The sequence below is a fragment of the Bos javanicus genome, chromosome 15, assembly GCF_032452875.1.
Source record: "Bos javanicus breed banteng chromosome 15, ARS-OSU_banteng_1.0, whole genome shotgun sequence".
NCBI classification, from domain to species: Eukaryota; Metazoa; Chordata; class Mammalia; order Artiodactyla; family Bovidae; genus Bos; species Bos javanicus.
Window position 1 is genome coordinate 29,304,894 of NC_083882.1, and position 120,560 is coordinate 29,425,453.

At 50.2% G+C, this 120,560-nt stretch overlaps 3 protein-coding genes across 18 annotated transcripts; 2 read left to right on the forward strand and 1 right to left on the reverse strand.

Moving 5' to 3' along the window:
- Positions 1 to 854: 854 nt before the first annotated feature.
- Positions 855 to 30,570, forward strand: ARCN1 (archain 1). The gene is made up of 10 exons (XM_061440507.1): positions 855 to 1,027; positions 13,286 to 13,549; positions 14,030 to 14,209; positions 14,339 to 14,544; positions 15,382 to 15,546; positions 21,378 to 21,543; positions 23,865 to 24,012; positions 24,310 to 24,418; positions 26,775 to 26,979; positions 28,629 to 30,570. Exons 1-10 carry the CDS (start codon positions 1,025 to 1,027, stop codon positions 28,716 to 28,718), a joined length of 1,536 nt encoding a protein of 511 aa, XP_061296491.1. The 5' UTR covers positions 855 to 1,024; the 3' UTR covers positions 28,719 to 30,570.
- A 4,537-nt stretch (positions 30,571 to 35,107) lies between these two features.
- On the forward strand, positions 35,108 to 83,796 carry PHLDB1 (pleckstrin homology like domain family B member 1). 16 transcript variants are annotated; one of them, XM_061440488.1, is made up of 28 exons: positions 35,108 to 35,197; positions 39,491 to 39,604; positions 40,851 to 40,931; positions 41,587 to 41,710; positions 42,632 to 42,802; positions 50,815 to 50,940; positions 52,616 to 53,961; positions 56,501 to 56,782; positions 57,202 to 57,342; positions 57,451 to 57,588; positions 60,117 to 60,245; positions 60,608 to 60,763; positions 63,172 to 63,282; positions 63,453 to 63,542; positions 64,110 to 64,253; positions 65,833 to 66,006; positions 66,479 to 66,619; positions 67,990 to 68,130; positions 68,308 to 68,410; positions 68,889 to 68,933; positions 69,552 to 69,846; positions 69,944 to 70,034; positions 71,422 to 71,568; positions 73,294 to 73,410; positions 73,668 to 73,770; positions 81,431 to 81,516; positions 81,646 to 81,678; positions 82,403 to 83,796. In XM_061440488.1, exons 3-28 carry the CDS (start codon positions 40,872 to 40,874, stop codon positions 82,541 to 82,543), a joined length of 4,635 nt encoding a protein of 1,544 aa, XP_061296472.1. In that variant the 5' UTR covers positions 35,108 to 35,197; positions 39,491 to 39,604; positions 40,851 to 40,871; the 3' UTR covers positions 82,544 to 83,796. The 16 variants fall into 16 exon arrangements, with proteins under 16 accessions (XP_061296472.1, XP_061296474.1, XP_061296475.1 ...); XM_061440490.1 differs by lacking the exon at positions 81,646 to 81,678; XM_061440491.1 differs by lacking the exon at positions 68,889 to 68,933.
- A 67-nt stretch (positions 83,797 to 83,863) lies between these two features.
- TREH (trehalase) lies at positions 83,864 to 96,247 on the reverse strand. Its single transcript, XM_061440505.1, has 15 exons — positions 96,039 to 96,247; positions 89,668 to 89,768; positions 89,387 to 89,531; positions 89,217 to 89,304; positions 87,627 to 87,727; positions 87,380 to 87,472; positions 87,147 to 87,263; positions 86,921 to 87,043; positions 86,638 to 86,687; positions 86,355 to 86,549; positions 85,641 to 85,858; positions 85,256 to 85,367; positions 84,800 to 84,912; positions 84,488 to 84,541; positions 83,864 to 84,243 (listed from the first exon to the last, which is right to left on the reverse strand). Exons 1-15 carry the CDS (start codon positions 96,125 to 96,127, stop codon positions 84,103 to 84,105), a joined length of 1,740 nt encoding a protein of 579 aa, XP_061296489.1. The 5' UTR covers positions 96,128 to 96,247; the 3' UTR covers positions 83,864 to 84,102.
- Between the last annotated feature and the right edge of the window lie 24,313 nt (positions 96,248 to 120,560).

The window sequence follows — 120,560 nt, forward strand, 5'->3', positions numbered from 1 at the left end:
CGTTGCTGCTGTGAGTGGGCTTTCTCTGGTTGTGGAAAGCAGGGGCTACTCTTTGTTGAGGGGCCCAGGCTTCTCATTGCAGTGCTTCTCTTATTCCAGAGCACAGGGTGTAGTTGCCCTATGGGGGCTCTAGAGAAGGCTCAGGAGTTGCAGTACATGGGTTTAGTTGCTCTGCAGCTTGTGGTATCTTTCTGGACCAGGGGTCAAACCCACGTCCCCTGCATTGACAGGTGAATTCTTTGGATATGTTCTTTTCATTCTCTTGGATATATACCTAGGAGTGGTATTGCTGGATCCCACAGTAACACTATGTTTAATTTTTTGAGGAACTGCCAAACTGTTTCCCAAAGCAGCAGCACTAGTTAATGCTTCCACCAGCAGTGTATAAGGGTTTAATTTTCCCACATTCTCATCAACACTTACTATTACAACCATCCTAACGGATGTGAAGTGGGGTTCTCTAAAGATTAAAGATGTTGAGCATCTTTTTACGTGCCTACCGGTCATTTATATACCTTTTTTAGAGAAATGGCTATTTTAGCCATTTAAAAATAGGATTAGTTGTCTTTCCATTGTTGAATTTTAAAAGTTCTTTGTATATTCTGGCTACTAGTCCCTATGAACACCAGTTATCGTGTATATCAAATGATACGGTCTCTTTGAGAGCTTTATAAACTGCAAGAGATGTCGCAAGTTAACCAAAAGCGCTGACGAACACAGAAGGGAGACAAGCCTATGGTTCCACGTTGGAGGTCGAGCCCCCAGGCCTCCCTGGCACAACCTGCGTTGCTAGCCGGCGCCCGCAGTCTCCCCACCTCACGGCGCCCCGCCCCCCGCCCTTTGACCCGCGCCGTTTCCGGTTGGAGACGTGGCTCGAGGACGCCATCTTGGTAAGAGGCGAGTCGGCGGCGCTCCTGTCAGGGGGGCAGCAGGTCCGGAGCGGCCGGTCCTCCCCTTCCCCCGACCCCAGCCCTAGCCGCAGTGGAGCCGGAGCGCGCGGGTGCGCCCCACTACCGCCGTCACCATGGTAAGACCCGAGCCGGGCTCACCTCCCGCGTCCGGCCTTGCTCGACCGTTCTCCCTGCTACCGGCCTGTGCTGGGGCTGGAGGAGCCCCGCCCCAAGAGCCGGGAGCCGGACACTTCCTCGGGGCTCTGGGGGCTTCTCCACCCTGTGATCGACTCCGCAGGAGATCCGAGGGACCTGACTGCAGTCCCTCTATCGTCGCGCCCACACCCCTCCCCCGCCATCAGCGAGGCACCCTCCTCTGCCGGGATTCGGGCCCTAAAGCGGGCCCGGGGTTTTTGCTCTGCAAGAACCTACCTCTTAGTGATGGGTCTTGGACCCCACGCTGCTGACCTGGCCTCTGGTGTCCAGCAGGTTCAGTGGGTGCCTCGGCGCCCCAAGCTGGGCTTCTGTCAGGGGTTCACTTCGTTCTGTAATCAACTCACCTCTCATCCCCGGTGTTCCGTAGGCCGTGGATGTTTGAAATCTAAATCATTAGTGTTGAGGACTTTTTCTTTGGTTTGTTGGAAAAGGAGAAATAGAGGAAAGTGCATAGGGAGGCACAGAACGGGAAGGAGTAACTTCTGACAGTGATACGGCACTAATTGTAGGACCCAGGTAACCCAGAAACCTGCTGCCCGCTTCTGTAGATGTTAGGTGTGTCCATTTGTCGGTGTGATTGGGTATACTCTGTGTATAGAGCATTGGGAAGATGAGAGCCAGTTGTGGAGAACACAGGTTTTCTGTCTTCAAGGAGCTTATAGTTCAGGTGAAGTGTGGATGTGGCATATCGTAATCAGATGTCTCACAGGAGTGAGAAGGGATTTATTCTTTGGGACCTGTTACTTGCCTTCAGTTGAATTATCTTCGCGTTCTCATCTGTGGTGGTGGTGGTTTAGTGGCTAAGTTGACTCTTTTGCGATCACATGGACTACCGGGTTCCTCTGTCCAGGCAAGAATGCTGGAATGGGTTGCCATTTTCTTCTCCCATCTCGTCTGTAGTGGAGAAGGTTAAAATCAATGCTTGTGAGAGATGAAACAAAACATAGTGCTCACTCCACTACGTCCGGCTTCATCACTACGGTTTGTGAACATTTGTGAAGTAGAAGTTTTTTGCTTCCAAAGAAGCTAGTAATTTTTAAAGTGCACTTTATGTCGTTTAATCTTTTGAAGGGTGTGCTTTTCTTATTTCTCTTTTTGACACTAGATTAATAATTTGATTTAAAACATCTTCCTACACATTTCAGAGATGACAATATATAATTTGGTGCCAGTTATACTAAGTTCTGTTCACAACCTTTTTAGATGAAAACTTGGTGGGTGAGGAGATTCAGGCTTGGGCATTAAATCGCTGAACAGTTTTCTTCAGCTTCAGGCATATACATTGCATCAAGCAGGTTTGTCTCATAAAACTTTTATATTGGACATAAAATTTCCAAAAACTCCTTTCTTCATTTCCACTAGAAGGCTTAGTATTCGGGTAGTGATTTTAAAACTACTTTCTTTTTACATCTTAGATGTACATGTAGTGCATTTCAGAGTATAACATTAAAAGCAAAATTAAAAGCTTTATTATATAAACCAAATGTAGATAATCTTAACAAAAACCTTGTTTGTTGATAAGTTCTTGGGAAGGTCGTGCTATTTTTTTCCCCAGTAGTATTTTTAATTCATCGATACCCAGAGGGCCCAGAGGGCCCTAGGTGTTACATGGTAAACATAAAAACATAAATTTTGCATGTTATTTGGACACTGCATATACATACAGATGTGTCACATTTAAATATGCCTATAGTTCTGAATTATTTGGAACTTGGTATGATCCAGATACCTACAGATTTGTGTACTCTGGAGAACAACTTATCTCAGTACATTCTGCTCTGTTGAGTCTTAAGGCATTATTAAGTATTTTTCTGTGTAATATTTATGGGTTCCGTTCCTTTACAAAGAGATCCCTGGACAAAGAAATGTCCAAATAGGGTAACAGTTTGCAAAGATTTCTTGAATCTAAAAGCTGTATCCAGAGTTCTAAAAGTTGATCTATAATAAAATTTTCAAACATGTAAGAAAGTTGAGAGCTTTACAGTGAACACGCATGTAACCACCAGCTAGTCTGTAATTAACATTTCACTATTTTTGCTTTATCACACATCTAATTATTCATCCATCCTGTGGTCGTCTTTTTTTTAATGCATTTTAGGGGCTTCGCTGGTGGCCCAGTGGCTAAGACTCCACGCTCCCCATGCAGGGGGGGGCCCGGGTTTGATCCCTGGTCAGGGAACTAGATCCCACATGCTGCAATTAAGAGCTCATACAGCCAAATAAATAAATATATTTTTTTAAAATGCACTTTAAAATAAATTGTAGATATCAGTATGTAAATGTTGGTTTTTGAATAGTAAATTTCCTTTAGCTTTAGTGACTGAACTTGGTGCAAAATGTCCTACACTGCAAAGTCCTAGTAGAGAAATAAAATGAACAAATGGAAAAACAAATGATTTATGATGACTTAGTTATAAAATCAAGTACAAAAAAAAAATCTTTTTTCTAGTTTTCATCAAATTAATGAGAACATGTTCTTACTTTCTTAACATTTGTCTGGTATCATTATAGTCAGTTTTTTTCCTTAATAAGTTTATATTTGAATGAACTTGATATTAAGTCTCATTGTAGCCCTAATCTGTGAAGTCTTTGCTTATCTACAGAGTGCTATTCTTTTCTTATTTACTAAGTATGGGGAGTGAGTAAATCTATTGTAGTGATCTCATTAAATATCAGTGATCACAGTATGTTCAGTTCTCAAGAATCATTAGTTATTAGAAAGCTAGATTTGGGTTTCTATGGCTGAGATTGGGGGCTGGGACAGGGGGCACTGAAATCCTACACTGCTGCTAAGTCACTTCAGTCGTGTCCGACTCTGTGCGACCCCATAGACGGCAGCCCACCAGGCTCCCCCGTCCCTGGGGTTCTCCAGGCAAGAACACTGGAGTGGGTTGCCATTTCCTTCTCCAGTGGATGAAAGTGAAAAGTGAAAGTGAAGTCGCTCAGTCGTGTCCGACTCCTAGCGACCCCATGGACTGCAGCCCACCAGGCTCCTCCATGGGATTTTCCAGGCAAGAGTACTGGAGTGCGGTGCCATCGCCTTCTCCGGAAATCCTACACAGTAATAACTAATTCCCAATTAGGGGGTATTTTTTCTTTTTCATATGCAATACAGCAGCTGCACACCTGTTGTATTCTTTATGTATCTTTTTGATTGTTGTTTCAGAGGAGAGCAAAGAATGAAAATAATTTCTTGAGTTTCTGTTGATTTGCCATCTTGTCTATTCTCCAAATAGGAAGTACAGTGCAGAAACTGAGAACAATGTCCTTTTATTTTTATACTCTACTACAAGTTTTTTGTTTTAGGACAGGAACTTGGTGATGAGCTTAAAACTCTTACTGAGTAACTTCAAGTTTTGGTTTTGTTTTGTGCTCTATGTTTTATTGTAATCTCCCCCGATTTGATATTATCTGTAATCATTTCATGCAAGCAAGAAAGACAAAATGATCCTTTATGACAGTTGTAGAAACTAGCCTTAATATGATCATGAATTATATAGAGATCATCATTACAGTGAATTACAAAGAACAGAGTTACTGGCTAATTGTGGAAGTGAGGAATACGGAAGCATTTAGAGGTTCGAGGAAGTCTTTGACTTTTTTCTTTAAGGAATTGGTCATATTTTTCCTGTTATTTTTGGACTTCTATAGCTAGTAGAGATGAAGGGATGATAATGGCAGCTATCTGACACACGTACACTATAAACATACATATGGTTTGTTTTGGTTAGGCAGTTTGCCTTTCGGCAGCTTAATATTAATGCAAAACATGGTTCCAAAGTAGTTACCACTGGAGCAGTGGGTGTGAAATGGAAACATTGCAAATTTTCTGTTGCTATAGTTTTCAAATGCTTAGAGTTACAGTATCATAGAGATGCAAAGGCACTTTCACATAAACTAACATCAGAAGGCAAAGAATCCACCTGCAATGTGGGAGACCTGGATTCGATCCCTGGGTTTGGGAAGATACCCTGGAGAAAGGAATGGCTACCCACTCCAGTATTCTGGCCTGGAGAATTCCATGGACAGAGAAGCCTGGCAGGCTACAGTCCATGGGGTCGCAAAAAGTTGGACACTTCACTTCACTTCAACCTGTATTTTAGGTGTATGTCAAGAAGCGATTAAGTGACATCCAATGTTATATAATTAGTGGTAGAGGCAGAACAGAAATCTAATTCTCCAGCTTTCTTTATTCAAGGAACTTGAATAGGAGAGTGTTGTTATTTAATCCAAAAACAAATGATAATATATTCAAAGTATTTTAAGTATATTAAGAGAAAAGTTGTCTAACAAAGTTTAACCTATTGGGGAACTTTATTTTTTAAAACAATCCTGAGGAGATCATCTCCATAACTCTGGGCCCAGAGGGACTCCCCTGGTGATCCAGTGGCTAAAAGTCTGTGCTCCGGATCCAGGGAGCCTGGGCTTAATCCCTAGTCAGGGAACTAGAACCCACATGTTGCAACTAAGATCTCGCATGCTGCAAGGAAAATTTAAAAAAAATCCCTTGTCAGCTAAGACCTGGCACAGGCAAATAAATAAATATTTTTTAAAAAAACAAACGCAAGGACTCTTGAAAGTTTGTTTTAGGTCTAAATGCTCTTTTCCAAAAATGTAAAAAACAAGCAAAATAACTGTATAGAGAATTATACTTATTCACTGTTTCCCAAAGAAAATCAGGTCAAATTATAGTAGGAAAAATTAACCTACCTTTTAGTGTATACTGTATTTTAATAATTGGTAAACATTGATATGAAGAGAAAATTATTTCAAGGCATTTAAGAAGACGAATGTTGATTTAGAATAGGTTAAATTTCTCTTGTTGACCATACCTCCCAACCAAGTTATTAACTGCTGCGTTAACATGAATAATAACGAATAGAAACCTATGTCAACTTTGTGGGAACTGTGATTGTGATGTCTTGGGTGTTTTGAAGTTGAGAGTCATACTTAGTCTTGGGCACTTCGGTCCTACTTTGGGAGCCTTATTTGCTTGTGTCTGAATGATGGAATGACTCAAAAGAGAGGACCTACTATTTTACCCTACTGCTCCTTCATCTTTACATAGTCAAGTTTCCTGATTGATCAAAGCATAGTTTAAGTAGTGTTTGTTCCATCAAATCTTCATGATCTTGTGAGCTAGAAGTAATCTCTTCTTCCTCTGAATTCCCATAGTGCATTACTTTACACATTCTGCCTAGTTTGTGTCTTATCCCTGCTAGGCTGCTGCCGCCTTTTTTTCCGAGGTGTAATTGACGTACAGCATATTACTTTCATATTTACAGGATAATAATTTGATATTTATATATATTGTGATATGATCATCAAAATAAGTCTAGTTAATATCACTATACATAGTTAGAAAATAATTTATTTTTCTTGAGATAAGAACTTTTGGGATCCTACTAGATTTCTTAAGACTGCCAGTCCTACTAATTTCCTCATTGTAGTCCCAGAGAGCATCTAGTATGTATAGTAGGTATCCAATAAATAATTATTTAGTTAATTCTTATAGTAATACAGCCAAAATGGAGATTGCCAGTACTATAGTTAGCCTTTGACCATGCCCAATTGATAAAGCAAAGTTTGAATGGATAGCATACACCTCTCTGGTCAGAGGCTGTCTTTAATTTCTTTTTCCCTTTAAATGTTGCCTTGATGTTAATTTTTACTTAAACTCTTATCCGTATGGTATGGAGGTATTTTGAATTCTAGATGCCTGAGAAGTACCCTGAAGCCTATAAACATTGTTTCTAATAGAGTTACTGTTATTAGATATATTAAATATGGGCTTTGTAGTTAAACAGCGTATATATATATATATATATAGGTCTGAAGGTTTGGTCTGAGCAATCCTTTCTCTGGGTAGGTTTTTGACTTCAAGTGTTTAAATTGTGCTGTGCTTAGTATTTCTACTGTGGCTTATTTTATTCGTCAAAACATTGCAAAATTCTCGGATGGGGGAATCATACTTTGTAGGACTGTGATTCTCAGCCTTTTTTTGGTGAGGAGGCCCTTTGTAAGTATTAAATTTATAATGTGCTCCCATTTATTAGTAATATTTCTCACTGCATAAAGTGATTTCTCTATGGATCATTTGAGAATTACTACTCTAGAGGATCTATGAATTTTCTGACATTAAATGTAAAATTTTTTAGGGAGTATGTGTCCATTTTTAATCTGTTAAAATATTGCCAAATCCATAAAGGTAAAAATCCATTGCTTTGAAATGACAAAGGTTTTAATAAGATACATTTCTTGGCAAGTTAATAGTGATGCTGCTTTACATTGTGAGTATATGTGGTATAAGTTGTATATAAGTGTTGTGGTATAAGTGCTTTGGCTTACAGTTTTATTATTCTCATTTGGTCCTCATAATAACTTGTGAGATTGTCAGATGATGCTCCATTTTCTAAGGGAGGAAACTGAGGCTGAGAGGTTGAAACATAACTTAAATCAGACAGATAGTAAATAAAACAAAAACTAGGATCCAGATCTTCTCACTTCCAGTCATTTAACTTTCCTGATATGTTAACTTGATTCTTTGCAAATTTAGAACATTATTTCTAATTCACATAGTCTTTGGGAAAAGAAGAAACCAATGTGAGATCATCTCAAATATAAGGAAATTCTTCATTTTCCTGATGAGAATATTAAGGAAACCTTTTTGGAGTATATAAACTTTTAGGACTGTAGCACAAATATTTAAAGTATTTAAAAATTTACTTATGTTCTTAAGGTATTTAATAATTTACTTAAATATACTGTTGATTTTTAAATTGAAAAATAATTCATTTTTTTCTGTTCTTATCTTCATGAAACGATTTATCCAAATTCTTCACAGGCATCATTGTCACTAGGTGTGCTTTTTGAATTACGGTCTCCTAGAACTTTGACATACAATTTTTAATATTTAGCACTTTTTGAATCCATGTACCATATTGATACTTTTGGAAGCTTTATTATGAGTCATAAAAACCCATTTGTATTATAGTAGAGCAGTTGATTTTAAAAGAAATATTTATTGGGAATACCCTAGCAGTCCAGTGGCTGGGAGTCTGGGCTTTCACTGCCAAGAGCCCAGGTTCAGTCCCTGGTTGGTGAACTATTTTAAGATCCCACAAACCTCATAGTACAGAAAAAGAAAAAAAAAATCATTACTGACATCCAACACATGAAATTGTGAGTTCTGATCCTCTGGATAATTTATAAATCAGATGGTCTTTTATTAGTACATGTAAAACTAGCACAGTTTGAGACTGAGGATAAAATCTACCCTACACAATTCATGTAGATGTTCAATGTAAAGTGATTGAGAGAAAGTCTTTAATATGAAAGACTAGAAGAATTTGAATCTATAGAACTCTTTAAAAAAAAAAAAATATTCCTTGTCTAAAAAATACTTTTAGTGAGTAATTAGCCTCCAATTAAAATAAATAAATTTATATTAAAAAATACTTTTAATGGATATATCATACCTTAAATTTATCAATAATTTCTTAAATGTCATTAACTGTTCATTCACTGTTCATATTTTCCCATTTGTCTTATAATTTTTTTAAACAGTAATTTGAATCAGGATTCAAGTAAGATTATACAATGTGATTGGTTGACATGTCTCTTAAGTCCCTTTTAATCTATGGGTTTGCCTTCCATTCCTTTTTTTATTCACGGACTTCCCTGGTGGCTCAGATGGTAAAGCGTCTGTCTACAATGTGGGAGACCTGGGTTCGAGCCCTGGGTTGGGAAGATCCCCTGGAGAAGGAAATGGCAATCCAGTCCAGTACTATTGCCTGGAAAATCCCATGGACAGAGGAGCCTGGTAGGCTGCAGTCTATGGGATCCCAAAGAGTTGGACATGACTGGGCGACTTCACTTTCACTTTCCATTTCCCCTTTCCCAGTCCCTGGTAACCACTCATCTACTTTCTCTCTCTGAATTTGCTTATTCTGGATGTTTCACGAAAATGAAATCATGTGAGATGTTGCCTTTTGTATCTGGTTTATTTCATTTAGTGTAATATTTTCAAAGTTCATCCATACTATAGCATATTCTTCATTCCTTTTTATAGCTGAATAATATGCCATTGTATGGATGTACCACATTCTGTTTATCCAATCATAAGTTGGTGGATATTTGGGTTTTCACTGTTTATTTACTTATTTAGATACACAGATTTTTAGTTTTTTTGGCCCTGCCTTGTGACTTCCAGGATCTTAGTTCCCTGACCAGGGATTGAACATGGGTCATGGCAGTGAAAGTGCCAAATCCTAGCCACTGGACTGCTAGGGAATTCCCGGTGTTCACTTTTTATTATGTATTAGGTAGGTGTTTTGAATAATGCTGCTGTGAACATGTGTACAAATTTTTATGTGATGTAGGTCTTTTATGAGGGCTCCTATTGGGACAGAAATCTTACTTTATTTGGATATATGTGTCAAATATGACACATACAAAGACATACCTGCTGATCACTCATAAGCTAAAGCAGCAACTACCTTTGCTTTTTTCTTTTTCTGCCAGAAATATGCAGATGGTTGGAACATGAACCTCATATGATAAAAATTAATGTGAAAGCAAATTTTTGAGTATATTTGGTTTTATTCTTCTAAACAAGTCTAAGTCTCTTGACTGGTGATAATTGTAGGTCAATTTCTTCTTCAAGATTAAGGTATTACTGTGTGTGTACCAGGGCTTCCCTGGTAGCTCAGCTGGTGAAGAATCCACCTACAATGCAGGAGCTGCTAAGTCACTTCAGTCGTGTCCGACTCTATGCGACCCTGTAGACGGCAGCCCACCAGGCTCCTCTGTCCCTGGGATTCTCCAGGCAAGAATACTGGAGTGGGTTGCCATGTCCTTCTCCAGGAGACCCCGGCTCAATTCCTGGGTCAGGAAGATCCCCTGGAGAAGGGATAGGCTACCCACTTCAGTATTCTTGGGCTTCCCTGGTGGCTCAGATGGTAAAGAATCTGCCTGCAGTGCGGGAGAGCTGGGTTCTATCCCTGGGTCAGGAAGATCCCCTGAGGAGGGCATGGCAACCCACTCCAGTATTCTTGCCTGGAGAATCCCTGTGGACAGAGGAGCCTGGTGGGCTACAGTCCATGGGGTTGCAAAGAGTCGGACATGACTGAACGACTAAGCACACGTGTTGTACCAAGAATTATAGGAGTTCTTGCCCTTTTTTGAAGAAATCTTTATTTCACACTATTAAAGACATGAATGGGAACAATGTGGGGAATATAGTCTATAATTATGTAATATTTTTATATGGTAACAGATGGTGACTAGGTTAACATGGTGAACATTTTAAAATGTATAGAAATACAGAATAACTATGTTGTATACCAAAAACCAACATAGTGTTGTAGGTCAGTTATACTTTAAAAATAGCCAATACAATATTATAAAGCAATTATCCTCCAATTAAAAATAAATAAATTTAATCTTATTGTTAAAAAAATAAACTCATAGAAAAGAGATCAGATTTGTGGTCACCAGTGGCAGGGACTGGTGGGGGAGGGAGATTGGATGAAGGTAGTCAAAAAAGTGCAAACTTCTAGTTATAAGCTAAGTAAGTACTGGACATGCAGTGTACAATATGATCAGTATAACTAACAGTGCTGTATCATATATATATGAAAGTTGTTAAAAGAATCACATCACAAGGGAAAAGTTTTTTTTCTATTTCTTTTTGGCCATGCCAGGCGGCTTACAGGATCTTAGTTCCCTGAGTAGGGATCGAATTTGGGTCCTTTGTAGTGAAAGTGCAGAGTTCTAACCACTGGACCATGAGGGAATTCCGTTTTTTATATTTCTTTAATGTTCTACCTATATGAGATGACAGATGTTCACCAAACTTGTGATGTATATTAAGTCAAATCATCATGCTATATACCTTAAACTTTCAGTGCTGTATGTCAATTATATTTCAGTTAAACTGGAAGAAAAAAATAAAATGAAAGATGTGAAATCACCATATACACTTATAAGTTTATATGTTAATTCTGCCTCAATAAAGCTGAATTTTAAAAAAATTACATAGCAACAACAGCACCAAAATAATAAAGACATGGAGTGGAAGATTTCTTCTGAAAAGAATAGGTCATAACCTTGTTGCATTTTTATTCTTTTTGGGGGATCTTTTACTCCCCTCAGTATATCTTCTTGCCTCTTGCCTGGGTGATAACAGCAACCTCCCAAGTAGTTGTGATGGTGAATGATACATTTCTTAAGTACAAAACTCTTTATTTATTTTTTAAAATTATAAGTATTTTGGGGAAAGATGACTGTTCTGGGACTTTTAAGCGAGCTTATTTACCATTTTTAAAGTAATCAACTAATTTTTTTTTTTCAACTGTAATTTTTATACTCTCTACTTTTCCATATGTCTAAAATATCATCTTATATTTTTAAATATAAGATACAAAGATATATTTTTATATTTTATAAATACAAAAATATATTTTAGACATACAGGGGCTATTTTAGGGGCTTCCCTGGTATCTCAAGTGGTAAAGAACGCCTGTAATGCAGAAAACCCTGGTTCGATTCCTGGGTGGGGAAGATCCCCTGGAGAAGGGATAGGCTACTCACTCCAGTATTCTTGGGCTTCCTTGGTGGCTCAGAGAGTAAAGAATCTGCCTGCAATGTGGGAGACACTCCAGTATTCTTGCCTAGAGAATTCCCATGGACAGAGGAGCCTTGCGGACTGCAGTTCCTGGGGTCGCAAAGAATCGGGCACAACTGAGCGACTGAGCACACATGTTTTTAAAAGGATATAATTTACAAAGCAAGATTCTTCCTGAAAGTATTTATTTATGAAGTAGAGCTACTTTTTTTTTTTTAACTTTTGAATTCTATACTACATAACTTTATGCCAGCATAATTAAGGTAAGTTTCAACATAGAATTGATAGACTCAGGAGCATAAAATTGTATTACTCTCTTAAATGTGTTTCTTTCTAAACTTGCAGTTGTTATTTGGGAAATAGAGCAGTTGATAGGATTTATTCTTGAGATTTCATGTGAGAAAATGTGCACAATGTTCATGGGAAATAAATCAATCAGTAAAAATAAAGATCTGTTTGGTAGAGGAAAGTTATTTGTGCAAGATATAGATCAAACACTTTTTCACTATAAATTGTTTTTACCTAGCTGCTTGGACATAAGTGTGATAGTAACTATCTCCCAAATAATCTGATGACCTATCCTTGATGAATAAGGACATTATGTTCTCCTGTAATCACTGTAAAACTATATTGATGTTTTGAAACTAAAAGAATACTCAAATTGACTAACTTGTTTTTTTTCCAGCTGCTCACCTGTAGAGGAAAGATTTCTGTAAAACTGAGGAACCTGACCAATAGAATGTTAATATTTCAGAAATCGTATCCTAGTATTGAGGCTTCTGATATGTGTAAATAGTCTTTCTGTTACTTGTCCTTCCTTATAAACTTCTGGGTTCCTGCAATGAAGATACTGTTAACACTATACTTAATTTTCTTACTACTCTGCTAATGACATTTGGTCATATCTTCCTTGGTGCTTTGTTTTGTTTAATGAAATGCCAGACTCTGAAAAAAAGGCCGTTGGTCTTGATCATTGCCCAGTGTCAAAACCTGTGTGAAACATTGAGCCACTTAGTTTTTCCTTTTACAGATTGTTTGTGTGACTGGAGGTGAGTTAGTGTGGGTTAATCAAAGAGCAGAAGATAAATTTAGACTCACTAGATTGGTTCCATGTTTTAGGTAAAAATGAAAGGAAAGTTTTGGGGCCTTGTATAACTATTCAGCCTGCCTGATCAGACCTCTGTAGAAATTTGTTTTTCCTTGAATAAGTTTAAGCTATTTATGGGTCTGCCAAAGCAGAGAGCAATCCAGTTTTGAGTCACAGGGTACCGATTAATAATGTGTGTAGGCTTAGAAAAAATTATTTCTTTACTAAGTTTTTCTCTAGGTGTGTTATTGAAAAATAGGAGTAATAGCTTCATTTTCCTCTACTTCATCTTTATCTTATGAATGACATAGTGTAATTAAAAGAGCAATGAGGTAGAATCTGAAAGTCAGCATTCTAGTAGTAGTTATATCACTAAATAACTGAGTGTGGCATTCTACGGATCTGAAGATGTTGAGAAAACACATGTAAAAAAATGATTAGTACTTATTTACATGTTCCTTGCAGGTGCTGTTGGCAGCAGCAGTCTGTACAAAAGCAGGAAAAGCTATTGTTTCTCGACAGTTTGTAGAGATGACTCGAACTCGGATTGAGGGCTTGTTAGCAGCTTTTCCAAAGCTCATGAACACTGGAAAACAACATACATTTGTGGAAACAGAGAGTGTCAGATATGTTTACCAGCCTATGGAGAAATTGTACATGGTACTGATCACTACCAAAAACAGCAACATCTTAGAAGATCTGGAGACCCTAAGGCTCTTCTCAAGAGTGGTAAGAGTCCTGTAATATTGCATTAAGGTTTTTGGAGTTTAAGTTTTTGTGTGAAACTATTTTTTCCCCAAAGCAGCTGATGCTTATCATTTTGCGTGTTCTATGCACCTAGTCCCTGTCCCAGCATCTTATGTCACATCTCCTTTTACTGGATATCCTAAGACTGTAAATATTACAAAGGAGAGTATGAAAATTGCTCTTTTGTTTCCCAGTTCCTTAGCGGTAACTATAACCTGCCATTGTGGTTCTGACACTTGTTTGGCCATATTTTTAGATAATATTCTTTCGATGAAATTTGTTGATGTAGCCACACATCTGGCATACAAAGGCTTATGCCAGAGACTTGCTTAAAGAGTAGTGGAAGGAGCTAGTAAAGCGATTCAGGCATATTGAAATATATGTATTTTATAGGATAAGAATTGGAAAGCATAACTGCTGATACATTCTAAATATTTCTTTTCCATTGTTCCTCATGATTAGATTCCTGAATATTGCCGAGCCTTAGAAGAGAATGAAATATCTGAGCACTGTTTTGATTTGATTTTTGCATTTGACGAAATTGTTGCCTTGGGATACCGGGAGAATGTTAACCTGGCACAGATCAGAACCTTCACAGAAATGGATTCCCATGAGGAGAAGGTGTTCAGAGCAGTCAGAGAGGTAAATAGGGTCTTCTTTGAGACTGCTGGTTTGTGTCTTTCTTTTAGGCTTCTCTGTCTGACTTTCCTTTCTTTATTTACTAGTCTGGTCTGAATTCAAAGCTGCATCCAAGTATGTCTCTTTTCGTAGACTCAAGAGCGTGAAGCCAAGGCTGAGATGCGGCGTAAAGCAAAAGAATTACAGCAGGCCCGAAGAGATGCAGAGAGACAGGGCAAAAAAGCACCAGGATTTGGGGGCTTTGGAAGCTCCACAGTGTCTGGAGGCAGCACAACTTCTATGATCACAGAGACCATCATTGAAACTGACAAACCAAAAGTGGCACCCGCACCAGCCAGGTATAATCTAGTGTAATCACCTAGAGTACAGTTCTAGAATGGCAGATGAAGGCTATATGTGTGTATCTCAGAGCAATATCTGATTTCTAGGCAAACTATTAAATAATGAGTGCCTTGATAAAGTAAGTTGTAATATTAAATTTGGTTGCATATTGATAATATGGGGATAAGGGAGAAATTTGATGGCGGTGTTTTTCCTTTTGTGTGAAAGAGAGTTCTACAAATTTTACCTTGAAGCTCAATTTCCTATGAGAGTTGCCTTATATTGGAAGAAGAGTTATTTAACTGTTAAAGGGACACATACTTTTAATCTAGTGTTCATAAATGGATTTCAGGGAGAATCTAAACTACCTAAAGTTATATGAAAAAGTTTGTTTGTACATAAGTATATTTATCTGGATAGAAGGTACAAAGTTTTCCTCAGATCATACATGCTTATCAAAGTATACCTTTGGTCTTTGGGTACTTGAAGCTTATGTGGTTCTTTTGTTTGTTTGTTTTTCGGTCATGCCCCTATAGCATGCAAGATCTTAGTTCCCCAACCAGGGAGTGAACCTGTGAACCTGTGCCCTGCAGTGGAAGCACGGAATCCTAACTATTGGGCCAAAGAGAATCTCTGAACCTTACATGTTAATAGTGATCCAGCTGCCAGTTCAAACAAGAAATAGTTTAGTGGTCCACTAAACACTAGGAAACTTTAGTTTATCCCTTGAGGTATTCACATTTCTCTTAAAGAACAGCTTTAGGGAAAGCTTTAGTGATAGGGAATTATTAATTAGTTTTTAACTTTTTAAATCATGTGTGTATTTTTTTTTATTTTTGCATTCTTCCACTTAGACCTTCAGGCCCTAGCAAGGCTCTGAAACTGGGAGCCAAAGGAAAGGAAGTAGATAACTTCGTTGACAAATTGAAATCTGAAGGCGAAAATATCATATCCTCCAATATGGGCAAGCGTACCTCTGAAGCAACCAAAGTGCATGCTCCACCCATTAATATGGAGAGGTAAGTGGTGACTTGTTCAGTAGGAACAGACCACATGGTGTTAAAAATTTTTTTATCTCAATACTTTATAAATTCGTTTTGTGTTTTTTAATTTTTCCAGATATAAAAGACTTAAGAGTATATTCTAAACAGCAGGGTTCTACTGTATATTATGACACAGGGAACTACATTCAATATCCTGTGATAAACCATAATGGAAAGGAATATGAAAAAAATAAATATGTATAACTGAGTCACTTTGCTGTACAGTAGACATTAAACACAACATTGTAAATCAGCTACACTTCAGTAAAATTTTAGGTATGAACATGAGATATTCCCCCTCTGCCCTCTTCGAACCATGACTGGGGACTCTTAGCCTTCCGTTTTCTGTTTAGAACTTAACCTTTCTACCAACTCTGTGGTGGTTAAATTAAACAAAAAATAACTTTTCTTCATGCTTAGTTTATACTTTGTCTCTTAAAATGGACTTGAGTTGGAGTACTAGAACAGTGATTCACTCTGTACTATATTTTGGCATGTCTTTCTCTAATTAGGACAAAAATTATAAATATCTTTAGTAGCAAATGTGTTATTTTTGCTTTTTAAGTATTTAAAGCCAGTATAGAATATTTTGATTTGTCTCTTATCGCAGGACTATGGTACTGGTTGGTAACATTTTTAAGTGGTAGTTATCAAGTTCACACTTTCATGACTCAGATTTCTTGTCTTGAAGCCCAGACTTTCTACTGTTACTGATGATTTTGAGGTCAGGTGAAAGATGAGTCTGGGAGGATACCTCTATCAGGTGTGCTTCAAAGAGGAGTATTTTGTGTGTCTTATTTTATATGAAATGAACAGTGTTTTGTTGGGATAAATCTTTCAAATCACTGAAGTTCCTGTGTTATTCCTAGTTGTTGCTCTGAGGGAGACAGGTTTGACACTATTTTAATAAGGTGTTGGAGACTATCATGTACTAGAGAGAGCTTGAAACTCTTTTCTGAATGTTGGAATACTTATTGAGCATGGAGCAAATGCTTATGAAGGTAAATGACACCATGCATTGTCTTTAGATACATGTCTCTGTGGTCTTGAGTCTCATGCTTTTGTTTCTGGGAAGACTTAGAGGTTGGAACAGAATAAAGTAGGATGCCAGCACGGTTTTTTAAACCACTGAAGTTCACCCAGCTAAAACCTGTTTTAGTGAGGAATATGGATAGATTGTACTTAATAATGGCCCATAACAGCAGTACCTTTTATTTTACTTATTTTAAAAACTAGATTATACATTCATGTAGTTGTTCAAAAGTCAAAAGGTTCAAAGGATGTTGCACTAAAACTTCTTCCCACGCAGCCATTCAAGGTTCTCTCTTCAGATACAACTAGCATTAATTAGTTTTTGTGTGTATCTTCCAAGAGAGATAATATATGTATAGATGAATAAAAATATGGTATAATTTCTGTTTTTCTCTTGTTATACATAAGTGGTGGTGTACTTGACACATTTTCTACTTGCTTTTTTTCACTGCAGTTCAGTTGCTCAGTCATGTCCAATTCTTTGTGACCCCATGGACTGCAGCCTGCCAGGGCTCCCTGTCTATCACCAACTCCCGGAATTTACTCAGACTCATATCCATTGAATCAGTAATGCCATCCAACCATCTCATCCTCTGTTGTCCACTTCTCCTCCTGCTTTCAATCTTTCCCAGCATCAGTGTCTTTTCAAATGAGTCACTTCTTCACATCAGGTGGCCTAAGTATTGGAGTTTCAGCTTCAGGATCAGTCCTTCCAATGAACACCTAGGACTGATCTCCTTTAGGATGGACTGGTTGGATCTCCTTGCAGTCCAAGGGACTCTCAAGAGTCTTCTCCAACACCACAGTTCAAATGCATCAATTCTTCGGCGCTCAGCTTTCTTTATAGTCCAACTCTCACATCCACACATGACTACTGGAAAAACCATAGCTTTGACTAGACAGACCTTTTCGGCAAAGTTATGTCTCTTTTTAATACATTGTCTAGGTTGGTCCTAACTTTCCTTCCAAGGAGTAAGCGTCTTTTAAGTTCATGGCTGCAGTCACCATCTGCAGTGATCTTGGAGCCCAAAAAATTAAAGTCTGTCAGTGTTTCCATCGTTTACCCTTCTACGTGCCATGAAGTGATGGGACCGGATGCCATGATCTTAGTTTTCTTTTTTTTTTGATCTTAGTTTTCTGAACGTTGAGTTTTAAGCCAGCTTTTTCACTCTTCTCTTTCACTTTCATCTAGAGGCTCTTTAGTTCTTCTTCACTCTCTGCCATAAGGGTGGTGTTATCTGCATATCTGAGGTTATTGATATTTCTCCCGGCAATCTTGATTTCACCTTGTGCTTCATCCAACCCAGAGTCTCTCATGATGTACTTACTCTGCATAAAAGTTAAATAAGCAGGGTGACAATATCCAGACTTGACGTACTTCTTTCCGTATTTGTAACCAGTTTGTTGTATGATGTCCAGTTCTAATTGTTGCTTCTGGACAACAGATTTCTCAGGAGGCAGGTAAAGTGGTCTGGTATTCCCATCTTTTGAAGAATTTTCCAGTTTGTTGTGATCTACACAGTCAAAGGCTTTGGCATAATCAATAAAGCAGAAGTAGATTGTTTCTGGTATTCTCTTGCCTTTTCTATGATCCAGCGGATGTTGGCAATTTGATCTCTGGTTCCTTTGCCTTTTCTAAATCCAGCTTGAATATCTGGAAGTTCATGCTTCACATACTGTTAAAGCCTGGGTTGGAGAATTTTGAGCATTACTTCGCTAGTGTGTGAGATGAGTGCAGTTGTGCGATAGTTTGAACATTCTTTGGCATTGCCTTTCTTTGGAACTGAAATGAAAACTGACCTTTTCCAGTCCCACGGTCACTGCTGAGTTTTCCAAATTTGCTGGCATATTGAGTGCAGCACTTTCACAGCATCATCTTTTAGGATTTGAAATAGCTCAGCTGGAATTCCATCACCTCCACTAGCTTTGCTTGTAGTGATGCTTCCTAAGACCCACTTGACTTCACATTCCAGGATGTCTGGCTCTAGGTGAGTGATCGCATCATTGTGGTTATCTGGGTCATGAAGATCTTTTTTGTACACTTCTTCTGTGTATCCTTGCCACCTCTTCTTAATATCTGCTTCTGTTAGGTCCATACCATTTCTGTCCTTTATTTTGCCCATTTTTGCATGAAATGTTCCCTTGGTACCTCTCATTTTCTTGAAGAGATCTCTAGTCTTTCCCATTCTGTTGTTTTCCTCTATTCCTTTGCACTGATCACAGAGGAAGGCTTTCCTAACTCTCCTTGCTATTTTTTGGAACTCTACATTCAAATGGATACAGCTTTCCTTTTCTCCTTTGCCTTTAGCTTTTCTTCTTTTCACAGCTATTTGTAAGGCCTCCTCAGACAACCATTTTGCCTTTTTGAATTTCTTTTTCTTGGGGATGGTCTTGATCCCTGCCTCCTGTACAGTGTCATGAACCTCCATCCATAATTCTTCAGGCACTCTGTCTATCGCATCTAATTCCTTGAATCTATTTGTTACTTCCACTGTATAATCATAAGGGATTTGATTTAGGTCATACCTGAATGGTCTAGTGGTTTCCCCTACTTTCTTCAATTTAAGTATGAATTTGGCAATAAGGAGTTCATGATTGGAGCCACAGTCAGCTGCCAGTCTTGTTTTTGCTAACTGTATAAAGCTTTTCCATCTTTGGCTGCAAAGAATATAACCAATCTGATTTCGGTATTGACTATCTGGTGATGTCCATGTGTAGATCTTCTCTTGTGTTGTTGGAAGAGAGAGTGCTATGACCAGTGTGTTCTCTTCGCAAAACTCTGTTAGCCTTTGCCCTGCTTCATTTTGTACTCCGAGGACAAATTTGCCAGTTACTCCAGCTTTCTCTTGACTTCCTACTTTTTCATTCCAATCCCCTATGATGAAAAGGACATCTTTTTGGGGTGTTATAAGGAAATTTTTTCCTGTAATTAAGTGAAAAATCAGTTGATTACTGGGAGAAACATCAGTAACAGATACGCAGATGACACCACCCTTATGCAGAAAGCCAAGAAGAACTAAAGAGCCTCTTGATGAAAGTGAAAGAGGAGAGTGGCTTAAAACACAACATTCAAAAAACCAAGATCATGGCATCTGGTCCCATCACTTCATGGTGCATAGATGGGTAAATGATGGAAACAGTGACAGACTTTAATTTTCGGGGCTTCAAGATCACTGCAGATGGTGACTGCAGCCATGAAATGAAAGACGCTTGCTCCTTGGAAGAAAAGCTATGACCAACCTAGACAGCGTATTAAAAAGCAGAGACATTACTTTGCCGACAAAGGTCCGTCTAGTCAACGCTGTGGTTTTTCCAGTGGTCATGTATGGATGTGAGAGTTGGACTGTGAAGAAAGCTGAGCGCCGAAGATTTGATGCTTTTGAACTGTGGTGTTGGAGAAGACTCTTGAGAGTCCCTTGGACTGCAGGGAGGTTCAGCCAGTCCATCCTAAAGGAGATCAGTCCTGGGTGTTCATTGGAAGGACTGATCCTGAAGCTGAAACTCCAATACTTAGGCCACCTGATGTGAAGAAGTGACTCATTTGAAAAGACCCTGATGCTGGGAAAGATTGAAAGCAGGAGGAGAAGTGGACAACAGAGGATGAGATGGTTGGATGGCGTCACCGACTTAATGGACATGAGTTTGAGCAAGCTCCAGGTGTTGGTGTTGGACAGGGAAGCCTGGCGTGCTGCAGTCCATGGAGTTGCAAAGAGTTGGACACGACTTAGCAACTGAACTGAACGGATAAATTTATGAAGTTAATGACAGAGCTGTGGTTATGTGAGAGAATATCGTATTCTCACAAAGTACATTCTGAAAAATGTTTAGGGGTAAGGGACCATGATGTGTATGATCTGCGTGTAAATAATTCAGGAGAAAAAGTAAAATATAGTTACATAGAGATGCAAATGATCAAACAAATGGGATAAAATATTAGCAATAGATAAAAAAGTATACATATATTCCTGTTACCATTTTAATTTTTTTTTTTCTTTTTTGGCCACACCATGCAACGTGTGAAAACTTAGTTCCCTGACCAGGGATTGAACCCACTCCCTGTGGGTGCAGCATCTTAACCACTGGACCACCACAAAAGTCTCTGATTTTTTAATTTTTGATATTATTTTCAAATAAAAAACTTTGTCAGTTGTTCCTCTTTTTCTTGTAATTGCTCAGTATTCATTTTGTCGACATACTTTTATGTATTTAAGTCGTCCTCCTAGTGATAGACATTTGTTTCTAAACTTGATATTGCAAACAGTTTTTCAGTGAATAACATACATTGTTTTGTACAGGTGCAGACTTATCTGTACAATGAAGAATCACTAAACCTAAGGATATAATGCTTTATTTTATTTTCTATAGTGATAAAGTATTCTTTTCCTTTTTTAAAAAATTGAAATGTAGTTGATTTACAGTGTTGTATTCATTTCTGTTGTACAGCAGAGTGACTCAGTTATGCATATATAGATATAGGAATTCTTTTCTATTATGGTTTATCCTGGGAGATTGGATATAGTTCCCTGTGCTATACAGCAGGACCTTGCTTTTTATCCATTCTAAATGTAATAGTTTGGCGTACAGCAACAAAGACCCAAAGCAATCAAAAATAAATTTTTAACAAAATGTAATAGTTTGTATAATGCTATAAATTTTGATACATATGGCAGCAACACCTTAAAACAAGTTGCTGGTGGCTAATCAACATTAAGCCCCAGAGAAAGGGAATTCTGGTTTTTACCTTTCTGAACAAATTCATTTTTCTTTCTCTACAGTGTGCACATGAAGATTGAGGAAAAGATCACATTAACCTGTGGCCGAGATGGAGGATTACAGAACATGGAGCTGCACGGCATGATCATGCTTAGGATCTCAGATGATAAATTTGGCCGAATTCGTCTTCATGTGGAAAATGAAGACAAGAAAGGAGTACAGCTACAGGTGCATAGAGGCTTTTAATAAGGGATTATTAAGGTTTTGTCTACTTAGCACAGTCTTGTTCAGCTGGAGTTCCTGTATGAACCATAGAACACAGATGATTATTTATTTTATGTAACCAGTACCATTCTAAATGCATAGGAAAAAAGTTAATCTGTTGTCTACAGTGGATGCCTTGAGTCGATAAATGCCTTCCCAAGCCGGTTGTGAGTGATTGACAGCAGCTGTATTAGTATGGCCTTTTAATATTGAAATTGAGTGAAAGGTCATTTTGAAATCTAATAAATGACTTCATACTCACAGAGGTACAAAGAGATGCTTATCTGTTACTATTATGCAAAAGTAAATTCATTTAGGATTTTGCTTGAAGTATAGTTAAAGAAACAACAAGTTTTAAAACTTAATGGGCAGGTATTTTATTAAAACAAATTATGACACTGCACATTCTGCTACTCTATAAACTGCCAGTGCTTGTTTTGTTAGCTGAAGGGTAGTATCTAATGGTATATTCGAAATGTACATAGAATTCTTAAAAATAAGTATGTTCCACCTATGTGGCTTCTTTCTAAGAAGGCTTTATAACAGTTGTTCTTGTTACATTTTATTTACTTATTTTCAAAAATTTTATTTATTGATGGTTTGGCTGAGTCTTTGTTGCTGCATAGGCTGCTCTCTAGCTATGGTGTGCAGGCTTCTCATTGCAGTGGCTTCTTTTGTTTCACAGTATAGGCTCTAGGTCCACGAGCTTCAGTAGTTGAGGCTTCCAGGCTCTAGGAAATAGCCTCAATAGTTTTGGTGCACAGGCTCAACAGTTGTAGCTCACGGGCTTAGTTGCTTCGTGGCATGTGGGATCTTCCCAAATCAGGGATTGGTCACCTGCATTGGCAGGTGGATTCTTTACCATTGAGCCACAGAAGTCCTGTCTTATTTTATTTTTAAAAAATTTTGGCCACGCTGTGTGGAGTTTGGGATCTTAGTTCCCTGACCAGGTATCAAACCCACCTCCTCTCCATTAGAAGTGTAGAGTCTTAACCACTGGTCCACCAAGGAAGATTGTTATATTTTATTTAGATAGTTGATCTTACATCTCTTGTCACAAGAACAAAGCCTTTTCAGAGAAGAAGATGATTTTGTCTGCTTTTTTCCCTCCTTCATAGTTCAGTTCAGTTCAGCTCAGTCGTGTTCAACTCTTTGCGACCCCATGCACTGCGGCGTGCCAGGCTTCCCTGTCCATCACCAACTCCCAGAGCTTGACAAACTCGTCCATCAAGTCAGTGATGCCATCCAACCATCTCATCCTCTGTCATCCCCTTCTCCTCCTGCCTTCAGTCTTTCCCAGCATCAAGGTCTTTTCAAATGAGTCACTTCTTCGCATCAGGTGGCCAAAGTATTGGAGTTTCAGCATCAGTCCTTCCAATGAATATTCAGGACTGATTTCCTTTAGGAATGACTGGTTGGATCTCACTGCAGTCCAAGAGACTCTCAAGAGTCTTTTCCAACACCACAGTTGAAAAGCATAACCAACACACAATTGTCTTTTGGAAGTAGTGCTTATATTATTTGACAGTAGCATTGCTGGCTTGTAAAGTGTATGTAGTCATCAATCCAAAAGTTTCTTCTTTTCCCTTTTTTCCCCTAATATGACTTCTTTAAAAAAGATTGGTCCATCTTATTTGGCCTGAGTTTGAGCAACTTTAGCTCTCTACACAAAATTGCAAGTAAACTTGGCACAGAGCTTTTCCCTCTCCTTCGTTAGTGTAAGGTGAGCACTACTGTGTGACAAAGACAGCGGATCAAGCTCTGACCCTGCTCTTCTATTTGGCAAGCTTGGCCTCACCATGAGGCTGCTCCCCCTAAAGTATTTTTGTAAAGGACTTGGCTGATGGTCTTTTAACTTTTTCAGTTACAAAATTACTAACTTGTTACTTACAAACAAAATGGTTAGAGTAAAAATTACTTTATTGCTATTTTTAAATGTCTTAAATCTTTAGAAGTCTTTCAGGGACCTCCCTGTTGGTTCAGTAGTTAAGATTCCACCTTCCAATGCAGGGGATGTGGGTTTGATCCCTGGTGGGAGAACTAAGATCCCATGTGCTGTGGGGTTGCTAAGCCTGCTCACCGCAGTGAAGACCCAGTGCAGTCAAAATTTTTTAAAACACAGTCTTTGAAGAAGGGAAATCTTTCTTCAAAATCAAAAATAATTGGAATTTTTTAGGCACCCTATTTTAGATGTTTAGATTATGGGCCATGTAAGACCAAAAGGAATTTATTTCCTGTCTTGTCATGTCTGAACCTCAGAAATTTTCTTTCCTTTCTCATTTCAGACCCATCCAAATGTGGATAAAAAACTTTTCACTGCAGAATCTCTAATTGGTTTGAAGAATCCAGAGAAGTCATTTCCAGTCAACAGTGATGTAGGGGTGCTAAAGTGGAGACTACAGACCACAGAGGAATCTTTTATTCCACTGACAAGTAAGTGCCTCTGGCCAGTCCTGCTAAGCTAGTCTGCACTGAGAATTAGAAATAGCCCTGACTTGTGCACTTTTATCCTTATTGCCGTAATTCTTTTTGACAAAATGACCTTTTAAAATGGACTGTATTTTAATGATTAGATTTAATTTTTAATATCTTTAATTTTGAAACCATTGTTTCCAATAGTTTACATTAGAATGTTTTAGGGCTTGCTGGTATCAGTTTTGATTTGCAGTCTTAACTTTGCTTCATTCTTTTCCTAATGTTCTAGTATACTTGCTTTGCTTTTGTCTTCAGTTAATTGCTGGCCCTCAGAAAGTGGAAATGGTTGTGATGTCAACATAGAATATGAGCTACAAGAAGATAATTTAGAACTGAATGATGTGGTTATCACCATTCCACTCCCGTAAGTTCCCCACATAATCACTTTTTCTCTAGTGAGCTTATAGAACTAGTCTTTTAGAACTCAGTTTTGGAGGCCACACTTAGCTGACTGTCCATGCTAAGATATATAAGATACAAAGGCCAGTTGTGAAAGAAGCTTGGTACAAAAGACTGCATACTAACTGTATGATTCCATGTATAAGACATTCTGAAAAGGTAATACTCTTGGGAGAGAAATCAGGCATTTGACTGCAGAGGAGCACAAGGAAACTTTGGAGATGATGGAAATATTCTGTGACTTGATTGTAATGTGCTTACAAGCTACATTTGTCAAAATGTATACAACTGTATACTTTTGAAGGAGTGCATATTACTGACTTTAAAGCCAAACATACAAAGCTGGTTGTAGTTCTAAAGCTGTGTTTTCAGATGTTGGTCTTCAGTTTGTTCCTGTAGTAATGAAGGTTTCCAGAAGGAGGAGCCAGTTCTCTGTTTTGTTTTGCAACTCTTAAAGAAGAAATTGAGTCTGTCAGACTGAATTCTTCTTTTTTCACCTTCTTTGCTAAGTTACCAGCTAAAGATGAGAGTATGATTTCAGGGTACTATTTTGGTGAAACAAGATATTTGCATTAGTTTCAGAAAGTTTTCTAACAACTTCATTGAGGTATGGTTGACATGCAATAAACTATATATGTTGAAATTGTACAATTGGATAAGTTTTGACCTATATGCACCTGTGAAACCATGATCACAATTAAAATAACAAAAAATCCATCACCCCCAGAAGTTTAGTTCCAGTAAGTTTTGATGTATGCTTAAATGGCATACTTTCTAGGATCACCTAGAAATACTCTACTTTATCTCCTCACTAGCATTTCTAGTGACTGAACTATTATTATTTCACCATTGAATCCCTGCTCCTCTCCTCTGCCTCTCAGCATCCCCATGATTAAGTATAGGCCTTAATAATGAATACCTAGTAAGTATATTCTTAGTGTGTTTTTACTATTAAATTGCCCAGTTATTATTACAGAGAAAATGGTTCTAATTTAATATGCAGGTTTATTCAAATTAATTTTAAATTAATTTGTAGTTTGATTCAGGTCTTGACATGGCCAGGTCTGGTTTTAGTCATTCTTATTTCCATTTTTTAAAATATGAGTTATTACCAGTGTCCCCCTTAATGGGCTAATCATCTTAATTCTTCACAGCTTGGTTTTTGTTTCGGAACAGTAGATGTCTGCCTTGAACCGTCCTGAGACTTGGGCGTTGGTGACAGGTGTGGGTTTTATTTTGTCAAGATTTATTTTGTGAGACTATTTTTAGGATGCCACAAGTTTTGGGCCTCTCCATCTACCCTATAATTGTGGTTATGGTGGTTTCCTGTGTCTTAGTTCAATTTTGCAACAGTCTCCAGAAGAGACCCTTGGACAGCACTTTACCCTTTTGTCTAGAACTGATCAAATTAGAGCTCAGAACCAGAATGGGAACAAGGGCAAAGGGAAGAAACATACATACAACTGGGACCATAAAAGAGTTAATTGTGTTATCTCACCCTTTATCAAAGTTTTTCTGGTCTCCCTTATTTACGGAGCCCCTAATGCAAACATTGGATGTCACTGGTGAATTAAAAGGTGGTAAATTTAGAATGTGTAGGAGTAGGTGACACTGCCTGTCAGCCATGTGTGGGGGTGTGAAATACATCCTCACTAGCCCTGGTTCTCCTGCAGATTTAGGACAACTGTGTATCTCTCTTTCCCATCATGCTCACATTTTGCCCAGGGGCAGTTGTTCTTTCACTTACCAAATAAAAGTTCATTTCCTGGATTGTAAATCAAATAAACCCACTGGCATCAACTACAGTAAGTTTTGAAACATTCTGAAATCTTTTGAAAACATTCTCAGAGGTCCAAATTCATTTCCGTTCTAAATAACCATAGGCATTTTAAGTTCTCCCCCACTGTTACTATCAACCTATTTTTCCCCTCATTGGCATCTATAAAGAGAACAACACTATGTTAAAATTCCTTCTTGACAGTGCAGCAAACCATCAGTGCAGGATTTTTTGAAATATATCCCACTTCACACATTTGTCAGTCTCGGTCCCCTGCCAGCTCCAGATCTAGTCCATAAGTTGGAACAGCTCATGACTGTGTGCCAATTACTTACGGTTGCATATATCTGTACCTACAGAAGGGATGAGTGAAACCCTTAACCAGTGTAAGGGTCCTTGAGGTTATTAAGGAGTCTAATTTTTTCTAGGACTGTATAAAAGCAGGAAGAATTTGAGAAGCATAATCAAATTTGGGGCTGGTTTTCCTTGGCAGAGTTTTTCTAACTCTGGACAGCTGACTTGACACGGGTGTTTCTTGTGGCAGATCTGGTGTTGGCGCTCCAGTGATTGGTGAGATTGATGGCGAGTATCGACATGACAGTCGACGAAATACCTTGGAGTGGTGCCTGCCAGTGATTGATGCCAAAAATAAGAGTGGCAGCCTTGAGTTCAGCATTGCTGGGCAGCCCAATGACTTCTTCCCTGTTCAAGTCTCCTTCATCTCCAAAAAAAATTACTGTAACATACAGGTATTCCCTTTTAATAGAAATCTTACACGGGGAAGGTGGTAGAACAGATGTTTAATAGGCAATATGACTTCATAGAGCAGAAAATCAGAAAAAATGATGTCCTCCATGGATTCCATTGCTGTCTCATTGTATTGCGTGCATGCTCAGTTGCTTCAGTCATGTTCGACTCTTTGCAGCCCTTTGGACTATAGCCCACCAGGCTCTTCTGTCCATGGGATTCTCCAGGCAAGAATACTGGCGGGGGTCGCTGTGCCCTCCACGGGATCTTCGCGACCCAGGGATCAAACCCTAGTCTCCTGCATTACAGGCAGATTCTTTAATGCTGAGCCACAGTCTTGGTCAGATTCTTCACCTGCTTTATTTCAGTTTTTTTCTCTAGATCAGATAAAGAAATTGAATGTGATTATATATAAAAGTGTTATGGGTTGTGCAGGAGTCATATCTCTTAGTTGCCTGTGTGTTCAATAATCTCACGTATCTTAGAATCATTTACCAAAGCATTTAGCACATGACTTAGTAATCCCTTTTGTAGTATTGTCACTTGATTTGAACCCAAAGACTGCTTCCCATCATTAATATGGATCATTATAAGCCATTTCTGCTGTAAACTTTGTCCTTTAGGTAGACAAAACAGTGGAAATTTGTGAACTGTTCCTTATTTATTTGTTTAGGCTGCACCACATGGCTTGCAGGATCTTAGTTTCTCCACCAGGACTGAACCCAGGCCCATGGCAGTGAAAGTGCCAAATCCTAACCACAGGACTGCCAGGAAATTCCCTGTAAACTGTTTAGGTCATTATTTTTAACTCCTTGTTTTTCTAGTTTTTGAAATTGCATTACAAGCACCGAGTTTATATTGTCATCTTCCCCTCTGACTTGTTGATTTGCACTCTTACCTTTCCAGATGGTCTCTGTCTCTCCTCTTAAGTGCTTGGAAAGTTATTTCCTCTGTCAGTTTTCTCTCTCCCCTGCCCCCACTCAGTTATTGGCTCAGCCCCATCAGTATTGGAGCATATTGTTGAACCCGAGACGTTTTCCTGTTAGGGACCATTTGAAGAACAGGAGAGTATAAATTGCTCTATCAGAATTTCATTAGAAAATGTGAGTCAGTGGTTCAGGTTTTATGTTGGTGCCATTACAGGCACCATTGTTACAGGTAATTCATTAAACTGGATGTTTATTATTATTAATAAAAAGAAATCTCATTAGAACAACCCAGCCATATCTGGAAAATAAGTATGATAGAGTAGCTTAGAGAGACTTTGAGAGAACTTTTAACAAGTAATGTCGAGTTGTTAGAATACTGCCTTTTGGGTCAAAATGTTAATTGGTCATCCTTATAGAATGTCTGTGACCTAATGGGTTTTATAGGGCAGGGCCTGGGCAGTGGCCGCTTACTCTGGACCTTTTACTTAATACCATTCTACGTATCATCCCAGGAGTTGTCTTTTCTGTCAAAGAACAGATTAATCATGTTGACGGGGAAGAGTGATGCTGTGAGCTACAGTTGTGAATTGAACTTTTTTAGTATTTCTGAGTTAAACTTTTAATACTGCTTTGGTGAATTTGGTCTGTTCTGTACTGAGAATTTAGCCAGCACCTTGAAGACCCGCTGTTCTGCTTTACCTTACTCCTTGTTTGTTTTTTAGGTTACCAAAGTGACCCAGGTAGATGGAAACAGCCCTGTAAGGTTTTCCACAGAGACCACTTTCCTAGTGGATAAGTATGAAATTCTGTAGTACCAAGAAGAAGGAACCGAAAAGGAAAATTTTCAAATAAAGAAGAAGCCAACAGTGGCTGAAGAGTTTTTTCCAAACCCACAAGCCATTGGAGACCCTTTTTTTTCAAACACAGTGCACGATTCTCTGAGCGCAAGGACCCTCAACTCACCCTCAGTGTTTCAGTGTCACAGAGACGTTCTTTGGCAAACCAATGACACACCATAAAGGGAAAGGCTGCTGATTTCTTTGGCAGATTTACTGGCCAGCAGGAAAGCAAGCTCTCCAGAGAATGCCCCCAGTTAAACATTCTCTCCCTTTGCCTAAGTTGTTCTTTTATTTGAATCCTTAAATATATTATATTTCATACTTTGTTTTTAAAAAGTATTCTCTGTGGAAGATTTTAATCTTTCACACTTCTTTACCTTCAGTTTTTTTCTTTTGTATATCCAATCAAGCCCTGGGATCATCTGCAAATAGGCATTGTATTTGGCACTCCCGTAACAGGTTGATCTAATCCAGCCTTGATTTGTGGACTATGCAAGTAAACTGCTTGAGAAGTATGAGGTCTACACATTAAAAGATAAGGTTGTCTTATGTCGTTTTCCTATATCTATTCATCCCTCCATTCCTTTGCCAAGCTGTTTTCCTTTCAGGCTTGTCGCTCTGCTTTAGAACACTACTGTGAATCCTATTGTGTAAAGACAGCTGAGAAGCAGCTTTCAGATGGCATAGCCCCCCCAGCTTCAAGGTGTCCCGGAGGAGAAGGGTCATGTCCAGTTAGGGATTTCATACCCGCAGGTAATCATGTTTGCTGCTGGTGCCACCCAGACTTCCATTCTCCACATTTTGGGTACTTCAGCTAATACATGATAGCTCATGGTCTTTGTAATCCATTCACATTCCTGAGATTGACCACCTCCCTCTTCCTGAATGTTCTCTAAATGTCATCAGTTTTTTCCTTTCCATCTGAAATAAGGTTATGATTTTGGAGGCTGAACCCTCAGAGAGTCTTTGTGCCAGTCCCGTGGGCCCTAAACTGTCAAGGAGACTCCAGTCTCACCACCAGGTCTTTAGCCTCTCAAGATGCAGCTGATTATATTGCTATATAGGAATTGCTGATACTACTCCTTTCTAGCCGCCTCAACATTTTTTTCAGCAGCCTATCCTTCCCATCTCTGAAACCCTTCCTCTTTCTCCCCTACGTCTTTTCTGTTGAGTGTCATCGTGTAGTGGTTGTTTCTCAGCGCCCCCCTCATCCATTATTTCTTCAGTGGAGAAGACTGCATCAGCCAGCCTAGCGTTGGCTTTTAATTTGCACTGGGGATTGGTAGAGTTGTTGCCAGGCTGCAGCCACAGGCGGAGGAATAGACAGATGACAGGAGACGACCTCCTGCACTTTCAGCTGGTTGGAGAGTACCACTCCCACTCTGAACAACATTTGGCCTTCCCTGCAAAGAGTGTCCTGTACTTCAAGCAAAGCAGTCACACACAAATGGCCATGGATGGAATTGTTTGCCAAAGAAATTTCTGGCCTTTCCCTTCCCCTTAATCGCATCAGGGAAGAATCCTTATCTCTAGCTTGGTTTCCACATAAGGTTTTTTGAGGAAGGGGACTGGGACAAGAAATCTGTCATGTAGTTATGTAGACAAGGAATCTTATTAATTCAGTTTTGTTGGAGAGTTGCTTGTCCATATGATTTTTTAAAAGTGAGATTTAGTTTCACAAAAACTTTTTTTTCTGAAATTACTTTTGGGGTAATATTTAAAATGAGAGACATTTTGTAACCCTGTAAAATACATAGGGAATATAACATTCCAGTGTACACAAAGAAGACAGATTCTTTAATCAAATAAAGTATTATAAAATGAATGTTTTTTAGACTGTTGACCCTCTCATACTTTGGTGTCTTCTTGCTGATTCAGAATGATGTAATGGGATCTAAGATTAAAAATTAATGATATGTTTCTTTTAAGAGGAAATACTAAGAGTATTCATTACCTTTTCTCCCTATAACAAGTATTGTACCTCCTTGTGTATTTTTCTACATTTGAGACACACACACATGTACTCCTGACAGTAGCTTTTGAATTTGATGACACTGTGGGCTTTTGATCCTCATTTTGTCAGGGGCAGTTGTAGAATCAGAAAAATGAAGCTTCGTCTTGAAGGAGTAACATAGGTGGTGATATTTTGGTGCATTCTCTTCCCCATTAGACAAACAGTGGTAAGTAAGTGATGCAGGCATGAGTGATGAATGCCTTGGGAAATGCCTCAGAACAGGCTGCTTCCTTACTCTCTATTTCAATTTAAAAACTATAGAATGTCACCAAATTGGAAGGCAAATCTCTGATGAATAATAAGTTTCTGGAATGAATAAGTTTTTATTTTAATGGTGAGAGGGAAGATTTTGAATTTTTTTTCCTTAAGAGAACTAGCAAGTATCTTGTCTAATGTTGCTAAAGTGTAGCTTGGCTCCCTGAGGCTGTAACGTTAATCCAGTGAAATGAAGCACACCAAACCCACACCACACCCTCTGGCAGCTGATACCTCCATGGTGTCGAGTGGACTTTTTGTTGGCTGCTTGTGAGGGAGACTAACAAAATAATTAGATCTGACTGAGCATTCTGTTTGATGTAGGAGGTTTGTGGTTCCTGCTCTGGGTTAATTAATTCCACATAGAGGAGGTAGGGAGGGAATTGAGTTCCTTTTAAGAAAAGGTCTGTCATTGGTCTACTCAGTATCAAACCCCAAATCAGTCAGCCCATGCATCACTGCAGGAAACATTGCCCTCAGTTAACATTGTACACACTAGGTAGCCTCTCAGAGATTTCCAGAGTCTATACAGAATAGCTTTTTAAAAAGTTACATGGGACTTTTTTGGCAGTCCAGTGGTTAAGACTCTGCCCTTCCACTGCAGGGGCTGCAGGTTCGAGCCCTGGTTGGTGAGCTAAGATCCAAAAAAAAAGTTTATATCTGCAGGGCTCATTGGAGGAAGAGGAAAATAGAAAGTCCCCATCCTCAAGAAGATTGAAATTGAACTGGAAGCAACAGCTGTACCTCCTTAAAAGTGTAGCTTTCTTGCTAAAGCAGACACACATCAACTGCCACCCGGGATACTCGGTGCAGGTCTCTAAGGGTGAGGGCTTTAGTCTGGTAGGTTTTAAAGGAATTAAGGAAGCAAAAATGCAGAATTGACTCCCCTGTGTTATGCACAACTCTCATTGCAACCATCCTTTCTTGCCATTCCCTCTTTTTGCCCCCTTTGGTAAATACACCTGCAGCTGTAGAGCTGCTCTGAAACTCCTAGAAGATCCACAAGTAGGTTGGCTGCTGTGTACTGCTCCTAACCCAAGAGCAGACATCTCTACAAGAGTCAGTTTCACCTCTCACCCTAGGGAGTTAGTGATTGATGAGGAGACACGTCTTTAGGAAGTTTACTTTTCCAAACTGAGCTGTTGTCCCCTCTAAACACAAGAGGTCAAGCAACCAGGCAGTTTAAAAGCTTAGGCCACTCCCCTATCCCCTACCTGCACAGGCCAGAAAGTTTTTTGCCTTGCTGTTCATAGGGCAGGGGTTATGGGAATTTCCATAGGTGTAATTCTGTGATCAGGTTGATGTGCTGTTTGGGAAAGAAGTGTTACAAATTCAAAGCCCTGAGAGAAATGGAAATAGGTCTTGTTTCCCAATTTTTGCCGGAATGAATCCTTGTTCGTTTCTGCTCATAGGAAGGTTCAGAGCCACGGAAGGTAGACAAGTCCAGTCTTCCATCCTACACAAAATTTCCTCTCAGCTTGGAAGTATCTTAGCTGTGAATAGAAGTAGATTGCATAATTTCAAAAACAGGCTGAGAAGAGAGCTTCTGCTCTTTTCAGCTACTGAAGGTTTGAAATTTCTCCCCAGGTTGGATGCAGTGAGGAGTTAGTTACTTGGCATCATTGGTGCCACCACACCTACACTAATGATGCCTGAGTTCAGGATCCAAAGACGCCAGAAGGGATAGCTTCCTGGGGTAGGGTGTGTATCTACAGGGATTGCTTGCTGTAATGAGCAATAATCACCTCTTTCTGAGGCTGGAGGGAGTACAATTTGAGAGGAGGGACAGCTGGGAAATGTGCTGTGGCTAGGACAGGGTGGGTGTGGAAATCCACTCCTGGCATTCATAACCAAGTGCAGAGGGCCTTCAAAAATCCACTCTTCCTTCCACACCCAGCCTTTGCCCTCTCCCCCTGCTTCCACCTCGGAAAGTCTGAAGCATGCTTGGAAAGCTGTTTTCTGCTTTCTTCTCTCTTCCTCCCCCTTTCTGAGCTTCCAGCTGCTCGACCTCTTGCGTAACTGTGTGAGAGCACTGAGTCTTTTTGATGGGCTCCAGATGTGGAGCGGGGTGGGGGTGGAGGGTGGTGATGGTAGGTCTGAAGTCCCCTGAGTGCTCTAACTGTGGGAACACAGGGCCCCGACACAGCGGGAGCAAGGACACACTGCACAGAGCCTTTGTCATGGGCTCAGCGGACTGCTGGGCTGGGAGGACAGCAGTTGGGTGATATTTCAACCCCCTGCTTTAGCATCCGTGACAGGCTTGATTATTCCCCAAAATTCCTCCTGACCAAGACAGTAAGGAAGAGTTGGATTTGTGAAGCACAGTTAAGTGAAGTCTGTGAGGCACCCCAATCTGAGCCTCTTCCCTCAAATGCTGGGTCTTGGCATATAAGATACAAGTTTGGGGTTTGTTTCCTTTTCTTTTTATTTAACAGAATAGCCTGAAAATTACTGTTGTGATCTGCTTCATGAAAGGTGTTCAAAGTTAAAATACTTTTATGATCCTCAAACGATATGAAGAAAGAATAAGAGGCTTCTACTCTCAACACTGCTCCCCCACCCCCAGACAGATCCTGGGGCTTCCTGATACCATGGCACATGCTGAAGCCTGATATTTTGACCTCTGTTAGCTACAGCAGGTAGCTGCAAAGAGCCATCCACCCCCTCCTGCTTCTAGTCCCGTTGGTTCCAGCCTCCAGCTGGGTGTGGGGAGGGTCCCCCTGCTAGTGCTGGCCCTGTCAATGAGTGACCAAAGGTTCCTGCAGTTCAGCCTCCTGCTGTTCCTGGGTTAAACAGGGAGGGTGCACAGTAAAAGCACTGAATCAACAAGATTTGTCCACCCAAAGAGGACAAATTATTTTCTGCTGTCCCCTGCTCACTGGAATGTCACAGCCTTGGGGGCTTTCTGCTTCCTATCCTTCAGGGAGGAACAGTCTCAGGGATCCCTCCATTGCAGGTTTCAAAGGTCCAGTCTGGCTGAGTTCAGATCCCTAGGTCCTCCCCCATCAGTCTCCTGGGGCAAGAGCTGGCTTTACAAGGTAAGGATCGGCTGTCAGCTTGGATTTCGGTTGGTGGTTGAAAAGGAGAATGACTTTCTCCCAGGCTCAGTTTCCAGGCTTCTCTAAGGTTTTCAGGTCCTCCCCACCCACTTCTTCCTTATTAAACCCTTACTCCTACAGAGACCCAAACTGCTACAGGATGCTGTGCTCAACCAGTTTGAGCACCAGTTTGCCTCCCAACTGTAATCCCGCGCGTTGTGGTGGGGGTGGAGTGACACGGGGGCAAGGTGATAATTCCATTCGGTTTTTCTATGCTTTACAGTTGGCGTGGCATTTTACCATGCCTTTTTTATATGTATCTTTAGAAATATCTGTGACGCCCTATCTGGACGGTTATTAACCCCATTTACAGCTCGTCCTGGCGGAGGGGCTTGGAGTAGGATGAGGAGAAGGGGCGACAGAGGGCAGACAGACCTGGATACCTTCAGCAGATATTCCGAGATGTTAAGAACATGTTGTACGGCTGCGACCATGAAGTTCACTGGGAGCTGATGGAGGATTCAGGCATCTAAAGTGAAAAAAAAGAGTAGGGGGCGGACTAGAGAGAAACGGGAAAACACCCTCAGAAGAGCCTTAAGGCCTAGGGGTGGAGGGTGGCCCAGGAGAGTCCGAAAGAGAGGGCGAGTGGGGCCAGGGGTGCGCACTTGGTGGTGGTGGTGGAGAGCCCAGCTGCAGAGATGAACAAAGCGCGCGCTGTGCAGGCGTGGGGGGAGGTGCTGCTATGGGAAAGGCTGGGTGGGGGGACCTTGGGCTCCAGTCCCACAAGGGCGTCTCCTCTGGCTGGCCAGAGGACAGGACGGGGGGACGGGGGCGGGGACTAGCGGGGGGAGGGGGTGGGTAGGAAGGCGGGACCCACTTGCTCTCCTCCTACTCAGCGGGCTTCCAGGGAAAAGCAAGAGTGTCCTTCGGAGCCTGGGGCCGCGGTTGCCGAGCTGGGCAAAAGACCCGGTGTGCCCCTCTCCCCTCGAGGTGAGGGCGCTCCCTCCCGCTACGCCTGCGGGTCCCGCTCGCTGCGCGGCTGGGACGGGATAAGAGGAAGTCCCGGGGACCTGGCGAGAGCCCTCAGACCAGCTCTGGGCTGGAAGATCCCGGAAGAACCCGGTCGGGGAAGAGGGGCGCCGCAGGTGAGTGTGTAGGGACACCCGGGGCTTTGTGCTGAGCGGGCTCCGCTGCTCTCCCGGGAGCGGCTTGCTCCTGCCCTCCCGAGCCGCTGCCAGCGCCGCCGCCAGAGGGGGCCCTTGCGCTCTGCCCCGCCACCGCCGCCCGCCGCCCCGGGGGGAACGCGGATCCTTGTCCCAGGACTTTCTTGCGTGCGACTGGGCGACACTCGTGGGGTCTTGTCCGCCCGCTCCCCACACCTCCCTTCTCCCGCCGACAGAAGGACTGAGAGCCCTGCGCCAGGACAGCGGGGTACCCTGGGGGCATCTCAGCTCCCGTCCCGGGCTGGGCCGCCTTGATGGGACAGGAAAGGGATGCGGAGTCGGGCTTGGAGGCAGTGCTGTCCTGAAGGAACCACTGGGTGTGTTCAGGGGATGGGTGGCACATGTGGTGCCTCTTGGGCCCTGCCAGGGCCCCGCGTCTTTAGCGGTCCAGGAGGCTGGAGGGGGGACCGTGGGAGCCGTGAGTCTCCGGCCCTTGCCACGCCCGCATAGTCCAGATTCGAATCCCTTGCGGAGTTCCCCCGTACCGGGGCTGAGCCAGGTCATCCGGGCTCCTCGGGGAAGGGGAAGCGCGCGGGCGGGGGCGGGGGGGGGGGACTGGGAGGGGCCGCGGGGTTGCCGAGGCTTCCACGGACGCTTCCGCCGAGGCGCGCGCTAGCGGAGGCTGGGCGGGGAGACGCAGCGGCCCGGCGGGGGACCCAGGGCGCCGGGGCGGAGCTGCATTCTGGGTCCGTTAGCTCAGCCGTCCGGGAGGCTCCGGGGACTGACTCATCGGGCCGGTTACACACAAACACAACCTCCCCCACCACGTCAGGCAACCCACGCGCAGACACACTCGGCGCCCCACCCGGCATCACCCACGCACCCTTCCCACCGCGCACTCCACGCGGACACGCCCGTCTCTCCGCCGTGACACGTGTGGGGTCCAACACACACCTAGACCTCTACCCACTCCGCACGCACGCCAAGCACCCGCCGCTCTCGCAGGAAGCCCACATCCACATCTGCGGCCCCCGCGCACACGCAGCCCGGGATTCACACACCCACCTGCCGCTCACGCCCATCACACACAGTCCGCACACACGAATGCTACGCGCGCGGCCCCCTCCCGCAGCCGCCCGCGGGGAGCCGGCGGTGTCTGGGGGCCGCGCCTTTCCCGGACCGCGCAAACAAGCGGCCCCTTCTCCCGGCACGGCCAAAGAAAGGCCGCTTGTCCGGCGTCAGCGGCGGGCGGGGCGGCCCAACACTGCGGCCTTGTCCCACCTGGCGGAGGGCGGCGAGGGGCAGCAGGGAGCCCTCCGTGCGGAGGCACCCCACCTCCACTCCGCACACAAATAAAATCACAGCCCCAAACTACACTCGCGCCTCGTTCCACCGCTTGCTCCAGCCCCGGCTGCTCGCTTACAGTCTCTGTCCACAGCTGGGTCCCCAGGCCAGCCCTCTGGACCCCTCTTTCACTCCAGAGCCTCACCTCCCGTCCCCACGCCGGTCTCCTCCTCCAAGGCCCTGGGTACCTTCGACTGCTCCCCCGGACCGTCACCCCCTTACCTTGAGCACTCGTCTGTCCCCAGTCTCCCCCATCTCCCTCGTCCCCCCAGTCGTTCTCCTTCTCGGTACCTGTCTCTCCTCTCCCCCTCCGCCTCCCCTGCGTCCCCTGGACTCCATCCTGTTTCCCACCTTCTTCCCCTCCTCCCCATCCTCTGCCCTAAGTCTTCTCTCCGCAACCTTCCTTTTCCCTCACTCTTCAGTCTCCCTCTTTTATTTTTCTCTCCAAACCCTTAATCTTCCCTCCCGTCCCACCCCTCCGCAGACCCTCGGTTTTCCATCTCCTAAAGTTCTCTGAGGGCTTCCCAGGTGGCGCTAGTGGTAAAGAACCTGCCTGCCAGTGCAAGAGATGTAAGAGACGTGGGTTCGATCACGGGTCGGGAAGATCTCCTGGAGGAAGAAATGGAAACCCACTCCAGTATTCTTGCCTGAAAAGTCCTGTAGACAGAGGAGCCTGACGGGCTACAGTCCATGGGATCGCAGAATCGGACACGACTGAGCGACTAACAGTCAAGTTCTCTGCGTCCTTTCCCCTACGTCCTCCCCGGCCCCTGCCCGGCTCCGGCGCCTCGCCCGCTGGGCTCCCGGCCTCAGTTTCCTTCCCTTCCCGGCCCCTTCCTCTGCCAGCGACCCTTCCTCGAGGGCAGACGCGGGCCGAAAGGATCCCAACTCGGCCTCGCTCCTGGGCCGTGCGATGCCCGGGCCACAGGGGACCGCTCTCCTCCTGGGCCGGCCTCCGGCCTTTCTTCTGGGGCCTGATTTGGAGGCTGGACTTCCTCCAATCCCTGTTGGTTCTGGACCTTTACAGTCGCTCGCCAGGGCCTCCCGCGCCCCTCGTTAAGGGACCGACCGAGTCCCCCGAACTGGTGACTCTGGGAGCCCCACGCGGGCAGAGAGCTGGGGTCCAAGTAGGGCAGAGGATCCCCGGTGGCCTGGATGCCCGGGCGTTCGCGCTGGGCCGGGAGGCCGCAAGGCCCGGCGCGGGGTCACCTGCTGGAGCCCCGGCCTCGCCCACACGGGGCTCTCTAGACACCCAGGCCTCTGCCACCTTGCGCCCGAGGAGGCGCTTGGAGGTCTCAGCTCGCAGTGGGAGAACGCTATCGAGGGCCGGGGCTGACAGCGGCGCTTCCCCAGCCCCTCCTCCCAGAGAGCCAGACACCCACCGCAGGGGCCTTTTTTTGGCAGCAGGCGGGCGGGGTTTCCCAGGACTGCGGCGGAGGCCGGAGGGGTGAGTCGGGTGGGTATAATTACAGCCCAGGGCAGTGGGCAGCCGGGTGGGACGGAAGCAGGTCGGCCGCTGGGGCCGCTGCGGGGCGCCCCGGCGCAGCCCGCTTAGCTCTCCCCGCCGGGGGAGCGGCGGGAAGAGAGGGCGCCCCCCGGTGGCGGCTCTCCCGGCCGCTGTGCAGCCCCTGGGTCAGAGCACCGCCCGCGGGCTGGAATGCCTTGATCTGGTGTATCTCCACTCCACCTGGATTGAGTTTCGGACCTGGAGCCACAGCCTCGCGCCTCCCTGTCTCTACATCTTTTCTTATCTTCTCCGTCTCTCCCTACACCTCTCTCCTTATCTCTTCCTGTTCTTTCACCTCCTTATTCCCTTCTCTTCTCTCCTCCAATCACTCTTTTCCCCCATCAACCTCGTTCCTTTACAGGCTTTATCGCCACTTGAAATCCTTGGTGTAAATAAGTGAACACACTCACTGCTCCCTCACAGAGTGATGGCGGCAAACTTGACAGATGAAGAAACTGAAGCCCAGAAAAGTGAAGTGACTTAAGTTCAGGAAGCTCATACTAGTAACTGGCATATTTACGGTGCTTGGCACTTCACAGAGTGGCATTTGGTATAATACCTGAATCTCTAGGGCTTTCCTTTTGGCTCAGCTGGTAAGAAATCCACATGCGATGCCAGGGACCTGGGTTCCATCCCTGGGTCGGGAAGATCCCCTGGAGAAGGAAATGGCAACCCACTCCAGTATTCTTGCTTGGAAGATCCTGCGGACGGAGAAGCCTGGTAGGCTACAGTCTATGGGGTCGCAAAGAGTCGTGGGACACGACTGAGTGACTTCATTTCACTTCACTTCACCCACTCCAGTATTCTTGCCTGGAGAATTCCATGGACTGTATAGTCCATGGGGTTGCAAAGAGTCCAACAGGACTGAGCAGCTTTCACTTTCTGAATCTCTAAGACAATCATCTTAAAAAACAACAACAACAACAACCAAACTAATAGTTTTATTGAGGTATGATGTTCATACCATTAATTCACTTAAGTGTACATTCAATGATTTTTAGTGTATTTACAGATCTGGGCAAACCATCATCACAAATAAGTTTTAGAACATTTCTGTCATGCCCCCCAAATCTGCCCATTTATAGCTCATTAGATGGTCCCTCTGACAGGTCTAATTGGTTCACGCATTCCACACCTAGCCCCAGGCAAGCAGTAATCCAGACAATCTTCTTTTTAAATATAAATCATTATTCCACTTTTATAGAGAACGATTGACACTCAGAACAGTTAAATAACATGCCCAAGGTCTCTCAGCTAATAAATAAGAAAGTCAAGATTAGAATTTAAGGCTCTTGCATCCCAGTCTAAAGCTCTTTCTGTTACCCAGTGATGCCTTTCCTTCACCATTGTTCATTGTTTTTTCTTACCCCCTCTTTTGTATATGCTTATATCCCTAACCCACTCTCTTGCCTCTTCTCCCTCAGAAAGCTGAAGGACTTCCCTGAGTTGAAAGAAGCCGTGCAGCCATCTTTGTCCCTGGAAATTCTTTCCCTTGGCCAGATCTCCTGGGGAGGTGCCAGGCCAGCTTGAGCCTTGGTGTAGGTTAACGGCCTTTGCCTTCCCTCTTCCCAGGCAGACTTGGGGGTGGGCCTCAGGCCCTGTTCCAGCTTCTCTTCCTCCAGCTTGGGTGGAAATGGTGACGGAGACGATTCAGTCCAGGTCCGGAAGGGTGGAAGCTGGGAGGGTAAAATTAGTAACACTATTGCTAAGGCCTTTGGGCCCCACTGCCAGGGTCAGACACTCCTTGGAGTGCTGGCTCCTGCCCCCACTTTCTCTCCAAGTCTCTTAGAAGATGGCTGGAAGAGAAAGTGGAAGGGAACCCTGCCTTCCTAGGTCTCCCTCCCTCCCTTTGGTCACACTCTCGTCAGCTTCCCCAGTAACATTTCAGCAGTCAATAGGAAGTTTCTCACCTCAGCAAGCTGGCCAAGGGATGGGCATGTAGGCACATATTAGTACACAAAGCTCCTTCCTCACAGTTCTCAGGTACCAAAACTGTGAGCCACAGAGGGGAAGGCTCTGGAGCTCTGGAGTCTGTTTTACCTCTGGTTCTAAGGACCTCAGCTCCCTATGGTACCAAATCAGGTTGAGAACCCAAGAGTCCTATATTCTCAGTGTGAGTCACCACTGGGGGTTTTTATTTTTTATTTTTCCTGATTGTGTATGGGGGGTTAAGATGCTTTCTGGGGAGGAGAGGATTCAGGAATTGAGACAGAGATGGCAGGAATAGTGGCATTTCCCCCTTGTGTCTCCTTTAAGAAAACATCCTTCTGAGACCCCTGGGGAAAGAAAGGGGGAGAGGCTGTGGAAGGGAGCTCCCGCTCCGCCATGCCACCTGCTTGGGGCCCCCCGTCTACCAGTGTCCCTGGAGGGGCCGCCTTGAGCTAGCTTTCCTCTCCAAGGTAGATTTTCCCCACTTTCTTATGGCTTCAGGTGCCCGAGGGTCCTCAACTGCCAAGGCCTGGGTCCTGGCTGTCAGAGGCAAGAGAGACCAGCGTACGGTCTGGGCCCTGTAGGACTTTTCGGGGGTGGGGGTCAGGGCCAGTGTGGTGGGGTAGCATCCATGCTGACCTGTGTTGTGGCTGAAGACATGGCACCACCCCCCTTCCCCCCTACACGGCCCCCATCGAACCCCAAACTCCTGAACTGCCCCCAGGTCTCCTTAGCAGGAGCTTGCTGCGAGCCGTGGTGCCACTGCCCCTGCCCTGAGAACACTGCTGCAGAACCCACTCCTGCCCCTTTCTGCCCCGGCATCCCTGCCTCACCTGTTTTCTGCTGTGTCCACAGGAGCTCTGGGGCCCCAGGAACATGGACACTCTCAATAGGAACCAGGTGGGCCCTGGATGTAAGACCCCGGGCCTGGTGCAGGTGAGAAAGGTTAGGGCCATGGGGCAAGAAGGTGGTCTGGTGGGGATAGGTCGGCTCCTCTCCCTCCCTGTGGTCCCAGCTCAAGAATGAGAACCACACTACCTCCATGCTTGTCCCCAGGTCCCCATAGCTAAGTCTTTAGCTGAATTAGGTTAATTGGTTCACCCAGAAAATACCTTTTGAAAGTCATGAAGTGGTTTACAGATTGACTCGGAGCTGTATCTGTTTCTGCCCTGCCCTCTCTTGTAATTAAGTTTAACAGGGGCAAGCCATGGCCAAGTGGATTGCCGTGGACAAGTCTACAGGGATAAGTCTTGATTGGTCTCCTCTGTAGCAACCTCCCCCCCAACTCTTAGCAAGCACCTCCCAGTTCTCCTTACTTTCTACTTGTTTCTGTCCTAATAGACAAAAGGGGCAGTTAAACCAAGACTTGAGATAAACCCAGTGGGACGAGTTAGTGGCCTAGATTCAGGTCTAATTACAATTTAACGGAATACTGCTCTGCACAAGATTTTGTGCTAAGCCTTTCAACGCCTACAGAGCCCTTTAGAGAGGGCAGGTGCTGGAGAGAGTGCTCGTGTGACTAGGACTAGCGTGGTAAGGTGCCAGCCTGGACTCTCTCATGATGCTCATCCCTTACCTCCACCACCCGCAGAAAGGACCCTTGGACCTGATCGAAACAGGCAAAGGGCTGAAAGTGCAGACGGACAAACCCCATCTGGTGAGCCTGGGCAGCGGGCGGCTCAGCACGGCCATCACCCTTCTGCCACTGGAGGAAGGTGAGTCTGGGGTGCATCCCAACTGCCACCCCTCCATCCTTACAGACATTCCTGCTTGGAAATCCAGGCATGCGGGGGCCCCTCTTGCTACCTGCTGGCAGTGTTCACCTCTCCCAAATAGGAGGCCATGTCACAATGCCCACCCCACCCCACCTCCCGCCCCCTAGCTTGCTTCCCTTGTCTGTGCCTCCCCAGACTAATTCTGGCTCCATGACAGGGATTAAAGATCAGCTTAGAAATCAGGAGGAGAGCCCTGAAATAGTAGAGCTCATGACTCTTGGCAACCAGTGTGGCCAAGAAGAAAGGGGGCTCTGCTCCAGGGCCATGCCTGGCCAAGGAGAAGGTGCTGGTGGAGCTGGAGAGATGGGCAAGATGGGCGTGGGGCAGACCTCCAAGTTAGGCCCTGGCACAGCCCCCTCCACCTTGCAGCTTCTGCCCTTCCTGTCTCCTCTCCTGGCGGCATTTGTTGCCCGGGTGATACTACATTCCCCACATTCTCCAAATACCAGTCCAGGAGCTCTCTCCCTCCAGGGGCCAGGAGAGAGGGGGTGTGAGGAGGGCAAGGGTTGCAGGTGGCAGAAGGGAGGGAGAGGAGGGGGGAGGGAGAGCTGGAAGAAAAGGTGGGGGAGGATAGGAAGGAGAGAAAGGTCCTGGGGACGGGGGCTTGGAGGGACTGAGGGACTTCTGCAGAAGAAGCTCCTACTAAGTTTGCGGATCCTCGGTGTCCTCTGGGCCTTTCTGTTTCTGCGGCCGAGATGGGCTTCTACCCCTCACTGTCTCCACCAGGCTCAGGGGCCCCACAGGGTGGGCCGTGATTCTCCCCAGAGTAGGAGATGGCAGTCGAGTCCCACCGTGGCCCTCCCAGCCCCTCCCTGCCTCCTCAGCCTGGACCGGAATCTGACAGTTGCCTCCTGTCTTCAGGGAGGACCGTGATTGGCTCTGCAGCCAGGGACATCTCACTGCAGGGTCCAGGCCTGGCTCCGGAGCACTGCTACATCGAGAACCTGCGGGGCACCCTCACCCTCTACCCCTGCGGCAATGCCTGCACTATTGATGGGCTCCCGGTCCGGCAGCCCACTCGGCTCACTCAGGGTAAGGTCTGCCAGCCCTGAAGCCAGGGAGCCTCTGTTTAAAAGCTTGTGCGTGACAGGTGCAGGGGAAGCCTGCTGTTTTGGTTGCCATGGTAACTGCCTGAGTGGCCAAGTTGGGGGTGGGGTGCTCAGGTGCATCTGGATCAGGTGCATTTCAAAACCCCCGCCAGCATCCAGACCGGCTTTTCTCTGGTTGCCCCACCCTACCTCTCACACCGTAGTGGGAAGAGAGAGAAGAGGTTCCACTGCCTGCTCTCGGAGGACACGGGGAGCTGTGCAGTGGTCGCTAATGGTTGTTAGGCGAGAAGAGCTGGAGGAGCAGCGAGGGGAAAAATGGCATGGTTCCACGATGCCAAGAGGGAGGTGTTCTAAAAAGCTGTTGAGGTTGGAAGATCAGGACAATGGGGATGGGACAAGGGCAAAAAAATCCGAGGACATGCTCACTCCTGTTAAAACACTGTTGACAACAGCGTCTGGGTCACGAATGTCTTTACCACCCCGTTTCCCAAAGGAACAGGTCTCTTTGTGGTATAAGGGAGCTCTAAAAACTGGGCCTCCTGTTACTATGGTGATGAGGCAGGTAAGGAAGGGCTTGACCCAGGTAGCACTCTGATAGATCAGGTGTGTTTGCCCTGGGCATCAGTGTATACAGTGAAGCATCATATTAGGGGGATGTGAAAAGTGGGCTTGGGTAGCCGTAAAGGATGGGAGCTTTGGACTAAGCCCGGCTCTAAGTAGGAGGACCAATGTCCTGGCAGTGTTTTCTGGGGACGCTTACCTCTTACTGGGCTTCCCAGATGGCTCAGTGGTAAAGAATATCCGCCTGCCAATGCAAGAGACACCGGAGACGTGGGTTCCATCCCTGGGTCAGGAAGATCCCCTGGAGGAGGATATGGCAACCCACTCTAGTGTTCTTGCCTGAGAATCCCAGGGATGGAGGAGCTTGGTGGGCTACGGTGCATAGGGTCGCAAAGAGTCATACATGACTGAGCCACTAAGCACACTCACCTCTTACTGGCAAGAAGCTCCTTGGCAGGGGAAATCCCACTCTCTCCACTGTCTCCCTCTCTCCTGCTCTTCACACCCCGTGGGGTCTCTTCCTTCACGGCTGACCCAGAAGACCTGCCCTTGGGTGTGTGATATGAGGGGACAGCTGACTCCATCAGCAGCAGCAAACCAGCCCTCGTCTCTTCCAGAGGGCCTGTTATCTCTCCCTCTTATCTGACTCCAGCTAAAGAGGGACCCCCCCACCCCAGTAAATTGGGGCTTTGGCCGTGCTGCCATCTGGCTGCAGACTGTCCTCTTCCATTTCAAAGAGAGCATCTTCCCCAAGATTTGGGTACATGAGAGTGAGACAGCAGAGCAGCAAGGAGAGGCAGGGGCAGAGTTCAGAGAAAGCTGGAGAAAGAGCCCACCCCCAAATCCCTCATGTTCCTGAGCAAGAACGCTCTGTCCCTGTATGTTGTGAGCAGGGTGGAGGAACCCATGCTCTGCAGGTCTCTCCCGCCCGGTCTTTCCAGGGCAGCATTTAGCTCCGTGGGAAGAGGGAGGGCCTGGGCTGAGATGGAATTCTCAGGCATTTCCTGTGGCCCAAGTGACCCTCAACTCTTCCGCAGCCAGAAGCCCACCCTGCCAAGTATGTACCCTCCCACTCTCTCCTGACCCTAAACCCCTTCCCTTTCCCTGCCTCCCACCCCATAGCCGCCTTGTCTAGGCTAGCCTGTCTCAGAAGCTTGGCAGCCTGGGGAGGGGTAGGCAGAGGCACAAAGGAACGGGTGTTCTTCTCCCCAGCACTACCCCTCCTCTGGGCTCCAGGAGCTAAGGGTTTCCTTGTCTCATCTCTGGGGCAAGGCACCAAGCCCAGCCCTGCCTGGCCCCACTCCGGACATTCTTGGGAGTGCGTTTCCCTGGAAACTGGGTGGCTCGGGGGTGCAAGTGCTATCTCTGTAACTGTGTAACTGGAGTGTGTTTATGTATCTCCGGATGTGTTTGTGACTCTGGACTTGTGTATCTCTGTGTTTGTGTCCTTCCCTGTGTTTATGGATCAGAGTGTTCAAGTGGGGAGCAGGGTGAACTCAAGGCTGGTGGTACCAGACCGTCCACGGGTGTGCTCCGTGAAGATAGGAGAACCCACTGACCACTGGCCTATCTGTGGGCATATGTGCAAGAGAACCATTTTCCCTGCCTTGTTCCCTGATCCAGCCTTGGTGGGGGAGGGGACCCCTCTTTGAAAAACCAGAGGACTACCCTAGAAATAACAAGGAGCCCTCTCTGGCTGTGCCGGTCATTGGCTGCATCATTCTGGGCACTGTGCCCAGCCATAGGCAACTTGGAGAGGCACACGTCATAATGAGCAGGGTGGCAGTGACAGGCTCTTCAAGCAGGAATATGTCTGGGCCAGGGGACGGGTGGGAGGGAAGCAAGCAGAAAACAGATGCCAACCCCAACTTGAGTGAAAGCTATGGCCACGGGGCCCTGACGGGAGGGAACCAGGAAGATCCTGCTTCCAGCCTTGTCCCCAGGTACCTTGGGACATCCCAGGCAGCCCTCTCTCTACAGAGCAAGAGGCAGATGGAGCTGGGAAGACGACCAAGGAAATGAGGAGGAATCTTAATCTGGGTCAAGGCTGCCCCACCCTGAGACCACAGTGCCAGACCACATGAAAGATCCGGGAGGGGACCCAGTAGGGAAGGACCCAGAAAGCCACGCAGCGCGGGGCCCAGGCTGTCTAGACAGAAGGTCCCCTACTTTCTGGGAGCCATTTGCTGCCAGCCCCTGCCTCTGAGCCTCCTCCGAGTCTCCTTTGCTCCCCGGGCCCCTTGCTGGTGGGTACGGGCTTCTGGGAGTCAGGATTCCTGAGTAATACAGCTGCCTCCCTCTGGGATCCAGGACGATGAACCGCTTCCTCTTCCACCCAGCTGTCAGTCCTTCTGTGAAATGGGAGGGAAGTCTCCCACAGACTGTCCTCAGACTGTCCTCTGCGATGAGACTGATAAAGATCTCAACTAATAAAGCTCAAAGGAGGGAGAGAAAAAACAAAAGCTCCTAGCTCCCCACTTCTGTGTGCCTGCCTCCTGCCCTGTTTCTCCCTGGCAGTGTCCTCTGTGTCTGTCTGGGTCTGTCCAGCTGGTCGTCACAGTTTCCAGACCGATGAATCACATTTCCTGAGGAGGTTTTTTTTTAAGCCTCCCCCTATTTTGCATTTGACCCTATATGGTTTTCCTTTTTCCTTCAGAAGGGGAATGAATTGCCTGTGCATATGTGAGTGTGTGCATGCATGTGCGAGTGTGTGTGTGTACTATGGCAGTGTGGGTAGGTGTTCAGCGAGGGTGAAAAAATCGATTGTTTCTCTAAGGAGGTTGACTTTTTTTTTAAGTTATGGAAGGAAATGGCTTTTTAAAAATATTTCTTTATTGGGACTTCCCTCGTGGTCTGGTAGCTAAAACTCTGTGCTCCCAATGCAGGGGTCTGCTTCCCCTGGTGCAGCCAAATAAATAAATAAAAATATTTTCAAAATATTTATTTACGTGGCTACTCCTGGTCTTAGTTGCTGCATGTGGAATATAGTTCCCTGACCAGGGATTGAACCCAGGCCCCCTGCATTGGGAACGTGGTGTCTTAGCCACTGGACCACCAGGGAAGTCCCAGGAAGTGGACTTTTGATTTCAGAGTCTCTCCAAGACTGAGTGAAAGGCTATCTGTGCCTGAGTGAGTGTGGAACCAAGAGAATGACTGGTGCCTGTGGGGTTGTGTGCTGGAGAATAAATGTGTATGAGACACATTAACTGGGGTGTCTGTGTGATTCAGAGTGTGCACAGTTGAGTGGTGTCTGGCTGAGCAGGTGTTGGTGTGTATTTGAGAGAAAATGTATGGGGCTGTGTGAGCTCTGAGCATACAGAGGACGTCTGATAGAACACAGCGTGTCCCTTAAGGTTCTGGTGTCCAGACACCAGGTCCTGGAACGCGAGGAATTTTCTGGGACTGAGGCTGGTTGGTGGTTACTTGCCTGGCCCAGAACCTCAGCATGGTCCCAGGGGCTCCAGAGGTGGGTGGCACTCTTTCCAGGCGGTAAGGTACCTCCTTGGGGTGGGCGAGCTCTTTGCTGGAGCTCTTTGCACACTTGGTTGTGGTTGGGAAGGGGTGAGTTGGCTTCCGGAACCCAAGGAAATGGGCTGGCTTGGAAGAGGCAGTTCCTGGGTCCAGTTTGGGTCATGGGGTGAGGTGGACTGCTGAGAGTGTGGGGAGTGGGGGTGGGGCAGAAGAAGAGGTGTATAGGGTGGAGACAGGAGCTAGACTCAAGATTGTTCCCAGAGCACTGCCTCGGCCTGAACTCCCACTTGTCACAGTGGCAGACTGAGGGCCAGAGCTGGACCCAGTGACCTGGCTGGATTCCTGGGACTTTCACTCTTCTCTAATATATTGTTCTTCAGTCACTCAGTCGGGTTGGACTGTGACCCCTCGGTCTGCAGCACACCAGAATTCCCTGTCCTTCACTATCTCCTGGAGTCTGCTCAAACTCATGTCCATCCAGTCAATGATGCCATCCAACCATCTCATCCTCTGTCGCCTCCTTCTCCTCCTGCCCTCAATCTTTCCCAGCATTGGGGTCTTTTCCAGGGAGTCAGCTCTTCACATCAGGTGGCCAGAGTACTGGAGCTTCAGCATCAGTCCTGCCAATGAATATCCAGGGTTGATTTCCTTTAGGATTGACTGGCTTGAGGCTTCTCTCTAATACGTGGAGCCATGGAATGTCAGAGCTTAACCTCTGCTGTCACCAAGGCCAGCCTGCCCACGCTGACCTGGGGGCCGGCCTGGCCCCTTCCCGGCGTCTGGTGACTTCTCACCGCAGAGGGCTCTCAGTGAGACCCCCGCTTCTCCTCACTTCTGCCTCCTGGCTCCTCACCCTCTGGCCTCTGTGTCCCTCCCCTTTCCTTCTCTCTGTCCTCTCTCGTGAACGCTTCCTCCCCGCCGCACTTCTGCCCCCGCCCCGGGCTGCGGGACCCCAGCGGGCTCCATGGGCGCGTGCCCCGCCGCGCCCCGCCCCGCTCCCTCCATCCCGCTCCCCTCCGCTCCTCCATCACTTCCTCTTCCCCTCCTCCTCTCCTTTGTCCCTCCCTCCTGGCTCCCTTCCCCCGCCGCCGGTGGCCGGCCCGCCCCTCCCCGGGCATTGGTGGCTGCTCGCCGCCTCGCTGCCTCGCCGCTCCGAGCCGGGAGCCGGCGGCGGGAGGTCGGCCCGCCCCCTCAAAGGCCCGGGGCGGGCCGGGGACCTGCAGGGCCGGGGTTAGCGGGGGCAAGCCGTGCGGAGGTCCGAATTCGGTGGTGAGTCCTCAGCCCCCCAGCCGCCGCAGCCCCGGCAGCCCGGCGCTGAGCAGCTCTGGCTGGGAGGGGCGTGGAGGGGGTGGGGAGGCATGCCAGGAGGGGGATCGGGTCCCCAGCCCCACTTTGGGAGCCTGAGGCTGCGAGACTCGGGTGTGTGTGTGTGAGAGAGAGAGCGAGCCCTGAACATATCCAAGTGGGGCGTCTGGGTTCGGGGCCACTCCTCAGCGGGGCAGGCTTCATCTTTCCTAACCCGCGCTCGGTGGTCCCCTCCGTGGGACCTGCCTCTCCATGGGGTAGAGGGTTCCTGGTTAGGACTAGGGGAGCCTGTCTTACGGCGAAGAGGGGTCTCTGATGGAAGGGGCCAAGGCCCTTTCTCTGGTCTTCCCCACACCCAGCCTCCTTTCGGCCAGTTCATTCTGTTTGTGTGGCCAGCAGGGCAGTTGACTGTCGCTCTGAGTGTGTGAGACTGTCTGCTGTCTCTGGGTGCGTCTGTGTGTTTCTGAGTGTGTAGGTGTGTTTGTGTGCAGTGTGCATCTCTCAGAGAAAGGACCCACCCTCTCCTTGGCCCCGTTTCTTCCCCTCCAGATGTGCAGCTCCTTTACCCACCTGCACGCAGCTGGGCCCTGAGCCCCTTTGGGGAGGGGGGACAGGAAAACAACTTTCCCTGGATGAAGAGGGGTTCTGGGGTTTCCTGCGTGGGCTGACCTTTGGCGGTGCGGGGCAGGAGTGAGCAGAGAGGAGGTTTCTTCCCAGAAAAAGGCTGACCAGGCCCCCGGGGGCACGGGACAAGAGTAGGGGCAATGCCTGGGGCCCCTGAGTGCAAATAGAAAGTTAATTTGGGCAGGAGCTGGGCTACAATCAGTCCTGCTGCCCTCTTGCCTGCTCTATTAATACAGATCCAGCTCTGCTGCCTGGCATCACCTATTTATAGCTGGGGAGGCAGCATGGCCACACCCCTCTTATAGAGGAGGGTGAGGGGCAGAGGAGGGGACAGGGGACTCACAGCTAGAGGAGCCGGAGCTGAGGGTCCCTACCTGCCTACACCCTCCTTGGGTGGGCCTGGCACTGATGGGCTGGAATCCACCCAGACTCCCCGGTCCTTCCCAGTCTGGACTGTGTGGTCAGGCTCCTGAGCTGCCCCCTTCTGCCCCCCCACCCCCCAGTCAACCTAGGGTTGAGTGGGTCTGTCTAGACCCTGCGAACTCATCGTTAATTAGCTTGTTAAATGGCTGGAAGGAGGGGGATGGGAATGGCAGGGTTCTGTCTGAAACAGCTGTGGTTGTAATTAGGTGGACGGTGTGGCTGGCTAATATTTATTCTGGTTATAATTACTCTGTGATCAGCTCCTCTGATTGGTGGCTTGGCAGGGAAGGCTCCCTCCTTTCCTAACCACCCATCAGCCTTTAGAATTGTTTGTGCCCGCCCGCCTGGGAGGGCCTGTGGGTATACCAACGAAGTGGGCGGTTTTGTCTACTCTGTTATCTGCTGTGGGCTTCTCAGCCTGCTAGCCCCCCATCCATGACAATACCTAGGATCCCTCCGACAGGCTGCTGAGCTTCTCAGTTGGGGGGCCCGCCAAGGTACCCCACATGGCCCAGGATGCCCTATGCCCCTGTGGCCTGCCTGAGTTGAACTGTCTCAGCATCCAGGAATGTAGAATTCCCTGCCAGTCTTAGCTCAGACTGGCATGAAGCTTGGGGTGCCAAGTGGCAGCAGATTGGGTAGATAGGAGCCTGGGGCCAGGGGCCAAGGATGTGGACAGATTTGGAAGGGTGGGTGGTAGAGAGCACCAGGTCTCTGGCTTCTCCCAACAGAGCATCTTAGGCAGAAGTGCTCCAGCCCCTGGTGTGGCGGGAAGAGGAATTCTGCCAGACAGGCTTAGGTGCTGTGGGCACACCTGTCACCGTGCACACCCCCAGTGCCCCCGGCTATGTTTTCTGACTCCCCTATGCCCTCCCCCTTCCATGCACTCGCACTTCCTGGGCAGGACTGGGCTTGTGTCTACTGCCTGGGAATGTGCTTGGCCGAGGCTGGGCCCATTGGCCTAGGCTTGGCTACACTGCAGGAGAGTCCACAGAGCGGGACAATGTCAGGCCACAGAATGCTTCGACAGAGGGAAAGAGGGTGGCAGTCGCTCTCGATGGTCAGAAAGGGTGGCCGGGGCATCTGACGGATCCATGGTGTGTTTCCCCATCTCCTGTCTCAGAGCTTGTTTGTGATCCTGGAAGTTGCCACCTCTCAAACTGACCCTTCCACCCAAGTGGCAGATAGATGGATCATGAGTCCAGGTTGGGTGGGGGCATGTGGGGGTCTGTGTTCTCTGGAGAACCTTCTCCATTGACAGAGCACTGACATACAGTGTCTCTTAACTCTGCAAGTCAGTGGTATTGTCCTCATTTTTCTGCTGAGAGAATTAGACTCAGGGAGGTGAAGTGACTTTCCCCGAAGATCTCACAGGTGGTAATGAAGAAAGTTTAGGACTAGGACTTAGAAGCCAGTGCTCTTTCCATTCGGCCGTGTGCTGTGGAGCCGGGCTGGGGCCTCAGGCACAGGCTGAGTCAGGGGTGGACCATGTGGCTGCTGGGAGTCCAGGTGGGGATGGCTCTTCGGAGCCTGGGGTGAGCCTGCCGGCGCTGCGGGCTGAAGGCTGCCTCAGCCCTGCCCTGCCCCTCTGAGCGTGTGCTTTCTCTGCAGGCTGCATGTTGTGTCTGGGTCAGTCCACCTTCCTCCGCTTTAACCACCCAGCTGAAGCCAAGTGGATGAAGAGCATGATCCCGGCAGGGGGCCGGGCCCCTGGCCCCCCGTATAGTCCTGGCCCAGGTAGGTACCCACTTGGGGCAGGTGGCTGGTTTGGTGGCACCCCGTGGACAGTCCTCCCCCTTGCCCACTCCAGCCACACTTGTAGTGTCAGGGCGGGACGATACCCATGATCTGGGCTTGCTGCCACCTGCCATGGGCCGCTGGGGGAGAGTGCCAGGCAGTCTGGCCACGGGGAGAGATCCAAGAAGTGCTGCTTGGCTGGAACTGGGGAGAATCATGTGCCTGAGGGATGGGGGGGTGCTCTGCCAGCCTGTGTCCAACTGCCCTGGACGGTGTCACCTCATTATCTGGGACCCTGACCCTCTTATGTTACCACCAGGGATCCTCACCCTTGAGGGCTGCCTGAGGGTGCAGAAGGAAGCATCAGACTGAGATGTTGTGAGCTCTGGGAGGGGGGGGCGCTCCCACCTGCTTGTGATCTTGTCTTTGGGCTCTGCCCCACCCCCAGGCCATGCCATGCCATGCCAACTGATGACTCAGTGGAGCAGCTGCACTTTGTGTGTGAATTATTGATCCCTAGAGGAGAGTCGGTGATTGTCCCAGGGAACCAGCACAGCCCCCACGTCAGCCCAGCTGCCTTGGGGGTGGGGTGCAGACCGGGAGGCTGCCCATAGGCCTGCCACCCCAGACTCTGCACAGGCATTCAGATGGCTGTTGGGTGACAGGGGTCATCGTGGTACTGGGACAGGTGGACACGTGTGTCAGGGACATCTAGTGGGCTGGCATCAGTGGTTTCAATGGATTGCCTGGGGATATGAGGAAAGATGGGTGGTCACTGGGATCACCAGTATCCATGGCAACTCCTCTGCCTTGGTCCCACACAGCCCCCATAATTTTGGACCAGACTCAGGCTTGCAGAGGCTTTCCCTTCTCCTCTGTGTCCTGTATACTAGGCCCTTGGGGGCTCAGAAGCCTGGGTTCCCAGTGCACTCCCTGGGTAGCTCTACCCTACCTTAGATTGTCATGCCACTCCCTCAGCTGTTTGGGGCAGTGGTTCCAGAGACTCGTGGTTGGTTGACGAGGGCTGGGGCAGGGCAAAAGTAGGCTCCTGCTGGTGTGGCTTAATGGTCTAATTGGAGGCCCTGAGCTGCATCTAGTTGCTGGCCAGCCTGGCTTCCAGGAACTGGCCTTCAGGGCCAGGCCCCTCCCTTGCCTCTGATTGGATAGAGTGCTGCCGCACACACCGTCACCCAGCCCTGGAGGCTGTGTGTGTGTGTGTGTGTTTTCCTGGGTCTCGGCTGCATGTTGACCCCCTGGAACTTCTGGCCCGCTCCCTAGCACACCCCGCTGCTCTTTGTAGAATGCACACCCCGCTGCTCTTTGTAGAATGCGTGCCTGCCCTTTCTGATGGAGAGGTCAAGGAGGTTGGGGAAACCAAGACAGGGAGGAACCTAAAAGTGCCCGGCACTGTTGTGACCTAAGTCATAAAATGTTAGAGCCAGAAGAGCCCTCTTCCTTTAGAGGAGGCAGAACCAAGGCCAGGCGATTTGGGGAAGGTGGTGCAGCAGCAGTCAGTGGCAGAGCTGGCCCCAGGACCTCCTGGCTTCTTTTCTAGGGCCTTGGCAGCCCCGCCCTGCTCGCAGGAAGTGGGGAGCGCTGGCTGTTGTGTATATGCAGCTCCCTAGGGCCCAGGAGGTGAAGATGGGGCCTGAGGCTGTTTGCATTCCCTTCACAGAATCAGAAAGCCTGGTGAACGGGAACCATACCCCGCAGCATTCAAGCCGGGGACCCTCTGCCTGTGGCAGCCACAGTTCCCTGGTGAGCTCTATTGAGAAGGACCTGCAGGAAATCATGGACTCACTGGTGCTAGAGGAGCCTGGAGCTGCTGGCAAGAAGCCTGCCGCAACATCTCCACTATCACCAATGGCCAATGGCGGGCGCTACCTGCTGTCCCCCCCAACCAGCCCAGGTGCCATGTCTGTGGGCTCCAGCTATGAGAACACTTCTCCAGCCTTCTCTCCACTCTCCTCGCCAGCCAGTAGTGGGAGCTGTGCCAGCCACTCACCCAGTGGGCAGGAACCAGCACCTTCCCTGCCCCCCCTGGTGCCCGCCCGGTCCTCCAGCTACCATCTGGGCCTGCAGCCCCCACAGTCCCGACCGAGCGGCGCTCGCCCCTCTGAGAGCCCTCGGCTGGGCAGGAAGGGGGGTCACGAGAGGCCTCCCAGCCCTGGTCTCCGAGGTCTGCTGACAGACAGCCCTGCAGCCACCGTCCTGGCCGAGGCCCGCAGAGCCACCGAGAGCCCCCGGCCAGGTGGGCAGCTGCCCGTGGTGGCGATCAGTCTGAGTGAATACCCAGCTTCCGGTGCCCGGGGCCCGCCCACCAGCATTCCTGGCAGCCCCAAGTTTCAGCCGCCAGTCCCTGCTCCCCGAAACAAGATTGGCACGCTCCAGGACCGCCCTCCTAGCCCTTTCCGGGAGCTGCCAGGCGCTGAGCGGGTGCTGACCACCAGCCCCTCACGCCAGCTGGTAGGCCGAACGTTTTCGGATGGCTCAGCCACACGCACCCTGCAGCCTCCAGAGAGCCCCCGCCTAGGCCGGCGGGGCCTGGACAGCATGAGAGAACTGCCTCCCTTGAGCCCATCTCTGTCCCGCAGGGCTCTCTCCCCCGTGTCCACCCGGACTGCCCCAGATCCCAAACTAACCAGGGAAGTGGCAGAAAGCCCCCGCCCCCGGCGCTGGGCAGCCCACGGGGCTTCACCGGAGGACTTCTCCCTGACACTGGGGGCCCGGGGCCGTAGGACACGGAGCCCCTCGCCCACACTCGGGGAGTCCCTAGCACCCCGCAAGGGCAGCTTCAGCGGCAGGCTGAGCCCGGCTTACAGCCTGGGCTCCTTGACTGGGGCTTCACCCCGCCAGAGCCCCCGCGCCCAGAGGAAGCTCTCCAGCGGGGACCTGCGGGTGCCTGTCACCCGGGAGCGGAAAAACAGCATCACGGAGATCAGTGACAATGAGGATGACCTCCTGGAGTACCACCGGCGGCAGCGCCAAGAGCGGCTTCGGGAGCAGGAGATGGAGAGGCTGGTGAGCGTATGCCAGGGAGGCTGCGGGCATCACGACAGGGGTTCTGCCAGGGTGTGGGCGGGCCAGCTGGCAAAGAGGGAGGGGTGTGTGGACAGAGCCTGGGCTTCCCAGGCTTCTCCACTTCCAGGATACACCGCAGTGACCTGGATGCCAAAGCTTTGTCCCCTGAAGAACTTCCTTTGAGGTCTCTAAGGCCTGACTTCAAACGCATGCTAACTTTGCATTTATTCTGTGACACAGTGTTTGTTTTCACGTGTAAGTTAACATTTCACATGATTTACTAGAATACAGGGAAGCTCTAGGAAAACACACCATGTTTAGGATGAAGCTTTGTACCTCTCAGTTTGAGAACGCAGGGCTTAATGACTAGAAGGTTGAAGCCCCGAGAGGGGAGTGGATTTGTTCAAGGTCACACAGCACGTCCTGGCAGAACTGGACTTGGAACCCATACCTCCTGTCTTTCTCTCCTGTGTTCTCCAGGCTTTTCTTTAAAAAAGCCTCTGGTCCCTCTTTCTTGCTTCCCTTTGTTGTGGTGGTTGTTTAGCCGCTTAGTCGTGACCGACTCTTTATGACCCCATGGACTGTAGCCTGCCGGACTACCTGTCCGTGGAATTTTCCAGGCAAAAATACCGGAGTGGGCTGCCCTTTGTTTCTCTTTGGCCTCTCAATGGGTGGGAGCTGCTCACCTTAGCCTACGCAGGATCATCTGAGATGGGGGGAGAAGCAGAAAACACGGTAGGCAGCCCTGGCTGATCTGTGGCCAGTCTCTGTGACAGTAATTGTGTGTGTGTGTGTGTGTGTGTGTGTGTGTGTGCGTGCATGCGCACGCACGCACACGCACGCATGGGTGTTTTTGGGGGCCGGGTGTGGCTCTGGGCAGCTGTCCTGGAGATGGCATCTGAGCTGGGTGGGGGCTGGGATTCCCCAGATAGCTCAGGGAGCGTGGGGGCTCTGGCTGGCGTCTGTACCCTGGAGCACATGCACAGGGAAATAGCTTCTGCCCTCTCTCCCTTGTGAGCAGGAGAGCAGGGTCCCTGGGGGCCCCGGGACCCAAGGATTAGTTTAAGGAGAATCAGAACAGAGGAGGTTTGTCTGGAGCCCTTTTGGAAGAAAGAGGCTGGGACAGCTTTGGGTGAGGTGAGGGTGTGGGACAGTGTGTGTGTTGGGGTGGGGGTGTCGGGGAAGGATGAGGCAGGGCCCCCCAGTCTCTTCCACGGCCGTATCTTCTGTTTTTGCCTTGGCCTAGATGAGAATGCTTGACCCGCCCTGGGGTCTCATTCTGGAGGGGGGATAATGAGCCTGGCGCAGGCAGAGTGGTGGGCCCAGCCTCCCTCAGCTCCACTCAGCCTTCCCGCCACTGCCCCACCCCATCCCCAGGTGCCTCACCAGCCCTGACCTGCCCCACCTGCCACTTTAAATCTCAGAGGCTGCCTGCCCTGCTCCTCCCACCTCAACCGGGCTGCTTATCTGTGTCCTGGGGCAGGGGCGGGGGCACTGGCCCAGCCTCCTGGGTGCTGAGACTCTGTTCCTGGTTTTCATGCCATGGAACTGGGCAAGCAGCAGGAGGGAAGCTGGGTAAGTGTCTGGGGGAGGTCCTGACCAAACCGTGGTGAGAGACACCAGAGGTGGTGGGACGCCAGGGAGTCAAGGGAGCCTGGGGGAGGCTCCAAGTCTGGGGTGTAATGAGTGGGAGACGGGGCATGCCTGTACTGTCCCGTCTTCACCTCCAAGGCCCCTGGGAGGTGTCTGGGTGGGCTTTGTACAGGGACGGGGCAGATGGAGTGGCTGGGCCAGGGACCCAGGCAGCAGCCCCCCATGCTGGCAGGGGGCCGAGAGCTGCCAGGAGGTGGCAGGGAGCTGAGACAGGAGTAGGGCCGCGGCAGGGTGTGCGTGCCCTGAGCACCTTGCTGTGTGAACCCGCGTCAGGCCCCTGTGGGCCCCCGCATCTGTGTCCCAGCCGCGTCTGTGTGGGCGCCCACCTGTCTGTGTGCTAGACTGTGCTTATCCGTGTGAGTGTGTGCCAGTGTGCGTCCGTGCGTGTCAGGGCGGGTGTCTTTGTGTGTGCCTGCCTGTTATTGCAGGCCGGGGCTCGTGCTGTGTCCTTGTGTGTGTCAGTGCTGCTATGTTGGGGTGTCTCTGTGGGTCCTGGTATCTTTGGATCAACGTGGATCCGTGTCAGCATGAACACCTGAAGTGTTTATCTGTATTCTCACCATGGTCTTAAGTGAGAACGTGCTCACCAGCGTGCGCTCCTGAGTGTGTCCCTGTGTGTCCACCAGGAAACCCACCTTGGGGCAGAATGAGAAGGGAGACAGGAGGCAGGAGGCGCTGGTCACCTGGGCAGGGGGCGCACAGCCTGGTTCCCCCCGCCTGCCCCGGGGCGCCCGCCCTCCTTCCATCAGCCTCCCCAGACCTTGGGCCCAGGGCTCTCCTGACTTGATTCTGCATCCGAGCTCCTGACAAGATGCCGAGCCTGGTTCTGGGCAGCCTCCTGGCCCCAGGACCGTCCGCTCATGCCCTGCTCTGTCCGCCCTCCCAGGAACGCCAGCGCCTGGAGACCATCCTGAACCTGTGCGCCGAGTACAGCCGGGCTGACGGGGGACCTGAGGCCGGGGAGCTGCCTAGCATAGGGGAGGCGGCCGCAGCCCTGGCCCTGGCCGGCCGGAGGCCCTCACGAGGCCTCGCGGCGGGCACTGGGGCCCCGGGGCGCGGCAGCGAGGAGCCTGGAGGCGCCGCCCAGCGCCTGTGGGAGAGTGTGGAGCGCTCAGACGAGGAGAATCTCAAGGAGGAGTGCAGCAGCACTGAGAGCACCCAGCAGGAGGTGGGACCCAGTGGGGGCTGGAGCGCGGGGTCCGTGGCTGGGGGCTGGGGTCCGAGGAGGCAGGCACGCAGTGGGTACCAAGACCCTGCGAGCAGGCAGTAGCGGAAGTCGGGGACACTCAGGGCTGAGAGGTGTAGAAATGAGGAGGCAAGGAAGAGGGGCAGGTGCTGATGAGTCTCCCAAGCCATAAATATGCTTTATGACCTACCTTTCCTCGGGGCCCCACCCAGGCCTGGCTCTCAGCGTTGAGTCCTTATTCCCTGCAGCCGAGCCATGTTGCTCTTCTTGTAGGGAGGGGAATTTCCTCCTCTCAGTCCAGCTGCTCCTTCTGAGTGTCCTGAGACACAGCGATCCATTTTCTTAGTCTCGTCCTGGGAGGCTCTAGGCTCCCCCAAGCTGACGGCCCCCCTCCCCTCCAGCACGAGGATGCCCCCGGCACCAAGCTCCAGGGAGAGGTGCTGGCCCTGGAAGAGGAGCGGGCTCAGGTGCTGGGGCGAGTAGAGCAGCTCAAAGTCCGGGTGAAGGAGCTGGAGCAGCAGCTGCAGGAGTCGGCCCGAGAGGTGAGAGCAAGGGCCCTGGGTGGGACTCTTCCCAGGCTCAGTGATAACCCCAAGCGTGGCCTGAGCTGCCCTGAGTGGCCTTGACATGGACCCTGCTGTGATCTGCAGGCTGAAATGGAGCGGGCGCTTCTGCAGGGGGAGAGGGAGGCCGAGCGGGCGCTGCTGCAGAAAGAGCAGAAGGCGGTGGACCAGCTGCAGGAGAAGCTGGTGACCTTGGAGACGAGCATCCAGAAGGAGAGGGACAAGGTAACCCACAACCTGGCCTGGCTCCGTGCTGGGCGCCAGCAGCCTGGGAGAAGAGGAGAGGGGCCCTTTACCCCTTACCTCACTGTCCATCCCACAGGGGCAGGGGGCCTTGTCCTCGGTGGAAAGTACCAGCGTGGAGGGTGCTGCCAGGGTCTGGGCTGGTGTCTGGGGTCTCCTCTGCCTGGGTTTCTGTTCTCCCTCTGGGTGCCTGGGTGCCTGCCATTCTGGGCCCTCCGGGCCCCTTCTTGGAAGTGTCGAAGCCCCTTCTTGGGTGGTGAGCACTGCCCAGGTGACCGGTGCTGGGGATTGATTCAGGTCCAGCCCCCGCATTGGAGGACATCCCCTCCAAGCAGGGCTCTGGGACTCAGGACGTGAACTTTGGGAGATGTCCCGCAAGTCTCTGCTTCCCCTGAGCCTTCAGGATCTGCAGCCTCCCGTCCCAGGGGGTCCCAGCTCCTGCCCCTGCCCCTTTCAGATTTCCTGCCAGCCTGCAGGGGCCGCTCCATCCCACAGGGGCCGTGCCAGCCACTCCCAAGATGCCCAACAACGTGCCAAAAGCTCCGAAGTGGAGAGGGGCCACCTCTTTCCGGACTTGACAGTATTTTTCCAAGAATTAATTTTCCTTCTGGATTTTTTGGAGAGTGTCTTCCTCCTGCCCCTCAATTTTGAAGCTCTTAAAAATTCGTTGACCTTCCCATCCTTTTTAAATTTTTTTATTTTTTGAGCTTTGGCTCTGGCCCCCAAAACCACACTCCCAAATTCTGTGCCAAATTAACTCCACGCTTACCAACCAGGCCTGCACTAACGCCCTCTTTAATCACTGTCCTGGGCTCTCCGCATGCCCCTAACTGCCAGTGCCACCCACCCAGGCAGGGCTGAGCCGTGCCTGCTTTTGCACTAACTCCATGGGCACCTGTGTGCCCTTGGCCTCTCCCGTCTAATGTTGCCTCCTTCCTTTCTTGGTGTGGGACCCCAGGGTTTTGATCAGAAAGGAATGGACAGCAGGTACAGCTGAATTTTCTCAAGGGGGCATTGGCAGGAGGGGTCCAAGAATGGGGAAGGCTGGCTTGGCTGAGGAGCCTCTCGGCCTGAAGACCTCCTCTCAGTTGGAAAAGCCAGGGTGCGGCCTCCATAGCCTGTTGGCCGTTTCCTGTGCAGAGGAGAGGCAGGCTGAGGTCCAGCCATCATCTGCCTTCCCTCCTGAGCAGAGGGGTAAGGAGGTCAGTGGTAGTGGCATGGCCGGGGAGGGTGTGGACAGAGGCTCTCTGCCACCAGTGGCTACCCTTCTGAGTTTTCCTCTGGGGCTTCCCAACTGCAGATACTCCAACCAGAGGGTGGGAAGAAGGGGTAGGCCTCTTCCCTATAGGGCATCGTAGGCTGAGTCCAAGCCTGGGGAAGTGCTTAGATCTCAGAAACTGGCCTGATCATGTCCCCCTCTCCTGGATGGGGATGGGAACCTCATGGAACAGAGGGGTGGGTAGAGGAAACAGGAGGACTCTGGGGTGATGCTCAGCATTTTAGCAGGAACCTGCCTAGCCTCATTTCTCATTGCCCTGGCATTGCCTGAGGTGTGGACTTTGCCTTCTCTCTGGGCCCAGTTATTTGAGGTGGTGGTGGTGATGGTGATGGAGATGGTGGTGGCCATGGTGGCAGCAATGGAGAAGTTTCCCTTAGCTGCCCGCCCCAGCCCATGGCCCCACTCTGGCTTTGGAATCCGTAATCACAGTCTCTCCTCTGCCTGTCCTTCGGAGGGGGTGACTCACCAGCCCCTCCCCTCATCCCCCTTCCCGCCCTCAGAGGTGTCATCTCACCCCAGACAGAGCCATCCACCTCCTCTCTGTACCCACTCCTGGGGCTCCTATTACCATGGCGACGGCCGAACTAATTGCAACCCTCATCCTGCTGAAGTTCAGGCTGCAGAGCCAGCACCCCACCCCCACCCTGGGCAGGAGTGGGGGAGGCTAAGGGGGTTGGGTTGGGGTCCCCTCCGCTGCACTGCTGCACTGCCGTAGCTTCAACATCCTCGGCTTGCAATTCACACCCAACCCCTGGATTTAACCCTCACCAATTCTACTCTTTTTTTCCAGGGCTAAATTTTGGTCTCTGGGCAAGTGGGAGAAGGGGAGGGGCAGGAGCTGGAGGCTCCGGGTTTGTGATGTGGAACCAGCTTTGGCTTTGAGCGGTTTGGAGAGAAAACAGAGGGCCTCTTCGTAGGACCCCCCCATCCCCCAAACCTCTCTAGTTCAGGGGACTCCAAGAGACCAACATTTCTGCCTGGCCCACACCCTTGCTTCGGACACCGTCGCCTGCACCTGAGTCCGGTCTCGCACCCCGGCTCCTTGCCTTTCCCAGTCTGCACCTCCTCCTCTTGACTGTCTCCTCTTTCGATCCTGCTGCTTTTCTCCCCCGCCTTCTCTGCTCCCGCCCGCCCCGCGCCCTGCCCCGCGCCGCCGCGGCCCCGGGCCGGAGTTGAGGAGTGTGTGTTCTGTTTCTCCCCTGTGCCCGCCCCCTCCGCCTCCGGCGACCAGGAGAGGGCGGAGCTGGCCGCGGGACGGAGGCACCTGGAGGCCCGCCAGGCGCTCTACGCCGAGCTCCAGACGCAGCTCGATAACTGCCCCGAGTCAGTGCGGGAACAGTTACAGGAGCAGCTGAGAAGGGTCAGTTTCACCAGCCCCCCTCCCCGCCCCCGAGGGCCGCCCGCCCGGAAGAGAGGAGCGGTGGGCCGGGAGCGCCCGGGCCCTGCAGTACCTGCCGGACGCCAGGGTCGGTGCTGTGGCTTGGAGGGGACAGGGAAGGATGGGGGGGGTTGGGGATGGAGGTTCTCCTTTCTGCTGCTGCAGGCCGCGCTGTCCGGGAAAGCGGCAGGGCCGAGCGGAGAAAAGAGGGCAGGGTGGGGGCAGGGCCCCGCCTCCGTTTCCCCGGGTCCAGCCCCCAGAGCTCTCCCCTCTGTGGCCTGGCCTTCCAGGCACAGAGTGGGATCGTGACCACTACCCGACCCCCTTTGTCACTGTCATTCAAGGAGGCCGAGGCCCTGGAGACGGAGACGAAGCTCTTCGAGGACTTGGAGTTCCAGCAGCTGGAGCGGGAGAGCCGCGTGGAGGAGGAGCGAGAGCTGGCGGGCCAGGGGCTGCTCCGGAGCAAGGCCGAACTGCTCCGCAGCATCGCCAAGAGGAAGGTGCGCCCGCCCCATCCCGGGCAGTGCCGGCTTGACCTCACCTGGCTGAGCCTCGGTCTCATCATCTGTAAAACAGGAACAATAACACCCTGTTGTTATCATTAAAGGAGATGATGTATGTGGAAACAGCATAGGATGTGGTGATCATAGTAAGCACTCAGGGAACAACAACAGCCATTGTTTAGAAGCTCAGACACGCGCCCCCCCCCTTCCCCGCCCCCCTCCAGTGGAAGGTGGATGGGGCTCACATTCGGAGCTGGGCACTGGCTGGGCCGGGAAATGAGAGATGGAGATGGAGGACAAGGAGGAGGGAGCTGAGGAGGAGGCTTGCCCCTTGTGGAGCTCTCTGTCCGATGCTGAAGTGCTGGGACACAGACCTGAGATCTGGATATTAGAGCCAGCCTGGGGTCCTAGAAAGGCATCACTTGGGTTCCAGTCACAGCTCAGCCCTGGTTCAGCTGAGCTGTGAAACAAGGGGACTGGGTATTGCATCTGTCTTGGTCAAGTCTGGGGCTTTAGATGCTCTAAAATCGACTCCTGATCTCAGCCAGACCCGGACAGGGTGATGGGTGAGGATGTGTTAAGTAAGAGTTAGGAAGATGTGGGTGAGGAGACGGGGTTGGATGGCCCAGGTGTGTTTGTGGATACACATGTGTGCATGTGCACTTTGCCAGGCTGGAGGGAGTAGGTGGGAGGTGAATGCAGTGAAATTGGGGAAGGGTGTCAAAAAGTGGGGCTTGATGGCTAGTCTGAGTTTGGTGGTAAGTGGGGGAGTCACTGAACTTACCTCTGAGTCCAGATCCCTTGCTTCTCTCCCTGAGCTGCTCTGCTTTACAAATGCATTTACCTATCAGTGAAATGAGCATAAGGGCACCTGCCTCATAAGATAGTTAAGTAACACATGCAAAGCAAAGCATTTACCAGTGTTCTTCGGTCCTGATAGGTTCTTAGTAAATGATAGATCTTGCCTGATTACCACTTGGTCTGCTTCAGTCTGTTTGGACTGACCTCAGATTTAGTACAGCTCCCTTCTTCCCTCCCTTCTCCTATGTCTTGCTCTTAATGGTGCTAGTTTAAGGCCTCCTCTTTCAGGAAGGCCTCCTGGGATAAACACAGCTCATTTCCACTAGCCCCCATCCTTCTCTCTCACTTAGTATCTTTTCATTCCCTTTTAGCACAAGATTGTTGAGCCAGGCACTACACTAAGCCCTGTTGGGGATATGGAGACAGAAGAGACACTGACTTTGTCCTTGGATCAGACAGCTGGGGCCGGATGGTGGTGATGAGAGATACATATTCATGAGTAGCAGTAATCCAAGGCAAATGGTGATATGGAATAATTTGAGCATAGAGCAAGGAGCAAAGAAATTGAGTGATAATCAGGGGAGATGTTGGAGAGAAGATAGTGTTAGGTCTGGTCTTGGAGGAGAAGTAAGCTCCCAATGGGTGGAGAAGACAGCATTCCTGGCAAAAGGCACCGTATAAGAAAGGCCCGGGAGTGGACACCTGGACGGCCAATGGTACAGCAGGGCCAAGCTGCGGGCATGCCAAGGGCTCAGGGTGGGAGGGAGGCTGGAAAGCAGGCCCAGGTCCAGGAGCCCTTGAGTGCTGGCTGAGGGGCTTTTGCTTTATCCTGTGAGTAGTGAGAAGTCGCTGAAAGATTTTGAGAAGACTGATCTACCCTTATTCATGGATTTAAAGAAAATTATTTGCGTACTATACATTCTGGGCTTTCCTAGTGACTCAGACGTAAAGAATCTGCCTACAAGGCAGAAGACACAGGTTTGATCCCTGGGTCAGGAATATCCCCTGGAGAAGGGAATGGCAACCCACTCCAGTATTCTTGCCTGGAGAATTCCATGGACAGAGGAGCCTGGCGGGCTACGGTCCATGGGGTCGCAAAGAGTTGGACACAACTGAGCAAGTAACACACAACTAACACACATTCCAAAAAGGCTAGAAAATTCAAACAAACGAATGAACCTCAGAGGCCGTTTTAGGAAGCTGTTTGTGGGGTGGATCAGAAAGGTAAGAGAATGGAAACGGGCTGGTGAAAAAAGTCGAGGCCGGGAAAGCAGAGGGCCTGGCTTGGCCTGGGCAGTGGGTTGGGGGCTTGGGGTTGGGTGGAGGACCATTCAGCATCTCCAGGATTCAGGACCTGTTGACTTTGGGGGTCGGGGGATAAGGGGTTTGGGAACTTCAGTTCTGGCTGGTATGCCTGGTGGCCCACGGCTCCCTTTTTGAGGCATGAGAGAAGGAGCTGACCACAGCAGCTTGCGTTTTCTGGGGATGAGAGGCCGAGCGGAAGTGCTGGTTGATTCCCTTCACCCAAGCCCAGGGCCTCTGGGCAGGAGACACAGCCAGGCCTCACCTTGGGCTGCCTCACCCATTGTTCCCATCCTCTCCAGGAGCGCCTGGTGGTCCTGGACAGTCAGGCTGGACAGATCCGGTCCCAGGCTGTGCAGGAATCTGAACGCCTAGCCCGGGATAAGAATGCTGCCCTGCAGCTGCTGCAGAAGGTAGCCCTGTCAGACTGGGAGTGAGCGGGGAGGAGGACCAGGGCGGGGCTGGGGGAGTGGGAGGTGAGTGCAGGGTGCTGGGTGGAGACTGGCCAGCCATGTGGGATCCCCCTTTATTTGGGGCTCCTTGCTTCATTCCCACTCCTGATTCTGCCGCTTTGGACTTGCAGGAGAAGGAGAAACTGGCTATGCTGGAAAGAAGATACCACTCGCTTACAGGCGGCCGGCCTTTCCCGAAGACCACGTCCACCCTCAAAGAGGTAACGTGGTTGGGTCAGCCCCAGCCTCATGAGCCCAGGGGTCTCCTGGGAGGCTCTGGAGAAACATGTGGCACCTTCGCCCCAGGGCTGAGGTCTAGTGTGGGGACATTTTCCTGAACTGGAGAGATGTTCAGGAATGTCTGTGAGGTCTGGGATTGGATCCTGCATGGCTGCCAGCTGCTACTTTTCAGCTACCGCTCTGGCTCCCAGGAGCCTGCTGATCTTACCATTTCAGGTGACTGCATATATCTGGGGGATTCAGGAGGCGTGGGTGGGGAAGATGGCAGCTCCGGATGGGGCCGGGCAGACCCAACTTGAGGGGAAGTGTACAGATCTCGGGGTCCTGATCTTGGAGCTCCCTGGGCTTCTGTCTGGAGCTGGGCTGTGGGCTTGGACGTGGGCACTGAGGCTCCTTCAGCCATTCTTCCCTGAGTCTTTGCACGCCTGGTGTGTGAGGTCCCACCTCATGCCCGGTTTTCCACCTCATTGCACAAGCAAATTAGGCTTTAGGTGGGGTGGCTGGGCTGAGTGTGGGGGTGAAGCCCCTCACCCATACCCTCTCTGTAGGCTGATCTGCTCATCTCCGAGTCCTCAGAGGTGGGGCTGGGGACGGCAGCTCTGGGCCCCTTCCCAGAGTCTTCTCAGGCTGGGGCCTCCTCTCTTCCCTTAACCCCACCTGCTTCCACTCAGCTCTGCCTCAAAGCACAAGAGGTAATCACAGCTCACTGCCTGTCTGCCTGCTTGATGAGCTTCTGCCCGCGACTCCTCCCACTCACCACGCTGAAGGGCAAGTGGCAGTAATCCTTTGGCCAGAGTTTGTGGTTTGATAGGTGCCTGGGCAGCTCATGCAAAAATCAGAGCATCAATTTGCATATCAATTTGCATATATTCAGCATGCCATTCATCAGTTGCCACAACACACTGGACCTTCCAGCTCATTTTCCTGTTCTGTGACCCCTGGGGGACAGTCTGCCTCTGGAGCTAGACCAGGGTGGGCTGCCCTGGGTGGGGCAGGCTTAAGATCCTGGGCTTTGATTCCGCATGCATTTTGGGTGCCTGCTGTGTCCCCCAGACCTGGATAAACTCAGGATTCTAAGGATATGCTCAGGGAATGCAACAGTGCCTGTCTTTCCAACCCATGATCTACCGTATGAGCATCTTTCCAAGTCCTAGCCTTTGCGCAGTGGGCCTGCTTATCTGCCTGGGCTTTTAACTGCTCCCTGCTCAGGTCTCTTTCTCAGGGCCCACCTTGCTCAGGCCCTCGTGGTGCCCCCAGAGGACCCACGGGAATGGCGTGGCTGGCGCTCAGTAGTGCATGTGCGTGCCCCACCGGGGATGCCCAAGGTGTTGGAGACAGAAGGGTTCTCTGGGAGCTGGGTCCTGATCCTTGGTGGGCTCGTGACTTCTTCACCTACCCCTCACCCAGGGCAAACCCAGGAATGGGTGATCAGGGGTCCATTCAGGGTCCATTCAGGCCCTGCGGCAGGGCCTGGATGCCAGGGCAGCCTCATAAGTGGAGGTCAAGAAGAGCCTTCCCTGGAAGTCGCAGTGGTCAGGACTCTTGCTACCGAGGCCGTGGGTTCAATCCTTGGTCAGGGAACTAATATCCCACAAGACTTCAGATAGTTCTGCCTGCCCTTTTCTGCCCTCCCCACAACCCCCCTGACAGCCCTCTGTGGCCACAGTGAGCTCCCCATCCCTGCCTTGGATTTTGTTTGGAATGGAGTGTTGGCTCTTTGGCATGAAGTGTGGGGTCTGTTGCCTGGTGGAGTCCTGTTAACCTGTTCTCTGCCCGTCCCTCCCCTCGCACCGGGTGCCCTAGGAGTATGTGAGCCTGGCAGAGGTTCTCCACCTGTGCTCCCGCTTGGACCCCCATGCTTCTGCCACTTCCCCCAGCGCACTCGCTCAGCCCCTGCCCGACAGTGAGGTACCAGCCACCAAGTGAGCCCACCTGTGCCCACGGGCCTGCTCGTGGATGCCCTGCGTTGCCCCGGGGTGTGGGGCAGGGGTTGGGCAGCAGGGTCTGTTTTCAGCAGTGACGGAGAAGGGCCGCTGGCGTAAGGGGAGTTGGGAGCAGTTCCCTCTCTTGCTTTCTCAGCTCCTGAGGGCTCGAGGAGGGAAGGCCTTCCGCTCCAGTGTGAGGGCCTCCTGCTGAGAGGACCCTGGCTTTCCCGGGCTCTGCAGGCCTCCTTGGCTCCGTGTGTGCATCCTACCCTTGGGCAGGGCCACCTCTTGGGTTCCAGTCCCATTAACCTCTTGTATTCCCTCCCGCGTCCGGCCTTCCCCCAAGTACGTGACGCTTGAGCAGCTAAAGGTGATGTGGGGCACCTCGCCAGTGCCTACAGGCCCCGCGCCGGGCCTGCCTCCCTGGGCCCCTGCCTCCCAGGACCTGGTTCCCACCACCTGCCTTCCTCCCGCGCTGCCCTCTTCCTCCTCCTTCGCTTCTGTCACGCCTTCGCCCCAGGTTGGTGGTCTGTGTCCCCGCTGCCCGTGCGGCCCACTCGCGGCGTGGCTCTGTCTGTGTGTGCTTGCCCCCCACGCAGTGGTGTCTCCGCCCTCGGCCAGCCCCAGGGGCATGCTGTGTGCCGGGCGGGCTGCGGCCGGCTGGCATCGTGGTTGGCGTGGTCCGTGTCTGTGGTCTGGGAGCTGTGCCCCGTTTCTCTTTGCCTTCAGCGCGTTTGTGGCAACTGTTTCTCACTGTGTTTTCTTCTCTTTGTGCTCTCCTTTCTCCCATCCTCCCCGTTTCCCCTGCCTTCCTGTCTCCCCATAACGGCCTGCCTTTACCCTTCCTCCGACCTGGCCCTTTCTTCTCCCTTTCCTCCCTCCTCCTCCTCCTCTCTCCGCTCCCCTCATTTCTTGATTTCCTGACCTTTTCCTCTCCATCCTTGCCCGCCCTCGCCCCTGCCCCCTGTCCTCCTCCCCTATGCCCCCTCCAGATGGAGAAGCTGCTGCTCCCTGCTGTAGACTTAGAGCAGTGGTACCAGGAGCTGATGGCCGGGCTGGGGACGGGCCCTGCTGCCGCCTCCCCTCGCTCCTCCCCCCCGCCTCTGCCCGCCAAAGCTTCCCGCCAGCTGCAGGTAACCCCTCCCTCACTGCCCAGCCCTGCTCCTCTCGGCTCTGGGTACCTCCTGCTGACCCTTCAGCCGCACACATGGTGGGGGATTAATCCAGCCAGTGCAGCAGGGGCTTCTGGACCCCGAGCGGGAAGTGAGGGTCCCCTCGAGGGTGGCCGTCCTGGCCCTCGGGGCATGGAGGGCCAGCCTCCCGAATCTGAGGGTGATGTGCTGGACGGTCCAAAGGGGGCTTGGGGAGCGGCGGTGCCTGTGCAGCACTCAACACGCTCACTCTGTCCCGGGCAGCTCTCATCCCGGAGCCTCTCGCCCAGTCCTCACACGCTCCTGAGCCTGTTGCCCCTGGCACTCGTGTGTCCTGGGAGAGTCGCCGGTCTTTGTTCTCCTGGTCTCCCCAGGGATGACTCTCGGAGGCGGGAGAGAGTGGGTCAGAGACTCTCAGGTGATGGCCCTGAGTTCATGCCCCGGACTCAGAGTCGCCATGAGGGGGTCTACTGGAGCCCCAAGCAAGCTGCTGACCATGGTGTGGGGCAGGGTATTCAGGCAGCCTTCTGCCCCAGGTTCCACTCCAGTGACCGGCACCCTGATCAACCCCCTGCCCCACCCACTCAAGATTTGGTCCTAGAGTGAAGACACGGCACCTCGAAGGCCGATCTCAGCTGAAACTCCACGTTCCCTTTAGGAGTCGTTGGCACGGCCTTTCTATTTTGTGCCCAGCTGGGTTGAGGTTTTTACATGTTTTGATTCACGTAATCTCTTCCACAGGCCTTTGAGGTAGATAACGAGAACTCTCATTTCACAGATCAAACACTTGGGCCCAGAGCAGATAAGTAATCTCTCCAAGGCCACACAGCTAGGAAGTGGCAGGGGTAACACGGAGAGTCAGGGTTCCTGGCTCCAGAGACTGTGTCACCAAAGACTGAGTGCCGAGAGGGAGGCTGGCAGTTATTTAGTCTAGCCCTGCCCCCTCCTTTTGCAGATAAGGAGGCTGAGGCCCAGAGTGGGGAGGTGCGTGGCCCAAGGTCACCTACGCTGTTAGTTGGCAGAGTTGGGACCAGAGGGAGCCCTGGCCTCAAGTCGGCCTCCTGTAAAACTCAGCCCGTCTGTGTGAACTCCTCACGTGGGTCGATACACGGTCCTTTCTACCATGCGGGGTTGGACCCAAGGAGGAACAGCCTGGAAAGGAGGCTTGGCAGCCGCCAGGAACGTCTGCCCACTGGGCTGGCCCCAGAGGCTCAGTGCTGTGGTCAGCGAGAGACCAAGGCCTCAGGGGCCTGGTGCTGGGCACCTTGGATCCCAGCCCGCTCGGTGCTGTGGGAGTGGTGGCCGGTGGGGGAGCCGGAGGTCCCTCAGCAGATGCCACCTCCCCACTCCAGGTTTACCGCTCCAAGATGGATGGCGAGGCCACCAGCCCCCTGCCCCGCACCCGCAGTGGGCCACTCCCCTCCTCCTCTGGCTCGTCGTCTTCCTCCTCCCAGCTCAGCGTGGCTACCTTGGGCCGCAGCCCCTCACCCAAGGTCTGAGAGCAGTGGGTGGGCTGCGTGTGGTGCAGGGTGGTGGTGGTGGTGGTTGGGGGGCGGGTTTGGAGATGGCCACACTGGGGAGGGACCGCAGCCATCCACGAAGCCTTATGGGTGGGCGGGTGTCTTCTGAGCCTCGGGTCCCAGTGCCCCGTTTTCCACCCTCCGCCACAGAGCACTCTGCTCGCCCAGAACGGCACCAGCAGCCTTCCTCGCAACCTGGCAGCCACACTGCAGGACATCGAGACCAAGCGCCAGCTGGCCCTGCAGCAGAAGGGTGAGTGGCCGCCGCACCAGCCCACTTGCTATCCCAGGGGCCCTGGACATCCGCCACGCCCTGTCACCCTAGCTTATCCATGCCCACACCCTTCCCAGGATGTGTTCCCTTTATGTGGGGAGCAAAAGGGATCTGGACTAGAGACCTGAAGAAGAGAGACTCCTGGAGGTTTATCCAAAGGCTAAGGGGCAGGAGACTCAGGGTTGCTGGGCTGTGGCGTCTTTTCTAGAGAGCCCAGCAAGTAAGGGGAGTGCTTATTGACCTGAGTAGAACTAGACGTTGCCCTGTCCGGAGGCAGGGGGTTGGACTTGATGACCTCCAGGAGTGTTTCCCTAACATGTTAGTTCGCGGGAACACCCAGGAGTGCTGGTTGCTCGTGTGCATTTTGGTTGTTTCGAAAGCCCATGTCTGTGCCTCTCTCTCCTCTCATCCCCTCTGTGTCTCTGCCCTGCCCTCTGCCCGGGGCCCCCCACTCCAGTCGAGTCGCTTCCTGCCGAGCCCCTCCCAACCGACGACCCAGCAGGTAGAGCGTTGGTCACCAAGGGCATTGCTTTGGCCGGGTGACCCCTGCCCGGGCCTCCGCATGATGGATTCTGCCCAGGCCCCCTCTGCCCGCGGGCAAGACCCCCAGGCTGAGGTGTCGGGTTGGCCTCGCGAGCTCTCTTCTGCTGCAGTGGAGCTCCGCCTGTCTCCCCTCCCTCCTTTCCTGCGTGCTCCTGCTTCTGCATTGCCGCGGGGTGTGCACTGACGTGGGTGCTCGGGCTGCCGGCACCCCTTCCTCTTCCCAGCAGCAGGGTTGGGAGCATGCGCCCTGCCAACCCGTTCAGGCCTGGGTTGTGAGCTGGAGCCACCAGGCCATCATGCCGCCGGGGCGACCCCCGGGCAGGTTTGGGGCCCCGTGTGGACTCAGCATGTGGTGTGGATGCCAAAGCCAGACCGCATGGCTGTGGCCACTTGTGCGGGCGATGAAGCCAGGGCAGCCGGACCCAGAGCTGCGGGGGCTTTGGGGAAGCGGGTGGGGGCGAGGGGGCTGCTCCGTGTTACCTCTCCCCGCTCGCCACCTCCCTCCGTCTGTAGTGCTGCCGGCTTCCTCCCTGGCTGGGTGGGTGCCCACCGTGACATCCCCCGTCCCCCCACGCAGGGCAGCAGGTGATCGAGGAGCAGCGGCGGCGGCTGGCGGAGCTGAAGCAGAAGGCCGCGGCTGAGGCGCAGTGCCAGTGGGACGCCCTGCACGGGGTGGCACCCTTTCCCACCGGGCCCGCGGGCTTCCCGCCACTCATGCACCACTCCATCCTGCACCACCTGCCGGCCTCGCGGGAGCGAGGCGAGGAGGGTGAGCACGCCTACGACACGCTGAGCCTGGAGAGCTCCGACAGCATGGAGACCAGCATCTCCACGGGGGGCAACTCAGTCTGCTCCCCTGACAACATGTCCAGGTACCCGGCCCTGGCCACTGACTGGCACGGCCTCTGTCCTCCCCACGCCGGGGCCTCCACCTCCACCGGCTGCCTCCTCTCCCCCTTCCCTCCTCAGTGCTAGCGGCCTGGACATGGGGAAGATTGAGGAAATGGAGAAGATGCTGAAAGAAGCTCACGCGGAGAAGAGCCGACTGATGGAGTCGAGGGTGAGGCAGACCTGGGCCCTGGGGCTGCCCTCTGCCCGCCGGGGGCCTCCGCCCCTCCTGAGGCCCCTTCCCCACATTGTTCTCGCCGCAGTCCCTGAGGAAGAGAGTGTTTTCCAAGCCTGGGTTCCTAAAGTGGGGGATCAGGAGGCTTGGCGAGATGACAAGTTTCACAGCCCTTAGGAAAAGGGGAGGAGCACGGTAACCATTGTCCAGCTGTGAATTTCCTGCACGGGAACTTCCAGTCTTTGTGTGTTCGCTTCTGGGGACCTTTGGCCACCAAGAAAATATTGATGCCTGTCTACCTGAGTGCCAGGTCACTCCTTTTGGAGACGGTTGGGAACTGGGGCTTGAAGGATGAGGACAGAGAGAAGGCAGATATCCAAGCCAGAGCAGAGGTGTTGGCTGCGGGCACGTCACGTTCCCTGCCCATGGACCTGGGCTGGGGCACAGCCAGGCTGGGGAAACCGTGCCCAGGGAGGAGGCTGAATAAAGAGTCTCCTGAAGACGTTCGGTCTCTATTATCCGGGGCACTCTGTGTGTTTGGAGAGGAGAGTGGGGGCCCGGGAACAGGAGACCAACTGGAAAAGAAGGCCTCTTAATCTTAAATTCCCTTGAAAGGAGGGCACATTTGCAAACATCTCTTGGCAAAAGGAGAAAAAGGAGATTCCTCCAAATTTTGAGCTAGGAAAAAATGGTAGATGGGCGTTAGTAATGTGAAGGTTGTTACCGGTGTTGAAGACATAAAACATCACCTATGTGCTTTGTATTTAATGGTTTGTTTTAATGACTTAAAATCTTTTGATAATGGCTTTCATAAGTTCTTTTTTTTTTTTTTCTGTAAAATTTGAAGGTCAACTGTGAATGTTTGGAGTTTCCAAGGGTCTTCACTTAGTGATTAGGGCAGGATTGCTGAATCCATTCGATGTTGGAAACAGTTGTTTCGATAACCCATGTCCTAGGAATTCAGATACAGATTTTAAAAGCCCCTCCCCCCCTTTTTTTAATTGAGTGCTTCCATCTTGCCAGCATCAGTGATGGACATTTACCTACACGATTGCATTTAATTTTCCCTACAGTCCAAAGGAGTAGGCACTCTTGGCCGCATCTTACAGAGGAGGAAGCTAGGCTTAGGGAGTTTGGTGGGGTCCAGCGCTCACAGTGGTGGTAGAACCAGGGTTTGAAGGCAGGGTGGTCTCACTTTAAAGCATTTACCCTTGTCAGCACGGTCCCTGGAGAGGAGGGTGGGCTTGGATGACCATGGCCCCTCAAACCAGGCTGCCCTCTGAGGTGGGTGTCTCCTGTAGCTCTGGCCCAGCCCAAGGAGGGGTGTTGGGGGCTTGAAGTTAAGAGGGCAGCCATGGGCACTGAGCCCCAGCCTTGGGTGCAGGAACGTGAGATGGAGCTGAGGCGGCAGGCCCTGGAGGAGGAACGGAGGCGGCGGGAGCAGGTTGAAAGGAGGTTGCAGAGCGAGAGCGCCCGGAGGCAGCAGCTTGTGGAGAAGGAGGTCAAGATGCGGGAGAAGCAGTTCTCACAGGTGAGTGGATGGGGGGTTGGGTGGGGCTGTGGAGAGGTCTGGATAGCCCAGGTACCCGTGCTGGGTGGTGGAGCCTGTTCTCTCCAGGAAGTTTTGCCCAAGCAGGATTCTACCTGGGACTTGCTTGCCCCCGAAGAACAGGACCCACTAGGGTCTGTTTAGGCTGGTGTGTGTGTGTGTGTGTGTGTATGTGTGTGTGTTGCCCAAGCAGGATTCTACCTGGGACTTGCTTGGCCCCGAAGAACAGGACCCACTAGGGTCTGTTTAGGCTGGTGTGTGTGTGTGTGTGTGTGTGTGTTGCCCAAGCAGGATTCTACCTGGGACTTGCTTGGCCCCGAAGAACAGGACCCACTAGGGTCTGTTTAGGCTGGTGTGTGTGTGTGTGTGTGTGTGTGTGTGTGTGTTGCCCAAGCAGGATTCTACCTGGGACTTGCTTGGCCCCGAAGAACAGGACCCACTAGGGTCTGTTCAGGCTGGTGTGTGTGTGTGTGTGTGTGTGTGTGTGTGTCTGCCCCACATCCCTTCCCACATCCCCATGCCTTCCTGCTCCGAGTGCTTGGTGTCTGTCCTGGCCTCAGTCCACCAGACCTTTTGGCTCCAGGCCCCACTGCCAGCGGCTGAACCTACCCTGACTTGCAGTGTACATCTCCAAAAGAGAATTGTGCCAGCTTCTCCCTGGTCAAGAACCCCATCCTTACACAGAATCCAACCCGGGGGTGTTTCATTAGCTGGGAGCCTTGAGCAGAGAATGAAGGCAGAAGGAGAAGTTAGGCAGGAAAATCTACCTGCATTTCCAGTCCCAGATCCTGGGCCCCTGGGAGAGCCCGTGAGACTCAAACAGGCCATCCCTTCCTGTGGGGTCTCCATGGTCCTCCCCAGGGGTGGGGGGTCCTACCCCGCAGTGACTGGTGATCGTAGCTCCTTGATTTCCTAATGATGCAGCGACATAAATTCTAAGGGGTAGATTGTCTGATTTGAGAATTCAGAAATAATGAGAAACTCTGGGAGTTTCACCTCAGTGCTTGGAATCGTTGTCGTATGCCTAGTTCCTCTTTCCTGTCTCTGGTCTCTCGGGGGCTCAACTTCTCTACCCCCTGCCCTGGGGCTCAGGTGGGGCTGCAGAGGCCTCCAGCTTTGGGGAAGCCAGTGGAGTCGGCTCATCATTTCCGGGCACCTCCGGAAAGTTGAACGTTTTGTTTCTTCTTTAAATAATCTATGGTATTTCCTTTTCATACCATTCTAACATTCTTCCTAGAAATGAAGAGTAGGAAAAAAATTCCTGTTGACTGAAAATTCTAGATAAGTATCAGAAATTTTGAGGTGGAATAGCCCTCAGAGATTCTCTAGTTCAAAGGCATTGTTTACACATGAGGACCAAACAAAGCCACCGCCCCACACCCCCACTCCCCGCCCCCCACCCTGGGAAGACCAGGCTTCGTTCTGGGGTTTTCTTCCAAGACCGCATTCTTTTGCTTTGTTGCATTCAGGACAGGAGGGGCAGGGACAGGACGGGGCGGCTGTGTCTGGGAAACTGAGGCACAGAGCTGTTCAGCAGTTTGCCCAGGCCTGGGTGGAGTCAGCACAGGCACACCAGGTCCTTGCTTGGGCCAAAGCCCCGTGAAACCAGAGTGACAGAGTAGGGGTTCAGGACTGAGGCCGAGGGGCCTGGAAAAGGGAATGACAGGGGAGGGAACAGCCCCTACTCATCCCGCTCTCTGTCCCCAGGCACGACCCCTGACCCGTTACCTGCCAATCCGGAAGGAAGACTTTGACCTGAAGACCCACATCGAGTCGTCAGGCCACGGTGTGGATACCTGTCCGCACGTGGTGCTCAGCAGCAAGGTACAGGCATGTGGGGCTCTGGGAGGTTGGTGGGGACCCCACGGTCAGAGGCCCCTCCTGGGTCCTTGGAATTGTGGCCTCAGCTCCTGCCCTGATACCAGTGGTCTCTGTCCCGGGACAGGTGTGCTGGCTTGAAGAGATGCTAGGGACAGCCCCGCTGTGATATAGGCACAGGTGATGGGCTGACATTGCTGCTCAGGGAAGAAGGTTTAGGGGGCTGTGCATTTGGGTCCTGCCTCATCCCTGCCTCCCACCAGGTCTGCCGTGGCTACTTGGTCAAGATGGGCGGCAAGATCAAGTCGTGGAAGAAGCGCTGGTTTGTCTTCGACCGGCTCAAGCGCACCCTTTCCTATTACGTGGGTGAGTCCCCCCAGACTGCCCCAGGGCTAGGGCCCCTGGGCTCTGTCACCCAGAAGCTTCCAAGTGGGGCCAGGGCCTTGAGCTGGGTCTTGTTCTCCTCTCTCTGAAAATGTACAAGGCTCACCTCATTTGCTTTGTTCAACCATTCATTTTTTTTTTTCCAGCAGTATTACGAGCATCTAATAAGTCCCAGGCAGTATCTTAGGCTCTGATGATAAGCAAGGGGGCCACAACCCTCTCCCCTGGAGCCTGTTGCCAGGACACAAACAGTGAACAAAGAACGATGGGGGTGCTCTAGGGCACCCCAGATACTGTGGGTGCATGGAGTCCTGTGGATCCCTCTTGGGCAAGTTCCCACAGAGACTCTGAGATAAGCAGCTGAGCAGTGCCCGGGGGGCAGCACCCCCCAGCCGTCCTGCTCTCTCAGCACTCTGCACCCAGCCTCCAGCTTGGTTTCCCAGCCCTGGAGTTCCCTCTGGACAGTTCCCACTTGGAGGCTAGAATATCATATCATAGCCTCGTCAGGACAGGCTGGGCTGTGCTGCAGAAACAACCCCATCCTAAGATCTCAGGAGCTCAGAACTAAAGTTCTTCTTACTCCTGATCTGTGTCCATGTTCGTCATGGGTTGGTGGGGGTCTGCCCCGTGTCGATTCTTTCTCTGCTTCAGAGCATGCCTTTCTGGAACGCTGCTGGCTGCAGTGGCAGAAGGTAAAGAGAAGTGTGATTGGGTTTGCACTGGGTTAAATTCCCCAGCTGGAGTCTGTCCCCAAGTCACTAGCGGGCCTGTTCAGCCAGTCACCTGGCCGCACCCAACCACAAAGCCAGGAGACCCGTCCTGCTCAGCGCTGGGAGGGAAAGGGCCAGAAGTGTGTGGTGCTGGAGTCATGCAGCCTGGAGCACCCGGCTTTCCCCCTGAACTGGTCCCCAGACAAATGCCGTCTCTTCCAGGAAGCCCTCCCCACCCACCTGGGCCCTGGGTGTGGGGAGGCATACGGGTGTCCCCATGTTTCCACCTAGGCTGGAAACGGACTTTGTCAGGCCTGGGAGGACAACTCCATCTTAGGCATGTTGAGGTTGAAGTGCCCCTGGGGCATCTAAGGTTATATGAGAAGGGTCAGGGTTAGAGGCAGAGTAAAAGTCGAAGCTGTTGCAATAGTAATGATGATGATGGTAGCAGATCATACTTATTGCACACGTGTTTACACCAGATGCTGTGCTCAGCCCTCCATGTGTATCGTCTCATTTAGTCGTCATCATAATCTTGTGAAGGAAGCACTGCTTTTACACCTGTTTTGCAGATGAGGAAAATTAAGCACAGAGAGGTTAAGCAACTTGCCTAAGGTCTCTCAGCAGCTGAGAGGCAGAGGTTAAGACTGAGCTTGGACAGTTAGACTTCAGAGAAGAGGGAGAAACAGAGCCGCACCTCAGGGCAGGGCCACCCTTGTGAGGGAGAAGGAAAAGGAGGCTGCGGTAAAGCAGGGTGCAGGAGGCGGGAAGTCACAGGCCAGGTGCTGAGCTGGCGCTTGGCATGTGTGACCTTCCTTCATGTCTGTGAAACCAACGGGGGAGGGGAGGGCAGGGCGGAAATGGAGAAGGCAGAGGAGTGGATGTGTGCCTGCCAGCAAGGGGTGTCATGGAATAAAGTATAATTTACAGAAGAAACTGAGACATTACGGTGATGATGGACGCCGCAGAAAGGCCAAGGGTAATGTGCACCCAAAGGCCATTTGATTCAACGATTGGATCTTGATGAGAGAATGGTTTCCACTGCGTGCTGGGGCACGAGCCAGATTGCACACAACCCATCGAGGATAGGTGGGCGGTGAGGAAGCGGAGGCAGGAATGTGTTACTATTTCCAGTGAAGGAAGAGCCAGGAGAGAACAGAATGCTGCCGTTCTCCCTGGCCTTCCTGGATCCTGCTCCCTCCTCCTCCATGAAAACCACATTAGAACGCACCTCTGTGAAGCCCCACCTCACTGGGAGTGGTTCCTGCCCTCCTCTGGGTAACTCCTGCGTTACACAGGGTCCCTCTGCCATGTGACATCAGCCCTGGGCATAATGATGTCATGACAGATCCACGTGTGTCGTGCCAGACACCGTGCTGAACCCTTGGAGTGTGTCCTCTCGCTTAACGCCCGTGACCACCGGTGACCTGTAGGTGTTCCCTTGGAGTCCTGATCACACCCAAGTCACACAGCGAAGTGGGTGTGTGTCTGTGCTTTCTTCCCCCCTAAATCGTGGGCTCTGACTTCTTTGGATCCCAGTTCCTTGAACTCATTTATTCTATATCGATTGAAGACCTGCTAGGTGCATAGCAGTCCATATTGGAGGAGCTTGACCTCTGAACAGATAAAGGAGGGTTCATTAATGTTTTATTGTTGTTGTTCAGTCGCTAAGTCGTGTCTGACTCTTTGTGACTCCATGGACTGCAGCATGCAAGGCTTCCCTGTCTTTCACTATGTCCCGGAGTTTGCTCAAATCATGTCCATTGAGTCGGTGATGTTATCTAACCTCATCCTCTCCCTCTCTCTTCTCCTATTGCCTTCAATCTTTCCCAGCATCAGGGTCTTTTCCAGTGAGTCAGCTCTTTACATCAGGTGGCCAAAGAATTGGGAGTTTTAGCTTCAGCATCAGTCCTTCCAATGAGCATTCAGGGTTGATTTCCTTTAGGACTGACTGGTTTGATCTCCTTGCTGTCCAAGGGACTCTCAAGAGTCTTCTCCAACACCAAATTCAAAAGCATCAGTTCTTCAGCCCTCAGCCTTCTTTATGGTCCAACTCTCACATCCGTACATGACTCCTGGACTAGACAGACCTTTGTTGGCAAAGTGATGTCTCTGCTTTTTAATATGCTATCTAGGTTTGCCATAACTTTTCTTCCAAGGAGCAAGCATCTTTTAATTTCCTGGCTGCAGTCACCATCTGCAGTGATTTTGGAGCCCAAGAAAATAAAATCTGTCACTGTTTCCACTTTCTCTCTGTCTGTCTGCCATGAAGTCATGGGACCGGATGCCATAATCTTAGTTTTTTGAATGTTGAGGGATTTTAAAATTTTTATTAATTTATTTAATTTTGTGCTGGGTCTTCGATGCTGCATGGGCTTGCCTTTGACTGCAGCGAGCAGGGGCTCCTAGAAGTTGCACGGACTTACTGTGGTGACTTCTCTTGTGCAGCATGGGCTCTGGAGCTCCCAGCTTCAGGAGTGGTGGCTCGCAGGCGCTAGAGCACAGGCTGTAGCTATTTGTGGTCCAAGGGTTTAGTTGCTCTGCGGCATGTGAAATCTTCCCAGACCAGGGGTCGAACCTGAGTTTCCAGCACTGGCAGGCGGATTCTTTACCGCTGAGCCACCAGGGAAGCCCTGAATGTTGAGTTTTAAGCCAGCTTTTTCACTGTCTTCTTTCGCCTTCAGCAAGAGGCTCTTTAGTTCCTCTTCACCTTCTGCCATTAGGGTGGTATCATCCACATATCTGAGGTTGTTGATATTTCTCCCGGCAGTCTTGATTCCAGCATGTGATTCAACCAGCCTGGCATTACGCTGCATATAAGTTAAATAAGCAGTGTAACAATGTATAGCCTTGTCTGGTTCCATCACTTCTTCATCTGTATACAGGTTTCTCAGGAGACAGGTAAGGTGGTCTGCTATTCCCTTTTCCTTAAGAATTTCCCACAGTTTGTTGGGATCCACACAGTCAAAGGCTTTAGTGTAGTCAAAGAAGCAGAAGTTTTTCTGGAATTCCCTAGCTTTCTCTACAATCCAGAGAATATTGGCAATTTGATCTCTGGTTCCTCTGCCTTTTCTAAACCCAGCTTTTACATCTGAAAGTTCTCGGTTCACATACTGCTGAAGCCTAGCTTGAAGGATTTTGAGCATTACTCTACTGGCATGTGAAATGGGTACAGTTGTGCAGTAGTTTGAACATTCTTTGGCATTGCCCTTCCTTGGGATTGGAATGAAGACCTTGTCCAATCCTGTGGTCACTGCTGAGTTTTCTAAATTTGCTGGCATATTGAGTGCAGCACTTTAACAGCATCCTCTTTGAGAATTTTAAATAGCTCAACTGGAATTCCATCACCTCCACTAGCTTTGTTGGTAGTAATGCTTCCTAAAGCCCACTTGACTTCACGTTCCAGGGTGTCTGCTCTAGGTGAGTGACCACACCATTGTGGTTATCCAGGTCATTAAGATATTCAGTTCAGTTCAGTTCAGTCACTCAGCTGTGTCCGACTCTGCAACCCCATGAACCGCAGCATGCCAGGCCTCCCTGTCCATCACCAACTCCCAGAGTTCACCCAAACTCATGTCCATTGAGTCGATGATGCCATCCAAACATCTCATCCTCTGTCGTCCCCTTCTCCTCCTGCCCTCAATCTTTCCCAGCATCAGGGTCTTTTCAAATGAGTCAGCTCTTCGCATCAGGTGGCCAAAGTATTGGAGTTTCAGCTTCAACATCAGTCCCACCAATGAACACCCAGGACTGATCTCCTTTAGGATGGACTGGTTGGATCTCCTTGCAGTCCAAGGGACTCTCAAGAGTCTTCTCCAACACCACAGTTCAAAAGCATCAATTCTTTGGTGCTCAGCTTTCTTTATAGTCCAACTCTCACATCCATACATGACCACTGGAAAAACCGTAGCCTTGACTAGATGGACCTTTGCTGGCAAAGTAATGTCTCTGCTTTTGAATATGCTGTCTAGGTTGGCCATAACTTTCCTTCCAAGGAGTAAGCGTCTTTTAATTTCATGACTGCAGTCACTGTCTGCAGTGATTTTGGAGCCCCCCAAAATAAAGTCTGACACTGTTTCCACTGTTTCCCCATCTATTTCCCATGAAGTGATGGGACCAGATGCCATGATCTTTGTTTTCTGAATGTTGGGCTTTAAGCCAACTTTTTCACTTTCCACCTTCACTTTCATCAAGAGGCTTTTTAGTTCCTCTTCACTTTCTGCCATAAGGGTGGTGTCATCTGCATATCTGAGGTGATTGATATTTCTCCCGGCAATCTTGATTCCAGCTTGTGCTTCTTCCAGCCCAGCGTTTCTCATGATGTACTCTGCATATAAGCTAAATAAGCAGGGTGACGATATACAGCCTTGACGTACTCCTTATCCTATTTGGAATCAGTCTGTTGTTCCATGTCCAGTTCTAACTGTTGCTTCCTGACCTGCATATAGGTTTTGCAGGAGGCAGGTCAGGTGGTCTGGTATTCCCATCTCTTTCAGAATTTTAATGTTTACTTATTTGACTGTGCCGGGTCTTGGTTGCAGCATGCAGAATTTTTTAGCTATAGCACGTGGGATCTTATTTCTCTGACCAGGGACCAAACCTGGGGCCCCTGCATGGGAAGCTCAGAGTCTTAGCCACTGGATCACCAGGGAAGGGAAGTCTCCTGAAGGCAGGTTCAGATTCAGCACCGTAAGTTCTGTACAAAGGAGCACCCGTGCTGCAGGAGCAAGGGGGAGCACAACCGGGCGCCATAGTGGTGACATTTGCAACAGGTGCTGAAGGTGACTTAGGAGTTTGCTAAGGGAATGTGTTGGAGGCCATTCCAGTGTCAGCAGAGTGGACTGATAGGGGCCCGCGAGAAGCTCAGCCTGGCCAGAGAGAACTGGGGTTGGTGCAGGGGAAGGAAGAGAGGCAAGGCCGGAGGGACGTGTTGGCACTGGCTTGTCGGGGAACTTTGCCAAAGCCAAGGAGGCAGCGGGTTCCAGTGAGGGAGCTGGCAGAGAAGCCTGTGAGCTGAGGCAGCAGGATTTGATTTGCTGTAGGAAGCTCCCCCCTTGGCACCAGGGCAGGGGGTTAAGGGGCAGGGGTGGGAGGGGGAGGGGAGGAGGTGGCAGCCCAACCCAGGACCCCTGCCTCAGGCCTGGAGTGATGGGGGCTGGGGGAGGGTGGTGCTGCCACCTGAGTTTAGTGACTCTGGCTCGCTGCCCGGAGCGGTGGTGCCTGTTCAGTGTCCAACCCCAGATGGGTGACCAGGCCTGTGCCTGCCCTTGCCAGCGCCCCATCCCTCCCACCGCAGCAGTCCTCTGCTCTGTGGGTTCGCCCACCTCCTTCCTGGTACCCCGGCCTCCAGATGCTGTATGCTGCCTTCCATGTTTTTACTGTTTGAGTTGAATAGATAAATGCATTCATGTCTTTCAAAACTCAAAACACGTAAAAAGGTTTAAACTGAGAATTACACCCCCTCTGACTACAGGTAACTGCATTTATTAATCTCTTGTGTGTCCTTCTAGAGTTTCTTTAAGGAAATATATGTTTATAATATAAACATGTATTCTTACCCCTTTTCCTGGGTCTTGAAGATCCCCTGGAGAAGGGAATGGCAACCCACTGCAATATTCTTGGGGCTTCCCTGGTGACTCAGATGGTAAAGAATCTGCCTGCAATTTGGGACACCTGGGCTCGATCCCTGGGTTGGGGAGATCCCCTGGAGAAAGGAATGGCAACCCACTCCAGTATTCTTGCCTGAGAATCCCATGGACAGGGGAACCTGGTGGGCTACAGTCCATGGGGTTGCAAAGAGTTGGACGTGACTGAATGACTAACATTTTTCTTACACAAAAGGTAGCATCCAACACACTCCTTGTTTTCCTGCTACGTTATCTTAGAGGTCTTTCTATCTCAAATATATCAATGTCTAGAAGTTGATATCCAGATGTATTTTATAGATTTTTAAAAAGTATTTTTTCTAATTTATCTAAAAACTTTATTTTTGGTCCATGGATTATTTGAAGTGTGTTGTTTGTTTTTAAAATATTTATTTGGCTTCACTGGGTCTTAATTGCGGCATGGGGGATCTTGTTCCCCACCAGGGATCGAACTTGGGCTCCCTGCGTTGAAGCACAGAATCTTCACACTGGACCACCAAGAAAGTCTTTGTAGATTTATTTCGGAATGTGTATATCAGATATTCATTATTCTGTTAAATAGCTAGGTGTATTTCATCACACGGCACACTCTACTTAGCCGCCTCCACTTGATGGATACTCGGGTTGTTTCTGATCTTTTGTGACTATAATTACTGCCATGGTGAATCTTGTAAATGTTTTCTTTTGTACATGTGTGGGGCTTCCCTAGTAGCTCAGTTGGTAAAGAATCTGCCTGCAATGCCGGAGACCCCGGTTCAATTACTGAGTCGGGAAGATCCCCTGGAAAAGGGATAGGCTACCCACTCCAGTATTCTGGCCTGGAGAATTCCATGGACTGTATAGTCCATGGGGTCGCAAAGAGTTGGACACGACTGACTTTCACAGAGAGAGAGGTACATGTGTAAGATAAATTTTCCAAGTGCTGAAATTGGCTCAGAGGGCAAACACCTTTCTAATTTTGGTCGAAGAAGCCAAGTGATTCCGAGAGGCTCACCAGTTTATACCCCCGTCAGGTTTATTATACTGCCCGTCTCCCCACAGAAGTGTCAAAAGTGTGCTGTGTTTTGCGTTTATTTTTGCTGCTCTGATAGGTGAGCAGTGGTATCTCAGTGGAGTTCTGATTTGCCGCCTCTGTCATTCTGGGCAAGGCTGAACACTGATACAGAATCTGGGCTCTGTTTCGGAGTCCCGGGAGTCACCCCACTTCCCGGGTGAGGTGTTCCATGTCCGCGGAGCTTGACCTAAAGCACCACAGGCCTCCTGAGCCCAGCCCGTCTTCCTTTGCAGACAAGCATGAGACGAAGCTGAAGGGGGTCATCTACTTCCAGGCCATCGAGGAGGTGTACTATGACCACCTGCGCAGTGCCGCCAAGGTGAGGGCCCTGGGGAAAGGGTGGGCCAGGGGGGCTCTGGGGGTAGAGGCCTCCAGCCTGCCCACTTCAGAGGCTCGGACCCCTTCCTCGTTCTCTTGTAAACTTTCTCTTCCTCTCTCCCTCTCCCAGAAGAGGTTTCTGAGCTTCACTATGGTGACTGAGGTACCCCTCCCCACACACCTCTAACCAGAACTACCGCGTACTAACGCCTCCTGGCCCCCCTGGCCCCTGACCCTTCCTTGACTCTCCCCTAAGTCCCTCCCCTCCCTGCCGGCCGGAGTGTGGAGTGCAGTGGGTGCAGAGAGCAGGCAGCCCCTGTGAGCTTGAGGGGGCTTGCTGGCCTCCCAGCCCTGAGATGCCAGCAGGCTGTCTCCCTCCGTGGGGGCGGGCTGTGCAGCGGGGAGGCTGCAGGGGGAGTGGGGGCACTCAGAGATGAGGTCTGGGTGAGAGGACTTTATGGGCAGGGCTGCGGGGAGGCTGGGGCCGTTTGCCTCAGTCCCGCCAGGCCCGCAACGCCCGCTCCAGTCCTCGTCTCTGCTCCACTGGGGCCCTGGGCCCAGCACCCCGCTCGCAGCTCTTTCCATCTGTTCCTTTTTTACTGGGAGGGGACTCTGGTCATCCCTTTGCATCTGATTCTTTTGGTATTCTCTTTGTGCCTGAGGGCGCCAAGGAACGGTGTCCTAGCCTGGCAGGGTATGGCCATGCTGAGGTCCGCGGACTGCCCCAGATGTGAGGAGGGGACATCCCAGCCTGGGATGGTGGGGACTGGGCTCCAGGCCTATGGAAGACTCAGGGCGTCCTGGAGGCAGAGAAGGGTGGACGGCGAGGCGGGTGTGAGATGCTTTAGGCTGGGCCCTGGCTCAGATCTTGCTCTCTCCCTCCACAGAGCCCGAACCCGGCCCTCACCTTCTGCGTGAAGACCCACGACCGGCTGTACTACATGGTGGCCCCCTCTGCAGAGGCCATGCGCATCTGGATGGACGTCATTGTCACGGGGGCAGAGGGCTACACTCAGTTTATGAACTGACTGAATGGGGCCCCCTGGACCCAGGAGCCATGCCCAGCCGCCTGCTGCCCCGCCTGCCTCCAGACAGGGAGTTGCACCCTGGGCTCCCAGAGGCCCTGGAGGGTGGAGCACGACTGGGGCTTTTGTACAAGAAGAGACTCTGTAATGTTCTGAAAGGAGCTCATCCTGTGGGTTTCTGAGCTCTGGCCCCCCCTGAAAAACCAGCCAGGAGATAAAAGTTGAGGAGGGGGCTTTGCTGCCTCCTGGGAGCCCGGAACTTGCAATAGCCTGTTAGGGTCCTGCCCCGGGACCCACCCAGGCTGAGGCGCTGTCAGAGGGGGCCCCTCCTGGCACCTGTGCTCCCTGCCTGTGTTCTCTTTTCTAAAGGACACATTATGGTACCAGAATCTGCCAAAGATCCCCTCTTGCCTCAGCCTCCGTTGCAGGGGCCTTGAGGGCTGAGTAGCACCACATCCAGAGTGGGGTAACAGCTCAGGCGGTGTAATTCTCAAACCCTGCTCTATCCCATTCTTGTGCCGCATTTGTATTTTTTATGATTTTTGCTCAAGGACCAGAGACTGAGTGTCATCCTTGAGGTCCCAGCCCTAGCCCCTTTTTGCAGACCCATCACCACAGTCACCATAGTGACTGCTTCATCGCCATGGTTACATACTAATTGCCATGGCTGTGGCTCAGCCCACTGCTTCAGCTGTGGGCCCATCTGAGGGTACGTGCCATCATCTCTCCAGCCCAGGCCCTTGGGCATCTCCTGCTGGGGATGGGGGAAGGGACTAAACACCTTCACCCTCCCCCCTGCCTGTGTCTTCAGGCCCTGATACACAGCCTGCTGGCTCCCCCATCCAGCCCTCCCCCTTCCACTCGTGCCTTGCTTAGAGCCAGAAGGGACGAAGCCGGGAACTGGAGGCCAGAGGAGGAGCCATCAGATGGGAGAAGGAGCTAGAAGGGCCGTCCTCGGGGTTCTGGTATATGGCTGAGTTTCTGATGGACAGAGGGCTGTACAGATGCTCCCTGGAGGAAGTCTTGAGCAGGAGGGGGAGCCTGAGGGTCTGGTTGCCCTCCCCTCAGAATGGGGATGAAATGAAGAGCAGAGGCCCAGGCCTCCAGGTGTCTGGGCTCAGCCCTTTGCGCCTTAACACTAAGCCCACCTCCCTGTCCCCCTTCCCAGCCCTGGACCATGGTTGCCAGGCCTGGGCTGGATGTTTTTCAGTATTTGCAAGCATCTCAGCAGAACAATAAAGCAGTTTTGGACTATGTGTTTGGGAGGCCTGGTTGTGAGCAGCGTGGGGTTGGGGTTCGTGGGAAAGGAGACTAGGTCTGATCCATGATGCAGCATTTCCAGCCTATTAAATGTTCCAGGAGGGACCCAGGGCCCAACCATGACCCCCAGGTCCTTGCCCTGCCCCCACTCAGCTATGATCAAGGACTGGGCTGGGGGAGGGGACAAGGAGGGGGCGGGGTAAGCTTTCCAGGGATAAAGGATCCAGGCGCAGGAGAAGGTAGGGACACGTGTGGAGGTTGAATCAGCAGGAGCTGCAGCCAGATGGGGACCTGAAGGCCCGTCACTGTGGCAGGAGGCTGAGCAGGAGGGCAGCTGCGAGGCAGTGGGGCGCCAGCAGAGCGGTCTGGGCCCCTGAGCTCAGCCGGTCCCCATAGCGGTCCAGCAGCATCAGAGCCACACCATTGGTCCAGCCAAATCCCTCCTGGAGAAAGGTAAGGTCCATGGGGCAAGACCCCTGGGGCAGGCCCCCAAGTCCTCTTATGGGTTGTGGGATCCCCACCTAGAGGCCCAGGCCCCCCAGCCCCAGGGGTACCAGGGAGCACCAGTCGGGCTCGTCCCTGGGATGCAGCCTCCACAGAAGAAACTGAGGCCCAGAGAGGGGAGGTCATGGCCAGTTATGGGGACAGTACAGCCCCGAAGCTCCCTGGAGGATGTGGCCCACTCACCTGAACTTCATACTCCCCTCCACCACCTGGCTGTCCACCGTTGCTGATGTCATACTGAGGACAAGAGGATGAGCTTTAAGGTCAAGCCCTGCCCCAGCCCCCAACCCCAGGCCTCTAGGGAAGCAAGAAATGGGAGCCCCTTACAGGGAGAAGCTCCTCTGGCCAGCGGCTGAGCCCTGCAGTGCCCAAGAATGACCACCAGGTGCCGCCACTGCCCCAGGTATACTGGGCACTGGCTTTGCAAAGCCCAGACAATTCCCCATCTTACCCCGATCTGGAGGACCCCAGGGACTAGGCTTATGGCCAGCTCACCTTCTCATACATGGCTGACTTTTTGGAGTAGACATCAAAGTTGGTTCGGATCCAATTCTGGGCCAGCTGGAAAGCTACTTCCTGGGCTTTGGCTGAAGGAGACTTGGCCAGACCTAGACCCCACCCATGGCAAGACCCTAAATCTTCAGAGCCCCCATCCCAGGAGTAGCAGAGTCCCGAACCTTATTCTCCTCAATGAGGGAAAGAGGCCCAGGTGCTAAGACCTGCTTCCTGGAACCAGAAGCCAAGCTGCTCTTAATCTAGGTTGGCTTAAGGAGAGCGGAGGGTTGGTTCCCCTGACAGGTGGGGGCAGGAGTAACTGCTGAGAGGCTGAGAGAGCAGAGAAGCTAGAGAAAGGCCTCTGCATCCTTTGTTCTCACCTCCCGAGTGCCAGGGAGGCCGAGCCTCTATCCTCATGGGGTTGAGGTGGGGTAGGCCCCATCCCTGCCTCCCTACCTCTGATGACCAGGTCCTGCAGGGGGGCCCAGGCATTGGGGAAGTCCCATTGCTGGCCTGTCTTCTGGAGAGAGGTCGGGATTCCATACTGGTAGGTGAGGATCCGGCTGTCCTAGAAGGTTCCAGACATTATCATGGCTGTGGGTGGGGGCTGGACAGGGAGCCAAGAGGCTGGGCCCTCCCAAAGCCAGGTGACCCCTCCTGGGCCTTCTCTTCTCGGCTCACAGCCGCCCCCTTGTGGCCGAAGTGGGACCTGCATGCTAAGACACTGGGTGGAGTTGGGATGTGTGGCTGCCACTTGCCAGAGGTCACAGGTCAGAGTCAGGGAGCAAGCAGGTAGTCCTGCCCTGGTGTAGCAGCCCACCCTGCTCCAGGTATGCCTCACCTCAAGGTATTTCAGAGCTTTATCCACATCATCTGGGTCAGAGAAGCAGCCGGCCCAGAGAGGAGCAAAGTTGGATGGGTAAAACTCCAGATTCTTCTTCTCGTTCTCAAGGTCATAGTCAAACCAGACCCCTTTGTCCTCATCCCACAGCACGTCCTTCAGGGCAGCCATGCGCTCGGCTCGCAGATTTCTGTACTTTGCGGCTTCAGAGTCATTCCCTGGGGCAACACTTTCTTTAGGCTAAGCCACAGGGCCCCCCGCCTCCCAGGGGGTCTAGTTTGACCCCCTGTTGTCCTCCCCTGGGCTCAGAGGTCCTGAGCACCAAGGGGCCATGCTGTTGTGGAGCAGAGCCCATCGCATTTCATGCCTCTAGCACCGGGACTTCCCTGAGCACGCAGTCCCGAGCAGCTCCCAGGCCCTGCACCGGCCTGTCCTAGGTTTGTCCTCAAGGGGACACTGGCCGGCTGTGTGGATTCCCCTGGCTCAAAGGGCAGGGAGATGGGACAGAGGGGTTTGGATCTGTGGGGTAGGGTGTCCCCTCCTAGGTCCTTACAGTGAGAAAGGGAGAGACACGGCTGCTTTGGGGGTGTGGGGTGAGGCCGGGGAGCTGGAGGTCCTCCCCTCACGGTCCTCCTTGCAGCTCCACTGCCAAGGCCGAGGCAGGGACCCAAGCGGGGCTCGCACCCTTCTTCCCTTCCCTGCGGGCATGCGCACCCAGTCTGGAGTAGAAGTTGCTCATGAGCCCCTCCGCCTGGCACAAGAAGGCATTGAGGTCAACCGGCACCAGCTTGCTGGTTCGGATGCTGCTGAGCGAACTGGGGTTCGGGCCGCCCACGAGCCAGCGTGAGGAGAAGTCCCAGCCGGACTCAGCGCTGGCCTTGAGCTCGGCCAGCAGAGTGTCCCGGTTCCCTGTGAGGAGAGGGCAGCGACAGACAGCAGGCTGGGGCCTGACGCACAGCCCAGGCCCACGCTCAGCCCCTCCCTTCCTGCTGCTCACCTTCCAGCAAGGTGGCGGCCAGCTCTGCGTCTTTGCTGTAAGACTCTGGCCTGGTGGGAGGAGAGTGGGGGGGCGTGGCACTGCGGCTCTAGACCCTCCATGCTCTTGCAGGAGGCCCAGCCACGCTGGCTCAGCCGTCCTGGGGCCCCAGACGGCCCAGGGCTATCAGCTCATCATCTGAGAGGTGGGACTCAGTCCCCCACCCTCCTGCCCAGGGAAGTCCTGACATTCAAACACGAGGGAACACACAACAAGTTGAGAGGCTGGCCGGGTGGGTCCTCACCTGGGGCCCCCGTAAGGGACTTCGTAGTGATTCAGGATGTAGCTCTTTCCCCCGGAACTCACAGAGATGCTCCTGTTCTTAGTCCAAAAGTCCAGCTCCGAGGCCAGGGTCTCAATGTGGTCCCTGGGGTGGAGCCGGGCACTCTCAGTCCAGGCGCCCCACCCCAACCCCACCCCAGGAGGTCTCAGGAAGGAGGGTGCAGGACCGCACTGGGAGGGGTGCCCACCGCAGGAAGGTGGTGTCATTGGTGTGGGCCACGTAGCGGTCCATCATGAGGGTCAGCAGCGGGGGCTGGCTCCGCTGCAGGTAGTACACGCGGGCCCCGTTGGGGACGTGTCCGTACCTGCCAAGAGGAGGCCTGCTGACCGGCCCACCTGGCTGCCAGAGCCGAGGCAAACCCGCCCCAGGCCCACGGCACCTGCTCCCCCTACCCTGGCTGGGGTGCCCACCCCGCCTTACGTCTGCACCAGGTCCAGGAAGTTCTGCAGCATGCCCTTCACTGTCTCGGGCATCTCAGAGAGGAGTAGACCCTCCATCACCCAGTAGGAGTCCCTGGTGGGGGCACAGACAGCTCAGGCACTGCCCACACCACCCTCTGCCCCACACACCCAGGCGCAGGCCAGGGCACCCAGCCCACTCAAGATGTCTTGCTGGCACTGGCCTCCCCTCACCACCCCTCACCCTCCTGCAACCCCTGGATGCTCACCAGTAGTAGAACTCCACAAAGCGCCCACCAGGCACAATGAAGGGGTGTCTTGAGTAGATCAGCGAGAACTGCTCGGGGTGGCTGAGGACCTCTGGCTTCACCTGGAGTCAGGAGAGAGGACACGGGCACCCTGGGCCCGTGTGGAGCGGAGGCTGGTGGCCCTGCAGCCCGGGCTTGGGCTCCGGTTCTGGCACTGCTCAGCCGTGTGGCCTTGGTCCAGGCCTGGGCCATGGGGAGTCTGGTCTGCTGGCCCCCACGTGCTAGCCTCTAGAATCCCAGCAAGAGCAGCGGTGTGCAGGAGCCTGGACCCCCTCAGCCTGGCACCCCAGTGCTCACCATACAGCAGCCAGGATTAGCAGCCAGCTGGTGGCAGTTTCCTCTGGCCCCCAGTGCCCCCCGAATCTCTGTGGCCACCGTGAAGCCAGGCCCAGAGGCTCAGGGCCTCCAGTTCTGGCCCAGGTGTGGATAAAACCCCAGCAACTTTCTCCAGTGAGGTGGGCGTGGATGAGCATGCCCGGGGAGAGCGCGGGAGCGTCAGAGCAGGGCTCGCTGCTCTACATCAGGTGTTTTCTGTTCATCCCTTCCCAGCCCTACACACGTGAGGGGGTTTAGTGGGAGAGAGGCCAGCCTGTCGGAGATTTGGAGGGGAGCAGAGGAAGGGGTTTGGAGAAGGCAATGGCACCCCACTCCAGTACTCTTGCCTGGAAAATCCCATGGACAGAGGAGCCTGGTGGGCTACAGTCCATGGGGTCGAGAAGAGTCGGACATGACTGAGCGTCTTCACTTTCACTTTTCACTTTCGTGCATTGGAGAAGGAAATGGCAACCCACTCCCATGTTCTTGCCTGGAGAATCCCAGGGATGGCGGAGCCTGGTGGGCTGCCGTCTATGGGGTCGCACAGAGTCGGACACAACTGACGCAACTTAGCAGCAGCAGAGGAAGGGGCTCAGGTTTTTCCCTTTGGGTGGGGGCTGCTGAGAAAGCAGCCCAAGGCGGCACATGCATGACCCGGGAGCCCCGCTCTGTGCAGTGGGTGCCAGGGCCCTGGGGCCGGGCTGGAGGACAGGAGCTGTGCAGCCTTGGGCAAAAGGCTGCCCTCTCTGAGCCTCAGACAAAGGGGAGAAAGTGCGTAACAGACCGTGCTGAGCACAGGCCTGGGCCAGAATCAGAGGGAGCAATTATGGTTCCTGAGCAGAGGCCTGGCCCCAGGAGCTCAGGCAAGAGGGAGCCCAGCAGCAGAGTGAACAGTCACCATGGGGTCCGAAGGGGTGTGAAGGGCAGGACAGGGCAGCTGGGGGTGGAGGATGAGCTCAGTTTGCCTGGGGGAGGCAGGGAGGGCTTCAGGGAGGAAGTGAGGAGTTAGAAGTAGATTGCCCTCCTCCCTCTCAGAAGTTCTTTTTGAAGAGTCCTGTTCAAGGACTACGTTCTCAGGAAATAGGTCCCAGTGTCTTGCTGGGTCCACATCAGGTGTTTTCTGTTCATCCCCTCCCAGCTCTACACAGGTGAGGGCGTAGAGGGAACAGGAAGGGCCCTAGGCAGCTCACCCCTTCCCCACCTCCATCCCCTCTGCGAGGCCCAGAGCACTGATACCTTCTTTCCCAGCTTCTTCCAGAGTTGGTGCAGCTGCCCTGCCCAGGCTCGCAGCCTGGGGTCCAAGATCTTCTGCAGAAACTGGGGGCTGGAAGACCACGGGGCCCACAGGGTTGAGGGTGGCAGCCCTGAGCGAAGGCCCCTCTCCTGTTCTGTGTCCAGGGTTGTACCTGTCTCTCCAGTCCTCGGGGGTCCAGGGCTGCAGCTCCTGCCCCACAGCCCGAAAGTGTTCTTGGACGAACATTTGCAGCTCCTGCCGGGGGATGCTGAGGTTGTGGGTCTGGGCCAGCTCGCGGAAGTGCCTCAGGACTTGGTCTGGGGGACAGGCAGCAGGAGGGGTCAGCGGGACCCCAGGGAGCCTTCCCTGATCAGACACCCCTGCCTGCCTGGTCTTGCCCGCTGCCTTTTGGTGGAAGGTTCAGGAGAAGGCGGGGCCCCCCGGGGCTCTCACCTGGAGCTGAGGACAGTGGCATGTCCACAAACTGCTTATCATCCTGGTAGAGTTTGGCCATCTGAACTTGCCGCAGGAGCTCCCCGTGGCAGTAAATCTGGCTGCAGAGAGAGTCGGGGAAGGGAGTAGGTCGGGTCACCACCAACAGGGGAGAAGAAAACAGGAGTCTGGGGCGTGTTGACTGGAGGGGCAAGGACTGTGTGTATGCCAGGGCATGTGCACGTGTGTGCCTGTGCACATGTGTGGTAGGGGTTTTTGGGTGGTGGTGACATCAGGGCTGAGAGAACGCGGAGGGTCCTTGTGCAGTAAAGGACCTAAACAGTTGTCTGAGCCCAGCTCGCTGGTTAATTTGAAACAGTATAGAAAGCCAGGTGGACAAGAGGAGGGAGGGCGCTGTAGCTCAGAGCGTGTCCACACCAGGAGTTTCCTGTTCATCCTCTCCCAGCTCTACGCACGTGAGGTGGTTTAATGGGAGAGAGTTCAGTGGATAGGGATCCGAAAGGGAGGAGCGGAAGGGGCTCAGATCGGTTCTCAGTGGCGCTTTGATCAGCAATTGTGGGATGGACCAGCTCTCTGTTCAGTGGCTCCGTGTGGACCCAACTGGAAGGGCTTGTGGCAAAACACTGTGGATTGTACTCAGTGGCCGCAACGAAAAGTTTGAACCAGGAAATTTCCAGATGTAGTGTACGATACACCATATGAGAGAGGATCACTAGCTTGCTATTGGATATTGATGGAAACCTCCTCTATGATTGAAAAACACAAAACATTCTTGAAACCATGAAATACTCATAATGCCTTGGGTGATGTCAGAAACGCTCTGATAAAGAAGGCAGTGCCTTGAGAGTTCCTTAACAATGGAGATGGTTTCCACAGGAGCAGGCTGCTGGGGGAATGCAAAGAGGTACTTTTTGTGTTCAAGGGCAGGTGGCCTCATTCCTGCAGGGCTGACTGGGGAAGCAACAGAGAAGCCACCAGGAGGTGCCCTGTGAACAGCTTTTTATTGACCAAGCAAAAACTTGGTCATTTAGTGATGGAAGTTCCAAGTGGACAGACAGTATCTTGGTTGGAAAGCCACTGCACCCTAACTGCCTGATGGAGATCTTCGGAAAACATAAGAACAAGCCAGCCCCATGGGCTGAATTGAAAGCTGTTTCCCTTGCAGTGGGGCTTCCCCTGGTGGTTCAGATGGTAAAGAATCCACCTGCAATTCAGGAGACCTGGGTTTGATCCCTGGGTCAGGAAGATCCCCTGGAGAAGGAAATGGCAACCCACTCCAGTATTCTTGCCTGGGAAATCCCCTGGACAGAGGAACCTGGCAGGCTACAGTCCATAGGATCATAAAGAGTCAGCCACGGCTGAGTGACTAACACTTTCACTTCCCTTGCAGTGATGGAAGAATTGAATGAAGAAAGCCCCTATGTTTGGCTTTATATTGATTCATAGACATCAATGTGTTCTATTTTAATGCACTATTCAAATTCCCATAGTGTTTTCCAGAGGACCATGCCACAAAAGGGCATCATTTTTATATGCCAGTTTCCCATTGCCCTTCTGTCTGACCATATGGCCAGGCCATAGGCCCCTGACCGAGAGTAGGCAAAAACCCAAACACAGCGACAAACGGTATGTTACTCAGCCCACCGAGCTGATTCGGTGTTGTCTTCTTTAATAAGAGTGGCAGTCTTTCAAACAGTATGTCGTATGTTCACCTTGGGCCTGCCATCCATAAACCGAGCAATTCATTGTCAGTCAATCAAGAGCTGTTCATAGGGCACTTGCCTAGGTGACAGTTGAATTTGGTAGTTGCTTAGGTGGTTTCAACATCATTCCTAGGGGAAAAGAGTCTGACTGCTCTTAAATACGCTGAGTAACTCTCCATTCCCCCAGGAGCAGGGTCCTGCATAAACCATTTCCATTTTCTTATGGAACTCCTCTGGGCATGTCTCTTCGTCTTAGAGCATTTTCCAATATCACCTAAAGTAATATGGGAATTTCAGGTTTCAATATTATCTTTTGACCTTCAGTCATAGGGAAAGCTTCAATTAATATCTGATAGCAAACTAGTAACTGCCTCTCCAGTTGAAATTCTTTAGTCCAAAGTCTCAGCTGGGAGGTGCCCAAAGGCTTTTCCTGTAAGTTCCAGTCTGTGCTCCCCAGAAGAAGGCTACAATCTATGCGGACTCAGGCAATCTTAGTGGTTCTCATTTGGAACATTCAATTAATATTGCTTGAGGGATGGCTTTACGTGTCTTCTGCTTTATAATACTAGACAGTGGAAACATTCCCCAGTCAGGTATTACAATATCCATTCCTGTAATACATTCAGGTAGAATAGATGCAGTCACTTCCCAACAGAACTGTTCAAGCACCAATTTTCATTCAAACTTTCATCTTGGTTGCACCAACCCTTACATCCCTCACTGCACACCTCTTAGAACTTCAGCAAGGTCTGGGTTTTGAGTACCAGGGAGGCTAAGTGTTCCTAGTCAATCATGACATTCATTTCCATAAAACATTCAGGCGAAGGAGAAACAATCCTTTGACATAAAGCCTGTTTAAACATTCCATTTTTTTTTCATACTACCTTTCCCCTTCATCCCATCAACTCTTGCATTTCTATATCCTCTTAATCTGACTGTAGCCTCTTTTAGGTCCTCTCCAGTGGCTTTTGGTACCGCAGTGCATGGGGTTCCCATGTCACAGAGTCCAGGAGCCTCCTCTACCCTCTGACCATTTTGCCCACTGCCACGTATCCGGTTTTGGGTCTCCAGTGTGGGGCAGAGCTGAGGGCCCTGGCCCAGCCATCAGCCTTTATAGTGTGGGGCAGAGCTGAGGGCCCTGACCCAGCCATCAGCCTTTATCTTGATTATATTTTGGCGCCATAGCCCCAGCAGATTGGAGGTCAGGCTTCGTGTTGCTGCCTATGTCTTGCTCCCAAGTTGCTCCCAAGTAGGGTGAATAAAACAGATTTGTCTTGGGCCTTTTCATTTTGGATGACCTGCAGGGGTTCCCATTGGTTCAGTCAATCTCGAAGGATGCTGCATGAAAACCTTTCTTTTGGCCCTGTCCACAGTCCATGGGGTCGCAAAGAGTCAGACATGAGTGAAGCCACTTAGCGTGCGTGCACGCATGGCTGCTTTATTCATCCCATTTCTTGAAATCAGTCCTTTGATTCTCCCTCTTTTCTTCCTCTTTTGTTTTGCTCCCATAAATGTTTGCTTTATTTACTCCATTCTTCTTTTTTTTTTCCTGTCATGCACTCGGGCTTGCAGGATCTTAGTTCTCCCACCAGGGCTTGAACCCGTGCCCTTGACACTAAAAGTGCAGATCCTAACTACTGTACTGCCAAGGAATTTCTTATTCACCCCATTAAAAAAATGTTTATTTATTTACTTATTTTTGGCTATGCTGGGTCTTTGGTGCTTGTTTCAGAGCATGGGCTCTAGGGTTCTCCGGCTCAGTAACTAAGACTCACAGGGATCTTCCCGGACCAGGGATCAAACCTGTGTTCCCTGCATTGATTGTGGATTCTTAGCCACTGGGCCACCAGGGAAGTCCTCACCCCATTCTAAATAACTGTTTCAAGATGCCTATCCTGCTGGGACGAGACCGTTGGCTCTGTCCTCTGTCTATCATATTCTCTTGGGAATCAGTCTAATTTTCTTCATTATTTGTTGTTTCAGAATAATTTTTTCCTTTGGAAATGGCTCTGAGGCTACTGGCTGCACATCAGGGCAGCCAGAAGCAGGACCTTCCCCAGCACATTCTGTTAGCAGAGGCCCTGAGACCAGAGGCTGTATTTAGGACTGACTAGAATCTTAGTTTGGCTTATCTCTCACTTTCATTTTTGCTATTCTAGATGACAATACCAAGAAATTCTATTTTTTATTTTTTGCTTATTTTGCACTTTCTTATGCATTTGGTCAGCGAATACCCCAAGAGTTGGATCCATCAGCTCTAACTTCCATTGGTAACTTTTACCTCCAGTAACTGATCACAACAAAACTGCTATTCTGAACACATGGGTGACCCTGTGGCCATCTAGGAATCAAAAGATGCTCGTTCCTTGCCCTTTCATCTTGCACTTTCCAAACCATGTGTTTTAGTGAGACAAGATCATCCTAGCAAATCACACATGTTCTGACAACAATTACAATATTGCAATAAAATTCTGCCACCAAGAGTTAGCTTGGATGCCACCCCCAGGTCAAAGCTATAGTCCCCAACAAGATTGCCCTCACTCCAGCACCAGTTATAAGTTCAGGGGTCCTAAAGTTTCCACCACTTCTGACCACTGGCCACAAGTTCAGGAGTTCCCATGAGAATTTGCTAGAATTAAAGTTTTAGTGATTTATAAGAGCAGTTCACAGAACTCAGGAAAGCACTATATTGGGATTGCATTATAGTTCTCATAAGGATACAAGTCAGGACTGGCCAAACGAAGACACATATAGGACAAGGTCTGGGAGAGTCCTGAGCACAGAGCTTCTGTGTTCTCTCCCCATAGAATCAGGACACTCCAACCTCCTGGCGCATTGAAGGTCAACCAAAATGAGGCTGCACTGAACTTTGGTGTCCGGAGTTTTTCTTGGGGTTTCGTTGCATAGGTGCATGCCCGCATGTGTGCTAGGTCACTTCAGTCACGTCTGACTCTTTGCGACCCTATGGACCGTAGCCCACCAGGCTCCTCTGTCCATGGGATTCTCCAGGCAAGAGTACTGGCGTGGATTGCTGTGCCCTCCTCCAGGGGATCTTCCTGACCCAGGGATCAAACCTGCGTTTCTTATGTCTCCTGCATAGGTAGGTGGGTTTTTACCACTAGTGCCACCTGGGAAGCCCCACTGCATAGGTATGATTGATTAAATCATCAACTATGTGATTAAATCCAATCTTCCGCCCCGTCAGGAGGTCAGGCTGGTATCAGGCACCTCAAAGCCCCAACCTTCTAATCACTTCATCTTCTAACATGACCTGTCCTACTTCAGACATCTTAGTAGCATGACCCATCTAGGGACTCATTATGAGTCACCTCGGTCACAGAAGCGATTCGAGCTTAACCTGAATACCAAAGACACTCCTGTCACTTGGGAAATTTCCAAGCTCTTAAAAGTTATATTCCAGGAACTCAGGACAAAGACTGGACAAATTCTTTGTTATACGATAAGTTGTTTGTGCAGTAAACAGTTGACATAGCAGATTGTGTTTATACCCTGTACATTTCAAAGACAGTCTGATAGGTGCCTAAGAGATACCTTCTAAGCTCCTGGGGCCCTACCTGATAAATTTTTGTTTCCTGGGACCTTGGACCATGCCAGATATTTTATCCTATTAATGTGATTTAAGGTGGGGGCTGAGGGCCACCCATTATCATTTTGACCTTTAGAGACCTGGAGAATGAGTAACTAGGGTCACCGTGAGGATACACTACGTCCCTGTAACTGATCCCCAGTAAAAATTCACGGGTGCCAAGGCTTCCTGTCTGGCCATGCCTCATGTGTGTATTAAACTGTAACCATGAGTATAAACATTTGGTGAGTACTAGTGGAAGATATGGGCTTCCCCAGTGGCCCAGGGGTACAGAACCTGCCTACCAATGCAGGAGACATGGGTTCGATCCCTGGGGCGGGAAGATCCCCTGGAGAAGGTCATGGCAATCCACTCCTGTATTCTTGCCTGGAAAATCTTATAGACAGAAGAGTCTGGTGGGCTACAGTCCATGGGGTCGCAAAAGTCAGACACGACTTAGAGACAACAACCATCACCAGCGAACTTCTATTATTACTTTTCTTGCTTGTTATGTAATAATAACCGTAATAATAACCTTCATGGACCTCATTTTTCTAGTTCACTGCTGCAACTCAGGAGGCATAGCAAGAACTCAATAAACCCATGATGAAGGGAGAGTGGCTGCCCTGTGAGTCCCAGAAGCAGGATGGGGTCGCTCACCCCTGCTATTTGGAGATGGAAACTGTGGCTTTGGAAAGAGGTTTGGTCATGGAGGTCAGAGGTCAAACCCAGGGGCTCCTTGCAGGTCCCTACTCCCACTCTCACATCCAAGGCAGGGAAATTGAGCAGGAAGTTTCCCAGAACAACCCTGAGAACAGGCCTGCACAGTTCAAGGAGCAGCTAGAAGGGAGAGCAGAGGGAGGGAGCACTCCCTGCGTGCAGGCTCCTGGCCTGTGTCCAGCCGCCCACAGGCTGCCTCATCTTTTCCTAGCGCTGGGGGTCAGTGCCCAGCACAGATCCTGAGACCTGATCTCCTTCCCTTCCCTCCTCTCTGGAGGGCTGACCCCGATGCTTGAGCTCTCCTCGCGGCCCTCCAGACCTGGCCTTCCGGCTGCAACCCCAACTGCCTTCTCCGCTCCTACCTTCCACAGGGTGGGGGCAGGGCCTCCTGGGACCCCAGCCTCAACCCCAGCAGGAGCAGCAGACGCAGCCCCCAGGTCCTCCCCTGCATGACGCTGTGGCTGTGGCCAAACAGGAGCGCCAGGTGCCTCCTGCTAGCCGGGGCGCAGCCTGCTCGCCTCGCCCGCCAACCCGGGGCAACCAAAGTCCAGGTCTGAGGCGTGGCCACACGATGAGCTGGGCCACGCAGACCGCTCTGTGCTCCTGCCCTCAGTTCACAGGGGCCGCTGTGACTGACTGACTTTGTCTTTTCCTCCCCTTCTTTTTCTCAGCCTCAGCTGGGGCCTCCTGCTCAGGCCCTTCCCGCAGAGGCGGGGTGAGTGTGGGGAGATGGGACAAAATTCGGCCACACATCTGTGACCCAGATGCCGGTCCCTTTCATGGCCCCGAGGTTCCCACCTCAGGGGGTTACCATTTCCTTTAACATTTCAAACAGAAGGGCTCAAGATTCTGTCCCAGATACAGTGTGAAAGCCCGGGACCCTTGTGATTATCTACCAGGAAGGCTGTGGGAGCACAGGCAGGAGGAAGACCTACCATGCTCAGGACATTTCCTGCGGGTATTGAAGATGACATAGGAGTTTGCCAAGGAAATGGACTGGAGACCATTCCAGTGTTGGCAGTGGCAGGGCAGCTGCGAGAAGCTCAGCCTGGCCAGAGAGACCTGGGGTTGGTGCAGGGGAGGGAAGCGAGGCAAGGCCAGAGGGACGTGTTGGCACCAGCCTGTCGGGGACCTTTGCCAAAGCCAAGGAGGCAGCGGGTTCCAGTGAGGGAGCTGGCAGAGAAGCCCGTGAGCCGAGGCAGCAGGATTTGATTTGCTGTAGGAAGCTCCCCGCTCGGCACCAGGGCAGGGGTGGGAAGGGGCGGGTGAGGAGGCGGCAGCCCAACCCAGGACCCCTGCCTCAGGCCCGAAATGATGGGGGGGTCAGGTGGGGTGGGAAAGTGGTGCTGCCAGCCGGCCCCGCTTGCGTTTAGTGCTCATATGGCCTTGCCTTTGCGACTTGGGCTCGCTGCCCAGAGCGGTGGTGCCTGCTCGCTGTTCGCCCCCGGACGGGGTGGCCAGGCCTGTGCCTGCCCTTGCCAGCACCCCATCCTTCCCACCCCAGGAGTCCTCTGCTCTGCGGGCTCACCCACCTCCTTCCTGGCACCCCGGCCTCCAGATGCTCCCTTTACTTCCTTGAAAGTTTTTTCTTGTCATTAAATAGACACAGCATAAATACAAGCCATTTCAACCGTTTTTAAGCGCACAATTGGACTTACATCACATTCATGATGTCTGGCAACTATCCCCGTTATTTATTTCCAAGCCTCTTTGTTTTTATCATCCCAAACACACACTTTATAACCTCTAAGCAGTCACTCCTCAATCCTCTCTCCCCACGACCCCTGGAAACCACTATTCCACTTTCTGTCTCTATGAATTTGCCTTCTAGACGCTTTATGTAAGTGGAGTCATACAGCATTTGTCATTTCATTAGCACGTTTTCAAAGTCAGCCTATGTTGTCGCATGTATCTGGATTTCTTTCCTTTTTTTTTTAAGCTGAATAACATTTCATTGTATGTTTAGACCACATTTTCTTTTAGAGACGAGTGTGTTTGGGGGAATTCCCTGGCAATCCAGTGGTTAGGACTTGAGCTTTCACTGCTCATGGGCCTGGGTTCGATCCCTGGTTGGGGAATTAAGATCCTGCAAGCCTAGCAGAGCCAGCAAAGCAAAAACAAACAGCAACAAAAAAGTAGAGATGAGTGTATTTTTTAAACACTTTACTGAAGTTGATTTACAATGTTGTGTTAATTTCTGCTATACAGCAAAGGGAGTCAGTTACACACATAAACACATTTTTTCTTATTTTTTTCCATTTGGTTGATCACAGGATGTTGAACGTTTTTTCTGTGCTATGCAGCAGGAGCTTGTTGTTTCTCCGTTCTACATGTAATAGTTTGCAGCTGCTAATCCCACATGCCCAGTCCATCCTTCCCCCACCTCTCCTCCGGCCTTGGCAACCACAACACAGTTCTCTATGTCTGTGAGCCTGTTTCTGTTCCACAGATAAGTTCCTTTGTAGACCACATTCTCTTTAACCATTCGTCTGTCATCGGACATTTGGTTCACTTTTACTTTTTGGCTATGTGACTAATGCTGCTATGAACACGGGCATACAAATATCTGTTCCTGGCCTTGCTTTCAGTTCTTCTGAGTATGTATCTAACAGTGGAGTTGCTGGATCATCTATGTTTAATCTATGCTTAAATCTATATTTATGCTTAAATCTATATTTATCTTAAACCATATATTTATTAATATGCTTAAATCTATATTTATCTATGCTGGTCAATCTATGTTTAATATTTGAGGAGATGTCAGATTGTTTCCCACAGCAAGTGGATTTTATATTTTCCCACCCTGGAGGCAGGATGGCTCCACTTCCTCCACACGCTCCCAGCACTTGTTACTTTCTGTTTGTTGTTTGTAACGGCCACCCTAAGGGGTGTGCGGTGATGTCTCATTGTGGTTTTGATTTGTGTTTCCCTAATGATTACTGATGCTGAGCATTTTTTATGTGCTTATAGGCTGTTTGTTTATCTTCTTTGGAGAAATGTGTAGCCAACTTTTTTGACCTTAAAAAATTTGTAGTAAGCTTTGAAATCAGGAAGTGTTAGTTCTCTGACCGTGTTCTTCTTTTTCAAGATGGTTTTAGTTATTTGGGGTGTCTTTCAATTCCATGTGCATTAGAAGATGGCCTTGTCCATTCCTGCAGAAAAGGCTGTTGGAATTTTGATAGGAATTGTGTTGTATCTGTAGATCCCATCAGGTATTCAGGGTATCTTAACAATAGTAAGCCTTCTTACTCCCAAACTCTGAATGCTTCTGCATCCATGTAGATCTTTCTTAGATTCAGCAATGTTTTTTAGTGTTCAGCATACAGGTCTTCCATCTCCTTGGATAAACTTATTCCTGAGTATTTTATTCTTTTAGATGCTATTTTTTTTTAATTTTTTATTTATTTATTTATTATTTTTTTTTAGATGCTATTTTTAATGGGATTCCTTTTCAAGTTTCTTTTTCAGTTTGTTCTTTGCAAATGTATAGAAACTCAATTGATTTTTGTGTGTTATCTCGTACCCTGAAGCTTTATTGAATCTGCTTATTAGATCTAGTAGCTTTCCTATGGATCCTTTGGGATTTTCTATATGTAGAATCACATCATTTGTGAATAGAATATTCCTCCTTTTCAATTAGAGTGACTTCTATTCCTCCCCCCCGCCCCCCGACCCACCCCGCACTTTACTCTGGTTAGAACTCTGGAATAGTGTTGGATGGTGAAAGTGAACATCTTTGTCTTGTTCCCTGATTTTAGGGGAACGTTTCCAGTCTTTCACCATGAGTGTGCTGCCAGATGTGGGTTTTTCATAGATTCCCTATATTATACTGAGGAAATTTCCTTCTATTTCTAGTTTTTAGGTTTTTTTTTTAATCACGGATGGGTGTTCAGTCAGTCAGAGTTGTGTCTGATTCTTTGCGATCCCGTGGACTGCAGCACGCCAGGTCTCCCAGCCCATCACCAACTTCCAGAGCTTGCTCAGACCCAAATCCTTCGAGTTGGTGATGGGTGTTGAATTCGGTCAGATGGCTTTTCTGCATCAATTAAGGATCATGTGGGCTTTTTCCTCCAACTTCTCTGGTGGCTCAGGGGTAAAGAATCTGCCTGCCAATGCAGGAGACACACTTTGGATCCCTGGTTCAGGAAGATCCCCTGGAAGAGGAAATGGCAGTCCATTCCAACATTCTTGCCTGGGAAATTCCAGGGACAGAGGAGCCTGGTGGGCTACATGCAAGTCCATGGAGTTGCAAAGAGTCGGACACCACTTAGCGACTTAACAACTATTAATGTTACACATACTATTAATGTACTTATTGGTGTTACATTAAGATTCTTATGTTGAAGCACCCTTGCATTCTCGGGGTAAATCTCACTTGCAATGTGTATAACCCTTTAAATATGCTGTTGGATTTGGTTTGCTAGTATTTTGTTGAGGATATTTTCATCATGTGCATAAAGGATATTGGATCATAATTTTCTTGTGATATCTTTATTTGGCTTAGGTGTCAGGTAATGCTGGTCTCATAGAAGGAGTCAGGAAGTGTTTTTTCCTCTTCTGTTTTTGGAAGAGTGTGAGGAAAGATCGGTGTTAATTCTTTAAATGTATGGTAGAGTTCACCACTGAAGCCCTTGTTCTTGGACTGTATTAAGGTTCTCCAGAAAAACAAACAAACCAAAAAGAAGAAAAGAAAACAGGGAGATACGAGAGAGGGAGAGAAAGGATTTATTTTAAGGAATTTGCTTACATGATGAGGGAGGCTGGCAAGTCCAAAATCTGCAAGATAGGCCAGCAGGCTGGAGACCCAGGGAGGAGGTGCAGTTCAAGTCTACAGACTCTGTGCTGGTAGAATTCTCTCTTTTTCTGTGGAGGTCGGTCATTTTTCTATTAAGGCCTTCAACTAATTGAGGGTAATTACCTTATGGAGGGTAATTTACTCAATGTCTACTGATTTAAAGGTTGCTACTGCTGCTGCTGCTAAGTCGCTTTAGTTGTGTCCGACTCTATGCGACCCCAGAGACGGCAGCCCACCAGGCTCCCCGGTCCCTGGGATTCTCCAGGCAAGAACACCAGAGTGGGTTGCCATTTCCTTCTCCAATGCATGAAAGTGAAAAGTGAAAGTGAAGTCACTCAGTTGTGTCCAACTCTTAGCAACCCCATGGACTGCAGCCCACCAGGCTCCTCCGTCCATGGGATTTTCCAGGCAAGAGTACTGGAGTGGGGTGCCATTGCCTTCTATCTCACCTAAAAAATATATTCACAGAAACATCTAGAATAATCTTTGACTTCATATCAGGGTACCTTGGCCAAGCTAAGTTGACACCTAAAATAACTATCACACAGAGTTTTATATGTTGAAAGGTTTTAAATTATAATTGCAAAGCATAGACATTACTTTGCCGACAAAGGTCCGTCTAGTCAGTTCAGTTCAGTTCAGACACTCAGTCGTGTCCATGGACTGCAGCACGCCAGGCCTCCCTGTCCATCACCAACTCCCAGAGTTCACCCAAACTCATGTCCATCGAGTCGATGATGCCATCCAACCTTCTCTTTGACTAGATGGACCTTTGTCAGCAAGGTAATGTCTCTGCTTTTTAATATGCTGTCTAGGTTAGTCATAGCTTTTCTTCCAAGGAGCAAGCATCTTTTAATTTCATGGCTGCAGTCACCATCTGCAGTGATTTTGGAGCTCCCCAAAATAAAGTCTATCACTGTTTCCACTGTTTCCTTATCTATTTGCCATGATTGATGGGACCAAATGCCATGATCTTTGTTTTTTGAATGTGTAGTCAAAGCTACATTTTTTCCAGAAGTCATGTATGGATGTGAGAGTTGGACCATAAAGAAAGCTGAGCACTGAAGAATTGATGCTTTTGAACTGTGGTGTTGGAGAAGACTCTTGAGAGTCCCTTGAACTGCAAAGAGATCAGACCAGTCCATCCTAAAGGAAATCAACCCTGAATATTCATTGGAAGGACTGATGCTGAAGCTGAAGCTCCAATACTTTGGCCACCTGATGCGAAGAAGTGACTCATTGGAAAAGACCCTGATGTTGGGAAAGAGTGAAGGCAGGAGGAGAAGGGGATGACAGAGGTTAAAGTGGTTGGATGGCATCACCGGCTTGATGGACATGAGTTTGAGCAAGCTCCAGGAGTTGGTGATGGACAAGGAAGCCTGGCGTGCTGCAGTCCATGGGGTCGCAAAGAGTCAGACATGACTGACCAACTGAACTGAACTGAACAACTCGTTATAAATCTGTTCACATGTTCTGTTTCTTCTTGGATCAGTTTAGGCAACTTGTGTGTTTCTAGAAATTTGTCCATTTCATCTATATTATCTTATTTGTTGGCATACCTTACTTGTTCATAGTATTCTCTTTATTTTTGTAAGGTCTATAGTAATGTCTTCATTTCATTTCTGATTTTAATAATTTGTGCCTTCTGTCTTTTTTTTCCTTTGTCAATTTTTTGTTCTAGTAAAAATTTTGTCAATTTTTTTTGAAGAACCAATTTTAAAAAATCATTATTTATTTATTGGCAAGGAGGTGTGTTGGGAGGGAGGAACCTGTCCCCTCCCTGGCAGTCATACCTCATCCTGGAAGGTTGGAAAAAAGTGTCGCTGGGTCCCGGTCACTGCGGAAATGCACACCAAGTGGATCGACACCAGGCTGTGTGCCTGTGGCCCCAGCAATGAGTCCCTGCTGCCCAGTGGCCCCGTGCATCCCGCTCACTCAACTGCCAGTTATCCTATCTCTTTCCTTTTTAAATGTGGACCTGTGCAGCTTCCCTGGTGGCTCAGATGGTAAAGACTCTGCCTGCAATGCAGGAGACCTGGGATCAATCCCTGGGTCAGTCAGATCCCCTGGAGGAAATGGCAACCCACTCCAGTATTCTTGCCTGGAGAACCCCATGGATAGAGGAGCCTGGTGGGCTGCAGTCCACAGGGTTGCAAAGGGTCGGACACGACTGAGCTGTAATTTCCCTCCAAGCACTGCCTTTGCTTCATCCGATAAATTTTGGTGTTTTGTGTCCTTGTTTTATTCATTTGTAAGGATTTTCTAATTTCCCTCATATTTTCTCCTTCGATTCTTTGATTGTCTAAAAAGTGTGTTATTTAATTTCCATGTTTGTGGAAGCAGTTTTTGTTTCTGTTACAGTGTTTTTATTTCAAGCATTTATTTTTAATTCTTTTTAAGAATGTCCATCTCTCTGCTCACCGTGACCCATCTCTTTCTTGCAGGGTTACTTCTTCCATGAGAGCCCTCAGCATATCAATCATATTGTTGTTTAGCACAGGGAACTATAGCCAATCTCCTGGGAAAAACCGTAATAGAAAAGCATAGAAAAGAATGTATCCATGTCTATGTCTAGGAGTCATTTGCTGTACAGTAGAGATTGGCACAATGCCGCAAATCAATTATACTTCAATTAAAAAGTTCCAGGCTCTGCTCTACAAGCGGCAAATCAGTGGAGGGTGCTCTGGACACGAGGACAGTGAAAGTGAAAGTGAAAGTGAAGTCGCTCAGTCGTGTCTGACTCTTTTCGACCCCATGGACTGTAGCCTGCCAAGCTCCTCTATCCATGGGATTCTCCAGGCAAGAATACTGGAGTGGGTTGCCATTTCCTTCTCCAGGGGATCTTCCCAACCCAGGGATCAAACCCACGTCTCTGGCATTAACAGGTGGATTCTTTACTGCTAAGCCACCAGGGAAGCCCAGAGTTGTTTTTAAATTCCTGGTCTAATAGTTCCTACATCCTTGTTATATCTGAGTCTGATTCTGGTGCTTCCTCTGTTTCTTCAAACTGGTTTTTCTTTTTTCTTTTAGTATGCTTTGTAATTTTTTGTTGAAGCCTGGACATGGTATACTGGGTAAAAGAAACCTAATAGTTACTCCTGCAGAAGTTTTGACTTGCAAGGTTTTGCTCTGGTAAGTTGTGATTCTCTGTACCCACTTGTCTCTCTGATTTGGGGGCTATCAATTTGCCCTGTTACTTCAATCTCTGACCGATCTGAGAGTTGTTAATTTTCAGTGTTGTTAAAACAGACTGATGACTTCCAAGTTCCTTATGTGCTGAACTAAAAACTGGAAACCCTTGTTTGGTTTTTTAAAAATAATAATTTCTCTATATTCTTTATTTGGTGCAACACTATCATGTACTTCTTTTTAAAAAACATATAAAGGAGTCTGGAGGTTAACCTTTTTTTAAATTTATTTTTTTAATTGAAGGATAATTGCTTTACAGAACTTTACTATTTTCTGTCAAACATCAACATGGATGTTATCTTTTTAAAATTAAATTAATTGATTAATTATATTTTTGGCTGCCCTGGGTCTTCATTGCTGTGCACGGCTTTCCCTAGTCGTGGAGAGCGGGGGCGGCTCTCCAGTTCTCGTGTGTGGGCTTCTCACTGCAGGGGCTTCTCCTGCTGGCTCTAGAGCATACAGGCTTCAGCAGTTGCGGTGCATGTGCTTATTTGCCCCACAGCACATGGGATCTTCCCAGGCCTGGGATCCAACTCATGTCCCCTGCACTGGCAAGCAGATTCTTAACCACTAGACCACCAGGGGAGTCCTATACGTTACTTCTTTAAGTATTTTACCTCCTTGGACATACTTATAGTGGTCACTTTGAAGTTTTCACTTTTAACTCCACATTTGTTCACTCTTACAGGCAATTTCTCTTCTCTGCTTTGTGTGCATGTGTGATACTTGTGTCTTTGCATGTCTCATAATTTTTGTTGTTGTTGTTGTTGGGAAATAGACATTTAGGATAAGATAGCAGTGGCACCCCACTCCAGTACTCTTGCCTGGAAAATCCCATGGATGGAGGAGCCTGGTGGGCTGCAGTCCATGGGACTTCGAAGAGTCAGACACGACTGAGCGACTTCACTTTCACTTTTCACTTTCAAGCATCAGAGAAGGAAATGGCAACCCACTCCAGTGTTCTTGCCTGGAGAATCCCAGGGACAGCGGAGCCTGGTGGGCTGCCGTCTATGGGGTCACACAGAGTCGGACATGACTGAAGTGACTTAGCAGCAGCAGCAGCAAACCGGGGGACTATCTCCCTTTCCCCATGCCCCTCAACCACGGCTTGTTATTATTATCTGTATGTGTATGTGTGGAGTGACTGCCTAGTTTATTTTAGTGAAGGCTATTTCCCTCCCTTGGTGTTAAGCGTATGTTGCTTCTAGGAGGCTCAGCTTTGATTATACCCTTAGTAATCCTGGGATGACAGTGATCTTCCTTTCTTCCCCTGAGTACATTCAGCTGATAAAATAACTGCTGGCTGATTGCTCTATTTTAAAAAATCTCTAAAGACATAAAATGATCTAGACTAATGCTTTCAAATTTGAACTTCCCTGAAGGGCTAGTTTAGGAGGGCAGTGTTTGACACTGTTCTGATTCCACTTCTTGGGACTTGTGTCCCCTGGTTTCAAGGACCCCAGGCTGGGTGATTTTAAGCATTTTCAAGCATCTCAGCAAAACAATAATGCAGTTTTGGACTATGTGTTTGGGAGGCCTGGTTGTGAGCAGCGTGGAGTTGGGGTTCGTGGGAAAGGAGACTAGGTCTGATCCATGATGCAGCATTTCCAGCCTATTAAATGTTCCAGGAGGGACCCAGAGCCCAACCATGACCCCCAGATCCTTGCCCTGCCCCCACTCCGCTATGATCAAGGACTGGGCTGGGGGAGGGGACAAGGAGGGGGCGGGGTGAGCTTTCCAGGGATAAAGGATCCAGGCGCAGGAGAAGGTAGGGACACGTGTGGAGGTTGTATCAGCAGGAGCTGCAGCCAGATGGGGACCTGAAGGCCCGTCACTGTGGCAGGAGGCTGAGCAGGAGGGCAGCTGCGAGGCAGTGGGGCGCCAGCAGAGCGGTCTGGGCCCCTGAGCTCAGCCGGTCCCCATAGCGGTCCAGCAGCATCAGAGCCACACCATTGGTCCAGCCAAATCCCTCCTGGAGAAAGGTAAGGTCCATGGGGCAAGACCCCTGGGGCAGGCCCCCAAGTCCTCTTATGGGTTGTGGGATCCCCACCTAGAGGCCCAGGCCCCCCAGCCCCAGGGGTACCAGGGAGCACCAGTCGGGCTCGTCCCTGGGATGCAGCCTCCACAGAAGAAACTGAGGCCCAGAGAGGGGAGGTCATGGCCAGTTATGGGGACAGTACAGCCCCGAAGCTCCCTGGAGGATGTGGCCCACTCACCTGAACTTCATACTCCCCTCCACCACCTGGCTGTCCACCGTTGCTGATGTCATACTGAGGACAAGAGGATGAGCTTTAAGGTCAAGCCCTGCCCCAGCCCCCAACCCCAGGCCTCTAGGGAAGCAAGCAATGGGAGCCCCTTACAGGGAGAAGCTCCTCTGGCCAGCGGCTGAGCCCTGCAGTGCCCAAGAATGACCACCAGGTGTCGCCACTGCCCCTGAATGTGCTGGGCACCGGCTTTGCAAAGCCTGACAATTAATTCCCCCATCTCGTTCTGGGCAGGAGGACCCTGAGGATCTTCTCATACAAGGCTTTTTTTTTTTTTTTTTTTAAGTCCTTTTCTGTTTTTAAATTTTTATTTTATATTGGATTACAGTTGATTAACAATGTTGTATTAGTTTCAGGTGTACAGCAAACTGATTCAGTTATCTATTCTTTTTTCAAGTTCTTTTCCCATTTAGGTTATTACAGAGTACTTAGCAGAGTTCCCATAATATACAGTAGGTCCCTGTTGGTTATCTGTTTTATCTATTTATTGAAAATTGGAGTATAATTGCTTTACAATGTTGTGTTTCAGCTTATATATATCCCTTCTCTCTAGAGCCTCCCTCCCTCCCACCCAGCCCCGATCCCACCCCTCTAGGTTATCACAGAGCGGAGCTCCCTGTGTCATGCAGCAGCTTCCCTCCAGCTCTCTATTTTACACATGGTAGCGACTTCACTTTCACATTTCACTTTCATGCATTGGAGAAGGAAATGGCAACCCAGTCCAGTGTTCTTGCCTGGAGAATCCCAGGGATGGGGGAGCCTAGTGGGCTGCCGTCTATGGGGTCCCATAGTGTCGGACACGACTGAAGCGACTTAGCAGCAGCAGCAGCAGTGTATATATGGCAATGCTATTCTCGGTTTGTCCCGTCTTCTCCTTCCCTCCCTGTGTCCACAAGATCATTCTCTATGTCTGCGTCTCTATACCTGCCTTGCCAATAGGTTCATTAGTACTATTTTTCTAGATTCCATAAATATGTATTAATGTATGATATGTTTTTCTCTTTCTGACTTACTTTACTCTGTATGACAGACTCAATGTTCATCCACATCATTACAAATGACCCAATTTCGTCCCTTTTTACTGTTAAGTAATATTCCATTGTATGCATGTACAACATCTCCTTTATCCATGCATCTGTGGATGGACATTTAGGTTGCTTCCATGTCTTAGCTATTGTAAACAGCACTGCAGTGAACATTGGGGAACATGTATCCTTTTGAACCATGTTTTTGTCTGGATATATGCCCAGCAGTGGGATTGCAGGGTCATATGATAGCTGTATTTTTAATTTCTTAAGGAACCTCCATACACCCACTCCAGCATTTATGGTTTGTGGGGTTTTTGGTGATGGCCATTCTGGCTGGCGTGAGGTAATATCTCATTGTAGTTTTGATTCACATTTCTCTAATAATCAGCGATGTTGAGCATCTTTTCATGTGCCACTTGGCCATCTGTATGTCCCTTTTTTTTTTTTTGGCTGGGGCAGATAGTGTATGGGATCTCATTTCCCAGGCAGGACCCAAAATCGCCAGAGCCCCCAACCCAGGGAAGCAGAGGTCTGAACCTTATTCTCCCAAGGATTGGAAGAGGCCCAGGTGCTAAGACCTCCTTCCTGGAACCAGAAGCCAAGCTGTTCTTCATCTAGGTTGGCTTAAGGAGAGCGGAGGGTTGGTTCCCCTGACAGGTGGGGGCAGGAGTAACTGCTGAGAGGCTGAGAGCAGAGAAGCTAGAGAAAGGCCTCTGCATCCTTTGTTCTCGCCTCCCGAGTGCCAGGGAGGCCGAGCCTCTATCCTCGTGGGGTTGAGGTGGGGTAGGCTCTATCCCTGCCTCCCTACCTCTGATGACCAGGTCCTGCAGGGGGGCCCAGGCATTGGGGAAGTCCCATTGCTGGCCTGTCTTCTGGAGAGAGGTCGGTAGGTGAGGATCCGGCTGTCCTAGAAGGTTCCAGACATTATCATGGCTGTGGGTGGGGGCTGGACAGGGAGCCAAGAGGCTGGGCCCTCCTAAAGCCAGGTGACCCCTCCTGGGCCTTCTCTTCTCGGCTCACAGCCGCCCCCTTGTGGCCGAAGTGGGACCTGCATGCTAAGACACTGGGTGGAGTTGGGATGTGTGGCTGCCACTTGCCAGAGGTCACAGGTCAGAGTCAGGGAGCAAGCAGGTGGTCCTGCCCCGGTGTAGCAGCCCACCATGCTGCCTCCTCACCTCCAGGTATTTCAGAGCCTTATCCACATCGTCCGGGTCAGACAAGCAGCCGGCCCAGAGGAGTGTGGTTAATGCGTAAAACTTACAAATCTTTGACGCTGAAGGACATATTAGAACCAGTCACCTTTCTCCTCGTCTCACAGGACAGCTTTCAGGGTGACCTAGCTCAGTTTCTGTAAATTTCAGTATTTCACAGCCTGGGAGTCATTCTTCTGGTGGCACTGGGTTTAGAAGGAGTAACCAGGGCCCCTCCTCAGACCCTACAGATACTCTCTACAAAGAACTGAGCAGGAGGAGGGCAATCTACTTCTAACTCCTCACCTCCTCCCTGAAGCCCTCCCTGCCTCCCCCAGGCAAACCGAGCTCATCCTCCACCCCCAGCTGCCCCGTCCTGCCCTTCACACCCCACAGTGACTGTTCACTCCGCTGCTGGGCTCCCTCTTGCCTGAGCTCCTGGGGCCAGGCCTCTGCTCAGGAACCATAATTGCTCCCTCTGATTCTGGCCCAGGCCTGTGCTCAGCATGGTCTGTTACGCACTTTCTCCCCTTTGTCTGAGGCTCAGAGAGGGCAGCCTTTTGCCCAAGGCTGCACAGCTCCTGTCCTCCAGCCCGGCCCCAGGGCCCTGGCACCCACTGCACAGAGCGCAGCTCCCAGGTCATGCATGTGCCGGCTTGGGCTGCTTCCTCACCAGCCCCCACTCAAAGGGAAAAACCTGAGCCCCTTCCTCTGCTCCCCTCCAAATCTCCAACAGGCTGGCCTCTCTCCCACTAAACCCCCTCACGTGTGTAGGGCTGGGAAGGGATGAACAGAAAACACCTGATGTAGAGCAGCGAGCCCTGCTCTGACGCTCCCGCGCTCTCCCCGGGCATGCTCATCCACGTCTGCCTCACTGGAGAAAGCTGTTGGGGTTTCATCCACATCTGGGCCAGAACTGGGGGCCCTGAGCCTCTGGGCCTGGCTTCACGGTGGCCACAGAGATTCAGGGGGCACTGGGAGCCAGAGGAAACTGCCACCAGCTGGCTGCTAATCCTGGCTGCTGTATGGTGAGCACTGGGGTGCCAGGCTGAGGGGGTCCAGGCTCCTGCACACCGCTGCTCTTGCTGGGATTCTAGAGGCCGGCACTTGGGGGCCAGCAGACCAGACTCCCCATGGCCCAGGCCTGGACCAAGGCCACATGGCTGAGCAGCGCCAGAACTGGAGCCCAAGCCCGGGCTGCAGGGCCACCAGCCTCCGCTCCACACGGGCCCAGGGTGCCCATGTCCTCTCTCCTGACTCCAGGTGAAGCCAGAGGTCCTCAGCCACCCCGAGCAGTTCTCGCTGATCTACTCAAGACACCCTTTATTGTGCCCAATGGGCGCTTTGTGGAGTTCCACTGGTGGCAAATGGCCGGGGACTGCAGGGGTGAATGAGGGGTTAATGGGGTGGGCGCCCTGACGTGGCCAGGGTATGCAGGACAGAGGGTGGCAATGGGTGATGCCTGAGCTCTCCTCCCCCAGGGACTCCTTGGGTGATGGAGGCTCTGCTCCTCTCTGAGGTGCCCGAGATGGTGAAGAGCATGCTGCAGAACTGACTTCCTGAAGTGGGCACCCCTTCCCATGCTGCCCCACAACCCCCTTCCTGAGACCTCCCAGGTCGGGGCTGGGGCGGGGCATCTGGGCTGAGGTGGTGCCCATCCCGGCTCCACTCCAGGGACCACATTGACACCTTGGCCTTAGAGCTGGACTTTTTTTTTTTTTTTTTTGGTGTGCTGGGTCTTAGATGTGACATGTGGAATCTTTCATTGGGGCACGCGAACTCTTAGTTGTGGCATGTGGGATCTAGTTCCCTGACAAGGGGTTGAACCTGGGCCCCCTGTACTGGGATGCCTGCATGGGTCAATCTTAGCCACTGGACCACCAGGGAAGTCCCTAGAGCTGGACTTTTGGGCTAAGAACAGGAGCATCTCCGTGAGCTCCGGGAGAAGAACTATGTCCTGAATCGCTATGAAGTCCCTTACGGGGGCCCCAGGGGAGGACCCACCTGGCCAGCCTCTCAATCTGTTGTATGTTCACTCCCGTTTGAGTGTCAGGACTTCCCTGGGCAAGAGGGTGGGGGACTGAGTCCCACCTCTCAGATGGTGAGCTGATAGCCCTGGGCGATTCAGGGCTGTGGGTCCCAGCTGAGCCAGCCTCCTGCCTGGGCATGGAGGGCCTAGAGCCCCAGTGCCAGGCCCCTCCCAGCTCCAGGAGTGCCGGTGACTTAGCTCCTCCTCTCAGATCATGTGGGCTCCCAGGAAAGGGGTGTTGATCTGTGCTCTGGGGGCTGGATCACATCGACCCAGATGCTCATGTATCCTGGGCCAGGAGAGGCCCCAGAGGACTACGGGAGCAGGCAGGACACCACTGAGACCGGGGGCAGGGGCTGCATTCTGGTAGGAGGAGAGCAGAACACCCTGGCACTAGCTTCTTTGTAATTCAGCCTCCAGCCTGCGCAACGCAGCACTGCCCCTCCTCCCAGAGCCAGGCCTGGAGGGAGACAAGGGAGCCTCAAGTCCCCTCCCCCACCTGCTCAAACCACAGCCACCTGTAGATCAAAACACGTCTTTTTTAAAATCCTCAGCTGCCTGAAAGATGTACATGGTTGGGGGTGGGGCTGAGACTACACACACACGGTGGGGGGACTCCTGAGCGCCCTCAGACTTTGCACGTTTCTGCATTTCTGCACACGACAGCGATTTTTGCAGAAAGGTTGTGGAGGGTGCATCTGGGCCTGGCACCAGCCTGTGGCAGCTGTCTGTGGCTGCCTTTGTCCACCCAGGATGCCCAAACGCTTGTTCTCACCTCAACCACTGTGGCGGCTTCCTTTCCCCGTGAGAACAGGGACTCCCACAGCGCCCAGAGGACTGGCCGTCTCCCTGCCTGGCCTTGAGTTCCAGGGCCACTGCCCAGTATTAGCAAAATTCACAGGCTCCCAGGTGATCCACTCGAGTCACACACCCTTTCTCCTGCCCAGGCTCTGTAATTAAGGGTATTAGCAATGTTTGTAAATCTCCATGAGAGAGGATTTCAACCAGAACTGGGCCCCAGGAGCCCCTGATTGAAGCCATTCAAGGCTGTGGGCTCCTGAGCCGCTCACTCTGCCATTCCAGGTCATCTGTGTATCACCTGAAGGCTTTGCTAGCCACAAGGGGTTGCAGACTCAAATTCCAGGACACAATTATGGGATGTAGTTGAGACTAAGGAACTCTAACTATGCAAGGAGGAAGATGCTTAGTGGGGCTGGGGTGACCAGAAAGCACATTCCTTTTTAAAAATTTGATTAATTAATTAATTACTTTGGCTGCGATGGTCTTAGTGGTAGCACTCGAAATCTTTGCATCATGCAGGGTCTTTCACTGTGGCGCACAGAATCTCTAGTTATGGCACACGGGCTCAGTAGTTGCCATGTGCTGGCTCAGATGCTCTGTGGCAGCTGAGATTCCTGGGACCAGGAATCGAACCTGTGTCCCTGGCATTGCCAGGTGAATTCTTAACCACTGGACCACCAGGGAAGTCCCCGGAAAACACACTCCTGTGTAACTGGGTCTCTGCTTCTGGCTAGTGTAGGGGAGTGTGGGGTCCTTTTTGCTAGATCTTCCAATTTCTCAACATAAGATGGGGATCCATAGTTTACATCAAATATTCCAATTTGTAAGTGTCTCGATGTCCCAAATTCTGACTGTACCTCTAGAAGTGCAAGCCTGTGAGTAAGTGAGGAGTAGGAAGAAGGAGACCTGAGCCCACTATAGGATTCCCCTTTCCCCACTGCGTCCAGAGCCCCACTGTTGAATGAGTCAGCCTGGATGCTCACTCCAAGTCATGTGTTGCCCTTAACTGTGTAATGTAATGTGTGTGTACACTCATGTCCGACTCTGCGACCCCTTGGACCACAGCCCACCAGGTTCCTCTGTCCATGGAATTTTCCTGGCAAGAATACTGGAGTGGGTCACCATTTCCTACTCCAGGAGATCTTCCCGACCCAGAGACCAAACCCACATCTCCTGTGTCTCTTGCATTGTCAGGTGGATTCTTTACCACTGAGCCACCTGGGAAGCCCTTTATAGTGAGATACTCTTAATACGTAAGGATTGAGATCCTTAATACGTAAAGATCTCTTGCAAATCAAAAAGGAAAAGTAATATTGTCATGCTTGGAAAAAATCTATAGAGTGACTGGATGGCCAAAAAACATGATGCTCTGTTCATTCTTTTTCTGGATCTGGTTCAGCTCTCAGCCCACAGGGACACAGCTCCTCACTGCCCTCTGTGCTCTGACCTTAGATGTTCTCAGCCAGGTCTCACCACTTAACTTGTCTGTCTAGTCCTTCTTGGCACATTTACAAGCAGATGCGTCACTGGTGGGAAAGATAATACTTAACTTATTCAGCTTTGGTTTTGCAGTGAAATGGCAGGCTATGTGGGGGAAGGACTGAGAGGGGGACCCCGAGAGGCAGCCCAGGCTTCTCTCAGCCCTCTCAGTAAGCCAACTCTGGCCCAAACTTGCACCCTCACGCAGTAAAATTGCTGCTCGACCCCCATTCTTGGAAGGCAGCTGGCAGGGGCGGGGAGTGAGTGGGAGGGGGAGGAAGGTTCTCCTTGCCTTGGTCCCAGAGTATTTCTTTGAGGAAGAAATACTGGTTTCCTTCTGTACTCTTCCCAGGGTAGCGATGTGACCAGCTTTTCTGAAGAGGTTGATTTCCCAGGCTCCCCTGTAGTGAGGGGTGACTGGGGACCCAGTTCTGACACACGCAAGTGAAAGCCACTGGAAGAGGCTCCTGGGAAAGCTCCTTCAGAGGAGAGACTCGGCCAGCTCTGCTTTTGGTCCTCTGCCCTTCCCCTTCCTTCCTGCCTTGAGCACAGATGAAGTGCTTGGATCTGCAGAAGCCACCTTGCAACCACAAGGCAATGAACGCAAGGCTGAAAACCAGAGGCTTAGATGGCAGAGCAGAAAGATGGAGAACCTGGGCTTGGGTTGTGCTGTGAGTCACACAGCCTTGTGTGCATGTTTTAGTCACTCAATTGTGTCCAGCTCTTTGAGACTCCACAGGTTGCAGCCCGCCAGGCTCCTCTGTCCATGGAATTCTTCAGGCAAGAATAGTGGAGTGTGTTGCCATTTCCTACTCCAGGGGACCTTCCCCACCCAGGAATCGAACCAGGGTCTCCTGCACAGCGGGCAGATTCTGTACCGTCTGAGCCACTTGGGAAGCCTTTATGGCCCTGGGCTCCCCTCAGATGAGAAAAAAAAAATGATTAGTTGTTTAAGCTGCTGGTGTTCAGATTTCTGTCCCTTCTGGCTGACTCCAGCTCTGGCAGGTCCTCTTCCAAGGCGTTCCGGTCAGTACTTTCTCCCTCATTCCTAGCTCAGTGCCCTCCTGGCCCAGCAGGGTGGCAGTGCCGCTGCCTGCCTGGCCTGACCTCAGTCCAGCTCTTTGTGGAGGGGCAGATCAGTCCAAATAGGACCAATCCCAGCACACCGTCCGCACAGTCTTGGAACCGAACCCCAGACCCCCTGCGTCCTCATCGGCACTTGTGCCAACAGCTCCTGGCCTCCCCACGGGCAGTGGAGCCGGGGTGGTGTGTGACTACGGATGGAAAGTGACGCTTGCAGCTCTGGGGGTGCTGGCGATGTTCTGTTTCATGACCCACGACAAGGTGTTTAGTTTACATGATCTGTTCACTATCGTTTGTGTTTTAAGGACGTTCCCACTTTGCATCTTAATTCACAGTAAAATCATTTGAAAATTTCAGAGGCCATTGGTCAGCTGGATTTGGCCTATTTGGACAGGAGGGGGAGGGTCGGCAGTGGCCGCAGGCTGGACGGTCCAGCAGCGGCCTGAAGAGCCAGCAAGGGGCACCTCCTGGGGAGGGGCAGGGTGAGCGGGCAAGACCGAGCCTTCCATGGAATTGAGTGTCAGCCAGTTCATTCTCTTAGAATAGCTGCACACCTGCAAATCAGCAGTTTCTGTTGTGGTGAGAAGTATTAAAAAAACAAATGAAAGGGCGAGCTTGCCTCTGACACGCCAGACGCACGGCCCCGAGACTCATGCCACCGTCTGTCACCGCCCACGCGCCTTCCTTGATCCGTGCTGCTGGCACATGTAGGGCCCGTGACCTGCGACCCCACTCCGGGCCCCCAGGGCCACGGAGCCAAGCCTGCCTCTGAGTGGGGGTCTCAGTCACACACGGGCTCCCCGTACGGGCAAGTCAGGTGACCATTCTGAGCCTCAGTGTCCTCATTTGTGAAGTGACGCTATTATCTCTCTTGCAGGCGTGTTGTAAAAATTAGACGTGATGTGTTTTCAGGTACAGAGAGTCAGCCAAGGGCAGCGTCTGCTGTGTTCGTGAGTGGAGATGCCCTAGTTTAGTCCATCCCAGCAGCGGAGGGGAGGGAGCGGGACTGTTCTCTTCGAGGCCCCCTGCGGGCTTCACACTTTGTGGATGAGGGTCCCCGAGGGCTCGAGGGAAGGTAAGGTTAAGCTTCCCTCAGCCCCCACCCTCCCCTGGAAGACCTCCTTGTCAGCCACTCCCCATGAGGCTGTCCTTCCAGACCCTTCAGCTCTGAGCCTTGTATAACACAAACCTGCAGGGGGTGGTAGGCCAGCAGGTGCCCAGCGGAGTGAGCATCGTGCCAAGAAGAACTGGTGGTTGGACAAGCAAAGACCAATCTCCAGGCAACAAAAGAGGGCTGTTCTGGGGGCCTCGAAATCTGGGTAGAGTGAAGGGTGGCAGGGAGGCTGCTCAGAGCCAGCCACCCACAGCGGCCTGCAGCCCAGCATGGGGCCGTGGAGACCCTGGACTGGAAGGCTTCAGGATTCCCCGCAGAAGGCCTCCTGTGGCGCTCACAGCCCAGGCTCATGGCTTGTTAATAGCTGCATTCCTCAGGCTGTCTCTCTGCCGCTCCACTTCTGGGGTTTCCTGCAAGAAGGATGTGGTTTGGTCAGCCTGGAAAGGATAGGCCTGGAAGGATCTTCTGACATTGAAAGTTCCAGGCTCTACAAAGAAAGACATGTGGATGGCCATTAGGCACAGGAAAAGATCCTCAACATCACTAATTATTAGAGAAATGCAAATCAAAGCTATCTCACACTGGTCAGAATGGCCATCATCAGAAAGTCTATGAGTAACAAATGCTGGGGAGGGTGTTGGAGAAAGGGAACTCTCCTACAGCTTCAGTGGGGATATAATTTGGTGCAGCCACTATGGAGAATCGTATGGAGAGCCCTCAGAAAACTAAAAATAGAATTACCATATGACTCAGCAATCCCACGCCTGGGCATATACCTGGACAAAACTGTAATCAAAAAGATACACGCACTCTAAGTTCATAGCAGCACTGTTCACAATAGCCAAGATATGGAAACCTAAATGTCTGATGAGTGGATAAAGAAGATGTGGTGTATACATATACACAATGGAATAGCACCCAGCCATAAAAAAAGAACAAAATAATGCCATTTGCAGCAACATGAATGGACCTAGAGATTATTACAGTAAGTGAAGTAAGTCAGAAAGAGAAAGCCAAATACCATATGATATCACTTATATGTGGATTCTAAAATATACCACAAGTGAACCGGTCTACAAAACAAACAAGACTCACAGACACAGAGATCAGACGTGTGGCTGCCAAGGGGGCGAGGGGTAGGGAGAGGGATGGATCGGAAATTTAAGGTGGGTAGATGCAAACTATTGCATTTAGAATGAGTAAACAAGGCCCTACTGTATAGCACAGGGAACTATAGCCAATCTCCTGGGATAAACCGTAATAGAAAAGAATGTATCCATGTCTATGTCTAGGGGTCATTTGCTGTACAGTAGAGATTGGCACAATGTCGCAAATCAATTATACATCAATTAAAAAGTTCCAGGCTCTGCTCTACAAGCGGCAAATCAGTGGAGGGTGCTCTGGACACGAGGACAGTGAAAGTGAAAGTGAAGTCGCTCAGTCGTGTCCCACTCTTTGAGACCCCATGGACTGTAGCCTATCAGGGTCCTCTGTCCATGGGATTCTCCAGGCAAGAGTACTGGAGTGGGTTGCCATTTCCTTCTCCAGGGGATCTTCCCAACCCAGGGACTGAACCTGGGTCTCCCGCATTTCGGGCGCACCCTTTACCATCTGAGCCACCAGGGAAAGTTAATTCCTAGGTATGAGTCTCCAAAGAGGCGATGGGTCCGTGTGGGGCAGACGGGGCTGAGTCACAACTCCTCCTTAGCAGGCATACCTGGCACCCTGTACTTCAGCTTACGAGAAACTCAAAGAGTATTGAAAAGTTGGGAGTGTAATGGCAAGAAACACGCGAATGCCTGCCACCTGACTTTGCCCTGTTTTCGTCTTTGTTTTTAGAACTGAAACAGGTCCCTGCTTGCATTCCTGACCCTCCCAGGCATCACCGTTCTTCTGAATTTGCAGTGTCCTATTCTCATGCACACCTTCATACTTTTGCTGTATGTATCGACAAACCACATGTAGTATTAGCTTTGCATGCTACCTTTCACAGTGGTAAAACACATAAAATACAATTTCCCATTGAACATTTTCACCGTGGTTTATTGCACGCTTCAGTGGCACTAAGTACATTCCCATTGTTGGGTAACATCACCACTGTCCAGCTCTAGAAATTCTTAATCTTCCAAAACTGAAACTCTGTGTCCATTAGTCAATAAGGTTCCTATTCCCTGCTCCCCTACAACTTCTGGAAACCATCATTTTACTTTCTATCACAATGAATTAATGGTTCTTGGTATGAATAGAATCATATAATGTTTTCCTTTTGTGTCTGACTTATCTCACCTAGCATAGCATCTTCAAGGTTCCTGTATGTCGTAGGATGTGTCAATTTCTTTCCTTTTAAAGGCTGAGTAAATTTCATTGCATATGTCAGCCACGCTTTGTTTATTCATTCATTGATGGACATTTGGGTTGTTGCCACCTTTTGGCAACTGTGAATAATGCAACTGAACACAGGTATTTAAGTATCTGTTCAAGTACTTGCTTTCAGTTCCTTTGGGGACATACACAAAAATGGAATTGTTGGATCATATGGTAATTCTGTGTTTAATTGTTTGAGGAACCCCCTACTGCTTCGCTTGTTTAAAATCTTATGTACTATGTATGGAGGGTATTGTACTGTGTCATTATCAATTCATTGCTTTTTTTTTTCTTTGGTGCTTGCATGTTTCTCAGTTTCAGCCGTATTAATACATAGATCTAATCTGAGAATCTGTGTCCTTTAACTTAAAAGTATTGTCATTACTTGGACTTATTTTTACCATCTTATTATCTTGTGCTCCTCAATCTTCTCATGGGTGTTTCTTTTTTGTTTTTCTCTTGTTTCCTATATCAATCGAATCTAGTGAGCCTTTTTTATTTTTTTATCTGTTTTATTTTTTGGCGGGACCACTCGGTAGGCAGGACCTGAGTTCACCACGCAGGGACAGAACCCGTGTTCCTTGCATTGGTAGGCAGATTCTTAACCACTGGACCATCAGGGAAATCAGAGCCTCTTTTGTTATTTTTTTCTACTTTTATTCCTTCCTTCTTTCATTCATTTTCTTGGAAATTGTAGGTTTCATTCCTACTCTTTAGGGCTCCTCTCCCCTTCTTTTCACATGTACAGTGATTCTAGTTAATTAGGAACATGGCTGTCCCCTGATGGGGGAAGGGCCCTTGGAATACTTCGATCGCCTCCTCCACCTTCCATAGCACCATCCAGGGTTGTGGGTCTGCCTTAGTTTTCACACCTCCAACTCACTGCCATCACAGTTGCAGTTTTCCACGGTTGGTGTTTATATCCATTTACCCACATGTCTACCAGAGTGTATTTGCTCTCTTCATTGCTTTTTAAAAAAAATTTAAGTGTAGTTAATTTTTAATGTGTTAGTTTCAAGTGTACACCAAAATGATTCAGTTGCATATATATATATATAATTTTTTTCTTTTTCAGATTCTTTTCCATTACAGGTTATTACAAGACACTGAGTATAGTTCCCTGCGCTAAGCAGTAGGTCTGTGTTGTTGCTCTTCACGGCTTTTTTACATCTCACACCTTCTGAGTTCCATTTCCTTTCTCTTAAAATAAATGTGCTGGCAGCCCTAACCCGGTGATGTTATGGTGAAGTCTTTTCCGTCTTCATCTGAAAGGTCTTTATTTCACTTTCACTCCTTGCGTTGGGTTGTCAGCAACGCTGGCCACCAAGTTCTGTCCATCCCTGTGATGGCCATGTCACTCCTCCCAAGGAGATGGAGTTTATTTCCCCTGCCCTTAAACATGGGCTGGCCTTGTGACTTGCTTTGATCAGTAGAATGTGGAAGTGACCCCATGCCAGGTCCAGCCTTAGGTCATAAGAAGACTGACTGATTCCACTTTTACCCAGTTGGGGTCCAAGCACCATGAAGCTAAGCCCAGTTGCCCCACTGAAGAGATAGAGGGGGCCTGGAGGATGGCGATGACAAGGGGCCAGAGAGTCACCTGCAATCCCATCCCTTCCACTGAGGGCCTTCGTGTGAGTGAAGCTGCCTCGTTTCTTCCAGTCTCAGATGGGCCACCCTAGCCAAGGCCACACAGAAGGTAAAATGAGCTGTCCCCCCTCTGTCAAATTACAGAACTGTGAGCGAATACACAGGGGAGGTTGCCTTAAGCCACTATATTATGGAGAGGTTTGCTATGCAGCAAGAGCCAACTGGAACCCTCTTGAGTGGTATTTTAGGGGAGTTTGAACTCCAGGGTGAGATAGTTTTTGTCAGCACTCTGAATGTAGCATGCCTCTGACTTCTGTCTTCTGTTCTGCCATCGAGAAGGCTGCTGTGAATTGTTTTCCTGTGTAGGTAATCTGTCAGGTGATTTAAAATCATCTGTTTGTCTCCATTGGTCTGCAGTTTCTCTAAAACATATCTAGTAGAGTCTCCTTTTTCTTTTTCCTGTCAGAAATTATGCTGATATTCCTGCTTCTGCCTTCTCTTCCTCTTACTCCTACAAATATTTTTGGAGTATGTATTATGTGCTAAATACTATTCTAAGTGTTGGGAATTAAACTGTGAACAAAAGAGAGGAAGACTCTATTCTCATATGGAGGGGAGACTCTGTTCTCAGTCACAGCCTGAGAATGACGCCAGCGTGCAGAAGAGCAGAGCTGAGGTTTTGGGAAAAGCAAAACTTGAATGCATGGTTGAAACCTGCATTGTGCCATACCCAAAGGCAGCCCTACTCATTATATTTTCAGTAACGTAGCGATCATTGCCCCTTGTTTCTTTCTTTTTTTTAATAAATATTTTAAAATTATTTTGTTTATTTATTTACTTTTGACTACATTGGGTCTTTGTTGCTGTGCTCAGGCTTTCTCTAGTTGCAGAGAGTAGGGGCTACTCTCTAGTTATGGTGTGAAGCCGTCTCACTGCGGTGGTTTCTCTTGTTGCAGAGCACAGGCTCCAGGGCACACGGGCTCAGTAATGGCAGCCTGTGGGTTCTAGAGCACAGGCTTAATAACTGTGGTGCACAGGCTTGTTAATAGTTGCTCCTCGGCATGTGGGATCTTCCCAGGCCAGGGATCCAACTGGTGTCCCCTGCGTTGCAAGGTGGATTCTTAACCACTGGACCACCAGGGAAACCCTGCCCATGGTTTCTTAAGATAGTTTAAAAAAAAAAAAATTATTTAGCGGCACCAGGGCTTGGTTGCGGCGCGCAGGATCTTCGCTGCCGTGCGGGATCTTGGTTGCAGAGGACAGGCTGGACTCCCCCGTTGTGGCGCTCTGCCTCGGTAGTTGTGGTGCGTGGGCTTAGTCGCTCCACAGCATGTGGGATCTTAGTTCCCCTACCAGGGATCGAACTCGCATCCCCTGCATTGCAAGGCAGATTCTTAACTACTGGACCACCAGGGAAGTCCCTTAAGACAGTTTTAAATGGATTTTTATGCCATTTACAAGTGAAACGGTACTAACTGATACCTATCCCAGCCCAGCCTGATCCAGATGTCCTTCCTCTGTGAAACTTTACATCCATCTTTTCATTTAATTTATTTTAAAATTAATTAATTAAAATTTCTGTTTCTATTTGATCTTGTTCCAAAAAAGAAAAAAAAAGATATAAGTACATTAACAAAGATGGATAAAACACAGGTAGCATAGTTTAGAAGTGTTACTATTCTTACCAAACCTGAAGAGGCGTATGTTTCATTAACTCTGAAAAATTATCAATTGTTATCTCTCAGTAACGCCTTGGCCATTCTCTTTTGAAATTCCTGTTAGACAAACGGTAGACCTTCTCACCTTATTCTTTGCATCACTTAACCTCTTTTTCGTAATTTCTATTTCTTCTTCTTCCTCTGGGTAATATTCTTAGACCAGTTTCCCAATTCACTATTTTTCTCTTCATTTGTATTGAATCTGGTGTTTAGCCTATTTATTGAATTGTATATTTCAGT

What these genes read in the sequence shown, in the direction of transcription:
- ARCN1 (XM_061440507.1), top strand. An exon ending in TGTTCAGAGCAGTCAGAGAG is followed by an intron (nt 14,210 to 14,338) that starts GTAAATAGGGTC and finishes CTCTTTTCGTAG; the next exon opens with ACTCAAGAGCGTGAAGCCAA. An exon ending in ATCTTTTATTCCACTGACAA is followed by an intron (nt 24,013 to 24,309) that starts GTAAGTGCCTCT and finishes TTTTGTCTTCAG; the next exon opens with TTAATTGCTGGCCCTCAGAA.
- PHLDB1 (XM_061440488.1), top strand. Translation starts at nt 40,872, where the DNA reads ATGGACACTCTCAATAGGAACCAGGTGGGCCCTGGATGTAAGACCCCG. An exon ending in CTGAGAGCACCCAGCAGGAG is followed by an intron (nt 56,783 to 57,201) that starts GTGGGACCCAGT and finishes CCTCCCCTCCAG; the next exon opens with CACGAGGATGCCCCCGGCAC. An exon ending in GCTTCACTATGGTGACTGAG is followed by an intron (nt 81,679 to 82,402) that starts GTACCCCTCCCC and finishes CTCCCTCCACAG; the next exon opens with AGCCCGAACCCGGCCCTCAC.
- TREH (XM_061440505.1), bottom strand. Translation starts at nt 96,127, where the DNA reads ATGCAGGGGAGGACCTGGGGGCTGCGTCTGCTGCTCCTGCTGGGGTTG. An exon ending in CCCGAGGACTGGAGAGACAG is followed by an intron (nt 89,305 to 89,386) that starts GTACAACCCTGG and finishes GTGGTCTTCCAG; the next exon opens with CCCCCAGTTTCTGCAGAAGA. An exon ending in AGTCAGCCATGTATGAGAAG is followed by an intron (nt 84,542 to 84,799) that starts GTGAGCTGGCCA and finishes TCTTGTCCTCAG; the next exon opens with TATGACATCAGCAACGGTGG.